At 37.4% G+C, this 142,708-nt stretch overlaps 12 protein-coding genes, 1 long non-coding RNA gene and 2 pseudogenes across 15 annotated transcripts; 11 read left to right on the forward strand and 4 right to left on the reverse strand.

The window, feature by feature from the left end:
• Positions 1-19,400: 19,400 nt before the first annotated feature.
• Positions 19,401-22,958, forward strand: LOC137732985 (uncharacterized). The gene is made up of 3 exons (XR_011068359.1): positions 19,401-19,685; positions 20,009-20,081; positions 22,410-22,958. It is a non-coding gene; the product is annotated as an uncharacterized lncRNA (long non-coding RNA).
• Positions 22,959-35,419: 12,461 nt separating this feature from the next.
• LOC137731263 (sucrose synthase 2-like) lies at positions 35,420-41,847 on the forward strand (annotated as a pseudogene).
• LOC137731264 (cysteine desulfurase, mitochondrial-like) lies at positions 39,883-41,322 on the forward strand (annotated as a pseudogene).
• A 1,405-nt stretch (positions 41,848-43,252) lies between the features above and the next one.
• On the forward strand, positions 43,253-50,067 carry LOC137730947 (probable acyl-CoA dehydrogenase IBR3). Of its 2 annotated transcripts, none has more exons than XM_068469966.1 (17): positions 43,253-43,602; positions 43,728-43,862; positions 45,180-45,320; positions 45,459-45,590; positions 45,750-45,935; positions 46,153-46,230; positions 46,343-46,425; positions 46,682-46,805; positions 46,915-47,032; positions 47,161-47,429; positions 47,542-47,736; positions 48,015-48,157; positions 48,389-48,473; positions 48,553-48,762; positions 49,016-49,168; positions 49,385-49,489; positions 49,623-50,067. In XM_068469966.1, the coding sequence occupies exons 1-17, from the start codon at positions 43,492-43,494 to the stop codon at positions 49,812-49,814; spliced, it is 2,460 nt and encodes an 819-aa protein (XP_068326067.1). In that variant the 5' UTR covers positions 43,253-43,491; the 3' UTR covers positions 49,815-50,067. The 2 variants fall into 2 exon arrangements, with proteins under 2 accessions (XP_068326067.1, XP_068326066.1); XM_068469965.1 differs by having other exon boundaries at positions 43,254-43,602; positions 46,343-46,453; positions 46,707-46,805.
• Positions 50,068-50,730: 663 nt separating this feature from the next.
• On the forward strand, positions 50,731-53,767 carry LOC137732213 (putative pectinesterase/pectinesterase inhibitor 28). The gene is made up of 2 exons (XM_068471513.1): positions 50,731-51,949; positions 52,865-53,767. The coding sequence occupies exons 1-2, from the start codon at positions 50,935-50,937 to the stop codon at positions 53,560-53,562; spliced, it is 1,713 nt and encodes a 570-aa protein (XP_068327614.1). The 5' UTR covers positions 50,731-50,934; the 3' UTR covers positions 53,563-53,767.
• A 5,809-nt stretch (positions 53,768-59,576) lies between these two features.
• Positions 59,577-61,807, forward strand: LOC137731123 (putative pectinesterase/pectinesterase inhibitor 28). Its single transcript, XM_068470215.1, has 2 exons — positions 59,577-60,757; positions 61,001-61,807. Exons 1-2 carry the CDS (start codon positions 59,731-59,733, stop codon positions 61,693-61,695), a joined length of 1,722 nt encoding a protein of 573 aa, XP_068326316.1. The 5' UTR covers positions 59,577-59,730; the 3' UTR covers positions 61,696-61,807.
• Positions 61,808-67,218: 5,411 nt separating this feature from the next.
• LOC137731124 (condensin-2 complex subunit H2-like) lies at positions 67,219-72,081 on the forward strand. Its single transcript, XM_068470216.1, has 11 exons — positions 67,219-67,655; positions 67,740-67,839; positions 68,697-68,806; positions 68,890-69,032; positions 69,124-69,559; positions 69,653-69,828; positions 69,900-70,064; positions 70,150-70,245; positions 70,825-70,926; positions 71,074-71,232; positions 71,378-72,081. Exons 1-11 carry the CDS (start codon positions 67,454-67,456, stop codon positions 71,759-71,761), a joined length of 2,073 nt encoding a protein of 690 aa, XP_068326317.1. The 5' UTR covers positions 67,219-67,453; the 3' UTR covers positions 71,762-72,081.
• Positions 72,082-82,652: 10,571 nt separating this feature from the next.
• Positions 82,653-83,954, reverse strand: LOC137731125 (RING-H2 finger protein ATL2-like). Its single transcript, XM_068470217.1, has one exon. It carries the CDS (start codon positions 83,903-83,905, stop codon positions 82,958-82,960), a length of 948 nt encoding a protein of 315 aa, XP_068326318.1. The 5' UTR covers positions 83,906-83,954; the 3' UTR covers positions 82,653-82,957.
• A 6,878-nt stretch (positions 83,955-90,832) lies between these two features.
• LOC137730453 (uncharacterized) lies at positions 90,833-92,108 on the forward strand. The gene is made up of 2 exons (XM_068469440.1): positions 90,833-91,236; positions 91,336-92,108. The coding sequence occupies exons 1-2, from the start codon at positions 91,150-91,152 to the stop codon at positions 91,801-91,803; spliced, it is 555 nt and encodes a 184-aa protein (XP_068325541.1). The 5' UTR covers positions 90,833-91,149; the 3' UTR covers positions 91,804-92,108.
• A 7,193-nt stretch (positions 92,109-99,301) lies between these two features.
• LOC137731138 (uncharacterized) lies at positions 99,302-101,826 on the forward strand. The gene is made up of 3 exons (XM_068470232.1): positions 99,302-99,882; positions 100,987-101,228; positions 101,322-101,826. The coding sequence occupies exons 1-3, from the start codon at positions 99,406-99,408 to the stop codon at positions 101,569-101,571; spliced, it is 969 nt and encodes a 322-aa protein (XP_068326333.1). The 5' UTR covers positions 99,302-99,405; the 3' UTR covers positions 101,572-101,826.
• Positions 101,827-103,604: 1,778 nt separating this feature from the next.
• On the forward strand, positions 103,605-108,725 carry LOC137732662 (uncharacterized). Its single transcript, XM_068471961.1, has 4 exons — positions 103,605-104,387; positions 105,351-105,491; positions 108,071-108,204; positions 108,293-108,725. Exons 1-4 carry the CDS (start codon positions 103,911-103,913, stop codon positions 108,540-108,542), a joined length of 1,002 nt encoding a protein of 333 aa, XP_068328062.1. The 5' UTR covers positions 103,605-103,910; the 3' UTR covers positions 108,543-108,725.
• An 898-nt stretch (positions 108,726-109,623) lies between these two features.
• Positions 109,624-112,022, reverse strand: LOC137731744 (oxaloacetate tautomerase FAHD1, mitochondrial). The gene is made up of 7 exons (XM_068470938.1): positions 111,790-112,022; positions 111,558-111,723; positions 111,393-111,445; positions 110,776-110,838; positions 110,263-110,313; positions 110,048-110,165; positions 109,624-109,929 (listed from the first exon to the last, which is right to left on the reverse strand). Exons 1-7 carry the CDS (start codon positions 111,895-111,897, stop codon positions 109,814-109,816), a joined length of 675 nt encoding a protein of 224 aa, XP_068327039.1. The 5' UTR covers positions 111,898-112,022; the 3' UTR covers positions 109,624-109,813.
• A 584-nt stretch (positions 112,023-112,606) lies between these two features.
• LOC137732663 (protein GAMETE EXPRESSED 2) lies at positions 112,607-118,232 on the reverse strand. The gene is made up of 16 exons (XM_068471962.1): positions 117,537-118,232; positions 117,084-117,422; positions 116,496-116,822; positions 116,189-116,395; positions 116,001-116,119; positions 115,746-115,887; positions 115,242-115,550; positions 114,940-115,064; positions 114,551-114,768; positions 114,248-114,475; positions 113,930-114,159; positions 113,591-113,829; positions 113,355-113,511; positions 113,060-113,223; positions 112,869-112,954; positions 112,607-112,786 (listed from the first exon to the last, which is right to left on the reverse strand). The coding sequence occupies exons 1-16, from the start codon at positions 117,931-117,933 to the stop codon at positions 112,642-112,644; spliced, it is 3,432 nt and encodes a 1,143-aa protein (XP_068328063.1). The 5' UTR covers positions 117,934-118,232; the 3' UTR covers positions 112,607-112,641.
• A 224-nt stretch (positions 118,233-118,456) lies between these two features.
• Positions 118,457-121,851, reverse strand: LOC137732293 (lipoamide acyltransferase component of branched-chain alpha-keto acid dehydrogenase complex, mitochondrial). Of its 2 annotated transcripts, none has more exons than XM_068471601.1 (8): positions 121,395-121,851; positions 121,049-121,207; positions 120,664-120,789; positions 120,058-120,431; positions 119,626-119,873; positions 119,389-119,477; positions 118,949-119,176; positions 118,457-118,750 (listed from the first exon to the last, which is right to left on the reverse strand). In XM_068471601.1, exons 1-8 carry the CDS (start codon positions 121,584-121,586, stop codon positions 118,637-118,639), a joined length of 1,530 nt encoding a protein of 509 aa, XP_068327702.1. In that variant the 5' UTR covers positions 121,587-121,851; the 3' UTR covers positions 118,457-118,636. The 2 variants fall into 2 exon arrangements, with proteins under 2 accessions (XP_068327702.1, XP_068327701.1); XM_068471600.1 differs by having other exon boundaries at positions 121,386-121,851.
• A 10,588-nt stretch (positions 121,852-132,439) lies between these two features.
• LOC137730446 (protein DETOXIFICATION 55-like) lies at positions 132,440-134,574 on the forward strand. Its single transcript, XM_068469435.1, has 2 exons — positions 132,440-132,569; positions 132,688-134,574. Exons 1-2 carry the CDS (start codon positions 132,522-132,524, stop codon positions 134,194-134,196), a joined length of 1,557 nt encoding a protein of 518 aa, XP_068325536.1. The 5' UTR covers positions 132,440-132,521; the 3' UTR covers positions 134,197-134,574.
• Positions 134,575-142,708: the final 8,134 nt, after the last annotated feature.

Consider the following 142,708-nt stretch of genomic DNA (forward strand, 5'->3'; position numbering starts at 1 on the left):
ATTGGTTTCAGCACTCTACTTTCCAGGCTAATTTACCTTGCTTTCTATCTTTACATTCACATGAGAATGGCAAACTAACTTGAATACATTGGATTAGTTTGTGGTTCTCTCTTGGCATCAACATAAAGAAAATATAAAGTTCTTGTCACCAAGACATAAAAAAGAACTTAACATAGATTAAACCTCTTTATTGCACAATCGTTTCGATAACTAAGTTGAATTACTTGTGGTGCAAACAAGCAACTTGAAACAAACAATCAATCAATCAATTTGTTGGTCTTGACCAACAGTGGAACGCCTAACAATTACTAACTCATTTAAGAGAGCTTGAAAGCCTACTTAAGGCTCGTCAAAGACAATCTTAAAGGGAGAAGGATTCTCTACCCTCTTATTCCCATTCTCTTCCATCCCCTTCTCTCACATATTATTTTTTGTCTTATTATTTTTATAAAAAAAATCAATATAAAAAGTTAACATGGTTGAACTGTGATCATTCAAATAGGAGAGCATGAAAGAATAGAGAATCTTCCTCCATCTTAAAGCGACATGGAGTTCAACAATCTCGCAGAGGACATTATGGCACCAACAATAACCAATTAGTTAATGGAGACAACTGCAGGTATGAAAGTAGGGATCAATCCTATGAGATTATATTAAACTTTTATGGTTTCTGCATGGATCTTAATTTCAAAATAATTGAATAATTTGGTTTTTTTTTTTTTTTTTTTTTTTTTTTTTTTGGATTTGAGATTGTAAATTCTCGAGAAATCTACTCTAGGCTAAAAAGGTACATGGTGTTATTAGTGTGTTATAGTATGAGTTGATTGATAGAATCACATGATCGTTATGCCATACTGATAAACTTAAGATAATAATATTTCAAAGTAAAATTAAAATTTGAAGCCCTGATTGAAGAGTGTATAGGAGCGATAAACTTTTAAAGTATCATAAAAGTGTCACGTAGGTTAATGATATTTTTTATGTATATTGTCATATATTGATATACAATTATAGTTTGGGAGTTGCTAGCGAGACTTGCCCAAAAAAGAATTCCGCCAGGACTCACTAGCCACGTAGCTTTTTAATTTCTCATTGAATTCCAGTTGGGGGCCATGCCTTAAACAAAAAAAAATACAAATTGTTTATTATTCCTGCATTGGAAATTCAAACGACAACAAACTTTTTTCCTCCAATGTCTCATCAAGTTTAAATTCCTATTTCACCCTCACATTACATGTCTCTCATCACCTGCGTTCCCCTCTTAAAATTCGGTCTTATAATTTGTGTTAAATTTGAAAGTGGGCTTCAAATCAATTTGGTCTTATCCATCATCATTTTGTGTTTGATTTTCTTTGGTTGAAGGTGGGTCTCTGGGTAGCGAAGAAAAGAGAGAGAGATGCAAGAGGTTTAGAGCAAAAGTTTTTATTGGCGGTGGGAGGAGAGGGATTGCGGACGATGATGTGAGGTGGCTTACAGCTGCCTGATCTCTCGATTTTTCTTCCTAGCTACTCATATTTTTGCTTCATGTTCTTACATGAGGAGTAGTAAATAAAATTTTGTCACCGTTGGAATTTCCAAGACATGATCACTTAACCTGTTTTTTACTAATAGGAGATGGGTCAGTTGTTACAGTTATAACTAATGGGGTTCAATGCCAGACAACACACGCACCCCTGTTAGAAAAAGGTCGAAAGACTTTCCTTAGGGAAAATGGGAAGGTATTAATTCCTTGCATAATTTGGTTTACAAGTTCACTTTGACCATTGACATGATGATTTAGAAAACTCCCATTTCTTCTTGAATCTGAATTAGGGAAGGAAGATAAAAAGTAGTTCAATAATTCTAGGGTATACATTCCTTTTCACTTTTGACTGTTTGGGGATTTCTATTTGTCACAGAATATATTTCCAGATTTAGAACTATTTGATCCTGACCAATTACCACATCTTATTTTTCTTTGGTTAGAAAGATGGTTTTGAACCTTGAATCTTTAGTCTACTCTTGACAAACACCGATCTTATCAATTACTGTATTTTATTTCAAATCAGTATCGTTTTGAGGTGATGATCATTATCTTTTCAAAAAAAAAAATGAAGTGTTATTGGCACTCTAAAAATCTCATTCTACATTCCTCACAAGTGTATTTTTCTTTCTAAATATAGAAAGTTTGGAGTGTAGAATGAGAAATTTGAAGTGCCAATAACAATTCTCAGATAAAAAAAAAAAAGCTTGAAACAAATCTAAAGTTGCCTACCTCAAATCCTAGTCAATGGCGGAGCCACCCATAAGGTTTAAGTGGGTTGTAGTTCAAGAAGGTTTTTAGTAAATTCATGTTTTAATTGCTTATGCTAATGCATGTAGTCTATATAACCTACGTAGCATAGTAAACCAACTGCTAACTGATTACTTCCACCCTTGGATCCCTGAAGATGCTCCCACTCATTTAATTTGTTGGGGTAGTATTCCCTGGCATAATGACTACGGGTGATGTCTTTCCCTTTAAAATCTTTGTGCACCCTTGTTATCGACTTTGCTTTGGTAAAGCTGTGATAATTATCATCTTTGGATGGAAATTGAGGAGCAACTTTTGCAAAACATGTACCAAATCCTCAAGCCACCCAAGGAAAACGAGATAAAGGGGTAAACCCCATATAGATTCCTTTCAATCTCTTCAGGAAGATAAAGATAATATCTTCACCTCCCAAATTCCATTTTGATCGTTATTCCTATTTTTCATTAATGTGTTTTCGACCAATATGCCATGAAACTAATTTTGTAATTTGCAACATTAGTTAATTAATTACATGAATTTCCAAGTTAAGCAAGCCCCAAAATCAAAGATTTACTCCAAATGTTTGTAATTCAATGGAATCACCAAAAGTAGAAAGCCCCTTTGGAAGAAGAGATATTTTCTAAAGAGATATTTTTATCGCGTTATCCAAATATTATCCATTGTAAGATACTAAAGCACATCCATGAAGGGATCACCTTTTTAACTCCTATATAATGGGGCTTGGTAGATAACCTTTTTACCAGCAAACAAAGGCAAAGCAAGTTACCTGAATACACTATTTGTGTGTCTGCTTCTTTTGTACTTGTAAACTTAGCAGTCTTATCATGGCAACGCAGGAAAAGCTAGTACAGCTTGGAGTGGAGGCTTCTGCTATGATAGACAAGTACTATGGCCGGCCAGCAGGGAGGGACCCTACAAGGCCTCCGTTTACTCAAGATCCTCACAAACCAGCTCATCATCAGTATCATCATCAGCAAGCTCGTGGAGATCAGCCTGTTCTTACTAGCAAGGACGCAGCCTTGTTATTTGGGGGGATAGAGATAAGAGAATATCCTAGGAGTCGTCGCTAATGGCCTAGCTAATCGTACTTAATTAGTTTGGTATAAGTAATTAGTAGCTAGCTAGCTAATTAAATAAAGATCTATATGTAATAAGCTAGAGCTTTATCTGCACTTAATGATATAAATATTCCTCTTGTAATAAATATGTTGAATCACTTCTTATGTATATAAAGCTACATACGCCCTCATGCGTAGTACACTCTCTTGTTGTATGTAACATAAAAATCTTCTAGACCTGAGAGGCAATGGGCAAAGTGTACTCTTTGTTTCACATTCCTTTTTCCTTTTCGTTTTTCACAATGGTGTTTTCCAATGGTGATGTGCTCCATTTTCATATGATGAGGACCTTGGCCTATTGTATGTGCATTTTGGATTGATCAAATCCCTTGCAAAAGTAAGATTCATATGGACTTATATGATCAATGTCTTACGTACAAGTGAGATTATCCACATATTATTAATAGGTTCTACTTCTGCAAGTAATATAGTGATGTAGGAAAATTGGTTGAGATAGGAGTAATAAGTTCAGAAACAACAAAATCCACCATGAGTTTCGAGCTCCAATCAATTTGAGCTCAAAATACGCTATATCAAAATAGAACAGAACTCATTTGTTACGTCAAAACTACATTTTAAGTTTTGAGGGTCTTTTTGAAGTTTCATTATTTTTCATAATTTGCACCAAATTTGATTTCTCAGCGAGGCTAGGGTTAGAGGTAGGCAACTTAAGATTTGATTTTTTTAATTTTTTTAAAAGAAAATGATCATCATTTCAAAACGATGTTGATTTGAAATAAGATACAATAATTGATAAGGTCGGTGATCACTACTACAAATTTTTACATACATGACACATTTTATGGGTCATGTTAAAAGTTTAATGACGCAAGGGTTTAGCGTCATCTTTGTGGGTGTCATTAAAGATATTTTTTATGACGTTGAAAGAGTGTCATGTATTACTTTTAAGGACGCCTAACAAGCGTCATTGAATTAAGAACTTATGTCATCTATTACCATTTAAGACATGAAATAAGTGTCATAAACATAGGAATGAGTGTCATGGTATACTAATCATGACACACGCACAATGTCATGCATAGCTTTTAGAGACACATAACAAGCGTCATTGAATTAAAAAAGCATGTCATCTATTTCAATTTGAGATGTAGAATATATGTCATAAATAGAGGAATGAGCGTCATGGTATAGTAAACATGACATATGTATAGCGTCATGTACTATAGCACTGCAGCGTCATTGAATATTACCCATGACACACAAAGCGTGTCATAAATGATTCAATACATGTCCTAAAATATGTATGATGGCATATATAAGAAGACTTACATAATTCATCCAAGAAGCTAGATATTTATCTCAAATTAAACAATATTGCTTCATAAATTTGTAATTCATCCACTACCAAAGTATTACAAAAGACAATATAATGTGTAGAGTTTCCTACTAAACTAAAACTAGTTCACTTAATTTAAATTTCACAAACTAGCTAATCTAGTGTTTCATCTATTGGGATGAAGTCATCAACATACTCAGCCCACTCTATTCTTAATGCATCAATTTCCTGTTGAGTGTATGTAGCTTTTTCTTTGAACTGCAACAAATCACAACCAAAAGAGAACATGTCACGACAAAAAATAATTTCAATCATTTAACTAATAAGGATGTGGTCAATTAGCATCAACTAGCCCAGAAAGAACAAGGGTTCTCTACTCGTATTTTTCGCTAATGTGTTTTTTTTTTTCACTCGGTATAGAGCTAATAAAACGTCAAGCGGTCCAGCAAAAGATTTAAACTTTAAAGGCCTCATCTTGATGGTAAATAACACCAAGCTCAAACACAAAATGGCTTAACAAAATCAGATCTGAACCTATTTATTTATCACATTCAAACGCAAACTAAAGATAGATTAGCATTACAATTTTATTGAAGACAAAAAATAAATCAAGAATTAGAATCTGAATCCAGACAAGGAAAACAAAAACAAAACCCATTGATGACTTGAATCAACTCAATACACGAATACCCATGATGGTTTTGATGAGCTAAAATCCAATTGGGCATCTTTTGGAAGATTCAAAAGTTCCAATTTCTATTGTAATTAACTTTAATTAAACACTACAAATCACGCTAACAACAATCCATCTCATCATCAATAATGTGAACATTCAAGTAATTTAGTATAGTTATGCCGATTTCCTTCATGAGTTGCCAATGATTTGAGTAAAAACCATCGTTAGTTGTAAATTAATTTGCCTAAACTATAAATTACACACAAAGAACTAATACTAATAAGATAGTAGCGAATACACCCGCTTAAGTGCTCTTTGTAATAGTAGTACTAACCTTGGTAATAATTGAGCAGTTCGGATCATCAATGATTTCCTTCATGTATTTCATCACATAATATCCACATTCTACAGTTCCTTCTTGCAAAGGGCACTGCATATACAAATAACAAAGTATAAAATGTAAGTTAGTCAGATTAATTTAAAGTCAAAACACAATGTTCCTCACCTTTACTACTTTCCAATTGATATTTTTCAACCCTTTATTCCCTTTTGAGCTTTAAACATCTTCAGTGATCTGCACATAGAGGATAAGAACACATGAATATATTCAAATCTTGAAATGCATGAAATAAGGACAAACGTATATCCAAATACTTACAGTTCAACAATGTCCTTCATTCCAAGATCTATCTGTATCCAATTAAGTGAGTCCATATAATACACTAATTCCTCATAGGGGTCAATAATATCCAACAACCAATGAAACCTACAAAACATAAATAATTGCATTCTTTATTACACAATGGTCAACTGCTGATTTGTTAGGAACAAAAAAATTCAAACACATAGTACTAAAAACCCTTTGTTATACGGAGCAAAAATTAATTGTCCTTTTTTGCAGTTCTGTAATCTAAGAGCCATTGCATTTGATCTTTGTTCCTTTCTGCCGGCCTTTTGAGGGATTCTGCCAGGATCTACAAATCCAAACAATCCATCAAGATTGTTCTTCTAAAACAGTTATATTGATTGATATTAAAATAAAACATATAACGAGATTGCATGAGGGCACAATATATAAACTGTTGCAGGCTAAAGATAAAAAACAGAAGCAGAGCTTATGAGGAGTTTTATCAAACATGTGGTGTGCTATAAACACCAACTCCCACAAGAACACACAATCTAAAGATTTTTTTTTTTTTTTTTAAAGGATAAAAGTAATAGTTAATATAATTCAGAATTGGTATTAAGGGGATCACAAAGTTAAAAAAAAAAAAAAAAAAAAAAAAAAACAATGATCAATCTCGTTATCCAACATAGCAAATGACAAGGCTAGCTAAACTACAATTTGTACAACAACTACTTTAGCAAATGTCAAGGCTAAACTAAAATCTGTCCAGCCACATAGCTCGGACTAATCAATACAACTTCACAAAAGAGATTAATATAGAAATTATTTTCTAGAAAACCCATAACCATTCCAACAAACTTACCATACACAATTAGGTTTTGAGTGAAATTTGGGGAAAACAATCAATCTGGTTGATGAAGACTGTGGGCGTCCCAGAGAGAGAGAAAGAGAGGGAGAGATAGAAAGACAGTGAGTACTCGCGATGAAGACTGTGTGATGAAGACTGTGGGCGTCCCAGAGAGAGAGAAATAGAGGGAGAGATAGAAAGACAGTGAGTCTTCCGTCTTGAGGAGAAAGAGAGCGTTGATATTGCATTCTCTATCTGGGAGTTGGCTGGGAGTGGGTTGGGTAGTGGAGTGAATGAGTCGTGAGGGCTAAGGAAGTTTTGAGGAATTCACGCGACGCTCTTCTTTTTTATAAATCATTCCCGTTGGTTTTTTTAGTTGCGTCATCAATTTATTTTAATAACGTTTTTAATAAAAAAATGTCATTAAAAAATTTAGTAAGTGTCATGAAAGCTCTATTTTGTAGTAGTGGATGTTCAAGAGTAGACTAAATATTCAATGTTCAAAACCATCTTTCTAACGAAAGAAAAATAAGATGCAGTAATTGGTATGGTATGATCAAATAAATCTGGAAATATTTTTTGTGGCAACTAGAAATCCCAAAATAGTCAAAAGTGAAAAGGAATGTGTACCATAAAATTATTGAGCTCTACTTTTTATCTTCCTTCCCGATCAATCTAGATTCAATTAGAAGATGGGAGTTTTCTAAATCATCATGTCAATGGTCAAAGAGAACTTGTATGCCAAACTATCCAAGGAATTAATACCTTCCCATTTTCCCTTATGAGCGTCCTTCTACCATTTTCTAACAGGGGTGCGTGTCTTGTCTGGCTTTGAACCCCCATTAGTAACTGTAACAAGAAGTCCCATCTCCTATTAGGTTAAATATAGGCCATATTAATAAAAATAAATAAAAGCAAAATATGAAAAGAAAGAGATGCCAAAAGGATATGCCTTTTTTTTTTTTTTTTTTTAATAATGGAAATGGGGAAATGGAATCTATCTTTTTCACGTACTTTATATATCCTCTAAAGCATCCCATGTGTTATATGGCAAGCCAAAAGCAAATGATTCCTCCACTACTTGTAATTTAAGGCAAGTATGATCAAGAATATCTTACCCTAGCTACCAAGAAGATATTAAGCCAGACCTTGCCGATCCGAAGATAAACAAGAATAATTTGGTTACGTAAGATTGGTTATGTAAGTTTTGCCATCGTAAGCATGCATTATACCACACTTATTTCTACTGATAAGTTAAATTTCTTTCTTCTGTACTAGATAGCTCCATGTTACCTTACTTGTTTAATTTGCTTACTTCCTCAGCCTAGAGTAGGTTTTTTTAGTGTGACATGACGATCACATGATACTATAATTAACTCATTTGATAACACATTACTAACACCATGTAGTTTTTCAGTCTAGAGTATATTTCTCAAGAAGTTACAATCTTAAATCCAAGAAAAAGAATACCAAATTTGTTCAATTATTTTGAAATTAAGATCCATGCAGAAACGATGAAAGTTTAATATAATCTCTTAGGATTGATCTAAAACCCAGTGTTTTAAAAGAGGGCCTAGGCAGCCGCCTAGGCCTGGGCGTGGTGGTGCCAATGCAATTAGGTCTGAATCGCTAAGAAAAATCGGGGAGCTGTTAAGCGCCTGTCTAGGCAGCGGTTTAGGCGGCTGTCTAAGCGGCGGTGTAGGCGGAGTGGAGGTTCCTGAGAAGAAATTCCACCGCTTCGAGTCCCTCTCTTTGTGCACCACCACCTTCTTAGCTGTTGCGACTCGCTCTCTCTGAACTCCATCGAAGAAGAGGGACTCAGAAGCAGAGGAAACAAGAAAAAAAGGAAAAATGCACAGGAGGGAAACGGAAAGAAAAAGAAGGAAGAAGAAGTGGGAAAGAAGACGAAGTGGATAAGAAAAAGAAAAGAAATAAAATGACCACTAGTTTCGGTTTTCAAGGCATGAAAATGGGGTTTCTTGACTGATGTGAGGGATAAGGACTATGGATGGGGGGTAAGGGTCACCCCACGTGCTTTTTGAAATTGGGGAGGATGCAGATGCATGCACCTCTTCACACAACACATGAGATTTTTATTTTTATGAGAGTTAGATATAATCATTCAAAATAACTTAACTAATATGACATATATGTGTGTTTTTAAATTTTGAACTTTGGATACTAGTTTTGCATTTTATTATTTTTTATTTATTATTGTATTCATGAATTTCATACAAGTATAATTTTTTGTAAGTGTCAATATGCACTTACTTACAAGATATAAAAGAAATTTACCTAAATCCACCTAGACTGCCTAGGCGCCCGCCTAGACTCTGCCTAGCCGCCTAGGCGCTAGGCGCTAGCCCGTTGCCCGACTAGCGCCTAGCGTTTTTTAGAACCTTGCTAAAACCTACTGTTTTATTGTTGCCTTTAAAAATTACAAAGCCTACGTGGCGCGCATGTTGAGTAATTATGAGCTAACTACGTCATTCTTGTGAATACGGGTGTGCCAACTTGCAACTAAGCTCAGTTGAGCGAGTAGAATATGTGGTAATGGTGTCAAATGTGATGTTGACTTCTGTATTCAAGCGATTAGGCCAAGGAAGGAACACATTTCCTCCTTGGGTTCTAGAACCTGAAGACAAGGTTACTAGATCACTATGAAGTTTGATAAACTAGTTCGGCTTTCACTGTGTTGAACAAGGGGTTAACTAGGTAACACCTCACTTTACCGAAGTTAATAAGATGACCCTTTAGGCAAAAGAATTGATAACTCTTTGCCGCCGGGACTTAGGTAGGTAACTAACCGACTAGAATCAGTGTTTTTAGTTAAAACTAAAGCTGCTCCTTGATCGCTTGATTCTACGACTCCAATGTTGTTATTCCAAGTTGAAGAAGTCACCAGTTGTCAACATAGTGTTGTTAGTCCAAACTGAAAATGTTGACGGGAGAGTTAGGATAGTTAGTATTTTCTCATGGGTGAGAAAAAGGTTTCGCGCAGAGTGAGGGTTTTCACATAGAGCGTTTTGAGTTTATTGAGTTGAAGGGGGCTCTCTACATTACAAAACCTCTTGTATTTATAGGGTGATTCCATGATGGTCAAGTCTACAGAATGACATAATTCTAATAATATTCCAATTCTTTGGCATATGCATATTCTTTGAATATGCACGAAATTATTCTTGGCTGAAACTCTATCATTGCCAAGTCTCGTCGTCTTCGATAGGACTCTGAACCTATGTTGATTGTGCAATTGATTCAACCTTTATCCCGAAACCAATCTTGATCCTTAGTATTTCTCTCATTCAACAGTATGGGATGAGTGTGTGCAAAAGTAGGTCCAAACACATTGCCCCATCCGCCCCAAATTTTTTTTTTTTTTTTGCCAAACAACTACCTTTTTCCTTCTTTCTTTGCGGACAACCGCTTGTTGCCTCTGTATATTCTTAAGTATCGGCCTAGACAGTAATACTTAAGAAAATAAAAATTATTTTCCTAGAAAACAAAAAACAAGAGTGGCATAGCCATGATGATAAGGAGGCCAACAATGCTTTATTCCGAGAGATCTTTTTATCTCTTTGTTTTTAATTTGATTCCGCTCTAGGCCGAATAAAGGATCATCTCTAAATAATCTTGACTTGGTCAAATATGTTTGATTCTCGATTGCCAAATGCGTTGAGTCATTATGCCTTCCGAGCATAATTACTTCGCTAATTTCGACTTTTAACTCGAATAACTTAGCTAAAAGAAATTGACCCATATTGGCTTTATCGCCAATAACTATATCAATTGCCATGGTTTTGGGGTCTAAAACTGTGTTTCGGTCCTATTTGTCATTGGAGCACTCCTCTAACGAATCATCTTCTGAGTCAATTTTTGTATTTGGTTCAGAAACTTGAATATTTTCTTCTAGGCCAACCGAATTTTAGTCTTCACTGAAAAAAATAGGTGGTCTGGCTTTTTCTTCTAGGCTGACTAACTTTTCTGATTAAGTCAAATGAATAGGTGGCCTAACTTCTCCTTTGGCCAAATTGACAAATTTTTTAAGCCGAAGCTTAATTATGGTTGAAATGGAAAATTTTTCCCTAGCCTTTTGATCCAATCACACTTCAAATTAGGGTTGGGCATGGGCCAAGCCAGGCCCAAATTTGGAGAAACCTAACCCTACCCGTTTTAAAATGTAACGGGCCGGGTAGAGGGATTTTGAGTTTGGGAACCGGACATAGCTTGGCCCGTTTCAAACGGGCAAAGTTCGGGACGGGTCCAGGGGTCCAATTACTTTTTTTTTATTCGATTTTGGGCATACTGCCACCAGCCCGCGACCCCCAGTTTTCCATGACAAAGTTCGCTATGATAAATACATCGCAGTTGTCTGTTTGCCACATCTCAGCAATCAACAAACCATAAATTTCCAAAACTTGGGATTCATTTTCTACTTTCTCTCTCTATAAATGCAAGTAAATTATTTAACTCCCAGCTTATTTGATTTGCAACTGCAACCCTTTTGATCTTCTGAAAAATTTGTGATCTGGGTTATGAGCTTGATGTACGCGAATAGAGTGGTGTACCAGACAGCTCTGAGGGTGATGCAGGGGATCAAAGACCAAGCTTCAATGAGAGAAGAAGCGAACGGTGAAGGAGGTGCTGAGGAAGCGGTAGGAAGTGAAGTGATGGCGCAACGACCTGCGGGGCGAAGAAACCAAGGCTCTAGAGACGACGGAGGTGGAAAAGGATGATAGAAATCGAGCCTTAGAATCTATGAGGACTCCTCCAAGGCCACGCCGTCCTCTCCTTCAACCTCGAATCCCTCAAGCCTCTGGAGTCCCAATCACAGGAATTCCGACCCCTCAACTCTTCCACCTTCGTTGGGGAAGATAGTGCACATTGACTGTCTAGAGAGAGAGGGGGAGTGAGATCGCAGGGAGGTGAGAAAGGGAGGAGGAACGGTCCACATGTGGTGATGGTGCTTGACGAAGTGTGCGCCATGAAGGTGGAAGTCGCGGTGGGGTGTGGGTGGTGTGTCTATGCTCCGAGAAGAAGAGTTAGAGAGATGGGGAGGGAAGAAACAAGGGGAGGAACGATGGAGAAGGTTCGAGAGATTGAGGGAGGGGGAAACACGGGGAAGTAGGGTGTTACACAAATGGGTTGGTCCAAGTACCTTTTTTTTTTATATACTTATGGACCCGGTCCGCCCTTAAAATTTCAAAGCCCCTCCCCGCCCCGCCCCATTTCTCTTTTTAAAAATTAGGAACCGACCCGTACCTGCCCTGAACCATGATTACCTGCCCCAATTCGCGGTTCCTATACCCGTTTGTCCACCCCTACTTTAAATGGAACTTATTTGAACCGAAGAACAAAAGGAAATGTTTCCTCCTCTAGCCACGCATTAAATTGGGATCTATCTTCTTTTAAACATTTTTCTTGTAGAGTGCTATGAGCTTTCACTTTTATCATTTGGGCGAAAGTTTTTCACCTCTCTTCATGTGTGTCAAGGATCTTTTTTACCTCATTCGGGCGAAAAATTTAAACTTTTTGGAAAATCGTAGTCTAATTGACAAAATCAAGGACCTTATAGATAATTAACCGACTAATTATATCAAGAATAGTAAATAAAGAGATTAAGAACGTACCAAATATGACATTCATTCGAAACTCTCAATGGTAGGTAAGGAAATTGCAGAGCTAGGAGTTTAATGGTTGATTAAAAAAAAATCTTTTTCTTTTCTTGAGTAAGAAGCACAATGGCTAGATTGCATAGGGTAAAAAGTCTTCTTTTTTTTTTTTTGTCAAACGATGAATTTGTTAGACTAGATGTTAGATTAGGAAGCCAACTAGAATTCAATGAGAGGTTGAAAAGCTAAGTGGCTACTAAGTCTTGGTAGAATCGCATTTTAGGCAAATCTTGCCGGAGAAGACAACGACGGCGACTCTGTTTCTTTTTGTAAGGGAGAAGAGGACAACAATTCAATTGAGGAACGAAATTCTGAGAGGAAAATTTCTAGGAGCTCTGGTCAGAGAGGTTGCAGACTCCAAGGCTAACAGCGAAGGGGGTTTCGTCATCTCCCAAACTCCAGGAGGAGATGGTGTTGTTTGGTTTTTTTTTTTTTTTTATTTTTTTTTTTTTTAAGGAAAATTAATGAAAATGACTTCAAATTTTTACATTTTAATAAAAACCACCCACTAACTTTATTTAATAAAAATGACAAAAAAATAATTAAAAAAAAAAAAATCCTGAGAGTCGTCGGCACGAACCGAGTCATTGCCAATGTTTAGAAACTCGGTCAGGTCTACATCTTTCTGGGATTATTGGTGCAGTTGCTCCAGGAATTCAACGTACTTGTCTACATCACCATTAAATATTGCTGCAACTTTTGCGCACAGAAAAACAGGACTTGTCCTGAATCTCTTTCTTTTCCAGTCGCATATTTTGTCTCTTTTCTTCCAACTCCCCCTCCATCTCCTCTTGAGTCTTGGAACATTCTGGGGCCACAATTCTGCGCTTTCAACTCTTTGAAAACCCCTCGTCTTGTAGCTTGTGTTTCGACCCAATTTTCTTCATTCTGTATCATGTGAGAGAGAAAGGCACGCGATCGATTTGAGCAAATTAGGCGCGTGACATCCCCTTCCCTTCGACAGGAAGAGGATTCTCTCCTGAGCATAGGATGGGATCCTCCTGACCACGAAATCTAGGTTGTTCAATTTTAATCCAACGGTTGCAATTATTATAACTTTTAGGAGACCCCCTGTTTAGAACCGTTGGATTAAAATTCAATGACCCAGATTTCGTGGTCAGAAAGATCCTCATCCCCTTCGACACTCCACTTTTTTATCTCACGTTTTTCTCCTATTGTCAGCTTGATTAATAAATTATTATTATTTTTTTCTTAGAATAAGAAAAAAACTTCGAATTGAATTACATTATTCATTTTTATTTTTGCGGTGTTGTTTTTCAATAGTAGTTATGATGACGAGAAACTTTTCAATATGCCCGGAACACAGTGATATACCATCGTGAGCATAAGTTTTCATAAACAGTGTCGTAAGTTTCATAAATAGTGTCGTAAGTTTTCATAAATAATGTCGTAAGTTTTCATAAACAGTGTAGTAAGTTACATAAATAGTGTCATAAGTTTTCATAAACAATGTAGTAAGTTTCATGAACAGTGTCCTAAGTTTCATAAACAGTGTAGTAAGTTTTATAAACAGTGTACCGTGAGTCCGGCGTCAGATTTTTTTGTCCTTTTTATTAAAATTTAAGGATTTTTCATTTAAATTTAAGTCTTTTTAATTAAATAAATTTATAGCATGGTTTTTTATTAAAATAAACTTAACGTTTTCATGAAAATTCCTTTTTTTTTTTTATTTTGGGTGAAGAGAGGATACAAAGGGAAATAGAAATATTGAATATTAAACATAGTTAATGGGCCAAACTTTTTTGGGTAATACTAGGGAGATTAAAAATTTAAATTGAATTTGCAAACTAAATGTTGTGTCACTAATAGATAATAGCACGTTAACCAATATTTAAGTAATAATAATTAGTACATCAATATTTTTACACTAAGGGGAGGGGGAGTTTGGCTAAGCCACATAATGGGCAGCTTAATTTGATATTGAATTCGCCATCCACAAGATTCGAACCTATAACCTTTCACTTTCAAGTAATGAAGAATACTACCAAATCGTAGTACTAAGTGGCCCCAAATCTTTTATGCCTTATTTAAGCTGGAACTCCACGTGGATAGTAAGTCCTAGCAGACTCGCTTTTGAGGTGAGTCTTGCTAGCATTTCCAAACTTTCATTTCTCATTTTTATTTCCCAATGTTGCACCATGACCAAACCATTTATTTATAAGGTCATTCTTTAATGTCACTTTGTAATTGAAAAATGCTAAGGAGACTCTCATAAGTGGGAGTCTCTATAGACTCTCCACTACCTTATGTTTTTAGCACAATGTTTTAAAATGTTAGCACGAAAATTAACGTTAAATTGTGAGGTAACAGAGAATTCATGGACAATCCCACTTTGAGAGAGTCTCCTTAGCATTTCTTTTGTAAATTTAACTAAATGTGAAATTTTTAGTCCCTTAACAGTTATCCAATAAATGAAAGAATTATGTTTTTCAGTCACATATTGAAATTGGGAGTTAAGAGTTTAGGGATCAACAACATTGCATTCGTAAAAAGAAATATAAAAAAAAGGTAGAAGAAGAAGTTCCATATGAGAAATTTTTAGTATCCCTTGTAGAATTAAACGAACCCACCACCCTCAAATTAAAAAGAAAAATATTTTTTTTTGAACAAATGATAGTTACTATACTAAGGGGGGCTGGGGGAGTGGACTAGGCCTTACTTGGCTTGCCATAATAATGTGATTCAACTGGTTAAGTGGAAAAAAAAGTGTTGGTTTTAATTAGACATAATTGGCGAATTGAGTGTAATTCATCTCAAATCAAGTTGGAAGTGGGTCATAACTTATACTCAATTTAATTAGGGGACGTAAATTCCAGACTTTAGTATTCTTTTCCTGTACAACTTCGTTTATTTTATGGTCTTTGAAAAATAAGGGACAAGAATAAAAAATCGTGTGAAGAAGAAAAAAATAAATATATGTATAGTAAATGATTATTAGATATGATTCAGGTTTACAGAGAAACTAATTATCGGATGTGATACTGAAACCACCGCCCAATTGCAAATTAGAATTCCCATCTTCAATTCTTAACTTTCTTGGAAATTTGACAAAGAAGAGAAGAAGAGTTGTCAGTCATATGATTGATATTAGATAATAGAGAGAGAATTTTTTTTTTGTTTCTCTCTTTTTACACCAATTCGACAAGGTTAGCTTGCTTAATGTGCTCAAGTTTAGCTACAAGCCTACAACAACTTCTTGGAAACTCTTGGGCTTTCTTTTGGTAAGTCTTAACTTGTTTCTTTTACAATTTGGGAATAAAAAACTTATGTGAGGTTTTCCTTGTCATTAGATTTTATTGAGTGGCACTACAATCTAATCAAAATTTGTTATTTGACCACTGAATTTTGACTGGATTGTAGTGCCACTCAACAAAGTGCAGTGGTAAGTAAAGTTTCACACAAATTTTTCTTCAATTTAAGAGTTCTCTCTATTGGAAGACTATCAATTAGTATATTTGATTCCCCTTGACTGTAGGATCAGATTAGTGTAAATCATGTATTGATATCTCATAGAGTTGACTTCCTAGAATAGTCGATTTGTATCATATAAATCTTATATTCCACTGTACAAACTAATGAATCAAATGTTTGAGAATTCTCTCCACATATTCTTGCAATTATATCGTTCACCAAAACTCTAGCAATACCATTCTTTAACACTCTCTCCTCTTTGTTTCATATAAAATATATTTGAGACATCTATTCTCACATGCACAGAGCTCCAGCTTTTCTTTTTGGCTGACTTCTCTCACACACTTGATTCGAGAGAAATATAACAGCTACTACGTGATTTAACAAATTTAATCAAGCCATATGTTATTGAACTGAAATTAATCAATTTCAGAATTAATCGTGCATGCATGCATCGCAAGTCAAATCAAGAAGAAAAAAAAAGAGCGAGAGACATGCACGAGTTCGGTATAAAACATCACACACACTATATAATATATATAAAGCTTTTGTATTACAAGTAGGGCATTAGGAAACGATACAGACGATATAAAACTTCAAGATACACACGACGTGGAAGTAGAAAACGTTGAACTAGGGCATAATTTGTACTAGCTAGCTTTTCCTTCAGTAAACAGCTTTATGAAGCTGTGGAAGAGCTAGGTTAATTATTATAACAACAAAAGGACAACTAGCTAGGGCATTTGTTTCTCATACCATGTGTTTAAGCATGATATTTAACGGGCTAACCAATCAATAATAACGCCTATTATTTATCGGTTTACCGGTACGAGTAACATACACTACTGTGACGGATATCCCACCATAGATTATCGCTGCCTCGTCTGAGTTAATGGGCCTGTCAGGAGGAGCTCCATGACTGTTCTCCATGTTGGCTGCAGTCACCTGTCGTCGGTATCCTTGGTAATCATGATCACTGGTTGGAAGAGGTGTATTAGGACGAGGAGAAGAAACTTGACTCCCCATGTTGGCTAGAAATTCCAAATAATGAACTAGTACTAGTTTTGCTTAATTTGGATTCTACAAAATGGTTCGGGCCAAGCCCCATTATATAGGAGGACAGTCACTACATGCTGAAGCTTATATGTTATTAATTAAACAGTAGAGGTACCTCTTCACATGACGATTAAAAAATGGTTTTGTTTTTGAAATTTATACAGAAGATAAGTTATTCACTATAGATAAATATGATGGATGCAAGGAAATGCTATTTAAAAATATAGGACTTCATCTTTGAGATAATTCTATTTGAAAGAATACTTGACTTTTTACAAGAAAGGAAACTAATAATGTCTTATATAGACAAATCATAGTTTGACATGAATGCATATAAATTCTTTTAACTGTATTTTTATAAGTAATTTTAACATATACGTATTATGATTTATGTGATTTGCTGGTAAAGAATAACTCTTTATATATTAGGTGTCAAACACTGTTTATCATTCTCTCCACAAACCGAGTTTTAGTAATGTTCAAATTAAGCATGCTTCTGGACAGTATAGGATATTACATATGGTTTGTTCTTCTGCATCTACTGCCATTAGTATATAAATATAAGGGGTTTAAAATGGATTTTCCAGAACTTAGGAATAATTTGATGCCTCAGACGTAACAAATATAAGATCATCACGACAAGTAGTATGCCACGGTTGAGAATTAGAACCTTCTTCTTCTTTTTTTCTGTCTGCATGACCCGAAATATTATTAAGGTTCTTATAGTTGGTGCCACGCATCTTCTTTGGTCTTCTTTTTAATTTTTATATATTATCAAGGAAAGATGTTTAATCACTTCTGATTGTTTATGTGTGATTAATAAGCCAACAATTTAATAATTGAGTTGTTCTCTGGAAAGGGATCCTCTCCAGATCCCTTCCACCAAATCCACTAATCAGACCCTTGAAATTTGATCCAACGGCTAAAAACAGGATCTCTCTTTAAAAGTTATAATAATTTTAGCCGTTGGATCAAATTTCAAAGGTCTGGATTTGTGGATTTGGTGGAAGAGATCCGGAGATGATCCCTTTCCTTGGTCTCTATCCAATCTAATGCTCAAATATGCAGGTTGTTCCAAGTCTCTGTAGGGCCACAAACAAAGAAATAAAGCTAAAACATAAGAAATATATAGTGCAGTTTCTGCCTCTTTCGAATCCACGTTTATCATGCATCATCGATCCATCCTCAAGTTTTTATTTATTACCTCAAAATTCCCCTCAAATATCTGAACTAATTAAAGTAGTTAATATAAAACATAGTATCTTAAGGTTTACGCTAAGGGTGTGGCAATCAGTCATTCACCGGAGCCAATGTGAATCAGATTCCTCATTAATCGCTATAGGTTCATGAATTGATTTTCTTCATCAGATTCCTCATTAATCGCTATAGGTTTATGAATTGATTTTCTTCATCGATTACACCCAACTCAATATATATGTATCTAAATGGGAACATAAAATGTGCGTTTCAAAAACAGACAAATACACACACACACACACACACACATATACATTGAATTGATCACGTGCGTTTAGTTCATCTATTTAGAGTTTGAGAATAGCAATGAAATTGCATTCCTATAGTCTGTTACACTTGTTACATGGATGTGCATGCTTTTAATTCCCAAGAAGAAAAGAGAAAGAAACCCGCCTTGAGCTCTTTTGGGAATGCGCATTTCCCTCTCCTATAGAAAATAATTAGTTTTTGAAGGTTTAAGAAATTGTGTAACATTAGGACCTCGGAGAGAGAGAGGATGAAGAAGAAGCAAAGGAGGATTGTGGTAAAGGAGAATTTTCATAAACATCCGAGGAAGGGTACAGCGCATGAAAGGATTTTAGGCTAGGGCTAAGATACCATGTAGAATGTATAAAATTGGATGATTACTTTCATTAAGGAAACCCCTTATATGAACACCACAAACCATAAAGCCATAAGGAGCAGGATTCCTTTGTACTACGCCCCTTGAAATTCCATTTTGATGTTTGTTCCTATAACTCAAAAATCATCACTTTACTCATTGAAACTCAAAATTCATTCCACTTTGACTTGTGGACTCTTTCTTCACTCTGAATCTAGGGGTGGAAAAAATATTGAATTTCCCAAACCAAAGCAAAAAAATATCAGACCGAAAATCCCGAAACGTTCGGTACCCAATACCGAACCAAATCGAAAATTTCGGTATGGGAATTGGTTTCAAGTTTTCGTTTTTTCAGTATTCCCAATCCAAACCGAAAAAAATATATATATTATTTAATTTTTAAATATATATTTGAAATTGTAACAGCCGTCGGATTCGATTGAGATTTAATCTCAACCGTTGAATATAAATCAAACCCTACACTTACACTCTATCTCTCCCGTCTCTCTCGACACTCAGTTCACTCACTCTCTCTCACGGCTCACCTTAGACTCAAACCCTCACCTCACCACCCTCGTCGCCGATTTGTCTCTCCGTTTTCGAATCCGGCCACACAATTACCTAAGTCACATCTCTCTCGACTATCACCTCTCTGATCTCTCTCTCAGTCTCTCTCGACTTCTCATCCCACACAGAGTCACAGTGGAGGAGCCTTCCTTCACGAATCACGGCCACCGGCGCCATTCTCCTTCTCAATCTCTCTCGGTTCCAGTCATGCAGTGCACTGTGCAATTCTCCCCCAAATCAGGTAAAGTTCACATGCTAATTTAGGGTTTGAATTTTAATTTAGGGTTGGAATTCGAGTTTAGGGTTTGTGAAATTTAGCACTTAGAAGATAGAGTATACTGCATACTGAGCGTTTAAGGGTTGAATTGGTGGTTGGAATTCAAGATTAGGGCTTCTCTTCTGTCACAGACTCACAATTGAAGCATAAATTTGTTAAGGGTTGATAGTTCATAGTTCATAGTTGTAGCAATAATTACAGTTTCTGAAATGAATTTCGAAAGTTGGTGTAAATTGATGAATGGAGTTTAGAATTAACCGTGGGATTTTGGGATGTTTGTAGTGCAGCACCATAAATGCATTTACAGTTTGCATTTGGTCAGAAGCGAGAAAGGAGGAAGCACGCAAGCAAGAACTGGAGGTATTGTGGCAATACAGTCAATGTGTTAATTTGCATTTGCATTTGTATGCTAATGGAGTTGAACAAATAGGACTTGACTGTTGTGCAATCTGAATATTGCTATCATTTTTTTGAACTCAGCATTTACCTGCATTATTGCTGACAACGAAACGTGAGGACCTTTTCTTATATCTGTTATGCTCTCTCTCTCTCTCTCTCTTCATTTTGAATCTGATATAACGCATATGACTGTAGCTAGTATTAGGCATTAGCCATGGTTGCTCTCCTTGTTATGTTTTTATGAAAACAATTATCTACGAAAAGCTTGTTTCCTTTTTTTTTTTTTTTTTGGTAAGAATAGTTGCGAAAAATTATTGCAACCTGTGTACTTATTAATGAGATAGTGATTATTATGTTGAATGTTTGTGGATGAAGGTTACCATTTTATGATTTTATCCCACTATATTATGAATGTGACATTACATATTAGAATAGCCTGCAATTTATGTTGAAGAATATAAAAATTACAAGATCAATTGTATCATGATTCATGCCTTTCCAAATGAAGAATGATCAACATTTTAAATATGTTGGTTTAGGATCGGTATTAAATTTAGGATTCCCGAAAACTTCGGTTTGGGAATCGGGACTTACATTTCGGTTCGATATCCCATACCGAACCAACCCTACCTAAAACATATGTGATACCCAATAAGACTATATCACATGTGCAATAAATTTGACTATAAATTTTCATTATGCATTACATTTTATAATAAGAGAATATTAAGTTTAAAAGAAATTAAAGGGATAGAAAAAAAATAAAATAGAAATTGATTGGCTTGACACACCCAAGTCAAATCCACATTAGAAATTAACATATTTAAGGCAATATGGAGCAAATTTTGAGTTTTATAAAGACGACTTTCAAGTTTCAGGGGGCAAAGTGAGATCAAAATTGATTTCTAGGCGCAAAATGAAGCGAACTTTGAGTTTAAGAGAGTAAAGTAGTGATTTTTGAGTTACAGAGAGTAAATTGAGATTGAAATCGAATTCTAGAGGGTGTAGCTCAAAATAATTAAGACTAGAATAAATTAAAAAGTTCTATAGACGTGTACAAGTAAATATAATGTTAAGAATCTTATTGAGGAGCTAGGTATTCTTTTAGTTTTCTTAAAATAATGAGAATTAGAATATTATTAAAAAAAATTAAACACATTTGAATCTTATTCTCCACTAGGGTAAGTAATAGATTGTCCTGATGTTTATGATTTTTCTCTTCAACGTACTAAGTTTCGGATTCAAACTCTAATACATTCCTTTTAATGTAGATTAATATTAAATATCGCTTATATTAAAAAAGTATGATTTAACACTGAAATGCATATTAAATGATCATTCCAAAATATCCTATTTTCTGTAGTTTAAACACTAGAAAGTGTTAAACTTATTCCAGCAATCAGATTCAGTTACATAAACCACTACCAAGATCAAAACACAGAACACTAATCCTTATAAAGTGAAACATACTAACCTGAAGAATTTCCATTGGAAGCAGCCATGGGTGTTCACTATTAATCTAAACGCAGCAACTCTTCTTCTCTCTGTCAGGATGCTTTTACTCTAACCAAGAATAGGACTTAGTTCCAACAAGAGCACGCACCTGTGAGAGGAGAGAATGCCATATATATATACACATATCCTTCTCATATTAGCATGTGGATTCCCTATTAAAATCCTTATGGGAAACAACTTATGTTTTCCTATATCAGTTTACTACTGCAATAAAATCCCTTATTGACAAGAACTGATATTCATCTTCATATAAGACTTTTTTATCCTTATTGGATTTGAATAGCTAATGCCCGATCATCTTATCTCATGTTTATACTCTTACAGAAAGAACATCTTTCATTTTCAGTTTGAATGAGAATTTTTCACTCATCCCTGACTCCTAGTAAGTATATATGTCGTAAAAATATTTTAATATATAGACGTGGGGTAAAACTTGAATGCAAAACATTCGAACACATTGTTTTGGTTAAATAATTTCCCCGATTCTGTAGAAATGAACATCACATGGATAGGCTCCAGTTATCAAGAGTAGAGATTGAAAGAGACTTTAAAATTTTGATGCCAGTTCTTAAATAGAGATCAATGCGCCTTGGAAAATTCAATCAATTGTCCAAGATATTTGGTATCTAATAGATTACAGGAAGGGAATAACTGAAAGAAAGATTAGCTATACATCAAACCTTATGCTCATAATGTGGGAGTATCGTTTGCACTGGATGCGGGGTCCCTCTCCATGGAATCTGACTCATCGATGGCGATACAATTGGTCTGTAGGCCAGATGAATGCTTTGCGGTGGAAGGGGTATTGGTGGATGAACTTCGTCGTCTTCCGAGATTACTTTCAACCATGTCAAGAGACAGGCCAATGGTGTAATTCACAATGTTGCTTGATACAGTTATGGATTTTTCAATTTGGATTGAAGAAGGTCCGACGTGGCTTATAAACGCTGTCCAGGATGGTCTCGAAATCAGCTTATAATAACCATAATGTACATGTGGTAATATCTAATTCATTTGGTTGTTATAAGTTGGTTGTATGGATTGAGTTTGCATGTTAGAAATAGGTGGGTTTGCAAGAAAGGGTTGTATTATAATTCTGTCATTGGTTGGTTTACTCAAAATCAATATTATTGTTAGGCATTTGTGAGACATCTTGTAATACACACTATTGGTGTTTGGGTTAATATTTGAATATTGGGCTTAAATAAAAGAAAGCTCAAGGATGCCAAATTAAAGGAAGACTTGCCCGAAGCCCATTGAGTCCAGAAGCAAATTGATTCCTTTTTCAGCCAAGATATAAGTCACGTGGCTATAATTGAAATGACAAGTGATAGAGACTAGCCTACTACCAGCCAAAGAGCACTTTCAAGTGGCATTGCAAGTAAAAAGTTGATGACTCACTACCCTCTGAGTGTTTTCAGCAAGAGCAAAGGCTACAGCAGTCGGGCCAAACTGCCTATAAAAGGAAGAAGAGACAACAAGGACAAGGACACTCAACCAATCAAATAAACAAACATACAAACTTTGCTCTCAAGCCAGATTTGCATCCAAAAGCTGAAATCAACCCAGATTCGTTCTTTCCAGTGATAGTTCTCTGAAAAGCTATCTTTTGTCTAGTTTAAAAGCTCTACTATCTCCTTTAGAGGTGTAGTATCGATTCCCTCGTGTAAACTTGTTTACCATCCATCCCTTTTTAGCATATAACCCTTGTAAATTCAAAGAGAAATGATTGCAAAAAGTTCAACCTTGCCAGACAAGGTGAAATCTTGCCCGAGGCTTTTTGTTTTCTAAATTAGTAGATCTATTACTTAATGCATTCTTCAACATGTATTCAAGTTTATTTCCACCTGTTTTTCTACTTTAAAAGCTCAACTTGCATCTGGATCTGGTTAGCTTGATGGATATGTTTTCATTAACTGTAATCTAGAACCAAACTAGTAATTTAAGGGGCTCTGGACTCCCTTCATTTGAACATACAAGACTATGAATTAAAAGTCCTTGTTTACAAGGCAAGAAAAAGAACTTAATGTAGACTTAACCCATCCATGACAATCCTTTGATAGCAAGAAGTTTGAGAAACTTGGGGCACAAGTAATCAACTTAAAACACATTTGTTCTACATCTGTTATACTGAGATAGCAGTGGCACGCCTAGCACTAAGTTCATTTTGATTGTGAGCCTCAAGACCTACACCTAAAGCCCCACAAAGGCACCTTTCAGAGTTAACTTTGTCCTCTTCTTGTAGCATATCAACAAGCAAGAGCCCGACTACACATCCAAAGTGCCAATCCTTTTGGGAGCTGTGATGAGGTCTGAGAATCCTTCTCCAAAGAAATCTTTGCCCTAACATAGTTTTGGTACGCTCGGTGGGACCCATTTAGTTTTGTATGCCAAGAAGGAAAAGGAAAGAGAGACCCTTCAAGTGGAACACAAAATATGGGCCACCCAAGTATCTACCAAGATCAAACATGACAGATCAACCGGAAGATTTCCCTTCCTTACGAGGACCAACTATTATGGAGATTTAGACTTCATCTAAGAAGTTAGGAGGAAAGGTGACTAATGAAGACTTGCAAGCTATCATGATGCAAGTATTGAAAACTATGGAAAATATTACTTTGGAAACCAGAGGAGAAGTGAGTAGGCTATTTTCCTTAACAGATAGTCTACAAAGAAGATTAGATCTAGAGTACTCTACCCCAAAAAAATGGTTATGCCAGAGAAATGATGAGAGAAGCAAGCCCAGAGAAAGAACCAGTTATCCCCCTATTTCCTTTGCTTGAGGAAAAAAAGATAAGGGAAAAAACAAGGAGGGATTTGGAATTAGTCAGCCAGTATTAGATGAAATTTGGGAAACAGAGTTGCTTGACGCCCTATTATTTTCACTAGATAGTGGGGCAAAGCGGGCAAGAAAAAAAGAAGTATGAGATGTCCTAGTTAATTGGAGAATCCAGCGGGAAAGGTGAGCTCACAACTGTGGACAAACATCCCCCTTATAGGCCACCACCATTGGCTAATAAAGAAGGAAGAACCAGATGGAGAAAGCCCGAATCAAAAAAGGAAACTTTCTCGGGCAATAATCGTAGCCCGAAGTTGGAACTTCCTCATACGTTACATAATAATACAATCAATCAGCAACTCAGAGATAAGTTAGCCGAGTGAAGAAGGATGATAATCCATAATTCTCAACCTCAAGCTCGCCCGCTATTTAGGATCACCTACTAGAAGCCATATCCTGAGTATATTGATAAGCAAAATCATTTTCCCCTCAACTTCAAGATTCCCGTGTTCCCCACTTTTAGTGGAGAATATGGCAGTGTATCCTCTAGAGATCACATTTTCAAGTTCTCTAACCATTGTGTAGCATTTGAAGACAATCCTAATTATAAGTTAAGATTGTTTCGGAACTCGTTGGTCAGCCTAGCATCTCAGTGGTGTTCGCTGTTGCCAGCCCAATTCCATTGCTAACTAGAGGCAAATGAAGATGGCTTTTCATGAACAATTTTATAGGATAGAGCCCGAAATGACTATCAACGATCTAGTAGAGGTAAAACAATATGAGTATGAGTTTACAGAAGACTTCATGATGAGGTTTAGAAAGACAAAGATGAGGTGCCAATTCCCTATCAATCATGCCCAACTTATATCTATTGCTCAAAAGGCTTTAAGGCTGCCTTTGAGGAAAAAGTGTTATGATGTACAATTCAATAAACTGCAAAAGTTGGTGATTGCTGCCACAAAGTATGAGAAGCTATTGATTGAAGAACAACAAGTGAAGCACTCATCTAAGGTGCCTTTTTTCTACAAAAATAAAGCTACAATTGACCAAATAAAATTTAAAGGAATAGATTTAGAAGAAAGTGATGGTCATGGAAGAGAGGGAATAGAGATATGTTCAGCAGAAATGACCACTCCCTTTAAACCTCTAATAATGAAGAGATTGGTCTAGTCGGTCAAAGATTAGAAGATGGTAATGAATGATGGTGAATTTGTACCTATGAAACCCCTCAAGTATCAGAGTTATTCTTTTGATCTAAACAAGGCCTCAGAAATCTATGAAGAATTGGTACGGGCAAAAGTAATTTTGCCCGACAGCACCAAGAAGATGCCTAAACCAGAAGAATTAAGAGGAAATAAATATTGCAAGCTACACTCTATAGCTAACTGTGTCCAGTTCAGGGACTGGATACAATACCTCATAGGCAATGGGAAGTTGCTCTTGGAGAAACCCCGGGCTAATATAATGATTGACATAGATCCCTTCTTAGAAACCCTAATAAAAATGATCAACTTAACTTGGGCAGAGAAAGGGAAAGGAAAAGCCACCTAGGAGGTAAAAGCAGAAAGAAAGCAAGTTGACAGACCTACAGAATGAGCTATCAAGTTGCCCGAGAAACCCAAAGCAGCTATAGTTAAAGGGTTTGTGTTGTGTAATAGGTGCCAATGTGAATGTGACCTAAAAGTACCAACATCAGAGCTATCATTGATCAAGAATTGATCAGAATAAGAGAGAAAGAAGAGCAACAAGCCCGCAGAAACATCATGCGGGCAGCTGAGAATGAGACTTTCGGGAATGTTATCTAAAGATTAGGAGGAGATTTTGAACCAAAAAACTTGTCTGAAGTATTCAGAAACCATGAAGCCTAGGAAGAAGTGGAAGATAAAGAAGCCAAAATACCAAGATGGGTGGAGGTTAGGCCTCTCTAGCCAAGTTATGAAGGTGGTAATGTCATAATGAAGGGAAAAACAAGGAACCTAATATCCCTAGTCACCAAGAAAGATTCTACCTGACTTGGGCGGAAATGGTATGTAGTTGGAAAGGATGGAAGACCTATCAAGGAAATGAGAGCTTCTATGATTAGGAGAGTCCAGAGGCAGCATAAAGCTCATATGAATTCCCTCAGAGTTCCTACTACATCAGAAACCTCTGAAAATGTGAAGTTTGAGAAAGTACCTCGTGGGGGAAGAAATCAACTTTAATGGAGAAGCAAAAAAGAGGTCGAAAGAGCTAATAGCAAGACTGAAGAAGAAGGAAATCATGTGCTACAAAGCCCTCATCTGGGAAAATATAGAATCTTGAGGAGAGCTCACAAGGATATGGTAATGATGCCAACCCCAAAATGAAGTCCAGAACCAATATATTTTGGAATTGTCTCGCCTGAAAGGAGAATGCCCTTACCTTTGTTGGTTGATACTCTTTGTGAAGTCCTAGAGCAAGTGCAGGACTTTGGTATAACTCGAGAAGAAAAGTTGCATGAACTAATGTTGTCAAAAGAAGCACAGGCCTAGTTAGATGAATTCATGGACCACATTGGGGGCAAGAACGAGGATTTACTTAAACCTAGCAACTTCCACATAAACATGACATATGTTCTATCTGCTATGTTTTGCGTGGAGCCTGATCAACCTGCCACGATGGAAGGTGATTACTTGGCAACAGAACCTATGATGACACATGTTAGTAAGCAGAAAAATGAAAGTCGGGCAGAACAAGTTTGCCCAAGTTTGCAAAGAAAGAACTAAGAGGGCATATTCAGATAAAATGGTCTTCAGCCGCCCGAGTCTGGCCCTAGCTAACCATCTCAGGCCTATATATGTAACTACTCATTTGGAGGAAGTACCCTTTAAAAGGATCTTGATTAATGGAGGAGCTGTGGTCAATGTAATACCATTAAAACAGATGAAGAAGTTAGGAAGAAGTAAAGAAGATCTTATTTCTACTGACTTAACAGTCTCTAGCTTTTCTAGAGCCATTACCAGAACTCATGGAATATTACCTTTGGAGGTTGACTTGGATCCGTCAGAGTCTCTTTATACCATCCATTTGCATCAACGGGTAGTTGTTTACTATGAAGAATGAACTATGGGACCAGGATTTCGGGAAATGGTGGAGGCCGAGTCACGGCCATTCGTTCCTATAACTAATGTTGCAGAAACTAGTTTCTACAATCCTAGTATTGGGATTCTCTAATGCCTAGGAACTAATAAGAACGGCTGCCTGACTAAGGTGACGACCCAAAAGCTCGTAGAACAAGGATTGGTCCTCACTAGGGAAGAATGGGACAAGCCCCATATCGTCCTAACTCCCCAACACCAGTAATGTCAGAACAAATAAGGAATGACCAAGTAGTTGTAGTCAGGTCCTTAATCAAGAGACTGTTGGTGTATGGGAAAGAGAGAAAGCAAAAAAGGGAGAATTCAACTAAGGAAGAAGAAGATTGATAGGTTGGTGATCATGTAAAATGTTACACCAAGCTTTACAAATATGCTAACATGTGAAAGCAACATACGAGAATAAATATTGTCGATCTCCATTCAAACCAGTAGGCAAATTTAATAATGAATATAACCACTTCACCTAATTCGAGACTTCATACCTAGAAATCCGAAGGTTAAGAATCCCACTAAACCATATGGTCTCTACCCAGGGGCATTGTAATATTAAATGCTCAATTGACTCCACCTAGTTATGGCATATTAGGTAACTCAAATTCGGGGAGGAATGCCGCTGATACAAAGCCTCCATCATAGCCAAAGCTCCATGAAGGATTCTCCACATAAAATGCCAAATCTTTGCCGAGACTTGTAACTTCCAGATGAACTTCCATAATCGCCTCGGTATAAGTCAGGATGAAACATAAAATTGCCAAGGCGAGGGACGCAATTAAGATTGAGCCCAGTGGTATCCAGTTTTCACAGAGTAGTGACTGTTCTTGGTAGCCAGCCAAATGAACCTATCATCACTTCTAGCATCACCAATGGGCGTATCACGAATAGCATGAAGAACCTCCACCGAGACAAAGGGTTGAAGTGAAGTGAGATTCCATGATCTGGATGAAGAACTAAAAAAAGATTCCACCCAGCTATTCATAGTGAACTACACCGCACCATCAGGAAGAGGATGACCCAAAGGTAAAGACAGGATTCACCGGTCAACCTAAAGTTGTACATTCCATTCATCCATGATTTGCCAAAGGGCCCCTTTCAACAGAATATCTCTTCCAGCTAATAAACTTCTCCAAGCCCAAGATGCCATATCATCCAGAAAATAACAATGTGGGAAATACCTGGCCTTAAGAACCGAAGCCCATAACAAAGTCGGGTCAGAGAGCAATCTCCAACATTGCTTGGAAAGCAGAGCATCATTAAAGGTTTTGAAGTTCCTGAAACCCAAACCTCCCTCGCATTTCGGAAGTCCCAATATGTGTTTAGCAACCTAATGAGTTTTCCGCTCGCCTGATCTTTGCCACCACCAAAATGCAGCAATCATGGAGTCTAACTCATTACAAATTGCATCCGGAAACTTGAAAAGATTCATTGGGTACTGCGGAATAGCTTAAGCAACAGCCTTAACCAGCACCTCTCTGCCAGCCTGTGAAATAGTGCACTGACTCTACCCTTAAATTTTCCCCATCACTCGACTTTTCACATACGCAAGACTACAACATTTTGAACAACCCCATATAGCTAGAACTCCCAAGTACGTCCTAAGATCAAAGACCACAAGGATGCCAAGAACATTCCCCAACTTCTCCTTTACAACCTGTGGGGTATTAGCACTAAAAAAGACACGATTTCTAAAGATTTACCTCCTATCCCACGACTGAGCAATAAGACTGAAGTAAACGTCCTAAATTTGTGCAATTTTCCGTATCAGCCTTTAAAAAGATTAATGTATCATCAGCAAAAAAAAGGTGGGAGATAGACGGGCCATGAGCATTTATCCTTACTCCTTGCAATTGTTCTGTATCCGTAGCACGACTAATCATCTTTGATAACACATCATTAACTAGCAAAAATAAATACAGAGAAAGCGGGTCACCTTGCCTTAAGCCACGCGAAAGAGCAAATTTATTTCCCGATTGACCATTCAATATCACTGCAAAGTTAACCGAACTCACACACTCACACACCCCATGATAAGTTTACACCAACCTAGGTGAAATCCCATCTTATCCATGACCACATCCAAGAAGTCTTATTCCACACGATCATAGGCTTTGTGCATATTAAGCTTAATGCCAAGATCAAACTTACTCTTTGCTTTTCTAAGCTTGAGAAAATGGAAGAGCTCATGTGCAATCCCAATGTTGTCCTAGATTTGTCATCCACCAACGAATGCATTCTACATGGGAGAAATAAGACTTGGAAGAAGGGGCTTCAATCTATTAGTTAAAACTTTAGATAGAACTTTATAAGAAAAGTTGCACAAACTAATATGCCTAAATTGAGAGACAGACTCCGAGTGTGGAACTTTTGGAATTAACACAATATGAGTGCCATTGATCTGCCTAGGACACACATCACTGGTCATAAAAATTTTGATCAATTCATTAACATCTGTGACCAGGCAATCCCAAAAAGAGTGGTAGAAAACACCTGAAATACCATCCGGACCCGGGGTCTTTAAGACACCCATTTGCTTAGTAGCCTCTCTAATTTCGTCCTCCGTGATCTCTATCATCAATGCTTGATTCATACCATCAGTGACCACTAGAGTTACACATTCCAAAACCTGCCCTCAATCCATTTGCCTAGATGACGTAAATAACTGGATAAAATACTCATCAAACAATTGCTTCACACGGCATGGGTTATCTTCCCAACCTCCGTCATCCCACCTGATGGTCACAACTTTATTCTTACTTCGCCTTTGCAATGTAGATTGATGGAACAAAGTCGTGTTGCCATCATCTTCACGGAGCCATTGAACTTGAGATCGTTGTTTCCAAAGGTTTCCTCCCGTTCCCGAAGCCTGTCAAGCAGTATGGTTTTCTCTTGGATTACTTCCACATTTGGTTCCCAGTTCATATCCAGCGCCCCTAATTGCTACAATAGATTATCAATCTCTCTAGTTCACATATGAAACTTTCCTTTACTCCATTATATGAGCTGAGATCTACAGACGTTGAGCCGTTGCCATTTACTCATAGGATTTCCCGTGCATGCGCAACGCTAGCAAGATTCAACTACCTTCTGGCATTCCTCTTTTTCAGCCCAAAAGACTTCAAATTGGAACCTTTGCCTCCTTTTCTTTGAGTTTGTTCTCTATGAATAACTATCGGAGAATGATCTGAACCCACAATGGGAGCATGGATAATTGTGGTATTGGGCTAATTAGCCAACTATAATTGATTACAAAGCCCCCTATCAATCCTCTCATCCACCAGCTCCCCATTTCTATGCCCTCTCCAAGTGAATCGTGGGCCACTAAACTCAAGGTCCATAAGTTATGTTGCTTCCATAAAATTAGCTAAATATCGAGGCTAATTATAGAGAACCGCTGCCCCTCCAAATTTCTCAAACTCCCAAATGAATTCATTAAATTCACCTCCGCATAACCATGGAATTTTTTAAGGCTGAAAATGAGAATGTATCCAGTTTCAAAATTCTTTCTTTTCCTCCCGATAAGATGTGCCATAAACTCTAGTTACCTTTACGCACCTAGTATCTGCTACTTTCCGAGCTCGGGCATCTATGATATGTGATGATGAAAAAATGATATCCACCTCCATTAAGTCATCCCACCATAGATTAAGACCATCTGCCCTACCAACAGGAGATACATTAAATCCACCAGTGAAACCCAATCTTCTACAAAGCCCGTCAATTCTATGATCCTTCATCTTAGTCTTCGATAAAAAGATCATAGTGGGTCGATATTTTCTAATAAGCCTATATAAGGCATGAACTACCATGTTTAACCCAAGACCACGGCAGCTCCAAAATAAGGATGTCATTACGATCGTGCAGCTGTTTCAGGCCAGCCGTCACCACCTTAGGATTGCTTCTTCTTTTTCCATGCTATAAGTTCAAACTTCTCAATCTTCGATATTTCTTCCAAATACTCCCACATTTCCTGATAATCTTCCAGAATCTCCATTAGTTCCTCTTCATCATATAAAGCTCTCTCCATCATCATACACCTCTCCTTAATACTCATTCCCCTCAATGTAATTGCCATTTTTTCCGGTCTTATTTACTCTCGAGACTTTTACTTTGTTTTTGAGATGACTGATTAATCTCTATATAACATGGTTCCACACCCCTCTTCAACGAACTACCGTCAGTCCCCCATCCACCAATATTTAAAACAGCCTCTTTGTCATGTGGAATCAACTCTTGAATCTCCTAAGTAACCATAGAAGACGGGCCACCTGAAGGCAGACGCTTGGAGCTAGAATGTGACTGTGAGGGTTCTTCTTGATTACTATCCAACAGAGCATATCGAGTGAAATAATGTTGGTCTTCCTTAGCTAGCCGCGTATCCTCCAAGATCACTTCCTGTGTGTTTATTCGTTATCGTCTCCTCCAACCTTGTCTAATCTGTTGTGAAGTAAATTAAATAAAGCATGAATTTCATTAAACTTATGAGTATTCCCAAGGCCCAAAGTCCAACTAGTTAAGCTTCATAGTGGTAACATAAATGGAGACATTTTGACAAGGAATGAAAGATATTAAGACTTAGAGTTGAAAGCAAGGAGGGATTTCTTGTAAGCCAATAGTTTCTGCGGTAACAAAAATCTTTCGTCTTCAGTATTAACGAATTTGTATCTTTGACTTTTCTCCTTGCTATGGGTGTGAAATCAATGACATGTTTGCAGTGACATATAAAGTAAATAAGACACTTTACTAATGTTTACACCATTCATCCTTTGGTGTCTTACCACTCATCCATGGATAATTGCCATCCATATTATGCCACCCAGACTAAGATGAGGACCTTGACTGAGATAAGGAGTCAGATAAACATATGAATCACTGTTCTAGAGATGTGTTAAATATGGTCCCACATGTATTCTTGTCAATCTTCAGCAGTGTTTGAAATATCTTGGATGTGCTCAATATTTCCACAGAAATATCCAAAAATTCAGGAAACGATATGGAAAGAGGGGGTGAAGTTAGACTTCACCCTATATCCACGATATTTCCGGAAATCAGTCAATTTCCTCGATATTTTCAGAAAATATCCAGTGTTTGCAGATAATTTGCAAAAAATTTGCAGGAAATATCCATGAACCTATGCGTTCTTTATTTTTTTTTAATTTTTTTCTTTATGGTATTAGTTTACTTCAATAAAACTTGTGCTACTTTCATGATGAAAATTTCAATTAAGTTATGTATAATTTATTCTTTCTAGTGAAATACTTTATTTTATTACTTGACATTATAAGGAAGTTTTTCTTCTCACATATCACATACTTATTGTTTACACAGTATCTAATCACTAATTCTTGATTCATACGTGTGTTGTGGCTTCATATGACATTCCCTAAAAAAATAATTTTAAATTTTTCATGTTTTTGAGCAAATTTCCATCATTTTCATCGAAGACAATTGATATCGATATCGATATACGATATATCCATCGATATTTTCACAAATTTGCTTATCGATATTTCCACCACCCATATTTTAAACACCAATCTTTGGTAAAATTTCATGTATTAGCTCCAGAATTTTTCGAATTATTTTTGGCTCTGCAATTGTCTCCACACTTGATGTGTTGCGTACAAGAAAGGGTAGAAAGGTATAAAAATTCCATATTGAGTAGGCTAGCCAAAATGTTGTTTAACTTGTGTCAGATTTTGGTGGCCTTCGTGCCAATTTATCAATTACCATAAATTTTGTGAGCTGCTTTCTTCGCTTCAACTCCATCTTCGTTACCCAATTGCCTTGAATGTTCTTGAAACTTTGTTTGCTTAAAGTGCCTTGCAAAGCTTTTAGCCATAGAGTTGCAAACTATTCACACGTTTTTTATAAAAGCAGGCAATCCTAGTAAACTTGTCTAGGTCATGGGTTTTGGCTTGTTGGGGCGTTGAGCTGCTGAGTTCATCGTGAGCTGCTGCTCCACGACCATGTGTTGCTGCTTGGCTGGTCCACGGTCACTGATCCTTTGAGTTGTGTGGCCTACATCATAACATAATAAAGATTTGTTAAATACAAAAATTGCTAACTGGTCATAGCAAAAGTGTGCATTTGTTTAGAAATTCATGGGCAAGGACCCAGGAGGTGTTATGCGCTTATGAGTTTATGGAATTCATAGACTGCTTAGCTTGTCGGCAGCTGATAAAGTTATGTATGAACACGAAAGATTGCTAACTAGTCAGAACAAAAGTGTGCAGTTGTATGGATCTTCGTGGGTAGTAATTTTCCCTCTCCCAGAGGAGAGCAAGCAATTTACCTTTCTTTTCAATTGGGTTGTAGATGTAAAGTTGCTCATTTTTCTTGTTTCAATTTTTTGGATGTATTTTGCCTTGTGATCGTTTAAACTAGTGAATCATGGAACAAATCTGTAATCTATTATGGCTAATCTGTAATCTATCTTGGTGAGAGACTGAGAACTCGAACAGTACCAAAATTTCAAAAAAAAATTGGAAATCCCAAAATTTCGGTTCGGTATTGAGTTTTAAAATCCCATCTTGAAATTTATTGGTTTAGAATTCGGTTCAGGATCCCAACCCGAACTAGCTCTAAGCACAAGCTACATTTTTTTACTGAACATAAACATACATTTAAAACAACTACTTCCATTGTATACAACGTTATTGGAAATGCTCTATATCGCACATAGAACCTCTGAATGCTCGACTATGAAAAGGTAGGTAATTAAAACGTCCATATTTGAATCTTTTGTTATGTCTTTTATTTTATCAGATTTGTTATCTGATGCATTGTAGTTAAATTTCGATTATTGTGTCACGTATTTTTGATATATGCAAATCTCCTTTTTGTCACACCGGATTAAGAAAGAGTCTAATCATACTAATGTATTGTCTCAATAGCACTAACATTGACATAAATGAATGTCATGCATTTAGATAGTAAATCATTTCTTCCTTAAATAGTTATCAGTTACCAAATGCATTAAAGAATCTCCCCCATAATAAGGATCACCTCAAAAAAATTAATGCATGTGAATAATCAACCAAATGTCAGCAATTCATGTCCAAATTCTTATTCTCGATGAAAAGTATCAAGCTAATTGTAATTCAATTTGGTCTTCACTTTTTAGTGTGAAAAACTAACAAAACTACTCAGATTAGTTTAGTTTGAATAAATTAATTGACTCAAATTGGTTTAAGTCCTCACCCATTTTCTTAGTGTAGTTTAAAATAGTAACATCGCTTGTTTTAAGTGGTTTTACACGCCTTTAAACTCAAAAACCTCTCTAAATTTGTTTTTTGTCAAATGATAAATTTGTTAGATTAGAGATTCACACTCACGCCGTGATGCAAAGGCAACACTCATCTCCACCACTGTGATAAAGAGTCACTTGTAAAAAAAAATAAATAAATAAAACTTCACTAAATTGGGCCTACATGCAAATTAAATGTTTTTGCTGGTTTGTTGTACCCACCCTTCAACCCAAAAACTTGCTTAGGCCCAATGCAGCCCAGTTCACGGCCAGAGAGATCTCCGCCTGGGTGCCGAAAACTTCTGTTCTGATTTCAAATCGCGAGGGAAAAGCGTCAGGACTCCTCAGCAGAACCTGCCCTTTTTCCAGAGGCATGCAGCCGCTGAAACACCGCCAGGTGCCGCTTCACATTTATCACCCTCTCTGTCCCTCAGTCTCTCTCTCTCTCTCTCTCTCTCTCTCTCTCTGATCACAGCAAAACAATGGCCGTTTTTGTCTTCTTCCTCCCCTCTCGTTTTCCCCTTTGGCTATATATATTTGCTCTGCGCCCCTCCTCTCCTCCCCACCTTAGCCGTCCGCTCTCGCCCTTTTTTTATTTGCTCCACCGTCCCCTTCTTTCATCTCGCCGGAGCCTCCATTATCAGTCATGCGGAATACCATTCAGGACACCCTCGCTGCTCACAGGAATGAGCTTGTTTCTCTTTTCTCCAGGTGCATCTCTCTCACATTGCATTTCAAATGGAGGGTTCTTTCTAAAACTTAAGAATTTGATGTGGGTTTTGTTTTTGAGATTGGAATTGATGTGGGTTTCTGAGAAAGTTGAGATTTTTTGTTATGTTTGGAAGGTATGTTGCTCGAGAAAATGGGATTCTGCAGCCTCATCAAATGATAAACGAGCTCGAAAACGTGATCATGGACGATGAAGGCATGCAGAAGCTCAAAGATAGCTCCTTCAGCAAGGTCTTACAGTCTGCCCAGGTCAGTTTCTCACAACTAATGTACAATGTGCTCTTTTTTTTATTTTTTTAGATTTTTGTAGGTCCCTCTTTATGTTTTACATGGTGTTTGAATGAGGATTTTAGGCTATTTCGGAGAGTTTTACTCTTTATGATTTCTTTGTTCAGCTCAGTTTTAGAGATTTTTGGATGTTGCTCAAGTATCTCCTTGTTTGCTGAGAAAATGACAAGTAAATTTTGAAAATCTGAAGTTGCAATTTTGCAATATTTGTGACCCAAGAAAGCAGAAATCTTTGCTCTTCATGGCTTGTGAAAGTTGTATTTGTTTTGGTTTTCTGATTTTGGTCTTTGCTTGTTATTTAGGAAGCAATTGTTCTTGCTCCTTTCGTGCGTCTTGCGCTTCGTCCAAGACCTGGTGTTTGGGAGTATGTTCGAGTTAATGTGTATGAACTCAGTGTGGATCATTTGAGTGTTGCAGAATATCTTCGGTTCAAGGAAGAGCTTATGGACGGAGAGTAAGGGACCTCCTGTGTTAATCTTTGTTACTGAATTTGTAATTTGTGTCGAGTCTTTCTACTTTCTTATCTGGATTCTGGAGTAGCATTACATAGAGCGGCCTAGACAGTTTTTATTGTTCTTTCAATTCCATTATACATGAATGCATTCTCAATCTGAAATCATTGTCCTAGGTGCAACGATAAGTATGTGCTTGAACTTGATCTGGAGCCATTTAATGCATCATTCCCTCGACCAACCCGTTCTTCATCAATTGGAAATGGGGTTCAATTCCTTAACCGTCATTTATCTTCAATTATGTTCTGTAACAAAGAAAGTTTGGAGCCTCTTCTTGACTTTCTTCGTACGCACAAACATGATGGCCATGTAAGTTTGAGTAAGCTGTGGGCTTTGCATGAATGAGCATTCCACTTTTTCAGTTATCATGCATTTCCCTTTAGTTTAATTTACCGGTCGCCTTTTCTCTTGCATTCAGATTTAGTGTAAGTTTTTGGTTTTTATATTTTCCTTAACCTAAAGCCACATAAAGCCATATTTGAAGTAATATGACAATGAGGTTGTGAAGCACTCGTACCTTTGGACTGAATGATATTAGTTCTAAAATTTTGTAGGCAATGATGCTAAACAATCGGATTCAGAGCATACCCAGACTTCAGTCTGCTTTAGCAAAGGCAGAGGAATATCTTTCTAAGTTCCCGTCAACTACACCATATTCTGAGTTTGAATTTGAGTAAGCGAATCATCTAATTTCAACACTTCGATCTCCACTCCTTTAAAGGGATAATTTGATTGCTTTAGATGGCACATTTAATCATCTTTACACAATGTGCAGCTTACAAGGAATGGGATTTGAGAGAGGGTGGGGAGACACAGCACAACTGGTGTCAGAGATGGTGCATCTTCTCCTGGAAATTCTTCAGGCTCCTGATCCCTCTACCCTGGAAAACTTTCTTGGGAGGATCCCTATGGTGTTCAATGTTGTCATAGTGTCTCCCCACGGCTCTTTGGCCAAGCTAATGTCTTGGGTTTGCCTGACACTGGAGGGCAGGTATTACTGATGTACTTTTGACTATTTCATATCCATTTGTTTGTTGTGGGTCTTTCCCTTCCTATATTTTTATATATACCAAACTATTAACAGATCCAGTAGTTTTACGAATCTTTTTGTCATAAAACCATGAAAAGGTTATATCTTTTCTTACTGATGGCAGGTTGTTTATATACTGGACCAAGTGCGTGCCTTGGAGAGTGAGATGCTTCTTAGAATACAAAACCAAGGATTGGATGTTATTCCAAAAATTCTGATTGTAAGTTCTTGAATGGAAGTTCATGCGACGTTAGTAGACATTAGGTGGTGTGTACCATTTTATACTACGTCATGTCCTTTTACTTGATGATGGCAGGTTACCCGACTGATACCTGATGCAAAAGGGACAACATGCAATCAAAGATTGGAAAGAGTCAGTGGTACAGAACACACACATATCTTGCGGGTACCTTTCAGGACTGAGAATGGAATTCTGCGGAAATGGATTTCAAGATTTGATGTGTGGCCTTAATTGGAGAACTTTGCAGAGGTAAGTCAAAAGGATAGGACTTTTCATTTTCATTTTTGGTGTGGATCTCCCTTATTCCTTTTCCGTACCCTTTTTCACTGCTTGAATACTAGATAGCCATAACTTTATGATGCATGCTGTGGGTTCATAATAACTACTTACGGTTTATAACATACTTACCTTTTCCTCTTAATGTGCTATTTTTAGGATGCCTTGAATGAAATTGCTGCTGAGTTGCAGGGTGTTCCAGATCTAATCATTGGAAACTACAGTGATGGAAATCTTGTTGCAACTCTGCTATCTTATAAACTGGGAATCACACAGGTGAACTTTAATTTTTTATTCATTATTTCAGATGCAACACAAAGATTGGTGGAAAAACAGTGGCATATATTGGAGTTACCTTTTCAAAACTGAATTCTCCATGTAGTGCAACATTGCTCATGCATTGGAGAAAACAAAGTACCCAGATTCTGATATATTTTGGAAGAAGCATGAAGATAAGTACCATTTTTCAAGTCAATTCACAGCCGATCTCATTGCAATGAACAATGCAGATTTCGTAATAACCAGTACATACCTAGAGATTGCCGGAAGGTTAGAATTTCAATCTAGTTCTTTTGGAACATGAATTGACCATATTTTTTTCGTCTACTTCTGTCTAATCTCCTATTTTTTAATCTATTACCTGAAGTTTAACTTGAAATGTAGTAATATGATATGAGTTATGTTTGTGGTTAACAAGTTCAAAGACTTGTCTGTCACAATAAAGTGGATTGCATCATTTGCAGCATGTGGCCCATTATTCTTCTCCCTGGATTCTAGTCACTTTTTCTTGTTGCATTAAAAGATTAATATTCTTGTTCTTTATCTCAGCAAGAATAACGTTGGACAGTATGAGAGCCACACTGCCTTCACTCTTCCTGGGCTGTATCGAGTAGTTCACGGGATTGATGTTTTTGATCCCAAGTTTAATATCGTCTCCCCAGGAGCAGATATGTGTATATACTTTCCATATTCTGACAAGGACAAAAGGCTTACTGCTCTACATGGGTCCACTGAAGAACTCTTATATGGTGCTGGGCAGAATGACGAGCATATGTGAGTATCTTCTAATGTTAAGTAAGAAAAGAACTTCTGTAAAACAATTTAAACCTTTTCGAGTGGCATTGAGATTTTATAGGTATTAGGGTTGCAACTTACATGTACTTCATTTTCATCACTCAATTGTCTGATACTCATTTGATGGTGATGCAGTGGGCTGTTGAGTGATCGATCAAAGCCTATTGTCTTTTCCATGGCAAGACTTGATAGAGTGAAAAATTTAACTGGACTTGTTGAGTGCTATGCTAAGAGCACCAAGCTAAGAGAAAAGGTAAACCTTGTTGTGGTTGGTGGTTACATGGATGTCAAGAACTCTAGGGATAGAGAAGAAATTACAGAGATTCAAAAGACGCATGACCTCATTAAGAAATACAACTTGAGTGGCCAGTTCCGATGGATAGCAGCACAGATGAACCGTGCTCGTAATGGTGAGCTCTACCGCTACATTGCAGACACAAAAGGCATCTTTATGCAGGTATGTGAAGTAGATATATAATGGTTTTATTTTAGTATCAAAATTCCATGTTTTACCCTATCTTCTTATTCACTGCAGCCTGCTTTCTATGAAGCTTTTGGCCTCACCGTTGTGGAAGCCATGACTTGTGGCCTTCCTACTTTTGCAACTTGTCATGGTGGCGCCGCTTAGATCATCATTGAGCACGGTACCTCAGGGTTCCATGTTGATCCCTATGGTAGCGTTTGGTACGCGGGACGGGACGGAACAGAGTGGGACGAGGCGTTCCGTCCCGCGTTTGGTGCGCCTAAAATGAGTGGAACGCGCTGTTCCACGGAACAGATTTTGGATGATTTTTTGTTCCACACCCTCACCCTGGAACGGGTTGTTCCACGTCTGTGGGACAGAAATTTCCAATATTTTAAGACAAAAATGCCCTTGGTCTTTTTCAAAATTTACAACTTCAAAATCAGTTAACAAACCCTAAAAACAAAATCTCTTCTTCTCAGCCGTTTCTCTTCACCTCTGCATCCCTTTCCCCTTCGCAACCTTCCTACTCATCCGCCGCCAAACCCTAACCACAAAACCCGCCTCCACCGCCTCCGACTTCGTCCGCACCCTCTCCACCGCCGCCGCCGTCGCCGAAACCTACAACGACCCAGATGGAGTTTCAATGAAGGGGGTCAAAATTTCTGGCCGGCCTCTGTACCTGGACATGCAGGCCACGTCGCCGGTGGACCCCAGGATCGTCGACGCCATGCTTCCTTACTACCTCACCCGGTACGGAAACCCCCACTCCCGGACCCACATGTACGGCTGGGAGTCCGACTCCGCCGTCGAGACCGCCCGCGCCCAGGTCGCTGACTTAATCGGCGCCTCCCCCAAAGAAATCGTCTTTACCTCCGGCGCCACCGAGTGCAACAACATCTATGTCAAGGGCGTCATGCACTTCTACAAGGACAAGAAGCGCCACGTCATCACCACCCAGACGGAGCATAAGTGCGTTCTGGATTCCTGCCGTCATCTCCAGCAGGAGGGATACGATGTGACCTACCTGCCGGTGAAGACCGACGGGCTTATCGACCTCGACGAGCTCCGCTCCTCGATTCGGCCCGATACAGGCCTCGTATCGGTCATGGCGGTGAACAACGAGATTGGGGTTATTCAGCCGATGGAGGAAATTGGGGAAATTTGCAAGGAGTTCAAAATTCCATTCCATACGGACGCGGCTCAAGTGCTTGGGAAGATCCCAATTGATGTGGACAAATGGAATGTGAGTTTGATGTCCCTTTCAATCACAAGGTTTACGGGCCGAAGGGGATCGGAGCTTTATACATGAGGAGGAGGCCAAGAATTCGGGTGGAGCCCCAAATGAATGGAGGTGGACAGGAGAGAGGGATTCGGAGCGGAACTGTTCCGACTCCATTGGTGGTAGGGTTTGGTGCGGCCTGCGAAATTGCGAAGAAGGAAATGGAGTATGATGAGAAGAGGGTAAGAGCGTTGTAGGATCGAATGTTGAAGGGAATCAGGAAGAACCTTGATATGGTTGTGGTGAATGGTAGCAAGGAGAGACGTTACCCCGGAAATTTGAACCGTTCCGCCCATAAAATTGTACCAAACAACAGCGGAACATGGGTATTTTAGTCATTTTAATCTTTTGGTTCCGTTCCGTCCATGTGCTACCAAACGCAGGACGGAACAACCGTCTTGTTCCGTCCTGCGCGTACCAAACATAACACAGAACATCTATTCCGTCCCGTCCCGTCCCGTCTGCGTACCAAACGCTACCTATAACCCTGATCAGGTGGCTGAACTCCTGATTGACTTCATTGATCAGTGCCAGAAGGATCCTGGCTACTGGGAAAAGATATCTCAAGCTGGGCTTAAACGAATTTATGAAAGGTTTCATACTTTCTGGCAGACTTTTGAAAATTCAATCTTTGTCAAGCTCAATTCTGTAGGTACACATGGAAGATATATTCAGAGAGGCTGCTCACATTAGCTGGGGTTTATGGCTTCTGGAAGCATGTGTCTAAGCTTGAGAGGCGAGAGACAAGGCGATATCTGGAGATGTTTTACACTCCCAAGTACCGGAATCTGGTTAGTAATCATATAATATCCTTCCTCGTATTACTTCATGCACAAATGGCACTTGCATTCCATAGATTCCGTATAGTTCATGAATTGGTTTCATTTAATAATAGAACGGAAAAAACTAATCGTATTATGAATTGGTTAGTGACTGCACCTTGCACATTCAACTCCTATATAGTTGAAGAGAGTTGATTGAATTGAAATGGTAGAGATCTCTCTCCTTGAAATGCTGCTGACCGTGCATTGTGATCATCTTTCAGGTGAAGTCCATTCCGCTGGCTGTTGATGAGCAGCATTGAACTGTTATACATGCCGATGAAGCTGTCAGTCAGCTTGTTACCGCTGAAGTATGCACTTGAATTTCTGGTGTTGGCGATCCTGTCTAACTGCTATGGACAGGACCATGTTGTTATTTCTTTTCGTTTGGTTTAAGATGTTGTAATTTCCCGTGGACCTTTGTAGTGTGTCTTAAATCCCCAAGCTTCGTGCTCTACCTTTAATAAGTTGATATTATGGTACTCAATCTCTTGAGTTTATGGACCTCTGAAGTTTCATTCCCTCACGTAGTTTGACACATTTAATATCCGAGCATTACTCTTTTTCCGCTCACAGATGATGGAGGACTCATGAGACTTTGAAACTCCCTCATTGAGGCCTCACCCTATGTGAGAGGGTGAGAGAGTTGGGATAAAAGTTGGGAAAATAGCCGGTGATATGCATTCATGTTTGTGTCTAAAACGAAGTTGTTCCGGGATTGATTAAAGGATAAAAAATTGTGTGTATTGAAAACGTTCGTTTCCAATAACATAAAATGCTTATTTTGTGAGACTGTGAATTTTAATCACATATTTCATTTTCTTGAATGTATTGCTTAAAGCTAAGAGAACGTTTTCAATAAGATAAAATGCTTATTTTGTGAGACTGTGAATTTTAATCACATATTTCATTTTCTTGAATGTGTTGCTTAAAGCTAAGAATTTAAAATGCTTCCAGGTCATGAAAGTGCTTTTTGAATAGATGCTTTTAGGTCGTGAAAGTGGTTACGTTGTTAAAACTGTTTGAAGTGCTATTTATAAAAACAATCTCAAACAACTTAGAAAGAGAGTAGAAACATATTTCTAATTAAAAAAATTAGTATTTGGTTATAATACATGTTTTTAATACAATTATTATTTCAACAATCAAATAATAATTGTACAAAATACGTGTAAATATTATATCATCTCGACCAAATAATAATTGTATTTTCCCCTCCCCCCCTCTTTTTTATTTTAAGATACTTTTTATTGATAGATATTTTTATTGACCAGTAATAATAATGCTCCTAATTTTAGAACTAAAATAAGATAAATTTGTTAATTCTAAAGGCTGGTTTGGTATTATTGTGCTTTGAAAAAAAACTGTTTCTGCTGTACTGTGAGAATAAGCAGCTGTGAAATAAAGCAGCAGAGTGTTTGGTAAACTTTTATGTAAAACAGATATGAAAAAAAACCAATTTTTCAAAGCTGGGTTTTGCAGCTTCTTGTTTTTGGCTTTTTTTTATCCAAAACTGTGAAAAAAAGCTGAAGCTGAATGTTTACCAAACACAAAAACAGCTCCCAGCTTTTTTTTATAGTAATTTTTTTCAGAATCATCTTAATATCAAACCGTAAATCTAATGTATTGCCTCTCATGACAAAACATGAAGTGGACAGGGACAGACGGAACAGCCCAAAAAGTAGCCATCATGTCCAGTCTCCAACGTAAAGTACCGAAATCGGTATATCCTCTTCTCCCTCGCGTTTCTTCCCTACGCGCTAACGAGACCGCTAAAGCCTAAAATCGAGACGTCTTGTAAAATCGCAGAAATCCTCGAAAACCCACGCGAGTACCTTTGTTTCCCTACTCGAGAGCGTGTGCTTGATCCTCTGATGTAATTATATGTGATGTTTTCGAGGTAAATGACACCTGCTCAAACGATTAAGAGCAGAAGCTGCAGAAGAAGAAGAAGAAGAACGAGACGACACCGTTTAATTCGAAGGTCTGAACTTCGTTCGAAATGGATCATCGCCGTGCGCCTCTCGATTTCGACCTCAACTCCTTGCTATCCTACGCCTCCGCCAACGTTCTTGGCTTCCCTCCCTCTCCCTCCGATTTCACAGTCTCTAAGGTTCTCTCTCTCTCTCTCTCTCTCTCTCTCTCTCTCTCTCTCTCTCTCTCTATATATATATATATATGTGTTTGTGTATGTATCTTCTGGATTTTGATTTGGGATTGCGAATTACGACATGATAGTTCGGGCATGGGCAATCGAATCCGACGTATAAGATAGAGGCAGGGTCGGGGGCATCGCTGAAACGCTACGTTTTGAGGAAGAAGCCGCCGGGGAAGTTGCTCCAGTCTGCTCATGCCGTCGAGAGAGAGTTCCAGGTCAGCTCTCCCTCTTGTTTATTTTCTGACTCGCAATTCTATCTGCTCTGTTTGGTTGCCGAGAAAGTGTAGGAAAAGAAGATACTTTATTTTGTGTGGCTGATGTTCCCTTGTTATCAAAATTTAAACGGGTGTAGTCAATTTGGATTTCAGAGGATTTTAATAGACATTTTTTAAGTGACAAATTTCAAAGGATTTTAATAGATTCTACAAGTCTATACAGATTTTGGTAAATTTATGTGGATTTCTATTATAGATTTGTATGGATTTGTATGGATTTTTTTATGGCTTTCTTAAGATTTGTGTAGACTTCTTTCATGAATTTTCATCAAAGTTACAAGTGGCTAATAGGTTTCTTCCCAATTTGTTCTTCCACCATTTCAAATTATAAGTTATACATATCAACGCAAAATCTACGCAACATCAAATTCATGTCAAAAATTGCCACAACATTACAGACAATGTCTTTCCATTTTCTAATCAAACAAAAACAAACATAATTGGCAAAATACACGAATTGAATCAAATCCAAATAAAAAACCCAATATTTTTTCAATTGCATGCGTCTAACCCACCCAAAAATTGTTTGGTAAATTCAAATTTTTTCTTCACCCCAAAAAATTCAAGTTTTCTCTCCTATTAAAGAAAAACATTGTCTTGGTAAACAAAACAGACATATTCCAAAAGAATAATCAAAGTAGAAACTGTGAAGAAAGAGTGAACTGAAAAATCAAGAGGGTAACAACACGCCCAGGTTGTGAATATATGCAACCTTCCTCCTCTAAAAAACTTTCAGAAAAAATACACCCCAAAACGAACTCTGAAGAAAACAAACCCTAATTCGTTGAAAGATTGATCTGCAAACAGAAGAAAGAAGGAGAAGGCAAACCCAGTTGTGTCTCTGGTGGAAGACAATACCACGAAAAGAAATCAGAGGGGTAATGGTTGGATTCTTGATGGCATTTGGTATTTATACCACCACCCTCAAATCCATCAAAATCCCTCTCCCATTAAAATCCTAGCAAATCTTTGGTATTCTCACTACCCCTATATTTGTGTGGACTTTTTTAAAATCCTAATCAACTACCCTTAGATTTGGATGTATTCTTTAAAATCCTCTTAAATCCTAATTTGGCTACACCATGATTTCAAAGTCTTTTAAAATCCTCTTTCAAAATCATGATTGACTATTCCTAGATTTTAAACTCTATTAAAATCCTACGAAATCCTAATTTGACTACACCCTCAATTTATTAAGATGATTTTCTGTTGGCTAACAAAGGTTCGATTTTTTATCTTTTCTGTTTGGAATTACAGGTTCTTCAGGCATTGGGTAATCATACATTGGTTCCGGTTCCAAAAGTTTACTGTTTATGTACCGATTCAGGTGTCATCGGAACCCCCTTTTACATCATGGAGTTTCTGGAAGGGCGCATTTTTCTTGACCCCAAGCTTCCGGTACCAATTTACTCTGTCAAGTTATGGTTATTGTTCGTATTAAATTGGTGTTATAGATTTGATGCTGGTTGGTTTTTTGTTTTACTCTATTTAAATTTTGCTATTTGAGTACAATTTGTTAAATTCGCTTTTGATCAGGGTGTAGCACCTGAGAGGAGGAGGGTACTTTACCAAGCAACTGCAAGAGCTCTAGCATCCCTACATTCTGCTGATGTTGATGCCATCAGTCTAGGAAAATATGGGCGTCGTGACAACTATTGCAAACGGCAGGTGCATAAATGTTGTTTTCTGAATCATAGACGAAAATTTACTTAATATGCTTGTATAGTTGTATTGGAACCTAATATATGCCTAAAGGAGCTGTATGTCAATATTAGTTTTTCTTATTACTTAGCGGGCTTATGAACCCTATGCTTTTGCTTTTCTTAGGTAGAGAGGTGGGCAAAGCAATATATTGCCTCAACTGGTGAGGGCAAGCCCAAGAGAAATCCGAAGATGTTTGAGCTGATTGATTGGTTACAGCAGAACATTCCTCTTGAAGATTCTTCTGGGGCAGCAGCGGGCTTAGTTCATGGGGACTTTCGCATTGATAATCTTGTGTTTCATCCATTTGAGGTTTGGTACTTGGAGAGACCTTATTCATTTGAGTGCTTAAGTGGAGATACCCATATACATGCTTGTTTGTGTTCTTGAAGACAAATATAGAGAACTTTTCCTAATCAATCTGCTTCTTATCTGGACTCAAATCTTTTGAGGATTTTGCATTTCAGTCATCAAAAGTTATGTTTAGTGACAAAATACAAACTCTCTCTGAATAACTCTTACCGTGCAGGATCGAGTGATTGGCATTCTTGACTGGGAATTATCTACTCTTGGAAATCAAATGTGTGACGTTGCTTATAGCTGTTTGGTACTTGACCAAGTTTCAAACTTAACCGTCCGGCTTGTGGATAGTTGAATAATGTATTATCATGGGCATTTTCCGCTTTAATAATTTAATTACCACTTTAAATCCTTTTCAGCCTTACGTCGTGGACATCGGGGCTGAAGTTGGTGAAGGTTTGGAACACACGGGGGTTCCAGAAGGGATTCCTTCTCAGGCAGAGTATGTAGCAGAATACTGTTCTTCATCAGTAAGTCAATAGTACAATAGCATGGAATGAACAGCGATGCATGTGCTCATTTTCATAGTCTAATTTACACTTTCTTTTTATGGTAATTTATGTCCATGAGAATTTTAGCCTGCATAAGTAGTTGTCAAAGGCATTAAGAATAATATAGATGGGTGTTAATGCAGATACTTGCCCGATAGATAGCTCTTTTGGGTAGTTTATTTTCTGTTTTTGATGAATTCTATTCAGTTACAATGCAAATGCGGCAATGCAGGGAAAGCCATGGCCTTTTGCTGAGTGGAAGTTCTATGTTGCCTTCTCCTTATTTCGAGGAGCATCAATTTTTGCAGGGATATATAGTAGATGGATTATGGTAACTTCTGAAGCAATTGTTTGACATTGAATTTTTAGTTCAGTGCAAAACACTTTCATCAAGGGATGATGGTAAAAAGGAGTTAAGTGGTAGGTTTATTACAATGCAGGGTAATGCTTCTGGAGGAGAGAGTGCCCGGCATGCTGGGGACAGAGCTAATTTTATTATAGACTATGCATGGAAATTTATTCGACGAGAATCTGTGCTTCCCAAGAATCCTCCGTCAGGTAGCTATGCCATCTAACAATTTTGTGTTCCTTGAAATGCATGTTTTCTGTATATGGATCAATTATTTTTCTCAATTTTCAAACATAATGACTTGCAAGAGTATTGACATACCAAATTGTGGCCTAAGGTGCTTCCCTTACTCAAGACTACTTGAAAAGATTTGGACAAGAGAGTGATGATCAAGGATTTTCAAAAGGGGGAGGGAGGTTTGTCCCCAGTAAAGGGGTTTCAGAATTGAGAAACAGGTTGATAAAGTTCATGGAAGATCACATTTATCCCATGGAACAAGAATTCAACAAACTTGCTGAGTCTAGCTCACGTTGGACGGTTCATCCAGGGGAGGAGAGGTTAAAGGAGCTAGCAAAGAAAGAAGGCCTCTGGAACTTATTTATACCTGTATGTGTTTGTTGTTCATTTTTCCGAGTTTGGAGACTAGTTTATTGTATAATGCAGAATAATTTTCTTTCCAGTGGACATAACTGGTTTCTACCCTTGTACTTGTGTGAAGTTTGACAGTGCTGCCAGGGCCAGAAAATTAATTTTTGATGGAAGCAATCATCTTTTATCAGAGAATTCCTCCAATCGCTTATTTGGCGCAGGTCTTTCAAACCTTGAATATGGATATCTTTGTGAGATCATGGGTCGTTCAGTTTGGGCTCCACAAGTGTTCAATTGTGGTGCACCTGACACGGGAAATATGGAGGTATGAAAGTTTTTAGATTACCAACTGCTTACGAATGATGAACCAGCGGTACCGCCATTTTTCTATCTGGAAAAGCATCTCATGATCCTCATGAGGTCATTGTCTAGAGGATGATTTGGGGAAAGATTAATAAGTGCTTTCTTTTTTGGGATTGCTTAATGATATGCAGATGAACATATTTTAATAGTGCAACGGTTAAACTTTATATACTCTCTTGTGAAACATGTCTGGCCTTTTGCATATATATTGATCTGTTGTACACTTAACTTTTGCATTAGGTATTGTTGCGCTATGGCAGCAAGGAGCAGCTACTTGACTGGCTTGTTCCTTTGCTTGAGGGGAAGATTCGGTCAGGATTCGCAATGACGGAACCCCAAGTTGCATCCTCTGATGCGACCAATATCGAGTGTTCTATTAAAAGGTGAGTTTATGCAACATCTATGGTGATGGCAGTGTACTTTTCTCAAAATCATTGAATTCAACACAGCAGCTTTTATGAAATTATACAGGAAATGCATCTCGAATCACAACATTTTCATCCAAGCTTCTTCACAGATATTTGCAATCACTGGATGTGTTATATTCCATTTCCTTAAAGTTTCCGCTAGATAGATATTTAATATTTTATATTGGCTCTGAATTGCATGTACAGAGAAGGAGATTCATACATCATCAACGGAAAGAAATGGTGGACAAGTGGCGCTATGGATCCAAGGTGTAGAGTTCTTATAGTCATGGTTAGTTCTTGTACGCCATTTAATTACTCGTTCAACTCCTCGTTAATTTTATTAATAAAGGTTATCGAATACTATTTAGGGGAAAACCGACTTCAATGCTTCCATGCATAAGCAGCAATCTATGATCTTAGTGGATATCCAGACTCCAGGTGTACACATAAAGAGACCACTTACGGTTTTTGGCTTTGATGATGCACCTCATGGGCATGCAGAAGTATTATTTGAGAATGTACGTGTCCCAGCAAAAAATATTCTACTTGGAGAAGGACGCGGGTTTGAAATCGCACAGGTATTGTTCTTCATTGCTCTTTGATCAGCTCCAGTGTCCTGTTAGGATCTTATGGCATTTGTAGCACCACATGCTGATGTGACCGTGAATTAGTTTCATTTCAGAGATGTCTTTCTGGAATTAAGTGATGATTCTTAGTTTCAAATCATATGTGGCCAGAGCTTGTTGGTTTTGTGACTGAACGTATCCTAGGTTCACTCTGCAGAATCTTCGAATTGCTTTAGTTATTGACGATAATTTAAAATTCTTGCAGGGTAGACTAGGCCCAGGAAGGTTACACCATTGCATGAGGCTGATAGGAGCTGCCGAGCGTGGCATGCAGCTAATGGCTCAAAGGGCTCTTAGTAGAAAAGTTTTCGGGAAGTTGATTGCTGAACAAGGCTCATTTCTTTCAGATATTGCAAAGGTAATGATGATTTTGCCCCCTTTAATAGCGTACCTGAGAAACTTTTGTTTCTACAAAGAGAGACTAATCATGCAACACAGATCAAATCAGACTTCAAGTCTTTCCAGCCATTTAAATGATTTAAGAAGTGATCCAATTTGAATTTTTAGATTCATCTCTTGGACACTTGTTATAAGAATGTTGGCACTCTTTCTTATTTGACTTTCTGTCTTTCAGTGTCGAATTGAGCTAGAGAAAGCCAGATTGTTGGTTCTGGAGGCAGCTGACCAGCTTGATAGACTTGGAAACAAAAAGGCCCGAGGAACTATAGCAATGGCAAAGGTACGTACAGTTTGTAGAATCTTAACTGGGTGTGGGGCAAGAGGTTGGTGTAGTTTTCTTTTAACTCTCAATCAGAATGCGTGTATATACACCGAATATGTACTTCTTTCTAAATTTGTGTCATTTGGAGCAGGTAGCAGCCCCAAACATGGCGCTAATGGTGCTTGACATGGCAATGCAAGTGCACGGTGGCGCTGGCGTGTCTTCCGACACTTGTCTGGCACATCTTTGGGCCACGGCAAGAACATTGAGAATCGCAGATGGTCCAGATGAAGTCCACTTGGGTACTATCGCCAAGTTAGAACTACGGAGAGCCAAACTCTGAATCTTTCAAACCAAACTTTCAACAAAACAAGAACTTTTCTTCTTTCATAGTCGAGTGCGTGCAAGTCGCGTGCTTCGCCCGAAAACGCTTTTCCCCGTTCAAACTTACAGTTGATAAATAGTATCAATAATGTACTCCTTTTTACATGTTTAGGAGTCATCTTCATCCAGCTACTTGTTCACTTTTTGTATGTCGTCCAATAACGAGTACTATTTCTCCTATTGAAGTAAATGTTATGAATCTACTTTTACCAGTCGATAAAACAGCATCATCTACACCTACAAGATCATTTCCATTTTTCGCAAAGCATGTAAAAGAATCATCTATATATCAAGAAAGGTAAAAGTAAACACAATTTATTAATGGTAAGTGAGAGGTCTTAGTGGTATTCATTTTCAGGTCGGTACCCATCTTTGGAAGATAAATTATACATACAAAAGGTAGTTAGAGTATCTGCTAAACTTAATTACGCAAGTTAATCAAAATCTCAAATACCTGAACAAAACGCGTGCGTGTTAATTTTATCGAATTACATGTCCCAACTTTATGTATTAACTCGCTAGTTAAATGAAATTTTCTGGTAACACTACGGCAGTGCACGATTAATGGAGATGCGGAGTTAAATATTACCACTCATTAATCTGAGAAAAAAGTGGATCACGAACTCAGACTATATAGTTAGACACCAATTAGTCATTACAAAGTGCTGTTAAGTTACCCTAATTTGGGCATAATCCAATATTAGAAAGCATGATTAACGACCATTAATTTTGTCTGGACTGGAGACTGATCAGTGACCTCCCATGCACCTTACCATTTCCTAACAGAAATAACTTGCGCTCAGAAATTTGTGGTCTAGGGCTCCCTATAAATTACATCACCGTCCCACCATTCCAAACCAGACCAGAGCCAAAGGGGCACTAGACCCTCCAACAAGAGAAGCCCCGGCAGCGCTCTGTAGCTCACCGGAGAAAGAAGAAAAATTCATCAAAAAAGAAAGAAACACACACCTTTCTGCTTCATTTGATTATTTTTCTTTCTCGATCACACCTGTTACTAGCGCTGTTTTTTTTTTCTTTTTTTTTTTTTTTTTGTATTATTTTAATTTAAATCACTCAAGATGGCAGCTAGTCAAGCAAAGAAGAAGAAGATAGCCGTCATCATCGTATCGGTTGTACTTCTGGTGGCGATGCTAGTGGCGGTGATAGTGGGTGTCAAAATGGCCAAAAAAGGCGGCAACAAGAAGGCTCCAAAGGTTGGCAAGTCGAAAAAGGCCATCGAGACCATATGCCAGCCCACCACCTACAAAGAAACCTGCCAGAGCAGCCTCGAGAAGGTGGCGGGTGACAGCACCAACGCCAAGGACCTGATCAAGGCCGGCTTCCAGGTGGCGGCAGACAAAGTTAACGAGGCGATCAAGAACTCGGACACCTTGAAAGAGCTTGCCAAGGATCCAATGGCCAGCCAGGCTTTGGACTTGTGCAAGCAACTGTTGGACACCGCAGTTGAGGATCTCCACGGTGCGGTGGATAAGATGGGGTCATTCGATCCTAACAAGACCAATGACTACCTTGAAGATCTCAAGGTGTGGCTGAGCGCCGCCGTCAATCACCAGGCAACCTGCCTTGACGCGTTTAAGGACACCAAGGGTGAGGCCGGTGAGAAAATGAAGGGCTTTTTGAAGACAGCGCAAGAACTCACCAGCAATGGACTTGCCATGGTCTCCGAAATCTCTGGTCTCGTCGGATCCCTTCACTTGAACTCTCACCGCCGCCTCCTGTCCTCGTCAAATGGCGGCCCGAAAAAGTGGCATGATAAGACAGTGCCAGGGTGGATGAGTGATCGCAAGCTTGATCTCTTGACTGCCACTCCGGAGAGCCTGAAGCCCGACGTGGTTGTGGCTCAAGATGGGACTGGCAAGTACAAGACCATCAACGAGGCCTTGAAGGAGGTCCCACCGAATAGCAAGAAGACCTTTGTGATTTATATTAAGGGGGGAGTGTACAAAGAGATTGTCGTCGTTAACAAGCAAATGACCAATGTTGTGATGATTGGTGACGGCCCAACCAAGACCAGGATCAGCGGAGGCTTGAACAAGGCGGATGGTGTCTCTACAGAGAACACCGCAACCTTTGGTACGTAACGCTTAACATATTCATGCACCGATTTTTTTTTTGGGGAAAATTCATGCACAAAATTGTTCACAAACGATGTTGCAGTACCAAAAAAAAAAAAAAAAATTCAGACAATAGCCAATAGCACGATGCAGCAGTGGGACAAAATTACAAAGATAATTAGACTTGTTTGGTACTCTACTTGAATTTAACTTTTTAAACTCAAAAACGCTTTTTAAGTTCAAGTCTTAAAAACTTATTTGGTAAGACTATTTTCAAGAATTGAACTCAAGATCAACTTAAAAAAATAGACTATTATCTAAAAACACAAAAAGTAAGTTTTAGAGTTTTTAAACTTAAAACCCAATCCTTTGTTTCCTCTCTCATCCCTCATCTCTCACTCCAAGTCGATTTCTCTCTTTTTCATTCTTCCTCTCCTTTCTTTTTCTTCTCTATCTTCTCCTTCTTTCGCTCTTCTTCTTCTTTCTCTTTCCTTCCTTCTCACTTCATTCTCTCTCTTCTTCTCTTCTCTCTTCTTTCTCTCCCCTCCTAATCTTTTTCTCCTCCGATCATCTCTCTTCTCTGATCCTTTCTTTCTTTCTTTCCACCTCTCTCCTCTTTCTCCCTCTCCTATGACCCCTTCTCTTTAGATTTCTTTGTCCAGTTTAAATTTTAAGATTTAAGAAAATTCTCATACCAAACCAGTTTTTGAGTGTTAAAGAAAATTATTTTTAAGAGATGTTCTTAAGAAATGTTTTGAAAAATGATGAAAAAATTTTAATAGTATACCAAACAGGCCTTTATTAACCCGGCCTAGTTGTCACATTAATTAATTTATATTGGTTACTTTAGAGTCGAAGGGGTTGAATTGTGATTAGCTATGCATTCTAACTCTACCTCATTTTCTCACCCTCTTTTTTCACTTCGTTCCGACAGCCGCACTTGGAAACTATTTCATTGCCAAGGGAATAGGGTTCGAGAACACAGCAGGACACATAAAGCACCAAGCTTTGGCATTGCGTGTGCAATCCGACTTCTCCATCTTCTACAACTGCCACATGGACGGATTCCAAGACACCCTCTGCACCGAAGCGTACCGCCAATTCTACCGCGACTGCACCATCACTGGCACCATAGACTTCATCTTCGGCGATGGGGTGGCTGTTTTCCAAAACTGCAAGATGATGGTGAAAAAGCCAGCGGAAGGACAGTCTTGCATGGTGACAGCACAAGGCAGGACCGACCACAACGAGATCACCGGCATGTTCCTCCAAAACTGCACTATCACCGGTGAGCCGGACTATATGAATGTGAAGGAAAAGAGCAAGGCATATTTGGGGAGGCCATGGAAAGACTTTGCAAGGGTGATTGTGATGCAGTCATCCATTGACGAAGCCATTGTACCTGAAGGGTGGTCAGAATGGGTTGGTAAAAAAACCAACCAAAACTGCTTCTTTGGTGAGTACGGCAACCGGGGTCCTAGGGCTGACATGACCAAAAGGGTCAAATGGCCGACCGTCATGGCGCTTACTTCTGATAAAGTCGCGGCTTTCACCCCTGCTAAGTTGTTTCTAGGTGTTGATTGGCTGAAGCCCAGTGGGGTTCCATATGTTCCTGGCATGATGCCCGTGTAGATCCCAAATGAAAAGCTTGGGACACCAATTTTTTTCATATAATGTTACAAGGCCAATGTTTCATGTATAAAAAGAAAAAAAATACAAATTAGTGATATTGTCTTGTGATTTTGTGGAATACCTTTTTCATTCCAATTACACATACGAACCGAGTTATGAAATTAATTTTTTTATAGAGATGATGGATAGGACCGTCTTTAAGATTCTAGAGATCTTATGAAAAATTATGTATAAGATCATTTTTCAAAGTATTCAAAAAAAAAAAATCAAGAAATTTATTTTTGGACAAGTATTAATGCCATAAAGCAAAACATATAACAACAATTGAAGCAAATTTTAAAACACATTGATTATCAATCAACCAAACTTATCATCACTTTTGCAAAATATCATTAGATAACAAGTAACAACCAAAAGAACTTCAAACTAAACACCAGCATCAAATAACTAACCCTTAATGAGGTGACCTTTGGAGTCTTCCTTTCTGAATCTGTCACTGTCCTTGCATTTAATGCGTCGAAATGCAGATTGGACTTACTAGTTGTCCCTCCATTGGGGTGACATGTGGCAATGAGGTGACTTCCGTAAGCCACTTGCGTTATGACATGGCCGAGTACCATGCTTGGTTTGCAAGTTGGTGGGAGTCCGCACCCAAGCGTCTCATCTATCAGTTTTTCTAACCTTTCATGGATTCTTGTTCCCTCATTTGGCCATCACACATATTAAGGTTGTCGCCTAAGTAAACTGGTCCTTCCTTCTCTTGGGGTATTGTGTCCGGAGGCAGACTGTCTGCCCTCCTATTTGGGTGCCCTTCACATCCCCTCCTATTTGTGCAGTCACGGTTAAGCCACATGAACATTTTATATTCCTATTGTTTTTTGTCTTATTTTCTCTATAAAAAAAAATCAATATAAAATGTTGACGTGGCTTAACCGTGATCGCACAAAATAGGAGGGGATGGGAAAGGCACCCAAACAGGAGGGCAGACAATATGCCTCCATTGTGTCCACAAGCTGTCAGAAGTTATTCCATTCCTTGGTGCTCCAACAATATTATTGAAACCAAATTTGCGCATTGCCGCAGATAGTGGAGGCACAAATCCTAGCAACTTGCAAAATAGAGAATAATTGTGAGCAAGCCTAAGACTAGGGGATGAGGATGTGCCGACCAAAGACTCTTCGATAGTCAAGTTAGAAAGCAAGTTTGAAGACTCAAACAGTGGACAAAAGAATTACAGTACAGAGATTGCATTACCAGAGAGCAACCCTAGATGAGCTTATTTAAGAGAAACTTTTTTAGGATAGAATTCTCGTTCTAAGCTGGGAGAATCCTATAAGATATTTAGAAGTAAATATTGCACCCTTTTAGAAATTGTGATTACTTGTCGCACACGTCAACTCCAAGATTATAGGAACTCCAAGACTCATAACATTTTTCACAAATTTTACAGATATTGTGTCTTGCCGAGCAAGCATGGTCATTCTAGCAAAATCGTTTGGACTTCAACTTATAGTCCTGGAACAGGATAATGGTGGCATCACTACTCTGTCTGATCCAACTCTGCTTGGAACTATTGAGTCCATGACTAGACTTCTGAGGTAATTGTATTCCGATCAGCCTTACTCCGACCCTAAAAAATAATGGTCCACAATTACCCTTAAATGTTTATCTGAAAGGCAACCTATTCCCCTTGAGGATAGATAGTTAACCAAAGACCATGTCTTTCGAAGTAAGTTGGAATACGTACCGTTTAGTCTTCTTTCTTTGTATGATAATCCAATTCCTTGGGGCATAGTGTTGACGTTTTGGATTCAAACGTGTGGTCTCGAGTGTCATGCCATAAAGTTTGGAATGATAACGAGTGTTGTGTGGGCATATTCCACCAAAGGAGGCCATTCATATCTTTGGGTGATATCGATCTTTATATATGCACAAATCTTAAGGTAAATAATGTTTCATATTCGACGGCGAGATCCTTAGAGCATCTCCTAAGGAGATGTCAAATTGTCCACATAAGCTATAACAGTAAAAAAAGACAGCCACTAATGTTTCCAACTGAAATGTCAAATCCCATGAGGCATGACATGGAATGGTAACAAAAGGGCTTGCTGTCAAATTTGACAGCAGCTTCAAATACATTTTAATTTATTATTAAATGCTTTTTACGAATATTTTATTGTTTTAAAACATTTATTACTTGTTGATGATGATGAAGAGTCAGTCTTAACTGATGATGATGAATCGGAACTACAAGGCTTGGCCTCAGTTGATGCCTTAATTCGCATCCAAAAAGCCACCGCCGTTGAATCTTAGCCTCGTTGGGTTCACCTTGTGCGGTGACTCCGACTATTCTACCCATGCTCATGTTTCACCTTTGAGGGAGATCTTACGAGATATGGTGAAAGCGGAGTGGGTATTGATGGGTATGGATCAATGAAAGAGTTGATTTGTCTTCCTTCACCTGGAAATGATGACGAGGAGGGTGGTGGCTGATCAAGTGAGAGGGACATGGAGGACCATGTGGAGGTGGAAAGGAGGTTGGATCATGATTTGAGTCGGTTCGACATGGTGTACCCAAACTACAGTGGGGTTGCTTGTAACTATGCTTTGGATAATAGGGTGGATGATCAGGATACCCATATTGTTCAATTGGAGGAAGAAAATCTGACATTAAAGGAGAGGCTTTTCTTGATGGAGAGGGAGTTGGTGGATTTGAGGAGGATGGTGCAATTCATTGCAAGAAGGGACCATGTGATGGGGGAGGTCAACGAAGAAGTGGTGGAAAATGGATCTAGATAGGTGTCAAAACAGAAATTATGGAAAGTAAAATAATAATTTAATTTGACATATCGGGTGGAGAGTAAAATTTTAAAATATGTTAAAATGCCACATAAGCTGTCAAATTAAAAAATTTTGTTTAAAATCTGACATCTCCTTTGAAGATGGTCTTAGGTACTTTGTCTTTAAATAGACCTTTCATGGCTAGGTTTCTTTAGATTTTCTTTCCCTCTGTCTACACCACTTTTTTAATATTACTCCTCCTTTTGTTTGATTTTACAATAGTCTAACTACATTTTACACCCTTCTCATTTGAGGTGATTTTCAAAATGGACCATGATGTTCAAATTTTGTTACATTACACCTTTTAAGTTTTGAAATTGTATTAATTTACACCTTCTGTCTCTTTGAATATCTAATCTTCCATTTTTTTAGTACAACACATTACACCTTTTAAGTTTTGAAATTGTATTAATTTACAGCTCCTGTCTCTTTGACTATCTAATCTTCCATTTTTTTAGTACAACGATATATTTTACACTAAGGGGAGGGGGAATTTGACTAAGCCACACAATGGGCAACCTAATTTGGTATCAAATTCGGCATTCACGAGATTCAAACTTTTTTTTACAAAGTGGTACTAATGTGGCTTATACGTTAGCCTATATAAAGATCTCATGCTCATGAGTCATCAACTTAATTAAAGACCAAACAGTCAATCTTAATGGCACTACGAAAAAACTCGTTAAATGCAATGCTAAAATCTCGTCATGTAAAACCATGAAAACGTCACAATTGCATTTTACCGATGGCCATACGACGCTTGTATTTGCATCGCAACAAACTTGTGTCGTAAAAGTTTTCCCTTCTTATTGCGACACATTGTTAGCATCGCAAAGTTACTTTGTGACGGCTTTGCGACACAAAATTAATGTCGCAATTGCTTTGATGTGGAATTAAACAAAATAGTTAGGATGTGTTTGATGCGTAGTAAATGTTTAAACCCTACAATTTAGTTTTGTTGGAATACAAACATGTTGGGGAAATTAAATTTTCTATGAAAGCATTAAACAACAATTTTTAATCTTATACACAATCGTGCTAATATCAAAAGTTAAATAATATATGCACTAAAAAAACTGTGCTTTATAATTGCTAATATTAAAAATACATCATCCATATATCCTAATTTATAATCCTACTAAAGCGTCAAATGTCAATTACGAAAAATCTTGTCCCAAAAGTGCATGAACATATTCTTTATTCCAAACCTCAAGGCCGTAAAATGTAGCTAACCCTTTTATATTTCATAAGCATCAAGGTTTTTTTTTTTTGGTTAAACGTTGTCACAGTTGTTTTTAGTTTTAAGATTTATCAAGCTCTTATAAAAGCAGTACCAAGAAGTCCATCATAATTGGGTTCACGCAATATATGCAGTCCAAAGTTCCTTTCTTTCTACCCCATTGGGATGGGTGGTGGAAGAAGAGAGGTGGGCCCCCTTTTATTTAGTTTTAATTTAATAATTTGTTTAAATTGTTTTATGATAATCAATTATTTTTCATATGCCACGTCATCAAATATGTGGGTCATGCATTTATCACATCATCATTTAATGGTCAAATTAATGGCTTAACTAATTGACGTATTAAATTGTAACAAAATATAAGTTTGTGTATGAAATTGAAATATTTTAAAAATGTGGTACGAGGTTACAATTGCACCTAAACCCGAGGGAGTAAAATGTAATTTACTCTTGTTTTAGTTTTAAGATTTATCAAGCTTTTATAAAAGTAGTACCAAGAATCCCATCATAATTGGGTTCACGCAGTATATGAAGTCCAAAGTTCCTTTCTTTTGGTCACCTAATGACGACTAAGGATTCATAGTCACTTATCTTTGAATTTGATGGTAAAAGTTAAGATAAAAACACTAAAAGCACATTCATTTGTTCCCCATCCTTTGATATCAAATCCAAAGGTGAGTGACCATACTTTCCTTAATTATTTGGTGACAAGGGAACACTTCTGATGAAATTCATAACCATGTTTTGTACAAATAGCAAGATTCTAAATTGGGTTAGGCGCTAGTAGAGCCTAGCTGGGACATAGTGCCCTAGCAGTTTTTTTTTTTTTTTTTTTTTAATAAAATTTTATTATATAACATATAAATAAATGTCTATTTATATTCAAAAATATATATCAATATTGGAATACATAATTGCAAAATCAGTGACATATAGCTTATAAAGTTTAGAACATGTTGAAAACATGGAGAATAAACATATATTGAGTGTTCAGCTAAATATTCAATAAGTTTCTTACAATTTTTTTTATAAATAAAATGCAAAATAAAAGTTATCTATTTTTTCTGTGTAAATGGGAGTTGTGACCTATGCGGGTTTAGGCGGACTAGGCAAGTGTCTAGGCAAGTTTACGCGTCAATTCTTAATTTTTAAACGTTTAGAGATTAATCGAGAAGGTGATCATCCTCCTAGTCTAGGCGGGACATATGCAGTGCTAAGCCGAAATGTGTAGAACAGTGACAAATAGGTATATGATCAATGTAAAGCGAGTTAAATGGTCAAACTCTCAACCCATATATAACGTTCTATTCAATTTAATTTTCACAAACATAAGTATAATGGTTTGTGATCTTTACACGAAAATACTTAAATATAAAAGAAATTCATTGTTGTTGCATCCAAATTCATTATTTTCATTCCCTCCGTCATTGAATTCTTACCATAATTTAAAATATAAAAAAAAATTCTCATATATTTGTAACTATACAATAAAATAAAATAAAATAAGCAGCGCATGTCGTCAGATAATTTGTCAAGTCGTGAAACTTTACTGGTAGTTGGCGGATAATTTTGGCGTCGCATGTCGTCAGATACTTCGGCATGCCTATAACAATTAGCATGTCACATCGTCAGATAATTTGGCATGTTGAAAATTTAGTGGTAGTTGATGGAAGATAATTTGAAATGCTACATTAATTCTAGCCAGGCACTGGTAATCCACTTTTGAAGGAGCAATTGTTAAGCATTGCCAATCATCTGTATGCTCCAAATTTGGAAGAAAAAAGTAAGAACAAGAACGACCCCTAGTTTTGTCATGAGTCGAGACCAATGATCTCCCCACCTCACATTTTCTAACAGAAATAACCGTCATTCGGAGCTCCTGCCTTTATAAATACCTCCATGACACCACTTTGGGAAGCAGGGGGCACAAAAAGTAAGTATTATCCAGTACCCCCAATAAGTGACCCCAACAGCTCTGCAGCAACTCACCTGAATAAGAAATCTTACTGGTTTCATTTTCACCACCAGAATCTACAGAAAATAAATATTAGTTAGAATTTTAGTTATTTATATATATTATTCCAAACATGGGCGGAGCAGACGGATCTAACAAGAAAAAAGTCGCCATCATTGGCGCCTCCGCACTGATTCTGGTGGCAATGGTAGTTGCTGTAACTGTTGGGGTCACAGTGTCACGCCGCGACAGAGGGTCGTCCGACGGCCACACCTCCACGTCCACAAAGGCGGTCCAGGCCATTTGCCAGCCCACAGACTACAAAAAGACCTGCGAGGAAAGCCTTTCAGGCGCGGCCGGCAACGTCACCGATCCCAAAGAGCTTATCAAAGTAGGGTTCCAAGTCGCCATGGACAAGCTCCGCGGTGTCATCGAGAAGTCCGTCACGTTGAAGGAGCTGACCAAGGACCCGAGCACGGGCGACGCACTCCAGAACTGCAAGGAGCTCCTGGAGTACGCCATCGATGATTTGAGTGACTCGTCCGAAAGGCTCGGGGCCTTTGACATGAGCAAGCTCGATCTTTACGTGGAGGATCTCAAGGTGTGGCTCAGCGCCGCCATGACATACGAGCAGACTTGCTTAGATGGGTTTGAGAACACCACCGGTGACGCCGGTGAGAAGATGAGGCAGTTCTTGAAGACATCTCAAGAGCTCACCAATAACGCCCTTGCCATGGCCGATGGAGTTTCCACGATGTTCGGGGCTCTTAATGTTAAATCCGGCCGCAGACTTCTTGAGGCTGCAGCTGGAACTGCTGTGAAGAAGTTCCAAAAGGCTAAGGTCATTCCCGCTTGGATTGATAGCCGAAGGCTTGAATTGGCTACCGCCACTCCTCAGACGCTGAAACCCGATGTGGTGGTGGCCAAGAACGGGGGTGGTAAGTACAAAACTGTCAACGAAGCGTTGAAGGATATCCCAAAGAACAACGCAGTGAAGGTCTTTGTGATTTATGTCAAGGAGGGAGTGTATGAGGAGCAGGTCATTTTTGATAAGCACATGACCAATGTCATGCTTATCGGAGATGGCCCCACTAAGACCGTGATCACCGGTAGAAAGAACTTTGCAGAGGGTATCAAGACCATGCAGACTGCCACAGTTGGTAAGTCAATCTTTTCCTATCTAATCATACATAAGTTGATCTGACATGTGATATTATCAAACTATGAATTAATACGTTCAATCTAATGTGCATATTATTTTAGTATATTACCATATTGTGTACGAGGTCATCAAACATGATTATACTTATATCAATAGTTTAGATTCACAATATAATTGGTATGTACAATATATATGTAAGTTTAGATTCAAAATATGATTGGTATGTACAATATATTTACAGGTGTTGTGGGAGACTACTTCATTGCCAAGGACATTGGATTTGAGAACACAGCCGGAGCCGTTGGACACCAAGCCGTGGCTCTACGTGTCCAGTCAGACTTGTCCATCTTCTACAACTGCAAGATGGACGGGTACCAAGACACCCTCTACACCCAAACCTACAGGCAATTCTACCGCGACTGCACCATTAGTGGAACCATCGACTTCATCTTTGGTGATGCTGCCGCCGTGTTCCAAAACTGCAAGATGATCGTCAGGAAGCCACTCGAGAACCAGGCCTGCATGGTGACTGCCCAAGGGAGACTCGACAGGCGTTCTCCCTCGGGTATCACCATCCAAAACTGCACCATCTCTGGTGAACTAGGCTACGAGAAGGACCTCAATAAGGCATACTTGGGCAGACCATGGAAGGCCTACGCAAGGACCATCGTCATACAGTCCCAGATCGATGACGTGATTGCTCCAGAAGGGTGGATGGAATGGATTGGATCAAACAATCACCAATCTTGCTGGTTCGGTGAGTTTGGCAATAGAGGACTCGGTGCCGACCAGACTAGAAGGGCAACATGGCGTGGAATCAAGAAGCTTACCGCTCAGCACGCCGCGGACTTCAGCGCAGGGAGGTTCTTGTTCGGTGATAGATGGATTCAGCCTAGCGGTGTGCCCTACGTCGCTGGCATGATGCCCGGAGTGTAGATAGAGACATTAGATTAATCTTATACTTCTAAATAAAGAACAAAATGTACTATTCTTATATGTATTAAATTAAATTACATATTGCAATCAGACAAATAAAAAATTAAATTAATTATAACATATATACCTTACTATGTTGTAGGCCTATTTTATTGAGGGAAAAGAAAAGGAGATGGTGGCTGGCAGCAAGGAGAGAAAGAAGAGAGAATTTGGTCATTTTGTAGTGATGATTTCTCATTGTGCTTTTATTTATATTAGTAAAGAAGGGAGACCCCTTACCTTTCAAGTAATACATTATAACTAGAAAACTATATAAAGATACTATGGAATCCCATAAGGATTTATAAAATCACACTCATAACTAATTTAGGACTAGAACACTCTCCATTGAGTATGTAAACACTTAAATAAATATTGCATCAGATCTCAACAATGAGCGAATGCAAGTCCCAAAACAAACTGAAGAATTTATGCATAAAAACTATAACTCACAAAACCTCGCTATGTTAAACACATGTAAGATAAAACTAATAGTCTAAGAAGAAAAATGAGAACTTACATTAAGTCAAAACTAAAACGTCTTTAGGAAGTAGAACGCACACAAGGGCATGACGAGCTCAGGATGGATGCCTGATAAAAAAACTCGTTAGGTAGGAAAAAATCAAAGGAAAAATGCTCATAATCGTAGAGAAAAAGAGTATATTAGGATCAAGTGAGTATACTTTTGGATACTCCTTTTGAATTTGACAAAACTTGCAAATGAGAACTGCAAACAATTCAAATCAAATAATTTACGCATACCAATTCATTGAAGAAGCTTCTGAAAAGTAGACTTTGGCAGTGACTTCTTAAAGAGGTCAGCAAGGTTGTCATGGGAAGATTTGCTCGACTTCAATCTTTGGATGTTCTTTGTTCCTAATGTGAAGAATTTCGTCAGAATATGTTTGATGTTGTCTCCTTTGATGTACCCTTTATTTATATGGTCGATACAGACGGTGTTGTCTTCATAAAGTTGCAGAGACGTCAACAATAAAAGAAAGCCCACTAATGCTTCGAATATATATGCTCCATAATGGCTCTCAGCCAGAAAAATTCACGCGTAGATTCATGTATGGTGATAATTTCAACATGATTTAAAGAAGCCACAACTAAGGTTTTCTTAGTTAACCTCCAAGATATTGCAATGCCTCCAAGTCCAACCATAAAGATTGATCCGTTTGAGAACGTGCCTTGTGCGGGTCAGATAGATAACCTGCATCAACATAACCAACAAGGTGAAAATCAACTCGAGAACCGAGGGGAATGGCTCCAATCGAGGATACATAGGGATAAAACAAGCCCAAATATGTAGTAACTTTGAGTTAACGAAAGATGTCTTTTAACACCAATCCAGTATCTACATGTAGACGCGTTGCTATCTTATCAAAAGATTAACAACGAAGAAGATGTTTGGTCTAATACACTGAGCTAAGTACAATAAATCAACAATTGCACTCAAGTATGGAACTTCAAGCTCCAAAACCTCTTCCTTGTCATCTTTAGGATGGAAAGGATCTCGTTTTGCATCTAGTGTACAAATGACTATAGGAGTACTCAAAGGTTTTGCTTTATTCTCATTAAAGTGTCTCAATACCTTATGGGGTTAGATTGATGAACCAGAATACCATTTGAACAATGCTCTAGCTCTAAGCCGAGACAATATCGAGTTTTCTTAAGATCTTTCATCTCAAATTCTGATTTCAAGAGTGCAGCAGTTTTGTCAAGCTCTTCAGAAGTCACAATGAGATTTATATTATAGACATAAATTGTAACTATTTCAACCATATAATGTGACTACTTATTAAACATGCATGGGCATAATTCATTATTTATGTATCCATGACTATTAAATACTCACTAAGACGGTTATACCACATCTACTCAAATTGTTTCAATCCGTAGAGTGAACACCTCAATCTAATTGAGAGAGTGTTCCATGTTCTAGTATTATTTGATCCAGTCAATGTGAGTCATTTTAGAAATTTCATATATATTTCTATATCAAGCTTTCCATAGAGATACGCGCTTGCTGCGTCTATAAGATGCATATTTAGTATTTCATAAACTATTAAACTAATAAGGTAACAGAACGTTATAACATCCATTATGAGGGAATACGTATCCTTGTAATCAATCTAAAAATGTTGAGAGAAACCTTGCACCATGAAGCGTGCCTTATATCTCACTATCTCATTCTTCTCATTATGCATCCTTACGAAAACCCAGTTATAGCCAATGGGTTTCACATGTGAAGGTGTAGGAACTACGGGCTCAAACACCTTGTGTTTCGCAAGTGAATCTAGTTCGACCCCCGATTGCTTCTTTCTAGTTTGATCAATCTATTCTACGTCATCATTTATCAACGGAACACAGTTCAATGTCTTTGCTCAGCATAATACCAGTAGCTATTATGTATGTAAATGTATCATTGACTATTATCTCATTCCGATTCGAAACTGTCACGATCCAAAAATGTATCGTGACAGCGCCGCTAATCTTAAAAACGCATTAGAGTTGCATACTTTGCCTCAGAACACGACAATTCTCTTGTATCTTTAAGATACGCAAAGCCTCTAATACTATTAACAAAATAAATATCAAAGTTCAAGCAAAAGCCATAACATTCAAACCATTTCATAAGCAACCTTTTTACAAAAGAAATCCTCAAAGTTTAGTTTACAAAAGCCAAGGGAGTAATAAGTTTTAGATAAATATATACGTAAGCAAAAGAGGCTACACATAGACATTTTTTACTAAAACCAGAAAATCAATATTTACATTTCAAAATATGATTTTCTGACTCGAAAGCTTTAAGGTTGACAAGCGACAACCGCACACCTTAGTCCAACTCTTCCATTAAATATCGCATAACACCTGAAACTGTAGGGGTGAGCATCACATTCAATCAATTGCACCCCCTCGAAAGGCACCCTAGCTAGGTTTGAAACTAGATATACCTTTGTACTACGTATAAAGGAAACAATTTGCACAACAAAAACCTTTGGCTTGAGTTAAAATTTATTTCATGCTCATACAAGTTAACTATAACGGGATCCCTAATTCTTTTTGTCCTGACAACCGAACACGCAGCCAACTACCCATACGTAAAAAAATATTCTCAAATAATACCAACAAAAGATAGGGTAATGAGAGTGTCCACTTACAACCTGTACCACATAGACACAAGTACCCTCCCCTTACGGTTAATGGTACGAGTCCGTTTGTATAGGACCCTCCAGAGGTTTAGGGGACTAAAGCCCAAGGTAGTCACGCATCCCCCCTGATTCTCAGGTCGTCAGTACAATATAAAATAACATAAATCACATGCTAGAAAAATCAAAACTCTTTTTCCTAACATGCAATTCTAACAACCAAAAAATCCAATGCATAGTTTGCACGCATCAACATTTACATAGAAAATACATACCGAAAACCGCAAACCAAGTTTAGAACTACGTTTAACCCCAAATCTCAACTAAAACTATCAATCCAATATATCAAATTGAAGCCCAAGAAACAAGGAATCGAAATATACCATTGGGTTCCTCGGCCGTGGCAAATGGCTCGAAAGCCATTAGATGTCTGCCTGAAAACTAGGGAACTTTTCCCCGCGGTGTTTCTACAGTCAAACAATGCCAAAACGTTTCAAAAAACATGCTAATTGTACTCCTAAACATGATTTACAAAGATTAGAAGAGTTTTTTAATGTTACCTTTGTCGGAGATGGCGAGAACTCGTCGGAATATTTCGGGAAAATTGTGAACAATGGCAGAGAGGGAAAGATAAGCTTGGCCTAGGTTTGAGCTTGGGTTTGTGTCAAGGTTTTCCTAAATCGGGGTGGCCTAAGTTGTTCGCAGTGAAAAATGGCGAAATGGTGGTGCTGGTGGTGGTGCTTTAGCGTGGTGAAGTAGAGAAGGGGAGAGTTAAAGTGACAGAGTGTTAGAGTGAGTGAGAGAGAGCTGGAAAGGACGAGAAATAGTTCCCAAAGTGTGTGGAACAAAAATGCCACGTGGAAGAGACAGAGAGGTAAGTTTGGTGTGGGTGTGGGCCCTACTGACAGAAAATTATTGAAATAATTTAAAATATCCCACCAAAAATTAATATAAAAGTAGTAGTAATAATAATAATAATAATAATAATAATAATATAATTATGAGAAATATATAAAATATAAAATAATAATTTTTACAAAAGTATTTTTCGGATTCGTAGTTTAGTAAAACCTTCGATTTCAATTCCGTTTGTGCTTACGTGCTCGTATCGTTGAGTACTTCGAGAATACGGCAAAAATAATAATTTATACATGTCACGAATTAAGGGTCAATGAAAGTCAATGTTTTTGCCTTTAGGGCATTTTGGTCAATTCACACATTTAAAATTAATAAAATCGTAAATTAAGGACGGGTTGTTACAACAATAATAATTACAACAAATAGAAAAATAAAACTATTAAATTCGAACATTTTAAAAAGTAAATATTGTAAAAATAAAAAATAATATTTACAACCCAGAAAAATTGTTCGTCCAATTATAGTGAAAAAAAATTTGTATACTACTATGCTGAGGGGTCTGGTGACTGCTGGGGCGACTCCTAGGATGGGTGCTGGGGGGCTCCTAGGACGAGTGTTAGGGGGCCTCCTAGAATGGCACCACAAGCTCGGATGACGACGTGGGAATAGTAATGCCAAAAGCTGACAAGCTATGGGATACGACAACGAAGTACTAGCGCACTAATTCCCTTTGGCACACCGACTCCTCCTCCACCTGCTGAAGTCTGGAATCAGTCTTGATCAATGGAGTAGAGTTAGATGAAGAACAAAACCCGTCTTCCCGAACCCATCCCACTCCTAGGCCACAAAATTGAAAAAGCGATTCACCATGTTCTCCTGGTCCGGTCGATGGAGAAGCCGAAAAGAGAGATGAAATGGAAGAAAGAAGCACGGAGGACGAAGAGAGAGACAGTGGGAGGAGGGAAACGGGGTAGGGTTTAAAAGTCTTTTAGAAAAAGAATAAATATGTCAATAATATTTTTATTAAAATGTGAATGGATAATAGGACGATGGGTGGATTTAACAACACTCACACAAAGAGTGGGTGCAAAAGAGCTATTCTAGTTTCTCTTGTGTTAAGTTCTCTCCTCCCACAGACGGAGATGACAAAAAGTGATGGGCAAAGATTTGACCGTTTTATCGTTATTTGTGGAGCATGTGTGTGGTACGTGATAAAGTTTTAATAGAAAAACGAATGAAAACTTAGGGGATCTAGCGACAGGTGGTGATTGGCTCTTAACAAAAGTTTAGGGTGACAATTGACTAAAACAAAATTTTATAGAGTTAATTAACAACCGATTACAAGTTCAAAACAAAAATGGGCGAATACTCGAATAAGATATGCAAAAATGAAAATACAAAAGGGGTACAATTACAAAGGAGCGGGAAACGGCCATCGAAACTTTTTGAAAATCCCACACGCGCAGACACACACACACACACTCTCTCTCTCTCTCTGCTCGCTCTATCCATCTTCCTGCCGAAACCAAGCTCACGAATTGCAGTCTCAGAGGAAATCTTTGACTATCCGTCTGTCACACACTGTTTTCCAATTTCGACTTAAAAAATTTATCGCTTTCCGAAACCCCCAAATTGGAAAACCCTAGTATCCACGAAATGTGAATCCAGCACCTCCACAATGCGCCAATGCCCAGTTCTTCTCACAGGAGATGACTAGCGCCAAAGACGAACCGGGTGGAAGCAACAGCGGCGGCGGTGGAGGCGGATTTCATAGGGTGCAAGCAGAGCGTGACCTAGAATCCAATTGGGAACTCGATCTCGCACAAAAACTCGAAGAGTATTTGCTCAAGATTTGCTCCGGTGAAATACCCACTGAAGCAGAAGGCCATGTCGCTATTAATTTCGCAGAAGGTGTTCCTTTTACTTCAGACTACTATTTTTCTTTTAAATTTTTTTACTTTCGGAATTGTTTGTGATGATTTTTGTTGGGTGTAGCTGCGCTGCTTCTTCAAGGTTCTGTCCAAGTGTATAGCCGGAAGGTGGAGTATCTGTACTCGTTGGTTTTGCGTGCTTTGGAGTTCCTTTCCCAAAAGGGGTTGGTGTTTCTTTCCCCTCCATTTTAATTATTTTTTTTAATTTTATTGTAAATTTATATATTTTGAATATTTTGCTTCGTGGTGTTGGTATTTTTTCTAAATTTTATGATATTATTTCAGTAAAGATTTGTTCTTTGTCGATATGCACCCAGATATGTGCATTTGTGTGTGTGATTAGGTTTCTAACTGGCTTTTGAGTGTTTAGAAAATTAATTGTCCCAAGGTTCTGCAGTCTATACTTTAACTTGGCTAATGTGTTCAAAATGGTTGATTATCGTATCTCATCAACTTTCTAAATAATGCAGTTACTAGAGAAGCATTGGGAGTCACACCTACGTGTGATAAGATTAGAGAAGGTAGGTTTAGGCTGTATGAGCATAATAATGGGATTTTGATAGGTGAATAAAAAGTTTGCAGCTACTTTCCCGACCTGGAGCGTGAACTGGAAATTGGTTCTTCATATTTCACCTATAACCGAAGAAGATACTTAGAAGTAGAAGGTAAAAGTGAACAAGAGGCTGAACTAACATGGGAAGAAGTATTACAAAACTATAAATCTAAATAAAGATAATAAATGTAACAGGAGATACTAGATAAGAAAAAAGAATTGAAGAGATCCATATAATGATCACGTTGTGTTATGTCTTGGAATAATCAAGGTAAGTCAGTAGCTTTGTGTAGAGTTTCTGATGTGTCTAAAATTTCTGCTCCTAGGAAAACATAGTGATCATGATCATATCATCACTTTTGGGCATAAGCTTTGTGTTGCACGAAACTGTGCTTTGGAATTGCCTCTCTCTCTCTCTCTCTCTCTCTCTCTCGTTAGTTTTCTTATTTTACTGTATCCTTTATATAGGCAGCATGAACAATCCGAAGGAACATCTGTTCGGCCTGAAGAAGGTGGGAGTTCCCATGCTGTTTCCGATGAAGAAAATGATATTTTTTGGAGCTTAGATGACATTGCAGGTACCCATTACTTTCTAACTCTGTATGGACTATGGAGATATAATTGTGCAATCTTCATCCACTGAAATCAATTTTCCTTGCAGTGGAAGCAAAGAATTGCTTAGATAGTCCATCGGGAAGCGATGCTCCTCTGAATCCCTTTGTGAAGCCACCAGCAAACCTAGTTGTGCTCGAAGGTGATTGCCTAGATACTACTGGTGATTTCGGAGAATTAGAGGCATATCTGGTACCATAGTTTCTTCCATCTGTTAATTTTTTGGATCGTTTACTCAACATATGTATCTAAAGTTGTTTGGTCACAAAAATTATATCTGCAGCTGGCCACCAACGATCTATATCAGGATTTCATTTTATTAGATCCATGTGATGCTGTAGCAGTAAATGATTATTTGAGTGTGGATGGAGTTGTTAAAGGACAAAATAGTGCTTATAGGGTCACCTCAGCACGAAAAAGTCATCAGACTCCCAGACGTTCAGGTGGAACTGCACATAGGTCATCTCTTCATAAGGGGCAGGATCCTAATATTAATCAATCTCCTATCGTCGGTTGCAGTTTTGAGGCAAATAATTGTAATATCGAACCTGATCCTCCTGCCTGCAATGATTTTGATGATGGTACTCAGGGATTTGATATGGATGATAGATATTCAGAGCCCAGGGACTTGGATGATTCAGATGATGATGGTGATGATCCATGGAAGCCACTGAATCCCCATGAACCCGGGAACTTGAAAGTGAAACCATTTAGGAAAGGTGGTTTTCAAATGTTAGTTTTTTGAAATTGCACTTATAAATTATTATGTACCTAACACCATGCTTCTCTTTCATTATGTTTTCCGCTAGCAGTCAAAGCTTCTAAAAGGAAAGGATTCAATTCTACTAAGCATGTCTCTATTATTACACTTTTTCCACCTGCAAAATTGCATGGTACTATTAGTCCAGAGCTCATAGAAATGTGGCAGATTCGATGTCATGCCGAGGAGAGACAAAAGGGATCCCAATCTCCTCCATTATTTGAAAAGGTTTGTTTTACAAAAATTTGTGTAGATGTTTGTTTTTTGGTTGGTTGGTGAACTTGCTTTCTCATTTGCAGCTACGGGAATCCCTTGTTAATGGAAGAGAAGAATCCTTTGATGCCTTTTGCAATCCTCTAGATGCAAATGAGGATACTGAATATGATAATGAGATCCCTGATATTGGGCAACCTGATGCTGACTTGCCAGAATTCATGGATGGTGTACCTGGGCACAGTGATATGGTTAGACTGCACAGATAATTGATGATTGCATGACTTAAAATGAACTGGGAACGTTTTAGATTGCTAATCTATTGATATTATACAGAATGAGGACAGTGGTCCTCAATTTGGTAATGTTGAAACATTTGACGACAATCCAAATCCTCATGCAAGCCTGGAAGATTTGTGTCGCTCTCACTTGGTAAGTATACATATCTAACTTTGTTTCTGGGTTTTGGCAGCAGTGAATTGTTGAGCTGCAATATATTATCTTGTTAACTGGATTTCAGAAACTCTATCTGAGGTGGGGCATGTTTAGTCGATGGATTATTTTAGTTTGCAACGGAAACTTGATAGTTTGATCTGCAGCATCATTCGACACTCTACTCTAAAAGGAGTACTTTGTAATTGAGGCCAAGAGTCTGAAGCAAAGTGTTTTTTGAAAAGACAGTCTTACTTTATAGGTTTATTAGGATGGATTTTTTATTTCAGCGTGTCAAGAAGGATGCATATTCTCATTAGGATGGTTTTGTTTATGTACTCTGAAAAGTATCTTGTAGAAGTCACGGAAATAGCTTTTAAGGTATTTCAGGTGACTAGATCGTGGAAGAAAGAGCCCGCTTCAAATTTTTTTGCTGGCAATTATGTGTCTTGTCTGATTTATTTTTCTTTTGCCTCTTTTTTCTTTTACCTTTGGGCAAAATTATAGTCTTTTTCCTTATGTTATACTTTGGTAATTAACTGCAACATTTTGGATGACTACCTATGTTCCTTCTCATAGGACACTCTCCTTGCTAGCATAGCTGAAACCGAGAAACAAACTGAACTAGCTGCTCGTGTTTCAACATGGAAACACAAAATTGAGTACAACCTGGAAGAGCAAGTAGGTTCCATCACTTTTGCTTCCTTTCTGTGTGTCAACACTTTCCTTACAGAAAAGTAAATCAGAATAGCCTCTAGCTGTGTTACATGTTTTCTTCTTGTTTTTCCTCTACTGATTCACTAAAGGAGTTTGCTATGTTTTTCTTAGGAATCACACCCTGCTTTTGATATTCATGACTACGGAGAAAGAATTCTTGATAGACTATCCTTCGAACCAGACAATGAGAATGTCTTGTCGTTTGCTGATGTTGTAAAAGGTCAGGAAAAGTATGATGTCGCTCGGAGTTTTTCTTCGCTCCTGCAACTGGTATTTCTTTTGTACATATAAGCACATGTTTTCTTTGATTTAGTTGGTGTTGCTAAAACCCAATCTGTATTAGCTCAGATTTTATTCGTAGCTTTCTGGGTGTTGATTTAACAATTGAGTTGTGATGTAATATTATAATTTTCAGGTTAACAATGGAGACGTTGAGTTGAATAGGAGTGGGGTTGATGGTGAGTCTGTTTGTTACACAGCCGCAAATCCCTTCCATGTTCGGCTCCTTAGGCATGACAAGAGAAGAGAGCAAACTGGATTTCGGTTGTCCAGAAAGAGAGTTAAGTCTCCCTTGAGGAAAGCATCTCAAAATGTGGACAACAGCAACACACGGACTGAGAAATCTCCTTCAGTCAAGTCATCTTCTAAGGCACATAAATCAACAGAGACATCTCCTCAAATAAACGGCAAGTTACCTGTGAAAGTTGGAAATGTTGGTGGCAAACGGTGCACTCCTGAAGCAAAGCGGAGAAGAAAGTCTCGATTTGTTGAACCAGTTGACCTACATTCTGCTGAGTGACACAAAATGTCATTGACAATTAACAGTGAATCGACCCTAAACCCTATCATAGAGGCCATTCAACACATTGCTGGACGGTTGAAATTAACTTAGAATCAACCCTAATCGATGCACTTGTAGTGTACTAACAGTGAATGATAGCAACCTGTAATATCTAGTTAACGTTATTATTCAGTGTACACATTAGTATTAAGACCCTCTAACACCATGTATCATTATCCAAAAGGAAGACTCGATCTAGTTCCTTGAGTGGGATGTGATTTACGTGCATCCATTTTCACCTGCTGCACACTTTTGACTATTTCTAACTTTTGGATAGAATAAACGGAGGGTGCCTAGGAGAAAGATGAGTGTGGAAGTCATTTGTCCAAGTCCACTTGCATTGCTTCATTTGAAACCAAAGTCAAAAGAACATAGCTTTTTCGGGTGTTTTAACATAGCTTTTTCGGGTCTGAAAACACGTGACTAAATAAAAGGACTTGTTTTCACATTACTTTGTCAAAACATCCCTTAAAAGGACTTGCTTTCACATTACTTTGTCAAAACATCCCTTAGAGTATCTTCGAAGGAGATATTAAATTCAAAACATCAAATTTGAATTCGATGGTTGACTTGGTAATTTGACATATTATCGATATTTTCCTTTTACCTGATATGTCAAAATTGGTTGCTTCATTTATTTATTTTTAAACAAAAATAATAAAAATTGGGTTGTTAGTGGTTTAAAAATAATAAAATAATACTTAAATATGCTAGCATTTAAGATAAGGCAAATGGAATGCCTTTGGAAATAGCAAAAATCATATTTGAAGGCAACTTCATATTTGACATCCCTATGTCCATCTCAACTTAGCATTTTTTTCATGTCAGCTTTGACATCTCGGTTTGGAGAAAATGGTATATAATTTATTACTGTTATATGTCTATATGACATTTTTGACATCTCCTCTAGAGATGGTCTTAGAATATTAACCGAAATCTTGTACTTGAAGATTAAAATGTAATATGCAAGGGAGCTTTAATGAAAAAGGCTTGGGCCAACAAATATTTAACCAAAAACCATCTCAAAATGTTATTTAACCAAAATTGCTCAAATTTTAATAAAAAACCATCCAAAACTATTGTCCACGGGGCAAACTTACAAGCCCAACCCACTACAAATCTACAGTTTCGTAAATACCCCTAAATGATTTGATATTGTCTTGACTCTTCACCAACCTTAATTCAGCACGAAACCCCCCATAATAGCTCCCTATCTTCCTATCAAATCGAATTCCTCCATTTCAAAAACAACCAAATCAAAGTTCAAATCAAAGTTGAAAAATGAAGCATTCATCAGAACAAAACCGCCAAAACAAGTTCAAAGAAGTTTAATGGCAGAAACCAGCAAAAAAGTGTCTTAAAAAAAAAAAAAAAAAAAGAATCAAAACATAAAACTGTTTCTGGATAACCCAAAACATAACACTGTTTCTGGAAATAAATCAGATACAGTGTTTGTTTTGTCTGTGCACAAACAAACACTGTATTTGGAAAGAAAAGAACCAAAATCCAGAAACAGTCTATGTTTTAACCTTTGGCTACTTCTTTCCTTTCATGCATCAGTTGATTATATTTAAGAAACATGATGCTTATTTTTCTTTGAATCCAAATACACTGAATTTCACTATTTCTTTTCTAGCTTGCATTTAAGAAACAATGTGTCTATTTCATTTGGATCCAAAAACAGTGAATTAAATTTTAGAAACAGTGTTACTTAAAATCCTAAAACATTTTATCTTTACAGTCCAGAAACAGTGACCCATCATTATTATTGAATAACATGCATATCTCAAATTTATTTTCTGGAAACAAACGATGAACCCCACTGACGATGAAAAATTGAAAAATAGTACCTCGAATACACTATGAATAATAACGACGATCACATTTCAACGAAATAATACAAAATATAAATTAAATAGCATGAGGATCTATATTTTTGTTTCAAAGAAAAAGAAGAAGGTCTGCAAAACAATGATGAACTTCATTAATGACGAAAATCTGGAACTTAACCTAAAAAAGTTATGGGTAAAATCGACAAATCATAATTTATTATAGTTAGGCCATTTTTAATTGAACTACTTTAATATGGGTCTTGTACTAATCATTAAACAATACTATATGATTTTTTTTTTTTTAACTAAAACTTTTCAAGCTATTTTCATTATTTTTCATTTCTTTAAATGATGGAGAGATTGTAATGAAAGATGCAAAATGTCAGACATTTTATATTTTTCATTGGTCGAAAAAATCTCCAATACGGAAGCCAATTCTATTGTTACAGATTTTGACAAACTTAGGGTATTTTCTACTTTGCCTCGTTTCTATGAGAAACTTAAATAGGTTAAACTACAATCTCATAGTTTATGTTTTAAAAATTACAATGTAATACCTCAACTTACAAATTCATTGCATTGTTAGATTCCGTTAAATTTTTTGTTAAATTAGGTGTTAAATAACGTGCAGGAGCAGGTTCACTTCTTTGCCAATTGAAATAAAAAATTTATTAATTAAGAAATTTTTATTTAACAATTGGGAAATTTTTATTTAACAATTAATAAATTAAGAATTTTTATTTAACAATTAAAAATTAATTTAAATAAAAAATATAAAAAACTCATCAGCCCTCCACTTCACCCCCGTCGCCTATCCCCATAATCCTGTCTCCCTCCCCCTATTCCCAGAATCCCATCTCCCTCATCCCGCCGCCACCAACTTTCCTTGTCTTCTCCTTCCTCCAACTCATCTTCACTCAGTTCTCTGCTTTTTTTTTTCTTCAACTCATCGTACTTTCTTCCCTCAACTCATATGCATTCTTCTTCCTCCACTTGCAGTGAAACTTTGATTTTTCCCAGGAGAAGCTAGACATCTGCAGAAACAGACTCGGTGGGGAAAGGGACTGTTGTGCCCACTCTCTCCTTCTCTTTCTTCCCTTCTTCCCTTCCTCCTGGGCTTTTTCAATTCGAGCAAAAAAGCAGCAATCAAACTCATCAAATCCATCTCCGTCGCACCGGCATCTCGGTTGCAAGTTGCAACCAATCACAAACTTGCATCTGGGAATTCGGGGGGAGTGTTGGGGTGGTGGGAACATGAATCCCAGCGAGTTGACGGCGGGATGGACGAAATCCCAACGAATAGGCGCCAGGACCAGATCCAGATCCGCAAGAGAGATTAGGTTTTGTTGTGCACTTTCTCAGATGTTATTTTTCTGGTTTTTTTTATTTTTTTGGACGAAATCCTTGGAATCATCTTCACTTCACTCAACTCATCTTCGTCAGTAGAGGCCCAGAGGGAGGAGAAAATTTTCAAATAAAAAATTCCTTGAAATAATTAGTACAAGGAGAAGAATAAACCAACCCAGAAAAAAAAATCAGAAATAATCAAGCGAGCCATCGTCAGCGGGGACAATCCGATGACCGAAGAAGAAGCGGTCTTCACCTAAGTTATGAAGGTGAGAGTGGTGTGGGAGCAGAGAGGGCTGGAATCACTGGTTCTGGGGGACAGTTAAGGAGAATGCATGGTGATGGGGGATGAGTTCCTAAGCTAGGACACTATTCAATACATTTTTAATTTTTAAATAAGAAATTCTTAATTTATTAATATTTAATTAGTTTGTTACTCTAGTTGGCGAAAGAGTAGGCCCCATTCCTATCACGTCAGCATTTAACAGTCAATTTAACAGAAAATTTAACGGAATTCTAACATTGAAACAAATTTATAAATTGAGATATAATTTTGTCATTTTAAAAACATGAGATATGAGATTGTGATTCGACTTATAATTAAGGTAGTTTTGTGTGAAACATTAATGTACATAAGTTTTTGCTGGAATAGCTGTTATTAAAAACGTGTTTTTCTAACACATTTAAAAACATTTTTGGTTGTAAAAAATGTGATGCATATTTGAAAAGATGCCAGCTACTATTGGAATGGGTAACAAATACCAGCTAACGAATGGAAACCCCGCTAATAGTAATAACCAAGATTGATTGGGGTTGGATAATCGATCAAATGCTTTTAGCTCTTTTAGAGATTGGAGGTGGATTGTCTATCCTCTCATTTTCATATTTTTCCTATACTCTTCTGTTTGTGTGGTCGCGGTTAAGCCACGTCAATATTTGATATTCCTATTACCTTTTGTTTTATTATTTTTATAAAAAAAATTAATATAAAATGTTGATATGGCTTAACCGTGACTACACCTCACAGAAGGGCATGGGAAAAGTATGGAAATGGGAGGGCAGACAATCCACCTCCTTAAAGATTAGTTCCAACGGCTAGTTGCTGACGTCAGGGCGACATCAGCTAGCCGTTATATTTGAAATTTTTTTTTTTTTTTCAAAATTCTTTTAAAAAAAATTAAAATTCTATTTTTTTTCCTATAACTTCCTAATGTCACATCTCAACCCGAGCCCCCACCACAACCTAGGCTCGACTCTACCGTAACACTATATTGTTCGCTTTAGGTCCCGACCATGCCTTTAAGGTTTTGTTTATGGGAACTCACACGAGAACTTCCCAGTGGGTCACCCATCATGGGATTTCTCTCGCACGAACTCGCTTAATGAACTCCAAAGCCAGTGAGCTCCCAAAAAGCATCATGCTAAGTAGAGATGAGAATATACATATAAGGCTTACAGGATCTCATCCCCTAGGCGATGTGGGATGTTACAATCCACCCCCCTTAGGGGCCCAATGTCCTCGTCGGCACACTTCCGGCCAGGGATTGACTCTGATACCAAATTGTCACATCCCGGCCCGAGCCCCCACCACAACCCGGGCTCAACTCCATCGTAGCACAATATTGTCCGCTTTAGCCCCAACCACACCCTCACGGTTTTGTTTCTGAGAATTCACACGAGAACTTCCTAGTGGGTCACCCATCATGGGATTGCTCTTGCGCGAACTCGCTTAACTTCGGAGTTCCGATGAACTTCGAAGCCAGTGAGCTCCCAAAAGGCCTCGTGCTAGGTAGAAATAGAAATATACATATAAGGCTTACAAGATCCCCTCCCCTGGGCGATGTGGGATGTTACACCTAAGCCATTAAACAACATTAAATAACATTAAGTAACATGAAACAACATTAAATAATATTAAATAACATCTGAGATGTAAAATTACTCACACATCGACACGTGGCACTCGAAATCCAGGACGTAAAATTATTGACAATCCATCATGTAAAATTATTGAGGTAGTTTGATTTAAGTAACCATATTAATTCAATTAAAATAATAAAATATGTTTGGCCCTATGGCCCTTTGGCCCTCTCGGTTGGAGGTGATTTTTTTGTCACAGGGCTATGTTTGGCCTGTGACCCTCTGACCCCTCGGTTGGAGATGGTAAGAAAAATGGCATGACACTGTTCATTAAAATATTAATTTCTTGGAGGGCTATAGGACCAAAGAGTGCCTTCTGGCCCTCCTTCGATTGGAGATGGCCTAATAATCCCCAATATATTGATTCTCGAGCAAAAGTCCAAGATGAGCCAAGGCGTCTGTGACAAAGTTTGCCTCTCATTAAATATGGTTCCACACAATGAAAGAGTAAGCAAGACAACAGGCATTGTAACATCCCACATCGACCAATGGAGAGGGGGTGATGTGCCTTATATGTACATGCCCACCTCCATATAGCACGAGGCATTTTGGGAACTCACTGGCTTCGGGTTCCATCGAAACTGCAAAGTTAAGTGAGTTCGGGCGAGAGCAATCCCATGATGGGTGACCCCCTGGGAAGTTCTCGTGTGAGTTCCCAAAAACAAAACCGTGAGGGCGTGGCCGGGGCCTAAAGCGGACAATATCGTGCTACGACGGAGTCAAGACTAGGATGTGTTAGACATCCTCAATGATAGATTTAATCCTCCATGGGACCTCCCAATTACCTTGCACCACCTCAATAACAAGTTTCGAGTCGCCCTCATCAACCACCCTTTGAAAACCCTTGGACTAAGTAAACTTAAGCCATTCTTTCAGGCACATCACTCAGCAACTGAAATAGTAATCTCAATTAACTTTGATAAACGAGATGTTGTAATTTCATTTTCTTACTAAGCAAAAATGATAAAGTCATATACACAGATGTTACATTATGTGGAATGAAAATATGACAGTCGCTTCAAATTAAAAAAAGAAAATGGCAAGACAAGTAGAGAAACTCAAATTGTAAATAACTTGAGGGATAGTTTAGTTGCGGTCTCTGATCCCTAACTGTTATAGACTCAAACCTTATGCATTTTAGATTTTTGATTGAAGTCCCTCATAATAATAAAAGAGATGCAATAATATCAATAAAGACTCAACCCTTATTTTTTGCTTTCATTTACACTACCAATTTAATTATTCAAAATTACTTATGAGTTTTGATAAAATAATAATAATAATAATAATAATAATAATAATAATAATAATTGCTTATGGGTGCATTATAGATTATTAAAAAAAATGGGATTTTATTTTATTTTATTTATTTTTATAAAATGAGCACATTTATATAATAAAATTTGGCTACATGTTATATATAAAAAAATTGGTACATTTACATAAAAATGTGGGTACATTTTATATTAAAAAAACAATGGTACATTTTAGATTAAAAAATAAATAGATTTTACATTAAAAAATAGGTACATTTTACATAAAAAATGGTACTTACAAAAAAAAATAGTGATACATTTTACATATAACAAAGTGGTACATTTGTAAAAAAAATTTGGTACGTTATAAATAAATTATGGGTACAAATAAAAGGTTAAAAACATTATGAGTACAAATAAAAGTTAAAAAAAAATAAGGGACAAAATGAAATTAATATATGGGTACAAATTAAAATTTAAAAAAATTGGTACAATTTAAAAAATGATTGCAAATTAAAAATGGGTACAAACTAGAAATAGAAATATATGATAAAAAGCTTAGCCATAAATATAATACATCGAATGTAACGTTTCTAACACTAAATGAATATATTTAAAAGTAAAACTTAATTATGTTGACATGTAAATATTTTATTTTTGAATAATTAATGTCGTTTATTAAAACCTAATTTCTCCATATCTTAATAAGGTCTAACATCTAGCATGTCGATTTCTCAAATCGGATTTGGATCCTCTCCGGAGCCCGAGGAGTGGATATTCCTGACCAACATATGTGGATCGTTGGATTTTCATCCAACGGCTATAATTATTAAACTTTAAACGAATTCTTTATTTATAACCGTTGAATAAAAATTCAACGATTCACATATGTTGGTCAAGAAAAATCTCTCATTGGGCTTCGAAGAGGATGCAAATCCCTCTCAAACCTACCAACCAAGACAATTAGTCAAATAAAGTCTCATCATTGAGGTTACGGCAAGGTAAAATACGAGCCTATGGTGTGGCAAAGGTGACTCAAAGAGAATCTGAGTAAGTAATCTGGGTAGCTTTGATTTTTTCAACAACTACATTGATCCAAGTCAAAAGCTGTGTCAATTGACGTGTCGTAGCAGCATTTGACGTGAGTCAATGTCACCGTCGACATTACTTGCTCCATTTTTCGTGGCAAAGTCGGGGAAGACGAAAACCACGAGTCAAGATACAGACATCACGACTAACAAAGCGCGTGCCGTGTGGAAAAAGCCAACCGGACGTGTTTTTTCAGGAGATTAGGTCAAAAGCCCTAAACAGGAAACCTGCATATTTTTCACGGTGTAAGATTCCAAAATCATATTTATTTATTGTACATTATGTGGTTAGATATTATTATAATTTTTATTTAAAATTAAATATAAATAGTATTTAATAAAAATCAACCGTATAATGCATGATGAATTGATGTAATTAAAAAATTCTCAAGATCCTTATAAAAAAAATCCTACGAGAATCCTATTTTCATGTTGTGCTTTGTTACGGAGCTCAGGGAACTTGATTGTTTAATCTTTAATTTCCCAAAACGGATTTTAGTACTCTTCTTTAGTTGTTTACACGTCAAAATGAATATTTTGTAAATTTTTAACACTTACAAATTGGACTTTGTAGTGCGTAAATGTTTAAAATAAATCACATATTAATGAAATGATAGATTTTATGTATGCTTAACTCTCCTTTATTTTTAATAATTTTTTTTTTATAAAACTTCAACATTCTTCAATAAATTTCTAAAAAAAGATTGTAAAAATCACTAACTTTTAGACCTTAATTTCAACCCCAGCACCAAAAAAAAAATTTATTGAAACAATTTTTTATACGATCAATTAGTCTGTGACAACAATATGAATTAGTCTGTGATGACAATAAAAAAAATAACAGTTGAGGTCATATTTTTTGTAATGGTAGCATACTTTGGTAAGTCACTCTACAGTATTAACGGGTCAAATATATACGACAGCGGGAACATGTATCCATGCAGTGGTGGAGCCAACATGAGATATTGGCTATTCATGTCCCAATAGCTCATAACTCTCATGTTTTGGCAGAAATTGATGGAACTCAGCATAACTCGGTAGGTACTTGCTACAAGCTGAACGAAATAAATTTAATAAAGTATTTTTGCCAAACTTACAATCATTTTTTTATAAAATTCTAACTCTGTCATGTATCTATGGGATGAGACAATTATTATTCACTATTGTTTTTAATGACATAGTATTAAGAAAATTTATCATTCCGATATTGAAAAAATATTAGAATTACCAATAACGTTCTTCTTTAAGTCTAATCTCTTTGCCACTCAGTACCACCGTCTGGTGGTATTCCTCTTCACTTGTAAGTAAGAAGTTTTAGGTTCGAATCTCATGAATAGCAAATTCGATACCAAATTAGATTGTCAATTATGTGGTTTAGCCGAACTCTTCCCGTTCCCTTAGTATAAAATATATCGTTGTACTAAAAAAAAAAATATCAACATAATAAAATAAAAATAATTTACCCTTATAACTCTACCTTCAATATATCTTAAAGTTCACAAGTTATCCAATTTAATTTAATCCGAGCACTCATCAATCCCTAAATATCGTAATATGTGTTATGAATTCCCTGGAAATGAAACATATTTATCTTGTCTTTTCTTTTTGGATAATGCTATTTATACAATCGTTTTTACTTCTCACATACTTTTATTAGTTTTTAATCATTAATTTTTTTTCAATTTATTCAATCTTAAAATAAAAAACTAAAAAATAATACGGAAGAGGTTTTAGAACAGAACTTCGATAGGCGAGAGGTGTAAGCACCGCGAGGTGTGAAGCGATCTCGTACTAAACTAACTGAAAGAAAGTAAAACCAATTGCGGTCAGTCTCTTTAGTTGCCGCAACATAGGAAGTCAATAGATTGAGAATGAGATGGAAAATATTTTGTTTCTTTTCTGGGGGCTGCATATTGATTGAGACTAAGATGAAATCATGGTCGCAAGAACGTGTCAAGGAAGATTTAATTTAATTTTTTACTTATGAACCAGGTTTTTTGTTTTTTGTAGTTATTTTAAGTAGTAAAAAGCTTAGTCAATTTGACTGGCACTTTTTCTGCGTCTAAATTCGAATTCCGATTTTCACCTACCACATTTTGGATGAATCTAATATATTATCCTATGATTTATTTAAGAAGGTTTCCAAAGAAATGAAAATACTAATAACATTGAAAATTAAGGAATTTAGATTCGTCATAGAATAAAATTACAATTCTTACATGAAATATGGGCAAACATAAAGGAAAGAATAAATTGTTGCAAGTAAGATTATCGTGCATCTTGTTGCTGCCGCTGGTGATGGTGGTCTCTCATTTATTATGGATAAATTATATTTTGTACCCTCAAATTTGAATTCAATTACAATCTCCTATCTCAGTTTATTATTTTCTTCTTCAATGTTTACAAAGTGTCTTTGATTTTCCATGTGATTTCTTTTTATAAGATATTTCACTTCCTCAACAACTAAATTATTAAATTTTACTGAATGGACCTATTTTTCAATCATTCAAAGAACTTCTGTAATTATATATTATTCATTCATAACAATTGGAAAGCAACAAAGTAGTGGCTCACTGAACCACCAAAACTTTTGTTCTTATTTCCACATCACTTGGAAAAATATTTACACCAATATATGGCCAGCATATGATAAATTTGTATATACGAAGTTGAAGTTTCCACCACGCATATGTCGTGTGAGTATATTTACGTTATTAGTATTTGGTCACATACTAGATAAGATACATACATACATATGATTGTATATACCTGATGACAAAATAGACATAAATTATACATCTGGTTGTCAATTATTGTCTAATGACATTCATTTTCACTTGTAAGTAAGAAATCAAAGGTTCGATTTTCACCAAAGGTGAATCTAAATCACATTATTGCTAACCTATTGTGAACCTTAACCTACTTTTCCCATGTTCTTAGTGTAAATAATATCGTTTGTTTAAAAAAGAAAAAATTATACGCATGCTTACGAGACATAGTCACATACACAAATATTATACACCTAATGGCAAGACATAGTTACAAAACTTGTCTCCTAACGATGCCATTTGTCTTCATTGATACGAATATCTAGGGGTATTGTAGCTCATTTTCATTGAAAATTTTCAATTCTAATAAGAAAAAACACACATACGAAAGTTATAACTTTTTTTTTTTTTCTTTTGTTCTAACACACGAAAATTGCAACTTAATTGGTTAAGATCATTCACTCTTATGTTCAGCTATGTGTTATTAATTTTTGAATTATACAACATCGAGTTCTGAAAGATCCAAATGGAATCAGCCAAATTTATGCCAAAACCAAATCATTTTTGCAAATATTCTCTTTGTCTCCATTTACTTGCTCCCTCTTTTTTGGTTAATTGTTACCCGCTCAACACATTCATTTGAAATTTCAAAACACCCCAAAAGAATTCTTGCATTCTAATTTTTGTACCAATATATTTGTATAATTAAAAAAAAAAGATAAAATCGAAGGAAAACAAAATTTTATGTGATGAAGGAAAAATAAATAAACTTTTTATACACGTCCAAAAACAGCGAGAATTTCCACTACTGCCACAATCGCGCCACGTATAAATTTAATTTCCACATTTGCCCCGATTGGCATTGACTATTTGACTGACTGATAGCCGCCGGATGTCTCTGCCCGCAAAATTTCGATAAAACTACCGCCACGTCACCATCTTTTTACTCCCTCCGAGTGCACTCGGTGGTCCCTTGTCGGCCACCGAGTTCGATACCCGACTCGGCCACCGAACTGCAACTCCCCGCGTTTACTCCCGAAGGTGAAACGCCGCCGTTTCGTCTTTCCCGGCTTAGTATTCTCCTAAACGACAACATCCGACTCATCGGCGACCTAAAAGACTGACCTGCAGGTGATTCGCCGCGTCCGGAGTCCTCCCCCCTCCCGAAACTCTCGTTCCTTCTCGGAACCACGATGTTCGACGGCTTTCTCCACGCCCCTGACGACGTCGTCTCGTAATTGCAACACTCCGAGCACAAATCGGAGCTCGGACCCGGTTCGCCTCCTTCAGGTTCGCAGACACTAAGAAGCACGTCGGGCCGGGTTTCAGACTCCGGGCTCAGTTCCACGGGGGCCCGGCAAAGGGGACACGTGGAGTGAGAATGGAACCACATATCAATACACTCGATGTGGAAGCTGTGCTTACACTTCGGAAGCAAACGCCCCGTTTCGTCGTCCTCGAATTCCGACAAGCAGACCGCGCACTCCAAAATCGGCTGCTGCTGAAACAACGCCGTCTGATCCGATTTCGACGAATAAACAAATACGGGGAGGGAGTTGAGGACGGAGGCGTCGAGGCCGCGCGTGGGGGCGGCGGATAGGGCAGCGGCGTCCTCGTGAAAGACGATGTGGGTGCGGCGGTTTCTGTGGTTGCGGCGGAGACGGCGGCGGCGGGCGTGAAGAAGGTACCAGCGGGCGTAGAGATGGAGGCAGACCATGAGGATGACGACGAAAAAGAGGATGACGATGGCGCTGAGCATGATCTTGCCGCTGAGGGCGTATCCCTGCCGGGGGGCGGGGCCGTACTGCTCGGGCGGCGGGAGGGCGGTGTGGGGCTGCTCGAACAGCGGGTGGTCGGGGTCGAACTGCACGGAGTCCAGGGGGCGGCCCATAGTTGGAGCACAGGGAAGGTGTATGATGCTTTGTCTGAGAGAAATGGAAAGAAAGAAAGAATATGAAGTGGGCGTTATGGGTATGGCGAATATTAATAAAGAGGGGAGGGGAAAAGTCGGGAGTTGGAGACTGAGGGGAAGGTTCTTGATACTTTCATTTAGCGTTAACTGCTGCTCTCTTTTTTCCTACTGATTACTGTTTAATTACGAGTAATACTATGAAAACTAAATTGGTTGATAAAATTTTGAAAATTAAAAACAGGAAAATTTGATAATTGATTTATTATTTATATAAACGTACTTATTTTTATTGATAACACATCATTTAGTTGTAAATTTAATCTCTAAAAATTTAGTCTCTGAAGGAGATGTCAAAAAATCCACATCAGCAATAATAGTAATAAAAGACATCACTAGTGTTTTTCAACCGAAATGTCAATTCCTATGTGGCATGATATGGAAAGTCAGCAGAAGAAGTTGTTGTCAAATTTCACAGCAGCTTCAAATCTATTTTTAGTAATTAATAAATATTTTTTTTTAATAATTTTAATAGTTATCTTTTGTTTTAAAATACTAATTACAATTATAAAAAGTAAATAATAATTTAAATTTGACATATCGGTTGGAAAGCAAAATTTATAAAAAGATCAATGTGCCACATAAGACCATCTCCAAAGAAGATATCAAATTTTAAACCTAAAATTTAAATTTAAAGGCTTATATGACACTTTGACATCTTTTACTTTTGCTCTCTAGCTGATATGTCAAATTTTAAACATAAAATAATAATTCATGTATTTTTTTTGCATTGGAAATGAAAAGAAAAAAAGGATAATGCTTTAAACTAATAAAAAATTAATAAAAAGCATTTAATAATTAATTAAAAAATTTGAATGTGCTGTCAAATTTGATAGCAAAGGAAAAAGATGCCAATCCATGTCATGCCACATCAGATTTAGCTTATCGGTTGGAAAACATTAATGTTGTCTTTTGTTACCGTTATTGTTGATTTGGACAATTTGACATCTCATTTACAGATACTCTAAGCTTTCAAATTTAAATTTTGTGTTTAAAACACCTCTCTTAAAGATGGTTAACATTACCTTTAATTACAGAAACAGAAAGAGAAACCCCGCGGCTTCTACTGTATTTAGTCTCAATTTTCAGACGCCTGCCAGGGTTGACGCGGAATTTACTGAAATGACTGTATTGCCCCTTGTTTGCTACCCAAAGTTTCTCCAAAATTCGATACGTTTTCTTGTCTGCTTCCCCTCCCCCCTTCCCTCCTTTTGACAAAATAAATAAATCATTCATTTATTTTTTCAATAAGATTTGTATTAGTTTTTTGCCCCGAGTAGATAGATGTTCCTCGCTCACAATCGAATGGGAAAACTCATACATAAAGGTGGACTTTCGATAGACGCGATGAAGATATTAACAAAAGCATATGTATCGGGATACAGACATATTATTTAATTAGCGAACATCTTATAAAAGAAGTTTATTTTATAAGACTAACTCGTAGCATTTCTGTCATTGTGTTAGAGAGAATTACAAACTCCTTAGTGTACATAAAGCATAATTAGATAGGGATTCATTAACTACATTTACATATAGACCGAAAAATGCAATCACTTTATATTAGATATTAGGAAGGGGGACTTCAATTCAGAAAGAAATAAAAAAAGTTGAAATAGCGTATGAAATACCCCAAAGACTCCCATGCCTTTCTAGACCAACCAAATTTCCAACAAGTCTTTCTGTTAAATATCTACTTTTCTGGAAATCGAGGTTGCCACAGCAACCAAAGGCAGTATAATTGAAAAAGTGAAAACTCTTTGTTTTTTTTTTTTTTTTTTTGGGAAGGAGGATTTCTGCTTCTTCATTCCCAAGTGCCAATTCGATCTTGCGGTTAGGTTAGTAGTCGAGCAATGAACGTAACCTTCAACCAATCAGCGCTCTCTGCCATTCTTCTCTCTATCCACTAATGGGCACCATGCTCAGTTCTACACAGACCTGTTAAACTCAGCAGAGTATACGGAACAAATTTTTTAATGTGTCCGAAACATGAGGCGATACGTCATATATTATATATATAAGACCAAGACCACCATCCGCCAACAAAGCATGATATTGAAACTATTAAGAAACTAGATGTTGACATAAGGGGAAACACAAAGAGATGGATTAGGAGATAGTATCCCAAGTTCCCAACTGGTCGGAATAGTGTCTTGTAGATTGACAAGGATGATGAGATTGAGATTCATATTGAGATTGGATCGGTTCGGTCGGTGTGTTATCGGCATTGTCCAAACCAAGTGAGATTTGAATACCTCATATGGAGAATTTCATCAAGTCGATTTGTGTCGTTGATGAAATCCCTTTGATACAAAGGAGGCTAGGAGGTTTCAAATTTGGCCTTTTGTACCGAAAAATTTATGGGTGCAAAAACTCAAATCACGTAAGCTATGCGACACTACTTAATAAACAAGCCAGAATTTTGTGTTCTTATCCCACCTGCTCATAGTTGGTCTCACTCAACGTTTACAAAAAAGTGCTTCTTCCTAATGTGGAGATAAATTTTGCTTTCAAAAAATCTTGTCAATTCTTTCTAATCTTTTCTCAATATTGGAATAGATTTGTACTAAAATTTAAAATTTTACTAATTCACGTGTTATGATAAAAATTAACAACACAATTAATATTTATGAATCTAAAGTAATTGGGGTCTAACTAATACTTGGGGGCGTTTGGTCCATAACGCATCAAAGAGTTTTGGGCCTTTCAGCAATATGGTGGAGTAAACTGGGCGGGCCTATTGCAGACCAGTGACACAAATAGTACATGAAGCATATTTGCTGGGCTTTAGCAACAGTTTCCTTCTGTTAAATTTAATTCACCAGAAAAAGAAAAAAAATCCATGACATAGTTTTTTTCAACACAAAAATAAATGGCTTTGTCCAAGGGAAGTTGGAGGTGGATTCAAAGGTCTTCATGATGTCACTGACGGATGTTCAAAAGTTGGTATGCATATTCATTGTATTTAGCTTTGCTATATTTATCGGGAAGCTAACTTTGTTGCCAATGCTTTGACTTATGTAGGACATTCTTACTTCCATCTAAAAAAACAAAAAAAACAAAAAAAACAAGAGAAAGGAAAGGCGGTGCTTGGTGGTGGTGTTATACTTATTTCTAATATTTTTTAATGTGGACTTGTAGTTTCAGCGGTAGAACACCAATCCTCACACTCACAACAAGAGTTTGATTCTTACTTTCTTCACCTGAAGTAGAAAAACTTCTTGCACTAAGATCTTTCACATGGAAATATATCGATCTCACGAAGCGAGTGCAGCAACATGCATGCATGCAGTTGAAAAGCACATGACCAAATTGGTCGATCAGTCATCGGTCGTGAGAACTATTTGACAAAGGTTGAGTGGGATGTGATGTCCACCGATATTCTTACATCCCCACACCCACATGTGACCATGTACGTGATGTGAGTGAGTTTTTCTTTGTTCGCACTTTGAGGTTACATAGACAATTTTAATGCTGCAATATGAACCCCGTGGGGTTTGCTCTCCATTTTTCTTTTAATTTTGTGTACATTAAAATAGCAAAGATTGTATGGAGGTCACGTGATTTGGTTTCTATTGAATAATCAAAGTATTAAACTAAACATATGCATGATATATGGATCTCCAAGGTGATTAGGTTGCTTGGGATTTGAGAGCAAAAGTACCTAACTTCTATTATTCTACCTTGTTACTTGTAAACTATACATTTCTCCTTTTTGTGATGTTTGTGAGTTGTGACTATATTTTGACTGATTGTTTTTCTGTAAAAATTTTAGTCTTAGAGATTCTTTACAAGCTTTTAGTACTTCTAAAAGCGTCTTCAAAATTGACATATCTATGCTATTTCACACCAATCACTAATTCGTTTGGGATTGATCTATATGTGTAGTAACATGTCCAAGTTTTTATGAAAATAATTCAAGTATCTCATGAATAAACACTTGGAATTGCTTATGAAGAGACCTAGTAGTGTTCCATGACCTACAAGCATTTTTTTTTTCTCTTTATTTTATAAAACGATGTTATGAATGCTTTTAGCTATTCCAAAAAAGTCTGTAACATTATCAAACCGTTAGTAGGTTATGGTGAATTATTCCACACAAACATTTCCTATTAATTCCCACTCGACTCGATTCAATTTGTACAATTGTGTAAACAATCAATGCGCATGACCAGTTTTCCATATAATACAGTGAAGTAGTTTATACTTTGTTGGAGAATGTTTTGAGTTCATAGACCACTTTTTTTTTTTTCTTCTTGAAAGTGCTTCACAGATTCAAAAATTCATTAGTTCCTCCATTGGTACATTTTCTACTCTAAGAGAGTATATGTCTACTATTGTAAATTGCTTGCTTGTAGTACTATATAGCATGGAAGAGCCACTCAGCACAAGAATTCATATAAGCCTCAGAAATAAAACATCATATGCACCTCCAATACAGTCTTTACATGGAGGCTAACCTTCTCTATATCGCTAAAAACACACAGCCCTAGCTACTTCCCTTCGAATAATGAATGTTTAGTTTCGGAAAACTTGCTGGTCGCAGATTAGTGTGTTCCGCACCACCGGTGTCCTTAAATCAAAGGCACATGTTGAAGTGGTTTGAATCGATAGAGAAAAGGGCTCAAAGGTTTTGTTATGAGTTTTGTGGACTCGAATTCAATCACTGAAACTGATTAAATGCATGTTAAGAGCATACTCGCAGATGAGCAGGTCAACATGCTGATCGATTCTTCTGGGGCAGATAACCCCAATTTTGGTCTTATAGTACATCCCAATAGAGGGTGGCCATACTTGTTCAATTTATCTCTCTCAACTTGGATACCATAAAAAACGTAGAACTTTACTTCCTCTGCTAATAGGAAGATAAGGACTTAGACCATGACTTGTCCTAATATTACATTCTAGTGACCAAGCATAGCCCAGCTTCACCTCATCCTCGAGTTCGTTCCAAAGAACGTCTTGGGAAACTTGAGGGAGGGTAAAATGGGAAGGGTCCATGGGGCATAATTTCGCACGTGAGGGGTTATTTCTTGGTTTTGTCTAGTCATTAATAAACTTGATTATTTTTAGATAATAGTAGATAGAAACAACTTCTTTTCTTTGATATCGATTATGCATTCCTAATCCAAATCTTCTGTGGTACGAAAAATACTGGGCAAAAACGACATTTTCATTTTCAATTATTTTTTATTTTTTTTATTTTTTCATATTGAAAAAAGTAATAAGAATGAGAGGTGTTAAGCTTTATATCATCCTAGCCTGTCTATAAATCGGTTGATCGCTCCCACGGAGTAAGCACGTAGAGGAATCACACCAATCCATCCCGAACTTGGTGGTTAAACTCTACTCCTCTCTCCCCTTTTTTTAGCCAACCCTATTTTTTACCTTTGAATTAGTCAAAGCCCGCCTAGCAGCACGACGCTTGTATTGCTATCACACAACCCCGTTTTCATGGTTTAAGTTGCTCTCGTAATGCGGCTTTACTGCTGTTTTCTTTATCATTGATAGGAATTCTCTTGTTAAGACCCTATGAATTGATTAATCAATTTGATTTATTTCGTACCTTTCGCTCAAGGAACCAAGACCAGAAGATGCGGCATCAATCAGCTCCTTGAGTTGCTTCCAACAAAATGGAATGCATCATCCGAATCGAGGCAGAAGGCATGGGGAAAGAAAGAGGTAATTGCCTTCTTTGGTGTCAAGGTAATAGCTATGAATAGTCATAGACTCCCGAGAAAGGGTAGAAGAATGGGAACTAGTATGGGACATACAATGCATTCTAATTACAGTAATGTTGATCATTTAGTCGGCGACATATACATTCGGAATTTCATATCTGATGACATTTTTTTCATTTCGAGAAACCCAACTGTGCGTTGCATGTGCACTACAGTCCGCACTCCATCTTTCTTCCCATTTTTTAAAAATATCATCATAAAAGGTGGAGGTTTTTGAAACAGACCTATTCCCGATTGTAGAAGTGGAAAGGAGAATGCAAATCCCTTCTAAGTTCGTCTTTCGAGTTTTATTTCAATTTTCTTTGAGTTTGGTGCCAATTTTCTATGAGCTTGTCTCAGATTTGGGCTTCATGCTCTTTCTTCAACGTTCATCACCGCTTATCTGGCATTCTTTGTCAGTTTTCACTACCTTTTGGTTTTTTAGTTTTCCTTCCTCCCTCTTATCTGGTCGTGCTTTTCCTTTCTCTTCATTTCCTATTCTTCTCCATCCTAATCTTAGTTTTGAACCTCATTTATCGCCATCCCCATTTCCCAGCCCTATCATATCTTCTTTTCCTTCCTCTCCTTTGCTCCCCCTCCTCTTTTTTACCCCATAATCATGATTTAGATCTCATAGTATTGGACTTGGTCTTAACCCAAGACCCTACACTAACAGCCCATTGTCAAATCGGCATATACCGAAAATATTGGGCGAAGTGTGACACAATTTACGTCAGAACAAGGTGTTTTACACACACCCTTTGCCCTCCCCCCTTGTTATATTTGATGACCTTCTTTCCAAGTGTGGTTGCGGATGTGGTTCTTGGTGGATTGTCCTTGCTGAGCACTCTCAGTCTAGGTTTTAGTTTGGGTGTTTTTTAATTTTAGGGTGATGGGTTACCTTGGGGAAGAGGTAGCGGCGCGGTTTGGGTTCTGTTGCTTGAATTTAGGATTTTTTTTGTTTTTGTTTGTTTTGCTGCCTAAATGTCTAAGTTTGTTTGGATCTCTCGTTGTATCTTAGGTTGTAGCTACCATTCGGCTTGGGCCTTTTCACTCCTTTTATCTCTGCTTATTTCCGATTTTGTGTTTCGATTGGACTTAATCCATCTCTCACAAATTGTAATTTTCCTTTAATGAAGTTTACTTTCTGACAAAGAAAAAAGATACAATCTTTACATGCGTATGCGTGTGAAGGAGATTAAATGCAGTTAATTAATAAAAAGGGAGCAGGATAGTGTCGATGGAATGGAACTTGGAAGTCTAAAAGGTGCACACAGCATTTACTAGGGTTTACCAATGCCCAACGGCCATTACTCCCCCTTGAGCCCATAAACCTCCCACTTTTCCCACTCCACTTCCCCCTCCTCTCCCTTCTCCCTCTGCTTTCCCACAAAGCAGATACCCCCAAAAGCACTTAAAAAAAACAGCAAAAAAACAGAGAGCAAAATGTCCAACAAGTCACCAATCTTTCCGATGCCACAAACCCAACACTTCAGCGACTATGGCTTCGACCCCCAAATCGACTACTTTCAGGTCCCATTTCTTCCATCTCTCCCATCTCTCTCTCTCTCCTCTCTCACTCTGCAACAAATTTTAATCTGACCCATTTCTTTTCATGTTAAAAAAATGAAGGTTCTGGAGGACGCAAGGAGGCACAAGCGGGAGACGACGAGATCCATAGACTCCGTACACTTCAAGCTCCAAAAACCCATCTCAAAAGACGACCCCAAAAAGCCCCACCACAAGAAAACCAAGAAGAAGCGCTGGTGGAAAAGCGCTCTGCTTTTCTTCAAATGGAACAAGCTGACAACCCACCACTACCACCGCGGCCCCGCCGGTGATGAAGATGTTCATCAGGCCAGGGCCAAGGCCTTCCGGGCTTCGATTTCTGGGCCGGTTTACATCACTGAGAGCAGAAGCGGGTCGAGCACGCCTTACCGGAGTACTAGCAGGCCGTCGTCGGGACCGCTTGCCGGAACAATGTCTCCGGCGAGTAAAGATGAGATGGGCATCCCCTACCTGAGCCTGAGGGAGCTTAACATGGAGCAGCAGCAACAGAGGAGCTCTACATCTGCCATGCCTATATATTTGGTTACTTAATTAGTAATTTTGGGGTGTTTAAATTTTAATTATATTGTTGATCTTTTGGAGAGCCATATATATTTTAGTAATTGGTCTTCTTCTGATTAATTAAGCGGGATGCCAAATGGGGTTGGATTTGTTTGTCCCTTTCTTTGCTTTTGCAAACTGCAAAAGCGTTTGATCCTTTGGAGGAAAGCCAGGTCCTCCTTTTGGTGTTTGTTGTTGCTCACTTTGATTAAGTTGTGAAACTAATGAAACCTGCTTTGACCGAGCGATCACTTTCCACTTTCCCATCTTTCGTTATCATGCCTATTAACTGTTAATCACTTCGTAATGGAAAAGGCTGTTTGTTAGTTGTATTGGAAAAAGCTGTTTGTTAGTTTAGTTAGTTCTACTGAAAAGGCGAAAGCTAGCAACATTTTTATTTGGACTCATTCTTTATGTACCCATAGCACGAGTCGATATATAACGTGTAATAATACAAGTCGATATATAACGGATAACAATACAAGTGGATGAACATTAAATAAGACATTATTTCTTCACTTATTATCACTAAACTTAAGACTTGATTATAATTTCTAAAACGTATCAATTTGCCATTCAATTTGTTAATTTTTCGTTAAATGAGGCCACTTTCTATACACATGGAATGCATTGCTAAAAAATTCGACACATTTTATTAGACTTCAAGGTTTAGAACTAAATTGAAAGTCGATAGGGCAAATCGAATTGTCATTGAGGAATAATGCTGAGCATTTCCCATAATTTTTATCTAACAACAATTAAAAGAATAAAGAATGAGTATGTTAATTATAATTTCTTTGGTTCAACTCCATTAGGGTCCCTCTCAACCGATTCAATCTTCTTGTTTGTCACCCAACTCCTCCAATTTTCCCATCATACCTCCAATCATGTTACCTATCGTGCGAGGCAGGCAACTCTTCTCATTAACTTTGTAAAAAATATTTAAATTAAATTATTAATTTTGAATTTTCCCCACAGTTGTTGTTGGGTATAACCTCATGTGCCATCATTAATTAAGATGTTTGATAGATCTTATACGTTCTCATTTGTCATTTGTTTATTTGAGTGATTAATTTCAGCACCCACAAGAGGCCATCGTACGAGCCAAATCTCTTCGGCTACTTTCCCCTGTACGTCTTTTGTTTTGTCCCAAATATATCTAGCTAGCTAGTTTGAACTTGAACTCTTAAATGTCCATTATTATGGAGTATGGATCCAACTTTATCAAAATTGATTTTCTTAATTTTGTGAAAACGATCATGTTGCTATTTAGACGCACAAACTTGATACACTATTTTATGCATATGAGTCCCATACATAATACTAAAGTTCACTTCCATTGGAGAGTATATCAATGAGTGTTTAAGTGATATTGTGTGTTTAAATAACATTATTGTGTTGAAAATAAGAATCAAATGTCAATATTAATGATTTGTAATCTTCCCACTATCTAGAGCCTAAGTATTTAAGTCATGACTTCGAATTTAAGATTGAGATATTTTTCATGTTCAAGATTCAGAGTCTAGGTCAAGAGTTTTGATCGAGGTTCTAGGTCTCATACTTAAGGGTTGGGTTGGAGTCCGAAGTTTAGAGACGAGACATGTGTGACGAGTGAGGACTATAATTTGATCTTAAAGTCTTTTATGGATAATTGAATTTTAGAAATAGGATGAGTATTATTTCTCTCGAGAAATTCCCAATCTATTTGTTTTAATCTAATCTATTGTTTAAATTGGAGATTAAAACAAATAGACTTTCTCCAATACAAGATAGTTGCAGATGTTGATTCATCGGCTCAACGCAACTGATTGATTGACAAAATTTATCTCGCATTGAAGAACTTCTAGCTATAAGAGCACTCATTGTAGTCTATAAAATTCCATCACCTTAAACTGAACACACCAAGCCATATTTGTAACATTGAAGCACTTTTCTTGGTGAGTGAAGTAATAGGCAAAAATGGCGATGCACATCTTTTGGCTAGGGCAATAAGATGTGCAAGTCATGGCTTGATGTGACCAAAAGACTATATGCCAACTGCCAAGCAGAAGAACGAGGAGATGGTCAAAGTGGATGGAAGGGAATGATGGATCGGTTTCATGAAAAGCAGAAAGGAAAGAGAAAGAAACAAAGCGCAAGGCTCCAAATTAAGTAGCGGTAGGCAACAAACAAACAACCACATCTCATGTGCCATTTGTTGTTTGGTCCGCTCCTCTCTCTGCAATCTTGTATGCAACTTAACCTGCTCACAACGTCATTTCGCTATCCGTATTAACGTGTCTCTGTCATTGGATTTGGGATTGGGGAGGATTTCTATGCACATGGATGAGTTACCGTGTCTTTCTTTACCAATAATGAGAAGCAATTTTTCTTAACATTCTGAATTACTCAGTAGTACGGAGAATGAAATGACCTGTTATGGTTGAATTAAGAAAATATAACTTTTTTCTTACTTATCAATTTAATGAATATAAAGCATAACTATCTAATAGTCCACACTATTGAAGAATTAACATGTGAGTTTTTGTCTATAACGTGAATGCAAAGGATAAAATCTCATGTCAGTGAAGGATCAAACTTTGCAAGGACTTATAAGAGTTGAGTTACTCTATATTGTCAATTGATTTTATAGTAAAACTTTAACTTCCTTCATGGTATTATAGCCATGTTGGCCCATGTGTGAAGCTCAACTGCCACAAGTGCTCCACTTAACTCTTGTATTGTTTACGTTTTTTGCTTGAAAATTCACCAAATTTGAAGAAGCGTGAGAAAGTGTGAAGGATAAAGTCCCATGTCGTTGAAGGAACCAACCTTTCAAGGATTTAAGAGGAATTGGACTACTATTTATTATTGTTCTAAAAATCCCTGCCTCGGGGTTCCGTGGTTGGTCACCGCCCTAATTAATGTCTAGGCGTTTGAAAATTAAGAAATGGTACCTAGACCTACTGCGATTCTCACTTAAACATAAAATAGATAACTTATATTTTACATTTTATTTTTTCAATAAATTGTAAAAAACTTGTTGAATACTACACATTATATGTTTGTTCCTCAAGTTTTCATTACGTTCGAATACTTTATAATCTATATCATTTTATTTTTCAATTTATGTATTTCAATACAATTATGTATTTTTTAGTATAAGTATGCACTTATTTATACGATACATAATAAATTTACTTAAATTCGTTTAGTCCGCCTAGACCCCCACTTAGTCGCCTAAACTTTAGCCCCCAACCAATCTCCTGATTAACGGCTAACGTCTTTTAGAACTTTTCTATTTATGTATTAATTTTATAATAAAACTTTAACTTTCACCGTCCACGGCTTTATTGTCAAGAAATTTATTGCAACAATTGGAGTTGCTTACCGGGTTGGAAGTAGGAGAGAAGAACCTCGGAGCCCAGCTCATCTTTTTACTGGAGAGAGAGCAGCCTCAAAGTTTCTGGGTTTTATAACTTTTCACCTTTTCATTTAAGGGGGCCTGAATGGTAGGTTTAGAAACAAAGGTTGGGCTATGTTTCTTACTTATTTAAACAGCCCAAACATTGTGTTGAGTAGGCCTGAGAATCTGTGAGGGGTATGAAACTGTCATCTCATATTAAACTAAAAGCTTCCAATTTTACAAGCGGTGGATTATCTTAATGAATAAGATGTTTCCGTTCAATTCACTATATTTCAAGTTTAAATTCAATTAATAATATCGTTTGTGCTAGAAAAACGTCCCAGTTCTAATATGTTTACAAGGTTATTAAACTTTCATGAAAGGGGGACATGAAACACTTGGGCACTAGTGAATTAAGGGTTGTGATCGCTTAAGTGAAACACTCTTTTGTAATCTCATATTGATATTTGTGAAATATCATCGTGGTCTCTGAATTAGATATAGGCTATAAATCCGAACCATATAAATTAGGGCTGGGCATTTAAAAAAAAAAAAAAACCAACTGAACCGTCCAAATTGCATTGATGGGTTGGTTTGGTTTGGTTTGGTTTGGTTTGGTTTGGTTTGATTTGGTTTTGTTTTGTTTTGTTTTTTTTGTTTTTTTTTTTTCAGTGGTTAAACCAAACCACATCGATCTTAATCGGTTTGGCAAAGTGATTTTCAAAATTCTTCGGATATGGTCAACTGAACCAACCCACATATACTTATTTTATTTTTATAACCATAATTAATACGTGTAGTAATAATTACTTGGCACAATAATATTACAAGCATTTCAAACTAATTTTGTCACATCCCGGCCCGGGGCGGATCACTTCTCGGACTCGACTGTAACACAGCACGATATTGTCCGCTTTGGGCTTACCATTCCCTCACGGTTTTGTTTTTGAGAACTCACGATCAACTTCCCAGTGGGTCACCCATCATGGGATTGCTCTAGCCACCTTCTCGCTTAACTTCGGAGTTCCTATGGAACCCGAAGCCAGTGAGCTCCCAAAAAACCTCGTGCTAGGTAGGGATTGGAACATACATTTAAGGATCACTCCCCTGGGCGATGTGGGATGTTACAATCCACCCCCCTTAGGGCCCGACGTCCTCGTCGGCACACCACGGCCAAGGTTAGGCTCTGATACCAATTTGTCACATCCCGGCCCGGGGCAGATCACTTCCCGGACCCGACTGTACCACAGCACGATATTGTCCGCTTTGGGCTTACCATTCCCTCACGGTTTTGTTTTTGGGAACTCACGAGCAACTTCCCAGTGGGTCACCCATCATGGGATTGCTCTAGCCACCTTCTCGCTTAACTTCGGAGTTCCTATGGAACCCGAAGCCAGTGAGCTCCCAAAAGACCTCGTGCTAGGTAGAGATTGGAATATACATTTAAGGATCACTCCCCTGGGCGATGTGGGATGTTACAAATTTTGCAAAATCACAATTAAAGAAAAATGGGAATGGCTTTTCTTGAATATTTAGGATTTCTTGTCTTTGTTTGATACATTCGCCTCATATATATGTCGGTTCTGTACAACAATTTCTTGGTTGCCACTTCTAACATTTCCAAATACCCATTCATATATGCATAGAAACCATTTCGCCCGCCATAACACCTACGACCTATCAATAGTTCAATACTAATAATATGCCCACACACAAAGTGTGTGAAATTTTTTATTTTTGATTTTAAAAGTAAAGGTGAGAGGAAGAGAGTGAGAGAGAGCGAGGAGAGAGGAAGAGAGTTTTTTTTTTATTCTTTAAAAAATTAGAGATGTTAAAATCACTTGTAAAGTTTAAACAAAAAAATAAGAATTTTTTTGTAAAATTACGTTAATACCCTTAAGTTTTTTGTTGTTTTAAAAAATTAAATAATTTTTTCACCCTCTTTTAGTTAACAAAAAATATTCTATTAATATGTAGTTAGATAATGAATATATATATATATATATATATATATATATATATATATATATTCCCGTGCATATTCTCTCTTACTGCAAAATATAGAACACACTAATGACTAATCAACAATTAACATAAAAGTCAAAACTCTCTACTTAATTAATTACTCATCTTTTTGGGTCCCATCTCTACATAACTAATTAGTAAATGAAAATCATCCATGACATCATGGATTTGGCTTCTCACATTTATTCAGGCGGCACGTTGTTTTTAAGTTTGTGCCTGGATAATGTAACAATTTGGCCCAATGGTTGGAACGAATTTTAAGTTCGCATTTTATACAGTATGTTTTTTGTTCAATTATTTGTGCTGGTGAATCGCACGATGATGGTTATAGAATACTGAAATGCCTCTATACGTCTTCCCGTCTCCCGAAATGGTGGACTGCCACGTTGCCACTAGTTGGTCCTCTTTAAGAAAACATGTAACAATTCTACGTATACGATGTAGGCTTTAGAGAGAATTACAATTCTTATTAGGATCGATTTGAGTCATTATTGACTTTTTGACCTTAGCTTCTTGTACACTACATATTCTTCAACTTGATTGAAATCTTTGACACTAGCTTTTAACTTTAGTGGGTTCTGATGTTCTGTGCAACAATTAGCTAGGAAAATAAAATATTCCGAGTTCTGGGTCCACTCCTGTCTTCTCATTCTCGGAAGAGCCTTTTCTTGAAACACGTTTACTATTTGTTCTCTCTTGCAGTTTGATTGGTAATTTAACACGTTGAATAATGCTAAGGAAATCACATATTCATATCATGTTGGTGTATGTTGATCTTAAAAATTTCCAAGCCTATAAGGTGTGCAAGCCGAGTAATTAATAAGCTAATTACATTCTTCAGTTATGTGCGGGGTGTGCCAACTCGTCGGTCGAGCTCGGCCAGAGAGTAAAATATGTTGATGTGGCATTGGACGCGCTGCTGATTTCTTGATCTTGCGACTGCGGCCGAGGAAGGACTACGTCTCGACCTTCGGGTTCTAGAGCCTAAAGACAAGGTTGCTAGTTCTGCGAAGTTCAAATATCAAAATCTGCTTTCAATTTGCCGAATTATTAACCTGGTAACACCTCACTTCGCCGAGAAGGCTGATGAGATGACCTCTACCAACAAAGACTCGAAAATCCTTGTTGATCAAGACTTGGATATGTAACTAGTCAGCCTTGAAGCAGTGCTGTTTATTCAAACTGAAGGTGCTCCTTGGTCGGCTGATTCTATGGCTCCAGTACTGTTTATCCAAACTGAAGATGTGTTTGCAAAAAAAGAAGATAAAAATCTCAAGCTTGTTGAGAGGTTTCGTGTAGAGCGAGGGCTTGCGCAGAGCAGTTTGTGTGTTGAATTGGAGAGGGCTCTCACGTTGCACAGCCTCGTGTATTTATAGCACTTATTTACTTGCGTTTCTTGCGGAACTTCCATAGCTGGCCACAACTTGAATCTCCTGAAGATAAGTAGTTGATACAAATAAAACTCTTGATAGCCATCCTATTCGTTAATTGACCGCTTGACAATGATCCTCATTGGCTATTGGCTGTTGGATTTGATGGAATCAGACCAATTTGCATGCACATGAAACTCTTTCTATGGCATCCTGAGGAACCATGCAATGTTAGTGCCCATATTTGCTTCCAAGTGCATGCATCACCAAAGTTCAAACACTTTAGCCCATGCCGTGCTCATCCCTGAAAAATATTGTTTGGTTATAGGTTTAAAGTGATAGCTCGATGTTTGGCTACAAAAATAGAAAGAGTCTGGTCAAGTGTTGTCCTATGTTTAGACTTTAGATTTTTAATTTTTTTAATTTTTTTAATTTTTTTTAATTTTTTTTAATCATTAAATAAGATTAGTAGATGATTTTTAATTAAAATACAAATTTCTGAAATTATTTTCTTTAATTTTCTTTATAAAAAAAAATAAAGTAGAAAAGATGGAAGTACAATATACACCTCACAGACGGACAGCAGATCGGCAGCGCAGCTGTCGTACAAATGATTGGAAAAAAAAAAAAAAAAACTTTTTAGTCAATTACATTATTACACGTATCAGATGGTTTATCTCCAAACGACGCAAAGTCCATTACTGCCGGCTTCCATCTATAAAAATACCCAAAATCACTCGAACACCAATCACTCACAGATAACTATTACAAAAAAAGTAACAGAGAGAGTTTGAGAGAGAGCGATCGCCGATCATGGAGTCGCAGGGAATAGAGCACCGAACAGTCCAAGTGAACGGCATCAACATGCACGTCGCCGAGAAAGGGAATGGCCCACTCATCCTCTTCCTCCACGGCTTTCCTGAGCTCTGGTACTCCTGGCGCCACCAAATCCTCGCCCTTTCCGCCCTCGGCTACCGCGCCGTCGCCCCCGACCTCCGAGGGTACGGCGATACCGACGCCCCCGCCTCCCCTTCCAGCTACACCTGCCTCCACATGGTCGGAGACCTCGTGGAGCTCCTGGACGCCATCGCACCCGATCAGGAGAAGGTGTTCGTGGTGGCCCACGACTGGGGCGCCCTCATCGCTTGGTACCTCTGCCTGTTCCGGCCCGACCGGGTCAAAGCCTTGGTCAGCTTGAGCGTGCAGTTCATGCCACGAAACCCTCGGAGGAAGGTCATCGAATCGTTTCAAGCTGCTTATGGCGATGACTACTACATGTGCAGATTTCAGGTTCGGTGCCTTTTTTTTTCTTTTTGGGGAATTTTTGAACCCCACAAAATTCCACATCAATCACTAATTGTCAATTTGATTAACGTTTAATCATCTTTACTCAAATTGGTTGTGAGGTGCATATTGTACTTCCGATTTGCATTTTCGACTTTCAAATTTTCAATTTAGAACAATAAATTTCGAAGAATTGACAGATTTGATATGACAATCAGAATAACAAAAATATGAAAAATAAAAAGTGTGTGGACATCTTTACTTTGGAAGCAATTATTTTAAAGAGCTTACTTTCTACGAAGAGAAATTGTCTATCCTCATGTTTAAGTCATCTTCCAAACTCTTATTTTGTATGGATATCTTCACTTTGGAAGCAATTATTTTAAAGAGCTTACTTTCTACGAAGAGAAATTGTCTATCCTCATGTTTAAGTCATCTTCCAATCTCTTATTTACTGTCTACACCATCTTGGCAGATTGAAAACGACCATCTGTCTCTCTCTGTGTGTAATCAATCTGAATCCCAAAGTGTTATTTTACATTAAATAGGATGTGACAATATTATCTTTTTATTACATTTTCTACCTTTCAAAAGCAAATATTTTAAAGAGTAATGCTATTTACATATTTTTTTTAATTTCTCGTTTTTGTTAATTTGTATATTGATCGTCAATTTATTTAATCAAACGGTTAAAAATAAAAATGAGTGAAAAATAAAAATAGGTGTATGAGCGTTTTATTGTAATGTAATTGATTGTGATTTTTTTTCTTTTAGGTTGAAGTTGCTATGAATATTTCTGTTGCTGGCTAGACTACGAATTTGAACTAATAATCAAATTGGGTTTATTCGAAAATATTGTCGTTGTAGATGGGTTTTATCATATTGTGAAAGCGGTCATGCGTGTGCATTATGGTGCGGATTTCATCTCCACCGATTCTTTTCCCCCTAACAACTAACTATCTAAGTCTAACCCGCTAACCCTATCGTTCTACTAAAAAATATTAATGTTTGTTTAACAAGAAAACATTAGTATGTAATTCTGAAACCGCATACCCGCAGATATCAATTGCAATTTTTGCTTATGACTGGACAAATTACTCATATTTGTAGGAGCCAGGAGTGATAGAAGCTGAGTTTGCTCAGATGGGCACTACAAGAGTTATCAAGGAGTTTCTAACATATAGGAATCCTGGTCCACTTTTCCTGCCTAAAGGCAAAGGATTTGGACATCCCACAGATACTCCTATTGTCTTGCCAAGTTGGTTGTCTGAGGATGACGTGAACTACTACACCGCCAAATTTGACAAGACGGGCTTCACCGGCCCCGTAAACTACTATCGGAATATAGACGTGTACGTAATTTTTTTCAAACTTATGTTGTCAAGTGTCGATGACTCTAATGCTAATCGTTGTTTTAATTAATTTCATCTGCTTTAACAATGCAGAAATTGGGAACTGACTGCACCATGGACTGGGGCTCAAGTGAAAGTTCCTGTGAAGTTCGTTGTGGGAGATCAGGACCTAGTTTACAACTCTCAAGGTGCTCCGGACTTCATACACAAAGGCGGGTTCAAGAAATTTGTGCCGCTTCTGGAAGAAGTAGTTGTACTGGAAGGAGTTGCCCATTTTCTGCAACAAGAAAAGCCTGATGAAATCAGCGAACACATTCACGACTTCATCAAGCAATTCCATTAGCCGTATGTCCTTGTGTCGACGCTGGCTACTGCCTACTGGTGTTTCAGTTATGCGCTTCTCGCCTCCGACTTTGAGTGACGTTGTAATGGACATTGTTGTTTCCTCGTTTACCAACGTGCAACTTCCGTCAACTAGTTTGGTTTTGTCATGAATAATGTAATTTAAACTATACTAAGTTTAATTTTATAAGCTGTTTCTGTTTAATTAAGTTAGTCCGATGACTTGAAAAATAAAGAGGTTTGTGAGGAGTTAAAACCATGTCAGTTGCTTTAAAATAGTTGTGGATGCGTTCAAATGTCTGTGAAGTAACTTATCAAGATACACATTACCGCAGGGTTCACGAAGCTATGACTACAGTAAAAACCTATATCATAGGGGGTCGATTTTGCACCACTTTCCTACTTTCTCACTAGTCTGACAAAATATATAAATTGATTTAATGTCAAACACTGAGGTCTAATAAGAAAAATCGAAATCTTGTGAATCATTTCAAAACTGATTTTAAACCTCAGCAGTGGAAAATGCATTTAGTCTGGAAAAACATGCATTGAACATAAATGAATATCAAAATTACTAATAAACACATTAATTTAAGAGTTTTCTACATATAAATTCTTAAAAACAACACAGTAGAATAATACTTCAAACTCAATTATCATTGAGATATATGACACTTAATTAATTACTTGTGTTTATTAGTAAAAACAAGTGGTTTGTGGCCGATCCACGAAACTTTCTACGTATAGTTAGAATCGTTAATATAAAAATCATTAAGTAAAAGTTATCTCGACAAAAAATTAATAAAATATAAGATCGTTTAGTCATTAAATTTTATAAAAACAGATCATTGAAATCAACAAAAGTATTACACACTATCTATCTATTAGCTACAATTTATTAACTAAATAACCTTAATTTAATTAATTTTTTACAAAGATAATCTTTCTAGAGTGTTTTATGGTATCAATGGACTATTATAATTTCTAGGAAGCAAAATGAGACAAAATGGAACATCATATGGTATTTTTCTCACCGCTTGTGTGAGGGTTTTCAAATTAAGGTTTTCGTTCAGTCGCCGGCCCTAGCCATAGCTAGGGTCGGTGGCAGCCTTTACTTTCTCCTTTTTGGTGTTCTCTTCCTTTCCTCCTGCTACAGTTTTCCCCTTGCTAGCCCTTCCCTCGAAAATAATCTTTCCAACCCACAAACCGTGAATCCTACTCGCCAATGTCCTCAGAACCACTCTTTTCTTTTCTCTATTTCCTGCTATCCCTCCATCTTCACTCCTTCGTTCTTTCTAACTTGGCTTCGTCATTCATCAATATTATTCCATATCCGGCTTGCAACCACTTTTAACCGCGTTTTGTTGCGGTATATCGAGAGGGTGTGTAGAGTTCTGGTGTTCACACCGGCTCGGGTGTTAGCACCACTTCCCTCTCTTGGTCTGCCTTCATTGGCACTGTCGCTAGTCGACATCCCACTGGCTTCTTTGGTTTCTTCTTCTTGGTGGCTGCAACTGGAGAAGAGCTATTTGCTGGATGATGGAGTTCTCCTTCTTTCCATCTCTGAGGCTTTGTCTGATCGGATTTATGGCGTTGGTTGGGTTCGATGGTTCGAGCTGTTTGCGAGGTGCGGCGGCAATTGTTGCAGGAAGCTAGGGATTGCCTTTTCAGTCGGTTTGCTTTTGTTTTTTAGCCTAATCTATGGTTGGGCTCTTGGTGTTTCTTTTGGGTTGGCCCGCGTTGCCTTTGTATATTTGTTTTGGACCTCTGTTTTGTAAAGTTTTGTTGGCAATAAAACTTTTGCCTTTCTACCCAAAAAAAATGAGGAAAAATGTTTTTTTTAAGAAAACGGCAGCGTATATTTCATTGAAGCTATAAAAGGCTAATCAGTACAGGGTGAAGATAACTCCTCCATAAGAAGGTCACTAATTAAGGTTGGAAGTTGATCTCATCAAGTACAATTGTTTCCACAATAAAGAGCAAAATGAGCTAAGCGACGAGCAACCGAGTCTGCTTGTCGCCGGGTGTGGGCAACACAAGCTTCAGCGACCATAGTTTGCTTGCCCCATATGAAATTACGCCTAAATTCCTTATTTCACTCCATTTAAATCTCACTCCCAACATGAACAAGTTCAGATACCGCCTCGTAAGACGTTTAATCCGAGAGTCGAATACAATAGCACCACGTAGAAGAAAACAAATATTTCTGCAGGCTTCCTTATAAAAAGACACAGAAACATCCAAACAGTAATCAACAAATATTTCTGCAGGCTTCCTTATAAAAAGACACAGAAACGTCCAAACAGTAGTCACTCGTTAGAGAGAGAGCGATCGACGATCATGGAGTCGGAGGGAATAGAGCACCGAACGGTCCATGTGAACGGCATCAACATGCACGTCGCCGAGAAAGGGAATGGCCCACTCATCCTCTTCATCCACGGCTTTCCCGATCTCTGGTACTGCTGGCGCCACCAAATCCTCACCCTCTCCGCCCTCGGCTACCGCGCCGTCGCCCCCGACCTCCGAGGGTATGGCGACACCGACGCCCCCGTCTCCCCCTCCAGCTACACCTGCTTCCACATGGTTGGAGACCTCGTGGCGCTCCTGGACGCCATCGCACCCGATCAGGAGCAGGTGTTCGTGGTAGCCCACGACTGGGGCGCCATCATCGCTTGGTACCTCTGCCTGTTCCGGCCCGACCGGGTCAAAGCCTTGGTCAGCTTGAGCGTGCAGTTTCGGCCGCGAAACCCTCAGAGGAAGTTCATCGAAATGGTTCAAGCTGCTTATGGCGATGACTATTACATGTGCAGATTTCAGGTTTGGTACTTTTTATTTATTATTATTATTTTTGTAATTTTTTAGCCCCACAAAATTCCATACCATTGGAAATCAATTTATCTTTTTCTAAAGACAAATATAAAAATAAAAAGAAATTAAAGAAAAACAAAATGCCACGTGTTGCCTCTTGTTTATTTTTAGCTACACAAATGCCCTCACACTTACTCGGCTGCTCGTAGGAAATGGCAGCAGGTGTAGAGATCTTCTTGCTCTAGGAAACTTAGGACTGCTTCCTATTTTGATGTAAATTCCCTCTTTAATAAGAAATTAGATCCTTCTAGGAAAAGGAAATAAATTTCTCTCAAAGCCTATTTAAGTCCACCTTAAGTGGGTTGTTAAATCAATTTTGGAAAGCGATTTATTCTACCCTACAAGAGAGAGAAAGCCTAGAGGATATTTGTTCCCTTCCTTTAGCAATCTTCTACACTTGCCCGTGCAAAGGATCACCTTTCGTTGCTTTCTTTGTCTTCTCCACGCCGCACCGATGTAAGGAAAACTTCATTCTCCTTGTCTTCTTCTTGGGAGGTGCTGTCATGGAGCAGCCGTCAGGGTGGTACGGCACGTTGGCTGGCAGGGGCCAAGAGTCGGCTTGTCATGGGCCAAGGAGGAGGTGTGGTAGGGGTCATTGCTTATGCTGCTCGGCTTGATTGAAGCCAGGTATTGGCTTGGAGAGCAATTAGTTTATCCTCTCGCGCTGGAGAGCAGACCCTTTTGGGTGTCAGGGAATTGGTTTACCCTCTCGCACAGGAGAGCAATTAGTTTATCCTCTTGTGCTGGAGAGCAGACCCTTTTGGGTGTTGGGGAATTGGTTTACCCTCTCGCACTGGAGAACTATTAGTTTATCCTCTCGCACTAGAGAGCATACCTATACGGGTGCCGAGGAATTGGTTTTCCCTCTTGTACTGGAGAGCAATTAGTTTATCCTCTCGCACTGGAGAGCAGACCCATACGGGTGTTGGGGAATTGGTTTACCCTCTCGCACTGGAGAGCATGGAAATCATTGTCGTGAGTATAGCTGAGGAAAGCTGGACTGCTGGGACAACCGAAATAATCCTTAGCTTGCCCCCAGTTCTTGGTACTTGGGTTGGTGTGTCCTTCTGGTACTCGTCTGCCCCCGGCGTGCCATTAGGCTAAGCTGCTACATTTGTCGGAACATAAGTAGTCTTTATATCTAGCAATATATGTGGGGTAGTCTCGTCTACTCGATCTTGTCATTGAAAGATGACTCGCTTATGTTGGTCATGTCTCATCAGAGCGCCTTGTTAATAGCTTCGTTGTGAGGGAAATTGCGTAATCGCTCGGTCATGAGCCTTTCTACTTCTTCTTGAATTTACCTTTGTTGGGGGTGGCAAAGCTCTCGGCTACCCCCGGTCATGACCTGTTGGTCTAGGCTGTTATTCCATATGTTCGACTCGTTTATGCCGCAATTACGGTGGGTGTGGTATGTTCCTAGCAATCGAACGAGTAACTCATAGGCTGCTGGTTGAACTTAAGCCGGATTGAGTGATTGCTTCTTTCCGTTCCTTGTGCTGCCTACTCTAATGTGAAGTCGAAGATGTTCCTTGCGGGCCTTGCCGCGAATGAACAGTTCGCTTGGAAAGTTGCTATGTTGATTATCGAAGTGTGACCCCAACCGTGAGGTGTATGTTTGCCTATGGGCCTAACTAAGAGTGCACGCTCCTCCACGCGCTAAGATGGAAGTATACTCTATCTTGGGGGTCCAGTCAGGAGTGTACTCTGTTAGAACACTTGGTTCATGACTGGCTAAGTGGCTGCTTGTTGGGACTCTGGTGGAGACGTTTGTTTGCCCTTGTCCTTCTTTGGGACACCTCATCCTGGGCACGTTAGATCTCGGTGCGTTGCAAGAGTTGATTCACCAAGGTTGTCTGTTGTGCAAGGGCACTTGTCAACTCTATAACTTGTCGAGACAAGTGTTGTTCGCCATTTGGATTGGAAGAGCTTGGAAGGAATATGCCTCCTTGAGCAGTGGAAGTGTGGTAGGCTCCGGGCGCGAGATTTGAATTGGGAAATGTCAAATCCGCAGAGAAATGTGGTGAAAATGCCCCCGGCTCGATGGTTGGTCCAGATGGTTGAGATAATCTTGGGCCGATTTAGGCTGCTTAGAATGATGCGGGAGCAGGCTGGGCCACAGGAGTGGGCTAGGCCGCAAGAGGAGGCTGGGCCATGAAAGTGGGCTAGGCCACGAAAGCAGGCTGGGCCACGGAAGTGGGCTGCTCGGCGTGTGGCACATGTGGGTGCGAGGCTAAGGATCGACTTAGCAACACGTTGGGCTTGCATTAGGCTTGGAGTGACATGGCTTGGGTCATGGCCTTGGTGCTATGAGCCTTGGATGGCACAGCTTGGGCTTGCTTTGGTGGCACGGCTCGGGTCGTGGTAGTAGTGCCATGGACTTCACCGCAGATGGGCACCGCGATGGTTCCCATGGTGGTGATGCAGCTCCCCCTAGGATCACATTTAGTCTCGTGGATCGCTGCGGTCCCATTTCTTGAATATTGAAATTTTCACTCATGGAGTTTTCTAAATTTCTAGCCATCATATTTCTCTTTTTCGTTTTATCAAAGAATCTTTGCAAATAAAAAATTCTAATAACAAGAAGGTACAAAAAATACAAGTGGGCTAGAAAATAGAGAAAAAACCTTTTTATGCGGGAGTCTTCTACGAGTGTGAATTTCAACTCTCAATGAAAGCATCAATTTGTGGATGCAAATTTCTTCCTCCTTGTTCTTGGACAAAATTGCACCTACAAAACAAATAACACCTTAGGTCAAGGTCAAGAGCTTCACGCACCCACGATGAATGTGGGGGGGGGGGGGCTTTGGCCGAAGAACCTCTGATGCTAAAGTTAGAATCTATAGAGAAAAATGTTTGGAGAGTTTTTGGGAGTTTTGCAAGAGTGTGGAACTCCCCTTTCAAAGAAAATGGAGTCCTATTTATAGAGCATGGCCGGCCCTCTTTGGAAGAGAGAGTGGCCAACCCTTGGATGTTTTTTGGGGTGTAATGGTGATTAATTTGGTGATTAATGGATTAATTAGGAATTAATCCATTAATTAGCCTAATTAATTTAATTTATAGGGAGGGTTTTGAAGGTTATGTAATTATTTCCTTGTCGAGGATAAGGAGTAAAGATGGATGAGATAAATTTGAACTTGTTACCTATTTTGGGCACTCTTGACTCGGTTGATGGATGATTCTCCACTGCTCGAGTGTAGGAAACCCGGTGTGTCTCGAAGGTAATTTTGTCCTCTTCACCTAAAAATCCACGTGTCGCCTCTTGATTATTTTTGGCTCCACATATTTTACTACATTTTCTACCTTTAAAAGCTAACATTTTGATTGTAGTTACGTATGAACATTTTATTGTAATGTAGTTGATTGTGTTTTTTTTTCCTTTTTAGGTTGAAGTGCCTACCAAATTGGGTTAATACGAAAATATTGTTGTTGTAGATGGTATTTTATCGTATTTGTAAAAAGTAATCATGCATGTGCACTTTTCTGCGCTTTCGATTCTTATCGCCCCTCTCTTTAACAAATAATTAACTAACTCACTAACTCTATCGCTCTACTAAAAAATATTACTCATATTTGCAGGAGCCAGGAGTGATAGAAGCCGAGTTTGCTCAAATGGGCACTACAAGAGCTAGCAAGAGTTTGCTCAGATGGGCACTCCTATTGTCTTGCCAAGTTGGTTGTCTGAGGATGACGTGAAATACTACGCCACCAAATTTGACAAGACGGGCTTCACCGGCCCCGTAAACTACTATCGGAATTTGGACGTGTACGTAATTTTGTTCGAACTTATGTGTTGCTGTCGACTATAATGGTAATCGTTGTTTTAATTAATTTCTTTCGCTTTAACATTGCAGAAACTGGGAACTAACTGCCCCATGGACTGAGGCTCAAGTGAAAGTTCCAGTGAAGTTTATCGTGGGAGATCAGGACCTGACCTACAACTCTCAAGGTGCTCAGGACTTCATACACAAAGGCGGGTTCAAGAAATATGTGCCGCTTCTGGAAGAAGTAGTTGTACTGGAAGGAGTTGCCCATTTTCTGCAACAAGAGAAGCCTGATGAAATCAGCAAACACATTCACGACTTCGTCAAGAAATTCCATTAGCCGTATATATGTCCTTATGTCGATGCTTGCTAGCTACTGCCTACTGGTGTTTCAGTTATGCATTTCTTGCCTCAGACTTTTAAGTGATGTAACAAACATCGTTGTTTCCTTGTTTATCGGTGTGCAACTTCCGTCAACTAGTTTTTTTCTTTTTTGTTATTGTTGTTGTAAATCGTTATTGATGATGCGTGTATTTTAAACTACGAAAGTTAAGTTTAATTTTATAAGCTAGTTTATGTTTGATTTAGTCAATCCGATTACTTGAAATATAGAGAAGTGCGTGAGGAGTTAAAATCGTGTAGGTTGCTTTAAAAGAATTGTGAATGCGTTCAAATGTCCGTGAGGAACGGTATCAAAATACACACTATTGCTGGGTTCATGATGGTATGACAAAAGTAAAAACTAAGCCCATCTCATAGGTAGATGTTGCACCACTTTGTCACTTTACCCGTTTGACAACTCTCCTACTTTCTCACGAGTCCGACAAAAGGTGTAAATTGTTTTAATGTCAAATGTTGAGGTGTAACAAGAAAAATTAAAATCTCATGAATCATTTCAAAATTGATTCTACACCTCAACAGTGTAAAATGTATTTAGTCCTAAAAGCATGCATCAAACATGAATTTTTTTTTTTTTTTTTTTGGACGAAGCATCGAACATAATGAATATTAAAATTACTAACAAACCCATTAACTTAAGAGTTTTCTACATATAAATCCTTAAAAACAATAGTAGAATAATAATTCAAACTCAATTACCATTGAGATATATGACACTTGACTAATTGCTTGTGTTTATTAGTTTCGTGGCCGACCCACGAAACTTCCTGCTCATGATTAGAATTATTAATAAAAGATTACTACGTAAAAATCATCTCAACAAAAAATCAATAACATATAAGAGTGTTTAGTCACCAAATTGTACGAAAACAGATCGTTGAAATCTACAAAAGTACTACAAACTATCTATCAATTTGCTACAGTTTATGGACTAAATGACCTTAATTTTAATTATTTTTTGCAAATATAATATTTCTAGAGTGTTTTATGGTATCAATGGACTACTTTCTAGGCAGCGTAAGAAATAATAAACTGTGAAATTTATTTCCATCCGACAAATGTTCATTCTACGCTTACATTCTTTATTTCACTCCATTTTAATCTAACTCCAAACGTGAAGAACAAAACAAATGGACATGTTCAAATACCACCTCGTAAGATGTTTAATCCGAGAGTCAAATACAATAGCACCAGAACGCAAATTCAACTAGCTCAAGAACTTGCTTGGCTCTTCCGTTTTTCGACATTGAACTGAACATCCACGAGGTTGGTTATGCCAGCAGTTATCTTTTGACCTATTTTTACTGGGCCAACACCTTGGGGAGTGCCTGCACAAGCAGTACCAAACCATAATTAGCTTCACGTCGAAAAAATATTCGCATGTCTCCTAGACGCGGAGGAAGTGGGGTTGGATGGAAACCTTAGGTACAGATAAAAATTTCATACCTGTTAGTATTACATCTCCTTCGAGAAGTGTCATAATGGAACTTATGTGGCTGATGAGAAACGGGAGTTTAAATATCATGTCCTTGGTTGAGCCTTTCTGCCTCAATTCTCCATCTACCTGCGGTGAAGCGAATTAATTTGAACGCATTAGGAGTGGCCAATACAATAATCATGCCAATACTAGAGCTCATGAAAGCAAAGGAAGCACTAAGAACCTTCAGCCACAACTCTATATCATCCGGGTTTGGCACCATTTCCTTGGGCAGCTGCACGAAGTTTGGAGAATCAAATGGTTAAATATGCTTAAAAATATAGATAGTCATAGTGACTGAATTATTTGCATTATAACTCTGGTGAAATTATAAGTTTACAACTAATATCCATGCCTCTACAGAGCATCCCATATCAAATAGGTCTTAACTGGGAAAAATAACCCCATGTTCTCCCTCAACTACCTTATAATAAACTGGACAAGTTAATCTGGGAAGCTTTAGTTGGCGTGGTAACAGAGCCAAGCACGGTTAAATTTGCGATACTCATCCTCGCCCCCACACCTCTAAACAAGCTTTCTTTTTTAAAATTAAGTTCTGTTCTATATTGATAAATGTCAGCATATCGCCCCATTGGTCTGAAATTATTTTCACGTTAGCTACCTCACTATGAGCATACAATAGAAAATCACCCGTAACAAAGAGAAAAGCATCAAAGATAAGCAATGCAATTCTTACTGCGGAACTGATTGGTGTGAAGGTGTCCTGCCCCTTAGCTATGGTCCATGGAAGACCTGCAGACTGTAAAAGGAAATAACGTACATTTACAACGATAACAACATTGTACCGGCATCTCCAGTGATCCGCATATACAAATCTTTATATTCACATTGGAAGGGAAGTAAAAGGACCACGCTTTAACTTTAGGTATCCTAAAATAGAGCACAAGTTTAGAACTTGAACCGTTCTGTTCTTATTCTTCATGAGATCAGGCCATAATAGTGACTACTGGACTTTTTCGCAGTTTACATCACAGGTACCTTTCGGTTTATAAAGTTGTTCATCTAATGTTTATTTTCCTCTGACAAACATCACTTGTATTGATCCTTACGTATGAGCTAAATTAACACACATCTCACATCGAACATCTAGATAAAACGAGAAACGAAAAGTCTTATATGCACGATAACTCATTCATCAGAAACCAACATACATTTGCAGTAGCTGTTTAAATTAAAACATATTGATTATCATGAATTGCAGCATTAACATTCTAATTAGAAACTTCTTGTCATAAAATGAACATTTCGCTACCGTGTTTGATCACATTAAACAATCCGATTTTCGATAATTACCTTAGCAGAAGCTTGAATTTCTCTGGCAGTCATATCCAGAGCAAGTGCATAACCTTAAACCATCCGATTTTCGCCAATCAGATTTAAACTCAAAATTAAATCATTAACAGCAGCATTATTAACTGACTAATTAACAAATAACAGTAACGAAAATTACAAATTTACCGGCGACGTAATCCATGGCTGTGGATTGCGGAACATCGCGAGCTTTCTGGGAGATTATCACCGCCAGCTCTACCTCATGGTCCAACGACAACAGAGGGTGAGGGACTTCGATCGTGCCGCCGTTCTTCAAGTAAGACGACGTCGGTTTGAGGAAAAGCACGGGCTCCTTCACAAATCACAATAAATCAGAATTGAGAGAGAGAGGGGAAGAGGAGAGAGAAAGAGGGTGGACCTTGGGGACGGCGTTGCCGAGTTCTTTGGCGTGGGCGGCGTAGTTTCTGCCGACTCCGACGATCTTAGTGCCCGCTTGCAAAAGCTTCTCTAACGCCGTCGCTGCCATCTCCAAAGTTTCAGTCCTTGATTCCAGCTACGATTTCCAACTGAAATGTTTCCCGCACGGAGTTGTCGTATCCTGAACTTTGTAATTTGTTAATTATTTTGTCGAATCATTTCATGAACTTTGTTGATTTTTTTTAGTATTTGGAATTTTGAAGCTAAAATATCATATTTTAATGTCGTAATCCAAATTTACAATTTTCTCTTCTTTTTTTTAATTAGCGAACAATTTTGCTTTGTTACTGCATCAGTTGTCATTACATTTTAAATGTAGAGATATGCATAGTAAAGAGATCAAATCATGCATATTTAATAATGATAAATGCGGTAAATGACATTCGAGAACACTTTAGAATGATGAGCAAAAATGCACTATTTAATCGTACGTGTATTGACCTTTTGATTTCATTATGGAACAAAGTGGAGAGAATTTGATTCACAATCCAACAAACACATGTCACAACATGAATTACGAAACACTTTGTTGCGACAGGTCCATATGAATTATGTTAAGACAGATATGCATAACTTCTTACCGTTAATAAAATATGCATAACTTCTTACCGTTAATAAAATACAACCCTATATGCATTAACAGTTAAAATCTTGTACAAGCAAGTAGGCAACTGAGAGCAGATGAACAAAAAGGGAAAGGAAAGTCCATCCAATTTTTTCTACAACAGTAACAGTTAATCAAAGTATTACACTGGGTAACTTGAGTAATAAACAACAATGTTTCAATGTAAGCTCAAACTGTTTCACTTTGTTCCTTGTCAAGAGCAAGGGGCATAAAACTAGGGGTAGTAGGAGTTTCCTGACTGCGTCCGCTACCGGAATGGAGTAGCTGACATTCTGCCTTGCCAGATTCCTCGTCTCCAGATTGACGATGCGACCTGAACTCAATGAACTCAAAGGAACTACATGTCAGAATGCTTTGTTACTGCCTATTGCTACCTGAGTCTGAGAAATCATTACCGTTGGCGAAAGTTGGGATGTTGGCTGCCAAGCAAAGGGCTTGAACAAACACCGGTGTCTGCATTTGCTGGTAGATTTGTCCTCAACTACACATGAATCGGCACAGCATTGCATTACCAAAGAGGTGATCTAAAAGTGTTCCGGAGTAAAAAATGCGCCATGTTATATCATATGATACATATCATACTTACCATTCCTTTGCGCAAACTAGGTGCGCTTGCCTGCTCTGGTGCCCTGGTGGCTTTGTTTCTTCTTTCATGTACAAGGTGAGCTGCACATTTGCATGTGAAAAATAGTAGCACTGCTCCGAGCAAAAACACTATACTGGATTCGATGACAATAGCTGACCCCAAGCCTGCATTCCTCACAATAAACAGAAGCACTTCGGCTATTTCAAGACCTAAATTGATTTTCATTTGGAGCTGTATGCCCCAAGACAGAAGCACTTTGGCTATAAGTTACTGACATACATGCATTACCACTTACCGTGAGCCACAAGCGAACTCATTGGCCTTCGCCTTATTAGATTAACAGAAGCCTCAGCCTGTAAAGGCACCGATATCTTATCATCACAATTAAAATAGCATCCGTAGTTTCCCATGTCATTCAATTTCACTGTCAAGATTGCATCCTGTTCTCCGCCCTGTACAAGAAATGTGATGAATCAACAGACGATGCTGTAAATTAGATGCAATGAAATCAAAGCGAAGAACCCAACTCACATGATAAAAGAGCTGTCGCATCACAGCGTTGCAGTCATTAAATGTTCCTTGAAATCTAACTCCCTTAGCTCTCACCATGAAATGTTTTGAGATGCTGACATATGTCTGAAGAGGTAGCCACTGATAACTATTCTTGAGCTTCAGTTCGGTTGTAGAGATGAGCTCAGCTGGTAGGCTGGTTGCCAAATATCCGTCATTAACTTCCACGGAAAATGTGACTCTGAAAAGGGACTCGTTACCTGAAAGGTTATGGGGCAAAGAACAAACATATTGATATCCTCTAAAACTCAGAGATTGAAGACGTCGTTTACCCTACTTTGAATTCGACCAGAGCCATACCAGGGAACGCAAGAAGATCTGGATCGCCAATGCAGACCTCAAACTTGTCTTTTTCTCTGTCGTATATCGGTGACTTGTCTTCATTACTTTTCAAAATAATGTATTCAGGAGCATGAATAAATGGAGGATCGTTAATAGGTTCCACAAAAACTGGAACATCCAATTTATTTACTCCATTCCTGTTCCTCGTAGACACTCGAATTGTATCGTAGCCACAAAAGTTCTCGTTCCTGACTCGAGGGAAATGGAGGATAAAAATGATGTTACGCAATGAAGGAGGCCAATTATAAGAAGCAAAAGCAGATAGATGAATAGTACCCGAAGTATTGAATTGACTGAAGGGCAAAATTAATTACTTCCACACAGCCTACTAAAATCAAACCCTTTGCATCTCCATCTGATGTGTATACAGAAAGTCCTGTCCAAACTGGCTCCCAGAATTGCACTACCATAGGAGACAGAAAGACTGTCCCAGATTGCGCAGTGAGATTAACAGAGATGTTCTCCATCACATCCGAATACCTTATCTCAAACCCGTGGAAACCACTGCAAATAGTCGAATTTATAATTATACAGAAGCATATATGAAAATTGAAGTGTTATAGATTAATAGTACGTTACCCGAATCTGGGACTAATCTCGTCTTCAGTTGCTTGTAGTTCGCTTGGAAAAGAAACAAATTGGGGCGGGATAGTGAGAACATATATGTTTACAGCAGCAGTAGCAAGATTTCCGTTTACATCAGACATTGTGTACACAAAGGAATCATTGCCGTAATAGTCTTTATGAGGCGTGTAGCGGAGTAGTCTTCCATACTCAAGAAGGGAACCACGATCTGGCTGACAAATGTAAACCAGTCAAATTTCCAGGAAAATTGAAATCCGTTAAAAGGGTAGGTGGTGTTCACGTGCATACGCCTGCTTGTGATCACTGATCAGTAGCAGTTCCACTTTTGTAAAGAAGAGACAGTAGTGAAACAATGGTTTGAAAACCTTCACTCTGTATTGTACCTTTGAGTATTCGACAACACTTGCATTATTTCCAGCAAAGTAGTCGTTTGCTAAAACATCAAAAGCGATTGACTCGTCCTCCCAGACAGATATTGTATCAATGTAGGCTCTGGGAAAATATTCGCCTGCAAATAAATCAGTCCACCAATAGTGCTTGGCTATAAAGTATAAACATCAATTGATGACAGCATGCTTGCACAGTATCGATCCATAACACGAGTAGAGAAATCAAATCCCATTTAATTGATACAACAAAAGAAAATAGAGCTACTCTTACACAACTTCTTGTTATTCTAACTTACTGGTGTAGACATTGATCCCAAAGGGGCAGGGAGAGATGCGTTTGCCGTCAAATGAAGCGCATATCTCATAACTACCAACATTCTCAGCCAGATATTGAACGGTGTATGAGCCATCATTGTTATCCATAAACATGGAATTTGAAAAGCCAGAACTGTTAACTGAAGCAATCTCTAGTTTCAGCCTAGATTGTTGTGACAAGAGAGGATTATAAAATGAATCCACGAGCTGCACTAATACTTCATTGTTAATCATCTTCCGCACCTTGGGAGAAAATTTGACTACTTCTGAGAGTGATGTGTTAACCTTTCCTGCAGAAAAGTTAGGAATTCATTCATCAGAAATCAAATAAGAGAGGCTGAAACAGTATGATAGTTCATGCAATGACGAATAAAACTTGTAGCGAACTTCTCAAGATCATATAGTTTCTTCCAAATTTCCAGATCAAGTTGTGCTTCCTTAACATGATGGTCATGAAAACTAGAGAAAATATCAGGTGAATATACCTCCTTTTACTTCCATTGTAAACGAATGACCGCCATTGAGTAGAATATTTCCACAAAATACGTAGATGTTATAGATCCCACTCTTGGTGGGTGTATACACCACATTGAAAGCAGTTACCAGGGCGCTGAAGCTCCCAACAGACTAAATTCAGAAACATTGTACCTCAAAAATTAGAATACAAAAGCTTAAAGAAGTAATACATATGTGTATGTAATACTATGTATATGTTGATGCATGTTTATGTGTATATATACACGGATACTTCTTACAGAATTTATTGGGTCCATAGATGGTGATGGAGCGATTTCTATCTGGCTGGTTGCACCATATCTTAACGCTCGAGCAGGTCCACTCCCTAACTTAGAGATATAAACTTTGTAAGTTTATAACCAAAAAGTTTATCATAGGAAACAGCTAAAAAATTGCTAGCTACCATTTATACCATTGATGGTTTGCATAGGAAATATGCTTGACTGCACATTATAGGAGTCATTTTCCCTTACAATTTGTACTTCGAGCCGTTCTATTTCAACAGGAGAGGGATATTGAAAAGCATCATTCAAATAAACTGAAAACTCTGCTAGCACACCAGCAGTAGAACTGTTTAAACCAGATCCATTGACAACGCTGTTTGTCCCGTTGCAATAACCTATCCAAATGTAAGCAAGAGAGAGGCGTGTGAATGGAAGTGGAAGCAGTAACAGCAATAGGTTATTCATAACTGGATTAACCACCTGCATGGCACGTACCGACAAAGACAGTATAAGCATATGGCATATTAGAGATACTCTTATAATGCTTCATATCGGATATAGTGAGCAAGAAGTTCCCCGGTTCTAGATTGCTAAAGGAAAACAACTGAATTCCAGCCACCACTTCTTCAAAGTGCAAATCTGCAACAGGTATAGACAAATTTGTCTCTATCTCTACAACTTCAGCGTCAAATGCATACAGACCAGGAACGAGGTTCCCATATCGATCTTGCTGATGTATAAAGATTTCCATCTTCGAATATAACTGCCACGCATTTGGTTCAAAATTCCATTTCACCGCACAATTGGAAACTTCTAGTGGTCCTGCTATAGGCCAGGGAAAATAACTCCGAAGCTCAGAATCAACAAATGGAAAGAAGTAACAACTAAGAAGAATGCATCAGTGAAGTGTAAAATGGTAACATAATCGACCAATTTATTCTGCAGGCAGATGGGAGCTTCATCGTTTCCGTTATAAACCTAAATGTAACTGCTTAAATCACAAATTAGAGAAATTCTAGCTCAAGTTTTGTATATGGTGTAAGCATACACTATAAATGTATAACTATTGCTACGAAACACCACCTGGGTTCACCTTAAGCGGTAGGGGAGAGCCATTCAAGGTCTGATCACCATCTCCCACGTACAACAAGAGATCACCGGCTTTCACCACAATGAACTCCAAGATGATATAACCGAAATCATTCCAACCCAAATGCGTGATGTCTGGCATGTTCGCTATGGAACCATTTGCATAGACTGCAGACACTGTAAAATTATGTAATCTTGGATCTTCACTGTTTTTGGAGACATTATTTCCAAACGCGTCCTTTGGAAGTATCATTACCCTAGCTTTAGTCCCTGCTTCGAATTCATTGTTGAAACCCATCCACGAAGCAACACACGAAGACGGGTATATTTGCCCTTCAATCGAAAAATAGGTAAAATCCATCATGTATCAGAGAACACAAGGAAAGAAAATCAGCAGTCCAATTCTTTTAGTGAAATTAAAAATTAAAAATAAATAAATACAAAAACCTGGATGAACTTGAAAATGCAGAGAAGAATCAAACACTTTGTAGCGATCCTCGTTGATCATAACGTTAAATGCCCCGGCGGTTATGGCAGTAAAGAAGAGTTTCCAACTGCTAGGGTCTCCTTCAAAATCCGAAAGAACACCCGACACGAAGGAGCAATTCCCGGGCTTCCCATTCACCGTAAGAGTAGGTTTAAACTTGTTCTTGTCGAGCTTGTCAAAGTTGTTCAGCGCTCTGATTCTTATGGTTGCAATGTTGCCGGCTCGGAAGGTGTCATTGTCATCCATCCAACTGAAAGTGAACTCCGGCATCGCTGCTTCGTCTGAAACAAATTCGAACAAGGAAAGGCGAAAAGAGAGAGCCAAGAGGGATATGAGTAAGTGCATTTCGACTGCCATGAGAGAAAGCCGAGAGGTTTTGGAATTCTGCAGAGAAAAAGTTTGTATTTCCGAAGGGAAGCTGATCAAGTAATTTTGTCCGTTTGATACTTCTAGAGCGGTTGGTGACGGTTGAAAACGGTTTATCTAGTGGCGCGGATGTTCCTCTTACTTTTTATCCTCTTAAATTCTGAACACAATATTTGGGTTCTCTCTCTTTCTCCCCCTCTATTTTTCACTTTCTTTTCTTTATGTCGCCCACTAATTTTTTATTTATTTTACTTTCTTATTCATACAAAAGAACTCGTGCTACCACACCTAAGTGATCGATGACCGTTATCTTTTGGTTCAATTTTATTTATAGGCGCTCAGACACGTTAAACGGTTGAATTTGATCAAACGGTTTACACTAAATGACCGAGAACTATTCTGCTTACTTGTTGGTTTACGTAGAAACAGTTTACACGTTTCACAAACGAAGCAAGAGAACTTAATCAACTTATTACGAAAATAAAATATCAAGTCTACATGTGAATTATTTATATATATATATATATATAAAATAAATATATAAAAAAAATAAAAAAAAAAGGCCAACTTCTCTTGAGCCGGCTGTCTTGCTTGTAAACAGAGCCTTGAAATCGAACTATGCAAGGGCAACAGGGAATTCAGTCAATTGGGAAGAGCATGTTTTCAAGCAGCGAGGCCATCGACGACCAGTTATCTATCTCATACGCAACATGAGCAGCTCTGGATTCTCTATATATTGTTTCCACTCGTTGCAGAACCTGGCAACAGTTGCTCCATCCAGCACTCTGTGATCTGCGCCTATATTGACCTGAGAAACAAAATTGTTATATTTCGACGGCCGACTATTTCATCACAGCATCCTAGAAAAAAGGCCCAATGTGCATGTCCATGGGGATTTGTAAGGGTGAGGGCACTGGCATGCAGTGATTTGGTAATTTGTATGGAAGTAATATGTAGATTTAACCTTTTCAATTGGTTTTATTGGAAAAACAAAAGAAACACTCACCGTCATAACTGAGACAGGATATACACCTCCGTCATCTGCAAATCGTGGAACCTTCTGAATTCGCCCAATTGCAATAATGGCAACCTCAGGCAAGTTCAGAAGAGGCGAACCATATTTCCCACCGATTGCTCCAATGTTGCTTAAAGTTATTGTTCCACCAGATATCTCTTCAGGCTTGAGCTTGTTTTCCAATGCCAATTGTTGTAACCGTGAAAGTTCCTTTGTTATCTGCACACATGGAACATATAAGTAATAAAAGCATATGTCATTCTTTCACCTGAGTAGGTAGAAATAATTGTAAATATCTTAGAATCGTAAAGTTCAACATGCAACCGAGAAATTGTTCTCCAAATCATGAATCTCATGCAAACAAACCAAGAAGTGTATACATATTCAGACACACAGTGTAAGCCATAGTTGAGAGGTGACATAGAACTAACCTCCAAAATGGAAAGAGATTGAACGTTCTTTATGATTGGCACAACCAGACCATATGGAGTAGCCATGGCAATTCCGATATTGTGCGAACCTATAACAATTTCCATTTTGTTAAGTCAAAACCCCACTTCAAGACAAAATTAATACTAGCAAGTTTTCCATGTCACTAATAAAAGACTAAGCTCAAGTAGAAACATTGCTGCAGCCAACAGATGATACTTGCCATGGAGTGTACAAACCTTTGAGGATGACCTCGAGTGACTCTTCATTGAAGCTACTATTCATCAACGGATATTTGCTCATGGCCACTGAGAGAGTCTTTATCAATAATGGAAGAAAAGTGTGCTTGACATTGGAATCGGTGTTATTACTTTGGAAAGAATTTTTCAGCTCCACAAGTGCATCACACTTTATATCCTCAACATAATGAAAATGTGGAACTTTTGCAGCCATGCTCATTGACGTAACCATTCTTCGCTGGAATCCCCTGAAATAACACATTTTAATTAATTCACGGCATACTTCACTTCGTCTTGAATAAGACCACTAAAAACAAATGTTCTCTATGAAATTCTAGTATTACGTGACATAAGTTTCAGCCATGGATCATACAAATGATTCATTAATGAACAAAGGAGGTATTCCAAGTTCATGTTTGCATGCTATATTACCTCAGGGTAACTGTCGTATCCTCATAATTCCATCCCGATTCAGCTGATGTATGTGCACAAGTCTCTTTTCTTCCCAAAGCTTTCTCAGGACTAGCACTCAAGGAGGCAGAAGGAACTTCAACGATTCCCTTCTGGGCAGCATATTTACGGACATCTTCTCGTAACACTCTCCCATCTTTACCGGTTCCAGAGACTTCATTTATATCTATATCATATTGCTTTGCAAGGCTCCGAACAGGAGGTGTAGACAAAACTCCGCCTATGTTATGTGTGTTAAGCTCAGAATCTAGTGACTTAGTGATTTCCAAATTCTCAAATATCTGCTTTGGAACGTGAGATTCCTTGACGGCCATCTTTAAAAGAATTTCTCCAACCTACGATTTAATTGAAACTTTAAATCATAAATAAGAGTTTGAATATGATTAAAACCAGAATGAGCTAATCCACATGAGAGAAATGATATGCTGTTACCAAATTTCTAAAGGAAAAATTCCCGTTACTAGTTCAATTTCTAAAGGGCCATTATTGTCCACTAACTCTCTTACATATGCGGACCTCTCCACAAATCCTCAAACCATAGGTTGTAAGGTGTAAAAGTATTCTGACCTTGACGATGTCACCAGGAATGTAGAGAAGCTGAGAAACTTTCCCTTGATAACGGCTTGTTATTTCGATGGTTGCTTTGTCACTTTGAACTTCACAAAGTGGCTGAAATTCGTCAACTTGATCCCCCTGCCAAAATCACAAATTAAACCTCAAATTCCACATTCTCTTCGAAACAACCTAATATCATATATTCATACTAAATGACACTCCCATTGTATGCAAAATGAAGACCGTCAATGTGGCTGTGCAGGCCTGCGAAAACTTCTCATTCAAATCTGACAAACCTTGCACAAATACGTGGATCAACAACATAAATGTATACAAATGCATGTGCAATTATATTGTACAGGATACGTTTATGCGAAAGGTAGAAGGAATAACAGACCTCCTGCACAAACCATTTGAGTAGCTCGCATTCGGCAATGCCTTCTCCGGTTTGAGCCAACGGTACATCAACTATACCATTACCATTAACCGCTGCTGCAACATCAGCCACTGCCTCACTTGAAAACCACCTCCCATTCACATTACACGCAATTCTACGCTAAAAATTCACAATTTGCAAAATAAATAAATAACCATACAGATTACGAACAAATTTACCAAAAAAATAGTTGAAAAGAACCATCTTTGAATGTAAATTTAAACAATTTCCACAATTTTGATTACTGACCAATCATTTAATCAGAACCAAGATTAATTAGCAAGCGAAAGAGACTTACAATGGATACCTGATCGGCCAAGCAGAACCAGGTGGAAGCGGCAGTAGAGAACGCAACGAGATCGGAAGAGGAGACTCGAAACGGAGAGTGGTGGGAAGAATGCACCGCCGCCGGCGACGGAGCTGAAGAGGTGTACGTACAGAGCCACGGGCCACCGTTGACCAAAGCCCGCTTATGCCAGAGCCGCCTAGCGATCATCATACTTTCTGGATTTTAAAATTTACTATAATTCTGAAGTAAAAATTATCGGAGTGAGCTCTCTACCTACGAGTGACTATATATTCTTGTTCTGCTGTTTCTGAATTTGGCTCTTTGATTTTAGTTTAAATTAATTTAATTTAACATAAATTAATTATGATTGGTTGGGATGGTTGCTGCATCAGCTGATAAGCTTTGCAATCGGCCATGCCATTTGGTCTTTTCAAGCTCTGCGAAGTGCAGGATAAACATCGCTCGACGTCTGACGCATTCGCGTGCATTTCTGATTCACTTCGATTTGCCACTTTTGTTTGTTTGTTTGTTTGTTTTCTGGCGAAGGCCCAAGAGGGGAGGACCCAGTGAATGAATCCACAAAGCCCAAGACAGAACAAGAAAGAAGCCCAATCTAACACTCGATGAGTACCATTACCAACCAACAATGTGTATGGACTTGTAACGAATTACCAAGACAGTGTGTCAGTCTAGCCTAGCCAGTCTAGGGGTGGGTACAATGCAGTTTGGCTCGGTTTCACACCTAAATTACGGGTCAACCACCATCTCCTCTCCTTGCTTTAATTTTTTTCCAATTTTTTTCTCAAATCTAAATCTTCATTCTTTGAAAGGGAGGAGAAACAACATAGAAATCATGTTATAATTCAAAGATGTGAAGAGTGTCGGGTGTAAAAAATAAAAATGAAAACATAAAATGTTTATTGTACCTAAGAGAGTGCGAGATGTGAGGATATTATGAGAATCTATGTGAGATGTATTAAGATAAATTTTAACTGAAAAAAACAGATATGAAATGTATTAAATATGTGAAGTATATTCAACAATATGTGAATGTTAATAAAACAAGCTTTAATAAGTTATACCAACTCTTTGTTAGCTCTACGCATTTTCTCTACCCCTTCTCACCCTGAAAAGTTGGGGGCATCACGTATTTGTTATGCCAATACTCAAAACCAATGAGGTGTGAGAGTAGTTGCAGTATCCTGTTGTGGATCCGCAAGTGTTACATCCGGTTACATTTTGGATACAAAGCTTAGATAATAGTTGGACGAGCTGAAAAGGACTTGGGTTTTGAACTAAGATGAACAAGGCTTCTTCGATCGAGATCAAATATTCTACCTCCAAAATGAATGTGGTCTCTCTATAATCCTAATTATTGTTTGACATATATTAAGTTTATGCTAACAAAAATAAGTTTATAAACACGTGTCTACTAATAATTGTGGCCACTGAAAGACCACACCTATTTTGAGTGCAGAAGATTTAATATCTCTTCTCTTTGATGGAAAGGAAAGGGATCCGGAAATTCCTTCCACCAAATCCATCAATCCGGACCCTTAAAATTTGATACAATAGCTAAAGTTATTATAACTTTTAAAAGGTTCCTGTTTTTAGTCGTTTGATCAAAATTTCAAAGGATCCAGATTGATGGATTTGGTGAAAAGAATCCGGAGATAATCTATTTCCGGATGGAAAGTTTAAGTTGATTAGACCAATGGCATGTGGGCATGCCACATCGTAGTGGTGATTAGTGGTGCCCCCACATGTAAGTGATTTTTTCATTTGTAATCACCAGTTGTTCAAAAGGGTTTTCCATGTAGATAATGTTTATATATATGTTATCGACACATCCAAACTGACCAAATAAATACATGATCCTAGTGTTTATATAAATATTTAAGTTTCAGGGCTAATTACATTTTTTAACATTTTAAAGTTGAGGTGATTTTTAAAATAGATCATGAGATTTTATTTTTTTAGATTGCACCTTTAGGCTTTGAAATTGTATTACTTTACACTTTTTGTCTATTTGAACCAAACTCACCACATAAGGGAGCTTGCTGAGGGTTTGTAGAGCTTTAAATTGGAGGCAGATTATCTGTCCTCCCACTTCCTGTGCCCTCTCGTGTTTTCCTGTTTTGTGTGGTGACGGTTAAGTCACGTTAACATTTTATATTATTTTTGTATAGAGATAATAAGACAAAAATAAATAGTAATATAAGATATTCACGTGACTTAATCGTAATCACACAAACAGAAAAGTAAGGGAAGGAGGGCAGAGAATCTGCCTCCCCTTAAATTTGCCTATATCCCCCGTGATGATGGTAGTATGGCGGCCCACTTGATGGCGTCACATTTTTTTTTCCAGATGGGTGGATCCCATTCTTGGGGTTTATCCTTTCCAGATTTTCTTTACAACATTATGGCAGAAGATGTAAACATTTCTCTCGAAATAGATTAATAAAATTTCTTCTACCGTTTGGTAAAAAATCATAGAATCAGTCCAATCAAAGGCACAAATTGATAAATTCAACAACTTATAAGGTGTAATACGACAAAATTAAAACCTCGTGGCCTATTTTAAAAATCACATCAAACTTGAGTGTTGCATATTATGGATGCCCTAAATTTCATGATGATACTCAAATAGTTAAATTATTTTTAAATTGATTTTGCTTGAATGATCTATGAGTGAAGCTTAAAAAAATTGACGTACGGTTAGAATCTTTAAATATAGTTTGATGATTTGATGGAAAATACCTTAAACATACATGCATGCAATCTGTCACTCATGGCGGGGCAAGTGACATAATAGAGTTTGTTGTTTGAGTTCTTCCGAACAATGCCTGCGAGCTTGGGACCAAAGATAGTGCGTTATACGAACAGAGGTCACACAAACCATGAGAGAGAGCGTTGGAAGTTACTGGATATGCAAACACACTACGAAGAGAACATTTAGCCAGACGGAATAACTTCGTCAGCTAAAAGCTGCATTAGCCCTCACACAGTTTAGCCAACGGAGGTTCGTTGGAAAAGAATAGTCGGGAAAAACCCGTCGACCAAAATCTTAAACAACAAAAACACAAATCCGTTGGGCAAATTTTATCGGATGAACGTGCGTTGACTAAATTGACTTGACAAAATCCACTTGCCCGACGAATGATATCTTGTTGGCTAGCACATAATTAAATATTGTAATGAATTTGACCCGATGGTCCAGTCATCGGGCCAACTCTAAGAAACCAAATTTAAAACATATATTAAATTTTTTGCGCGACGAAAGCTTTTTTAATTAAAAAATAGGAAAAATTAGTATCATGTTCCTAGTCACCAATGTTCATTAACTAAAACCTTATTAGTTTTCAAATTTTAATCCAAGTCCCTAGCATTAATATAATAATGAATTTACATGTCAGTTACATAATTTTTTAAAATAAAAATTAATAATTGATTTATAATTTTAATACTCACACCTTTATTAAACTCCTAACTAATTTTTATTTCAAAACATTTCCAAAATAAATAAATTAGAATAAGTTTCTACCCATTAGCTTTTTCAAAAATGTTTTAATTTTTTTTAATCGTATATGCACCCATTCATTTAATTTTTTTTTCTTTCAATTTTTAATCTTAAAATGTACCCCATTCTTAAATATACCAATTTGTTATATGTAAAATGTACCCTTTTTTTATATAAAATCTATTCAATTTTTTCTAACCATTTTTAAACTTATATGGGTATATTCTTTTCTTTTGATTTAAGAATGTATTCATGTCAAGTTTAATCGAAGAAATTTACTAATATTATTAAGCCTAATATCTATTACATTTTTTTGTGTGGTTTTGAAGAATGTACCCATGTTTATATATACATACACACAATAGTATAATTTATATTTTAATCCCACAAATTATGGGTTTTTATTTAAAATCTCATTAATATAAACAACTATACATTTCAATTTTTAATTTAAAAAGTATAGTAACATACATAGAAATAAAGTATCACATTAATTTCAGGGATTTCGATCAAAAATTGAAAACTAACAAGGCTTAGGTCAAAGAATATTGATAGCTAAGGACCACATCCAAAATCTCCCTAAAAAATATTTATATCCAATAATTCATTTAATTCTAACTTAAAAAAAAAAACAATATTTACAATCAATATAAAATTGTTCGTACAATTATATTACAAAAACTAAACTACTAGGGTGGCTGGGGGAATGGTTGCAAAAGCTCGACTAGAGGCTTGGGAATCCTCATGCCAGAAGCTGACAAGAACTGGGCTACGGCAGCGAAGTACAGGTGTAATAATTCTCGATCTTTCACAGCAACTTGTGCCAAGTGTGCCACTTTTTCTTGTAGGCACTCACCTTCTTTCTTTTGGCGTGCTAGCTCTATCTCCACTTGTTGAAGTCTGGAATCAATCTTAGTTGATGGATTAGAGCCCACATAACAAAAAGACACCCCCCCCCCCCCCGACTTCCCAAACCCAACCCACTCTTAGGTCGCAAACTTCCTTGTCTTTCCGTCGCCCAACCCTATCCATCAGCAACTAGAGAAACACCTCTAGATTAGGTGTCAGCTCCTTCATAGGCACGTCCGGTAGCTGTTGGGAGAGGTTGGCGAGGTACTTGTCCTTCTTTTGAATCATAGAAGCCTACAAATAAATAAATAAATAAATAAAAAAGAAAAATAAAACAAAGGGAAACCAATTAAAATTTTTGATCATATTTGAAACCTTATTTATTGTAATGAAATTTACAATTAAAACATAGAAATGAATACTTACATAAATTTCATTCGCAATCTCGTTGCCATAATTGGCATGTGTCCCCCCCCCCCTCCCCCACCCCCACCAAACCTCCACCTCAGGGAAATGCTCCCCAGAATGGTGACACGGTAAGATAGAGGTCGAGAACAAGAGTGGTGAAGGACATCTTCTTCTCTCGTTACCTTTATTTGCCACCAATTTTTTTCCGTCCATTAAAAGAAACTTAATTAAACTTACCCAAAAAAAAATATAAAATTGAACTAAATTTTAATTACTTGAAATTTTTCACTTTGAAAATGAATGAACAACCACTACCACTCGTCCACCTTCTCCACAAAATCCTTGGGTGGTTATGTAAAAGCTGCCTCAGGCGTCGGAAAAATGTTGTAGTATTTGTGTAGCTCATACTTCCACTTCTTAATATCGGCCACTCCACATCCGCTCTATGTAATCGAGACAAGCCTTGTCCCGCTCGTCTCACTCGAGGTTGGCCTAAAATTTTCAAAAAAACCAAATAGTTTAGTTAAAACCACATAAAATAAGTAAAAGAAAAAAGCTAATAAATTAAGAAAGTTATTGCATATTTACCGAAAGTTTTCGATTCATCTCGGTAGAGCAAGTACAAGGAAAACGCTGAGTAAGGGTTGTGTCAGTGGAAATTTATTAAACGTCATGGTGAGCCTTTGACTACCGATAGTAGAACTTAGCCGACAAACATTGTTGGGCAAAGCCAACATAGCCAACAAAGACTAGATTCGTCGGGCAAACCGTCAAATATTGCGTGCCATTTTTCTCTCTTCGCTCCAAAATTTTGTCTGACGAATTGTGACTTGCCCTATGATCACCTTCGTCACATAAAGGTTTTGAATAAACCTTAAATGTTGACCATCTTTGCCCTACCGACTAAAAAATCTGTTGGATAAAGTCCTTTTCCTCGATGAAATTTGATTCGTCAAACAAAATTTTGTAAGGCATACCTTATTTTTTGGTAGTGTCATTTTCCCTAACAAGTAACAACCACCCCCACGAGATTGAATGAACATTGGCTAAGAATATTTGAAGGCAAAAAATCCCATCCAGGTCGATCAATTGGGGACCTGAAAAAATCCCATCTTCTCGAAGATATGTGATTGAAATGCAATGATCCGTCGACACGAATATTATTGAAAGGTGGGTGTAATAATTGTAAATGGAAGAAGGTATTGCTTTAGTCATTTGGTGTAACTAGACGCACATGCATGGTTCCATGCAAGTGTCACCCAAATAAATTAATTTCATTGGTGGTGATGATTCTTAATATCGATTAATTTGGTAGTAAGACAAGCATTTCACGATGGAGAACGAGGAATATATAGTAACAGTCATGAATAAAATTATGAGAATAATAAAGTTATTCCATGTATACAATATCAATAAAAATATATAGGCCATGAGATGCTTAAATCCACTTATGTACTAATTAAGTGAGTCCCACTTAAACAAAATCGATCAATAACTGGTTTCCTCTGGAAAAGGTTTTTCCCTCTAAACATAATTTAAACGAGTACTAAAACATAGAAATCAATTTTACCCGATACACTAGTCCACATTATAACGTTATTTCTCCAGAATTACATGTTTAAGTGAGGAACTTCGAGTAGTAGTGTAGAGGTACCGGGAGAATAGTTCGCCTATTCAAGTAGGGTTTACCATGAATTGTTAATTTGTTGAATCTTTGGTGTATATTGTATATATCTCAGATTTCTAATGAACTATGTTTTATTTGTATATCTATGGTACTGGTACAAATCATCACGTTGACTACAAACGTATCTCGAGATCAGAACATGACAATAATATCTTTGCTCTAAACATTACTACATGACAATCATAAAAACTAAAGAAGCAAAAAGGAAACAGTTGAACAAGTTTTTTGTTTTTCTCTCAAGAAATAACATTGTCAGATAAAGAAACATTTTAAGAGAGCTCAAGGTCTACAAAGGTAAGGTAGTTCTCTAAAAAGTAAACAATATATCTTTTCTCTAGAGACTGATACAAGCTATATCCCATGTTGAAGAATGCACGATGTTCTAAAAATCGCGAGGAGATAGTCAGGTGGCGGGTATGGATCTAGCGGGAATTTAGCCTTATATATATATATATAAAAGAGTCTACTTATACTTAAATAATACATAATTGTATTGAAAAACATAAACTACAAAATAGAATGATATATGAATTACAACTTACTATAACGTTATTGAAAACATGGGGAACAAACATAATGAATATTCATCCAAGTTTCTACAAGTCTCTACAATTTATTGAAAACATCAAATGCAAAATAGAAGTTACTTATTTTCTATGTAAATGAGAGTCGTAACCATAAATTATTTTCTTAATAAAGCAAAAAAAGTCACAAAACCTCTAGCCCACCTATGCTCGCCTAGGCGGGTCAGAGCACCCTAACTTTTTTTATTTTAAACGTCTAGAAATTAAACGTGACGGTAGCCAACCGCCTATAGCACCTAGGCAATCCTAGACGACCCCTTTTAGAACACCGAGAATGCAACCCCATATTAAAAAAATACATAAAGGAGTCCTATAGATGATTATATCTAGTTCGATCAAGAAACTTAAAGCATGTTTGGTATTGAACTCATATTCATTGTTTTAAGCTTATTCTTAAAATCCAAACTCAAGTATAACTCAAAACTATAACTTATTACTTAAAAATAGATAAAGTGTGTTTTTAGGATTTTTTTTTTTTTTGTTTTTTCAGTGCAATCCTTTTTCTCCCGATATCACAACCAACATTAAAAGCGCCAACAAGCTCCCTTTCCTTGTCTCTGCTTCCATTCGCCCTCGCCACAAACCTTATGCAACCCAATTTCAAGCCAACCCTAACACCTGAACTGGCAAACGGGTCATGTTGTCGTGTCGTATCAAATCCGTTATCTTAACAGATTCTTAATAAGTGACTTGATAACAATCTAACTCATTAACGGGTTAACATGTTATTTTTGTGTCGTTTCGTGTTTGGTTAATGGGTTATGCAAGAAATTGTTATACTTGATGTCTAGACCTGGCAAACTGGTTGTGTCGTGTCATTTTCGTATCATACATATTATCTTAATAGATTATTAACATGTGAATCAATAATGACCCGACTCGTTAATCAGTTGACCTGCAATTTGTTATTTTCGTATCAAGTTAATAGGCAAAAAATTGTCCGGCCTACCTAACACCCTTCTTCGTCTGAATTGGTTCCCTATGCCTTCCTCTGGCGGATCCTCTACTTCGCCGCTGAGATCGGTTTCTCCAAATCTGTCCTTTTCAGCATCGAAACGTCGTGTTGACCAGTCAATATACAGATTCGTCGTTGAAGTTCTAGAGAACTGTATCTACAAGCGGTTTGCTTACAAATTTTTGGTTTATTTCGGGTATTTTTTTTAAGTGCTTGCCACGTTTGACCATGGAGATAAGGATGAGGAGATAGAAAGGGCGCGTAGGGGAAGGGGAATGGGAGGGGGAGGTCAAGGATAAAGGAAGTGGGGTCTTTTTCTTTTTACTTTTTAATTGTTAAGAAAGTAATTTTGAATTTCATGCTAAACAAGTTTTTGAATTTTATATAAAATTATATTAAGAGATGATCTTAAGAAATATTTTCAAAATTGATGAATTTTTTTTAATAGGATATCAAACGGCCTTTAAGAACATAAAGTTTTATTAAGCCAACCCTTTTTTTTGGGGTAAGTAATAACCAAGATCCTTTTGTTTTTCCTCACCCAACTATCAAACCTAGAGCGTGCAACAGAAGAAACTAAGAGCTAGTTGATACTGAAAGGAGGGTTGGTTGTAGTAACTTTAATAAAGAAGCTGTGTGCTTCAAGAAGAAAGGTGGAGGTTTGGCTTGTTTGGTCCGCTTCCCTCTTATGGTTTGGTTTATATTGAAACACATGTTGATAATGCATGTGACGCAAAAGAAAATGCTTCCATCACTACCTAAATTTCTATATACTTTCTAAGTAACACATGTGCACATGAAGGCCACCTCGTGCACCAATTAACTTCATTGGGGCCATGTGATAGGAGATTGAAGAAGAAGGTAACCTAATTATACAGTAACAATTCATCATAAAAGGTACGAATTATGAGTTTTCTTCAAGAAATCTAATTAGAATCAAATTAAACTAGCTAAAAGTTTCTTGATGAATAGATGTATCAGGTTCGTGCCTCATTCAGTTAGGCTCTTATGACAAGTGGTGCCCTTGTGGGAATTATGTTTTGTATGGTTTCAATCGTTAGTTAATTATAAAATGCTTACTTTAGGAAGTAGGCTTCTCTACTTGTATTTGTTTTTGTGTTGATACCAAATTTAAGTAGTTGCTGAATAAATATGCGTGTAAGGTTAGTGACACACAGTCTTTATCTTGTTGCTTGAAAATATTACAAATACTGAGTTTCATGGATGAAAGTTGAATAAAATTGTGAGTACTTCGTGCCCTTTTTTTTTCTTTTTTTTTTTTTTTGTTTGGACGGATGAAAGTGTGTACTTGTGCTAAACCTAAAAGTACATAGCACAGCAAAGAGGATATGAACTTTAGCAATATTCGTAAATAATGAATATATTTTAGTAGAAAGACTTGAAAAGCAATATTGAGGATATTAATAAATAAGAATGTAGGAAATAGAAAGACATTGACAGTCACCAAATTGCCTCACGTGAAGAAAGAATCGAGCAGTATAAAGACTGGTGTTTGGTTTGTACTGAGAGAGATGGTGGATATGTTCTTGTTTATTTTGAAAACTGACAAAATGTGCTTAAACAATAGGGGCGTGGGTATGACAAGAGGGCACGATTACTGCTTAAATATTCACACGGTTTAAACAAGGTTCATGTGCATGCCTATTTTCATTCGGTCCATATCCCTCTACCTTCCAATGTTTGGTATTGTGTACCTCTATATGTTCTTAAGGAAAAAGTACCAATTGTTTTGCACCGAGTATTAAGGCACCTTTTCAATAGTTTGATATTTGGTGATCAATAATGTATCAAGTACTGTAAATCGATATCAATATATAATTATCTCATATTCTTAACTTATAGCCGAAGGCGTTGATAGTATTCTCTATGGAACATGAAAATTTGCATATATAATAGTTTAAAAAAAATATTGGACCCAAGAGGCACACATGCTTTCCCATCACTCAGTACAAATTGTTTTAAGTGTGTGACTCAAGCGAGGCCAAATTAAAGTTTACAGAATCATGAGAAACTTTTATGGTAGCAAAAGTTACCCGGTGTACTATTTTACGTGTTGTGATAAAATTGGATGATAAAGTTGATATGTCTTGAAGAAAGTTAATGTTCTATCATAAAATCAATTGACAATATGAGGAGAAGCTCAACTACTTACAAGCACATGCAAGGTCTCTCCTCTTATCAATGTGACAAATTTCAAGCCCAACATGTGAGGAATTTGTAGCCTAACACGTGGACAATATAACTTGGGTGACGTGGAGCACGTGTGGCCGTTAGACTTCGCACACTCGACAACCCGCTTTGATACCATGAAAAAAAGTTGAGGTTCTACCATAAACCCAATTGGCAATATGGGAAGAGCACAACTACTTAATAAGCACATGCAAAGTCTCTCATCTAATCAACGTAGGATTCATTCTCAACATGAGGAAAGTTAATGTTACATGTTATGATAAAATTGGATGATAAAGTTGATATGTCTTGAAGAAAGTTAATGTTCCATCATAAAATCAATTGGCAATATGATGAGAAGCACAACTACTTAATAAGCACATGCAAGGTCTCTCATCTAATCAACGTAGGATTCATTCTCAACATGTCTCACTTATACGAATATAAAAAAAATTAAAAAAAAAAAAAAAACAAGTCCACATATTTGATATAACAAAAACTCCACGTACGTAGCCGTATTCTGGGTATGCCAAAAAATTGCTCATAAAAGAATCGCATAGGAGGTTTTAAGTAATTTTCTTTTTTAATATAAGTGATATTCTAGACTATATCATCTACACTAGAAGGAGAAGAATTGAACTTTAATGCAAAAGAAGAACACGCATATATACTCTAACCGACTTTACTGCTCTGAAACAACTGTTAAAGTGCTCTCATTGTATCAAAAAGTTGTACCTTTTGAGAGATAACTATAGGTAACTACCGGAGAACAAAAGAAAACTCGATCAATCTCACTGGCAGAACTCCCATATATCGATCCTTATAAATACCTTGCACGTACATTCATTAATTTCCCAAGACAGTTGCCCCTCTTTCTCCGATCCCTCTCTGTCTCTCATAACACAAAGAATTAAACAAGCAAGCTAGAAACAAGGCAAAAGAAACAAAGATCATGGTTGAAGCAGCAGAGCCATCCCAAAAGTGCCCGACAATGCCAGAGGTACAAAATCCTACAAACATTCAAAGAATTGTCTTCATCGCATAGTATCATTAATTAACTTCTATTATTTTTTTTGAATCAATTTTTTTTATCTTTTCCAATTTTGAACATGTTCTAGGTGGTGGAAGAACTTCACAGAATGACAAATATTGGCTTCCCAATTGCGGCCATGAGTTTAGTGGGTTACCTAAAAAACATGGTCCTAGTTGTATGCATGGGAAGGCTTGGAAGTCTTGAGCTAGCAGGTGGGGCTTTAGCCATTGGCTTCACCAACATCACTGGCTACTCAGTCCTCTCTGGCTTGGCCATGGGTATGGAGCCTCTATGCAGCCAAGCTTTTGGTTCACAGAACTTCTCCATAGCTTTCCACACTTTACAAAGAACCATTCTCTTATTGCTTCTCACTTCTCTTCCTATTGCTTTGCTTTGGGCCAATCTTGAACCTCTCATGCTCCTCCTCCATCAAAACCAAGATATAACAAAGATTGCTAGCTTGTATTGCCAATTTGCCATCCCTGATCTTCTTGCCAATAGCCTTCTTCATCCCATACGTATTTTTTTACGTAGTCAAAGCACAACATGGCCATTGATGTGGTCCACTTTACTAGCAATCATTCTACACATTCCTCTCACAATCTTCTTAACCTTCAATCTTTCCCTTGGGATCAAAGGAATAGCAATTTCCACTTCTCTTACCAATTTTATCACTCTATTTTTTCTTTTGGGCTATGTGGTCTATGCCCATGTCGCAAAAAAATCTATTTATTGTTTGGTAACGGACCAGTGTGAACCTACTACTAAGTATGAAACAACACAATTATTGTCCCAGCCATTATTACCCAAAAAAATAGTACCACTTTCGTTGAGGAAAACGCTAGGAGCTGACGAATGGAGTATCCTAATTCGACTTGCTTTCCAAAGTTGCTTAGGAGTGTGCTTAGAATGGTGGTGGTACGAGTTCATGACAATTCTAACCGGTTACCTTCAAAAACCTCACATTGCCCTAGCAGCATCAGCCATAGTGATACAAACCACATCTCTCATGTACACATTACCAGCGGCACTAAGTGCATCAGTGTCTACACGAGTAGGCAACGAGCTAGGGGCAGGCCAACCCGAAAAGGCACGTTTAGCGGCAGTGGTGGCAGTGGGGATGGCACTAGTGAGCTCATTGTTGGGCTTGTCATTGACCACTCTAGGGAGAGGAGCATGGGGAAGAATCTTCACAAATGATAATGAGGTTTTGGAGCTAACAATGAGTGTGCTACCAATTATTGGACTATGTGAGATTGCTAATTGTCCACAAACTACAAGTTGTGGGATTTTGAGAGGAAGTGCTAGGCCAGGCATTGGGGCATGGATTAACTTTTACTCATTTTACATGGTGGGTACGCCTGCGGCAATAGTCTTGACGTTTGTGTGGAGGTTAGGGTTTAAAGGGCTTTGTTATGGACTTCTAGCAGCTCAAATTACATGTGTGGTGTCCATATTAACAGTGGTTCATAAGACAAATTGGGAGAGAGAATGTCTCAAGACGAAAGAACTTGTAGGAAAAAATAATGACAGAATGGCTGCATTTGCACATGCAGATGAAACAGTCAAATGTGAAGAGGGTGTTGCAAATTAGAAGATTTTGAAAAGTCCAAAAGATTTCGTGGGAAAAAGTCTATGCATTTCACATGCACACCAAACAGTTGGTTAAATGTTGAAACTCAAAACACTAGACAAGTAGAGTATTCAAAAGTGCAAAGGATTTCGAGGATGGAAGTATGTTGCATGCTGATTGATCGATAGAAGAACAATCTCATAAATAGTTCCCATTCTTCCATGCAATATATTATTTGTAATGTTTTTGCGGTTGTTGTCTAGCTATTTATAGGTGCTACTTGTTTATAGCTTTTACATGTATTCTTCTTGTAATATATAGTCATACAAATTAATATTATATATCCTATAAATTTGATCTTTAATTACACGAGTGTCTGATCTTAGGTGAAAATTTTGATGAAGGCTTGCTGGCTACCAAGCCTACCATTATAAAATAGGGAATTTTAACGAAAAAGCTTCTGGTACTATTCATTTTAACGAAAAATTACATTTTTACACTAAAAAGTCAATCCTGGTACTATTCACTTTACCCTTTATTTTTTCATTTTAGTTAAAACTCAAAGTTTTCAAGCCCTTTTTATTAGTTTTTCTTATAAAATACTTACTTTTAACTCTAACTTGGTCTAACTTGGCGATTCAATCGTTAAGTTTCTCGTATATGTTCACATTCTTTAATTTAAATTTTTATAAGAAAAATTAATTATCATCTTTATTAATGTTACATTAAAAAGAATCAAGCCATAAATTATTATGGGGTGTGCTATCCACACACCCCATTTTACTTCTCACTACAAATTTAGTCTTCTTAGCATTACCCTTAACAAAATTACTCTCTTTATAGCACCGAATTTTTTTTCGTAAGTTGTTAGGTAATTAAAGATCACAAACTAATCACACATATTTTCATGAGTAGTAATAATAACATTTTTATATTTTCAAGCACTCCCTTCTTTTTATGTATTAGAATAAATAAATAAAATCACGAAACATACATCAAAGAAAAAAATGCAAATAAAAGAGGAGTGCCAACATCATGATGCCCCCTTAATTTGTTCCATTTTCACGTGAGTTTTGGTGCAAATCTTGGAAATCTTTTACGTGCAGAAAAAAGAAATTAAATGTTAATTTGCTGCCATTTGAACACTCTAGCTCCCTCAAAAAGGTCTACAATTGAAGGTGTACGTCTCTGAAAGGTATACAAAGACGTAGTATACCAGATTGTTGGAATGTTGAAAGCTAACATGTTCAAGCACGAAGCAATGGATGTATATTTACTTTCATACTCTATTTTGGTTGGTTGCATATACTTTCTTGGTTTGAACTTTGAACTTTGAACACTCTCATATAGTCATAGACTCGTATGCACAGACCACGACCCATCAAAAAATTGACCTAATTTTGCCGCAGCTGGTTCAGATATGATTTCTAGACTTATTTGTTGGTATGGTTTTTTCCAGAATAAAAAATTGGAAGTTGATAATAATTGATTTAAAGAGACGTGTACATTATAATATTGACATCACATGAATCCAAGTGCATTATGGATGGTCTCAAAATCTGACATTTTTCGATCTGATTAGGCACGTACAGAGAAAGTTCATGCATAAAAATGAAATTGTTATTGTCACTTTAAATATTTAATTGTATATTTCAAATTTTTTATATTTAGAAATAAAAGTACTCTTAAGAAGAGTGCGTAATTAAATTTATAGAGTTTCAATCATAATTCCTGACCAAAATTAATACCAATTTTGTATGGTTCATCTATTAATTTGCTAGTCTGTTTGGACTTCAATCGAACCTCGTCTTTTTTTTTTTTTTTTTTTTTTGTGTGTGTAAAAGATATATTACGGCAATTCTCGTTCCCATTGGCAGGTTCAAATCCCATCCAACAGTTTTCTTAGTAAAATAAGTAATGCTACCACATACCAAATTTTGTATAGTTCATCTATTAATTTGCTAGTCTGTTTGGACTTCAGTCGAACCTCTTTTTTTTTTTTTCTTTTTTTTTTTTTTTTATGTGTGTAAAGGATATATTACAGCAATTCTCGTTCCAGGTCCAAATCCCATCCAACAGTTTTCTTAGTAAAATAAGTAATGCTACATTGATCACATATTTGTATTATTTCTCTCATAGAGGTAATGCACACTAATATATATGAATTATATCTCTATTAGAAAAATAATACTAATATGTGGTAAGAATAATATTATTGTAGTCAAATGTCTCTGTTAAAATTTCTGCCTGCTGTAATAGACCACTATTATAAAAAAGAGTTAAGGTTCCACTTTATAAAATTTGCGAAAAACTTAATTGCCATAATGATTTTCATTGATACCGCTGTAAGAGTAAACTTTGGGGGTGTGATATCCACACACCTCATTTTACTTCTCACACATCTTTTTTAATTTTCGGCCGTCGGATTGGATGAACTGACAAATATCAATGGAAAAAAATCATCAAAAGGTGTGTGAGAAGTAAAATGAGGTGTGTGGATAGCAAACCCCTAAACTTTATATACAAATCCCTACAAATCAAATGAAGGAAGAAAAGAGAAAAATACAAATCAATCAATTACAACAATTTAACGCCTAATTTAATTCCTTGAAGGTAGGGATGGTGATTGTGATCACGATTCTTTTCTAACATGCTCTAAAACTAATTGCCAACAAAAGTGACTTGAATAACAAAACTCCTAAACTTTCTGATATGAGATTGACATGTATATGCTTAACCAATTGAATCTACTAAATTATAAACGTCCATGTGTTCCTGAATATGATTATATGAAGCTTCTTTGAAAAGGGTTTTTACTTTGACGGTTAATGATTTCTTGACATTGAAGTTTATTCCCATTTAAGTAGGTACATACGAAACTCAAACACACACACACACACACATATATATATCTCTACTAATTAATAAAACACTAATTATCAACCAAAATTCTATGAAATTACCAATTTAACCCTAATTAAAACATAACATGAATAAGAAATATGGGGCAGAAATGTAATTTCACACAACTAAATGTTGCTTTTTTTTTTTTCAAAGCCTCCTAACATATCTCTAATTAAAAAAAAAAAAAAAAAAAAAAAAAAAAAAAAAAAAAAAAAGAATCTCACTCTCACATTCTCTATCACTCCCTTCCTCTTCCTCTCTCCTTCTATTTCAAAAAAAAAAAAAAAAAAAAAAAATATTCTCACACTTATGTGCCCATATGCTAGTATATTAGAAGAAAAATAGTGACGAACTACAAAATTTAACTATATGTTTCTTTACGAAGGCATATTTATAAATTTTCTAGTAATGTTGGGATGGTAAAAGAGTCCGGTCGTCAAGTTTGTAATTCCCAATTGTATCAGTTGGGCAGATGCATGTCTGCTAGAACCCAATATGTTATGATGTTGTTTAAATAAATAAATAAAAACTTTGGAGTTTCAAATGAATGAAGTTAATATTTCAATGCTAGTCATAGGTGGTAATGAGGACCAATTGATTAATCAACCCAACTAGCAAGGTCTAATCGATTTGTGGTAGGAATATTATTAATTCTTACCATCTCCGTCAAGAAACAAAATACCCTCCATTAATATTCACCTTTGACAGTTTGATGCCAAGAAAATTGCGTCGACATACATATATTGCTTGCTGAGTCTCAGTGATGTTTTCAACAAATATTGCCAGATGCGTAGACGTCACGTTCATGTGCTAGATATTCTGAGCTATGGCCATGTCTCCATCATCTTATCAGATAGTGAACTAAATAATTCACCAAAAGGAATGCTACAAAAACACAACCCAAGATTTCGTAGTATTTCATTTTCTTACTTCTAGGTTACTTTATTCTGAACCCTGATATTATTTCTCGCTAGTAAGATAATTTTATATTAATTGATGCCTAAGTCAGTAAATCTGATAAGAGTGAGTGTTTAGGTTTTGTATGCGTAGCAAAAACTTAGTAGAGATGAGGTATTTATAGAGAGGTGGTCGGCCATAGAGTTATAGTTTTGCCCTACACATGGTGGCTTCCCATTGACAAAGGTGTGTCACCTGTTGGATGAATGGGGAAAGAATTATTCAAAATATATTATTTAATAAACAATATCTTGGAATTATCCTTGTAACATCCCTAATTGGATATGATTGTGATTCCTTGGTTCATGAAGTTATTATTGGATGAGGAATGTATTAAAGATATGATTCGGTGATTAATCATATCCTTAATCTCTTTGACTTTTCCATCTCATTTAATGAGAGCATTCTTGTCTTTCTTGAGAAAATCCACTTGCCGTGTCCAAGAGTTTTGAGATTATTTTTTGCTTCAACTACAATTTAAAAGTTTGATGCATAACAATTTTTTTTGGTTTTAAATTTTTAGCTTTTTACATTTTGTACTTGAGGTATAAGGAAAGTATATAAAAAAATAAAATATAAAGACAAAGACGGGTGGACAAAAGTTGTAGAAGAAATATATAGAAAAAGATACATCTTTTTTATTTTCATTCATTCTTCTTTATAAATTCTCGTCTCCAAAGCTCACCACCCTTCTTCTGTTCTTCATCTAACCTTCCACTTACATATTTTCCCATAAGCATTGGCATAACATAAAAAGTGAAAACTAAAAAAATAATAAAAAAGGAATTTGACAAATAAAAAGAAAGAAGGAAGAGTGTCTTTATCTAAACTACCTATTAAGAGTACCCTTTTTGTAAATCAAAATTTCTTGAAATTATCATTTTAACGTCCTCATCAAAACTAACAAAAGTAAAAATATAGGTTGTAACAACTCGTCTCTAATTTTACGATTTTATTAATTTTGAAAGAGTGAATTGATGAAAATGCCCTAGTGGCGAGATTGTTGACTTTCGTGATGCGTACAAGCTACTATTTTTTCGTATTCTCAAAGTTATCGACGGTACAAACGTGTGAGCGCAAACGGAATTGAAATCAAAATTACAATGAAGATTTTACAGAACTACTAAACAAAGGTCAATTTAGGAAACCTGCTATACTAGATATTTTCTTATTATTTTATTGTTTTTTTATTTCAGATTTCTATTTTGTGGAACCATACTCAAAACTCTCCTCTCATCTCTCGCCATGTGTCAGTTTTTCCCCAAACACTTTGGGGACTCTCTCGGCCTCTCCCCATTTCTCTCACTCGATCTCCCTCATTTCTCACCTCACTTCATCTTTCTTCCTCAGACTCGTTCTCCTTCTACTCTCTCATCCTTCGTCTTCTCTGCAACCACCAAAGCCAAGAAGGCCACCACGCCTCTCGCCACTCCGGTGAACCCGACGCACCACCACCTTCACTAACCCATCTCCACCTGTCGAAGTCGGATCCACGAACCCTAAAAACACATGACGATCTCTTTCTCTCTGCACACAGTGGTACCCCCACTATTTTAAATTTTGCTCCGACGAGGTAAGTTCGAAAACCACTTCAAGTCTTCATAGATCGTGTTTAGGACTACGATTAGGATATTCTTGAGATGTTTTAGTGTTGTTTGGACGCAGAGATAACTCGGGAGAAGCTTTTCCAATTTTCCAGCGAGGAACCCGGCCTTTGCAGGCTTCTTCCTGCCAACTCCGGCCATTGCTCAGCCCCACTTAGGTAGATTCTTGTTCCTTATGCTCTAAACTTCATTTTGGCTTTTGAGTAGTAGAAAATGGTTGAGTTTTGAACCCGTTATAAGCCCTTGAAGTTTTTCGGCCTCCCTCCACAAATTTCGACCTTCTTTTTCGTTGGGTCGGGGGACCTGCGAGCCCAATCGAGTCAACCCGACCCGATATAGAAAAAAATGAAAAATAAAAGAATCCAACTCAGATCCGGCCAAAACTTGGGGATCTGACCCGACCAGTTACTATCTGGATTTGGAATATTCCTGAAATATTCCCTTTGCTGACTTTTTCGAATTTTCTTGAAAACCCTCGTAGACTAATTTCGATGTCTAAAGTTTGTTTTTGACATCCATTTAGTGAAATTTTGAAGTTTTGACGTAGCTGATCAGCCCGATGTTTCGGTTGACTTTTTTTAGGGTTAACGTTGATTTTTTTGTTAACTTTTTACGAAATTTACCTAGGACCACTCTTAGGGTATTTCAAAGCCCTAAATCCAAATTCGCGTTCCGTTTTTTCAAATTTGATCATTTTGGTTGAGTTTTACTAATGGGTCCCAATTTTATGCTTAAGTGCGATTACTATCAAATACTCTGACTTTCCTAGCTCGAATGGACGTGACATTGCAAATAACTGTGAGTGGGTCTTTGCTTTTAAATATTATATATTTATTTAGTTTACATTTATATATTTAATAAAGAATTTTCTACGTTACGTTTAGATTAGACTAACGCTTTTAGAAATTAGCTTATTGATGGAATGTACGAAAGTATACTAAATCCTACAGGATACACAGGTAGGCGAACTATTATTAGATTTTATTTACGACCATGATTAATATTTATATGGATTATTATTATGTCGATGTGAATTACTGATTTATCGTTGTATGATTGTATTTACGTTATCTGCTCATCGTGTGCTACACTGGTGTTAGTACTTGCCTGGGCCAGGGCCAGGGCCAGGCTTCATGTGTATATTCACATCGCACCGTACGTTTACTTTGGATCCATTGTAGGTGTTAGTCATGTCCTAAATTGCTATAGGCAATTAGGACTCATATGTGATGCGCTTAGCGTCAGTCTTCACGTGATTGTAGTATTAGAGCGTAAATCATTATTACACCTAGTCATTATGTCAGAATATCTCTACATGAACTCGTGTGTCAGTATATGTCGATCAGCACCCAATATTACATGTTCGTTTATGCGAGATATTGTGATTACCGGTTGTCATATGTTTTATAGGTGAAATATTGTGATTTTTCGTATTTCTGATATATTGCCATATGTTGTAAGTGTTTACATACCATATGTAGTATACATATATTTTTGGAAACTCTACTTGTTTTACGGTGAATGGTTATACGTTTTCAAAAAGGTTTTTTACAAAGCCTTATTTTTAGGCTCATTCACCATTGTTTTTCGCCCTTCTAGGTTTTAGTGGCAGAGCATTTGCGTCGACGAGAATTCTTGGAAAATGTTGGATTAGAAGAGTACCTTCAATGGTATAATTCTCATTCTATTTTTATTGTACTTTACTTATACTCTAACATCACGTGTAAATTAGGTTTAATCCCGCACATTCGCAATCTTACATTTATTCGTTTTTAGGTTTAAATTTAGTCACATTTTTTACATCATTACAATTTATGGCTTTGTCATCTCAGGTGTCGGCCATCACATCTCGATTCGGAGTCCAGGTGGTCATTCCGAGTCGAAACATGTCATAGGTAATTTAGTAATTACATGCAACATAAATTTCAATTTTTTTCACCTACCTCATGTAAACATAGCACACCCTATTTAAAAATAAAAAATTAAATAAATAAAAGTACAAAATATGCCCATTTTAGTAGAAACTGCACCATCATTATCCTATTTTTCATAAATAATTTTTTTTTCAGAATTTTAAAAATTAATCACACTCCTCAAAAGAAAACAAAAAATTAAATTGTTCATACACGATGTGCGTGGGCATCTGCTAAAATTTGTACGAAGGGTTCTAAATAAACAATATGTTCTTGAAAGAAAGAAAAATCTCTTCGATGCAGCCAAATTATCCCAGTAGGAAAATCTCTAACCTCCCAAAAATTGTTACTAGTTAAGTTAAATTAGTTTGGGCTTTTACTCCTCTAAGTCCAATAAGTAAAACACATTTCGTGAAGAAGATGGGCCTAAGGTGGACCTTATTTTCACACCTAACGTTTTCCACATTAAGAATGGTGACAATGGTACGATCTTCTTCTTCTTCTTCTTTTTTTTTTTTTTTTTTTTTTAACATAAGATATTATCTACACTAAAGAGGAAGGGGGTAAATTAAGCCTCCAAATATGCTAGCAATAATGTGGTTCAAATTCGCCTTTGACGAAAATCGAACCTAAAACCTCCCACTTACAAGTGAAGAGAAAAATAGAGAAACTAACCTTATGTTGTCAAGCTCTGTCTTTAGCTTTGGTGTCTCCCTCTTAGGTTCCCTTTGGTATTGCTTGTTTCACCAAAAATTGTTTCGCTTTAAAGTTAAGCAATAAAAACATTTAGTAAAAAAAAAAAATCTTGCTTATTTTAAAAGTAATGGCCTTTAGACAGCAGCTTTTAAAAGCAATATGTAAGTTGTTTTTCAAAGCTGCTTTAATAAAAAGCAGAGTTAAGCATTTAATTAATACTTTTAATTCCTATAATACCCTCATTAGTTTTTTAAAATGACATTATTTAACCTTCTACGTATATTTTCTCTCAAGAAGAATAATGTGACCCCACTATCTATCACTTCAACTACTAACCTAACATCACATCACCATTACCACCATTATCTTTGCTACTACTACCGCCACACCACCACCACCACAACTGCCATTACCACCACAATCGTTGTTGTCACCGTTACCAACCACTGCCACAACCAC

The sequence above is a fragment of the Pyrus communis genome, chromosome 4 (assembly GCF_963583255.1).
Source record: "Pyrus communis chromosome 4, drPyrComm1.1, whole genome shotgun sequence".
Classification (NCBI taxonomy): Eukaryota; Viridiplantae; Streptophyta; class Magnoliopsida; order Rosales; family Rosaceae; genus Pyrus; species Pyrus communis.

Excerpts from the sequence above, each read along its gene's own strand:
- LOC137730947 (XM_068469965.1), top strand. The coding sequence starts at position 43,492 with ATGGATCATCGCCGTGCGCCTCTCGATTTCGACCTCAACTCCTTGCTA. Across the intron at positions 43,603-43,727 it reads CCGATTTCACAGTCTCTAAG|TTCGGGCATGGGCAATCGAA; the intron begins GTTCTCTCTCTC and ends ACGACATGATAG. Across the intron at positions 48,158-48,388 it reads ATCGAGTGTTCTATTAAAAG|AGAAGGAGATTCATACATCA; the intron begins GTGAGTTTATGC and ends TTGCATGTACAG.
- LOC137732213 (XM_068471513.1), top strand. The coding sequence starts at position 50,935 with ATGGCAGCTAGTCAAGCAAAGAAGAAGAAGATAGCCGTCATCATCGTA. Across the intron at positions 51,950-52,864 it reads AGAGAACACCGCAACCTTTG|CCGCACTTGGAAACTATTTC; the intron begins GTACGTAACGCT and ends TCGTTCCGACAG.
- LOC137731123 (XM_068470215.1), top strand. The coding sequence starts at position 59,731 with ATGGGCGGAGCAGACGGATCTAACAAGAAAAAAGTCGCCATCATTGGC. Across the intron at positions 60,758-61,000 it reads CATGCAGACTGCCACAGTTG|GTGTTGTGGGAGACTACTTC; the intron begins GTAAGTCAATCT and ends ATATATTTACAG.
- LOC137731124 (XM_068470216.1), top strand. The coding sequence starts at position 67,454 with ATGACTAGCGCCAAAGACGAACCGGGTGGAAGCAACAGCGGCGGCGGT. Across the intron at positions 70,065-70,149 it reads TACCTGGGCACAGTGATATG|AATGAGGACAGTGGTCCTCA; the intron begins GTTAGACTGCAC and ends GATATTATACAG. Across the intron at positions 70,246-70,824 it reads ATTTGTGTCGCTCTCACTTG|GACACTCTCCTTGCTAGCAT; the intron begins GTAAGTATACAT and ends TCCTTCTCATAG.
- LOC137731125 (XM_068470217.1), bottom strand. The coding sequence starts at position 83,905 with ATGGGCCGCCCCCTGGACTCCGTGCAGTTCGACCCCGACCACCCGCTG.
- LOC137730453 (XM_068469440.1), top strand. The coding sequence starts at position 91,150 with ATGTCCAACAAGTCACCAATCTTTCCGATGCCACAAACCCAACACTTC. Across the intron at positions 91,237-91,335 it reads CCCAAATCGACTACTTTCAG|GTTCTGGAGGACGCAAGGAG; the intron begins GTCCCATTTCTT and ends AAAAAAATGAAG.
- LOC137731138 (XM_068470232.1), top strand. The coding sequence starts at position 99,406 with ATGGAGTCGCAGGGAATAGAGCACCGAACAGTCCAAGTGAACGGCATC. Across the intron at positions 99,883-100,986 it reads ACTACATGTGCAGATTTCAG|GAGCCAGGAGTGATAGAAGC; the intron begins GTTCGGTGCCTT and ends TCATATTTGTAG. Across the intron at positions 101,229-101,321 it reads TACTATCGGAATATAGACGT|AAATTGGGAACTGACTGCAC; the intron begins GTACGTAATTTT and ends TTAACAATGCAG.
- LOC137732662 (XM_068471961.1), top strand. The coding sequence starts at position 103,911 with ATGGAGTCGGAGGGAATAGAGCACCGAACGGTCCATGTGAACGGCATC. Across the intron at positions 104,388-105,350 it reads ATTACATGTGCAGATTTCAG|ACCCATACGGGTGTTGGGGA; the intron begins GTTTGGTACTTT and ends ACTGGAGAGCAG. Across the intron at positions 105,492-108,070 it reads CCCCAGTTCTTGGTACTTGG|CAAGAGTTTGCTCAGATGGG; the intron begins GTTGGTGTGTCC and ends TACAAGAGCTAG.
- LOC137731744 (XM_068470938.1), bottom strand. The coding sequence starts at position 111,897 with ATGGCAGCGACGGCGTTAGAGAAGCTTTTGCAAGCGGGCACTAAGATC. Across the intron at positions 111,446-111,557 it reads AGCCATGGATTACGTCGCCG|GTTATGCACTTGCTCTGGAT; the intron begins GTAAATTTGTAA and ends GGATGGTTTAAG. Across the intron at positions 110,839-111,392 it reads AAATTCAAGCTTCTGCTAAG|TCTGCAGGTCTTCCATGGAC; the intron begins GTAATTATCGAA and ends TTCCTTTTACAG.
- LOC137732663 (XM_068471962.1), bottom strand. The coding sequence starts at position 117,933 with ATGGCAGTCGAAATGCACTTACTCATATCCCTCTTGGCTCTCTCTTTT. Across the intron at positions 114,476-114,550 it reads GAGATTAGTCCCAGATTCGG|TGGTTTCCACGGGTTTGAGA; the intron begins GTAACGTACTAT and ends GACTATTTGCAG. Across the intron at positions 113,830-113,929 it reads AGATCTTCTTGCGTTCCCTG|GTAACGAGTCCCTTTTCAGA; the intron begins GTATGGCTCTGG and ends ATAACCTTTCAG.
- LOC137732293 (XM_068471600.1), bottom strand. The coding sequence starts at position 121,586 with ATGATGATCGCTAGGCGGCTCTGGCATAAGCGGGCTTTGGTCAACGGT. Across the intron at positions 120,432-120,663 it reads TTCCTGGTGACATCGTCAAG|GTTGGAGAAATTCTTTTAAA; the intron begins GTCAGAATACTT and ends ATTAAATCGTAG. Across the intron at positions 119,177-119,388 it reads AATCTCTTTCCATTTTGGAG|ATAACAAAGGAACTTTCACG; the intron begins GTTAGTTCTATG and ends CCATGTGTGCAG.
- LOC137730446 (XM_068469435.1), top strand. The coding sequence starts at position 132,522 with ATGGTTGAAGCAGCAGAGCCATCCCAAAAGTGCCCGACAATGCCAGAG. Across the intron at positions 132,570-132,687 it reads AGTGCCCGACAATGCCAGAG|GTGGTGGAAGAACTTCACAG; the intron begins GTACAAAATCCT and ends AACATGTTCTAG.